General features: G+C 39.2%; 2 protein-coding genes across 4 annotated transcripts; one reads left to right on the top strand and one right to left on the bottom strand.

Annotated features, from left to right (window-relative positions):
• Positions 1 to 8,860: 8,860 nt before the first annotated feature.
• On the top strand, positions 8,861 to 62,125 carry RIPOR3 (RIPOR family member 3). 3 transcript variants are annotated; one of them, XM_082491101.1, is made up of 22 exons: positions 8,861 to 9,115; positions 29,943 to 30,068; positions 33,984 to 34,130; positions 37,354 to 37,432; positions 38,264 to 38,287; positions 38,416 to 38,469; positions 39,212 to 39,361; positions 39,856 to 39,919; positions 40,309 to 40,352; positions 41,034 to 41,159; positions 43,983 to 44,128; positions 51,115 to 51,244; positions 52,237 to 52,821; positions 54,006 to 54,145; positions 54,992 to 55,124; positions 55,866 to 55,974; positions 57,189 to 57,350; positions 57,513 to 57,671; positions 58,803 to 59,005; positions 59,276 to 59,359; positions 59,896 to 59,986; positions 61,071 to 62,125. In XM_082491101.1, the coding sequence occupies exons 2-22, from the start codon at positions 29,968 to 29,970 to the stop codon at positions 61,169 to 61,171; spliced, it is 2,832 nt and encodes a 943-aa protein (XP_082347227.1). In that variant the 5' UTR covers positions 8,861 to 9,115; positions 29,943 to 29,967; the 3' UTR covers positions 61,172 to 62,125. The 3 variants fall into 3 exon arrangements, with proteins under 3 accessions (XP_082347227.1, XP_082347225.1, XP_082347226.1); XM_082491099.1 differs by having other exon boundaries at positions 29,940 to 30,068; XM_082491100.1 differs by having other exon boundaries at positions 9,109 to 9,119; positions 29,940 to 30,068.
• A 3,611-nt stretch (positions 62,126 to 65,736) lies between these two features.
• On the bottom strand, positions 65,737 to 109,291 carry PTPN1 (protein tyrosine phosphatase non-receptor type 1). The gene is made up of 9 exons (XM_082491127.1): positions 109,214 to 109,291; positions 79,944 to 80,034; positions 78,108 to 78,208; positions 76,047 to 76,145; positions 73,257 to 73,394; positions 71,336 to 71,545; positions 70,463 to 70,624; positions 69,570 to 69,805; positions 65,737 to 66,803 (listed from the first exon to the last, which is right to left on the bottom strand). The coding sequence occupies exons 1-9, from the start codon at positions 109,274 to 109,276 to the stop codon at positions 66,596 to 66,598; spliced, it is 1,308 nt and encodes a 435-aa protein (XP_082347253.1). The 5' UTR covers positions 109,277 to 109,291; the 3' UTR covers positions 65,737 to 66,595.
• Between the last annotated feature and the right edge of the window lie 11,132 nt (positions 109,292 to 120,423).

The following is a 120,423-nucleotide window of genomic DNA, read 5'->3' as shown; positions in this document are numbered from 1 at the left end:
ACAAGCTTATAGAGCTATTTTAGTCACAAGTTCTGTAAAACCTGTGATTCAGACTTGGTCATGGCACGTTCAGTTCAGTTTCAGCTTCTGTGAAGTTGAAAGACAGGTTGGGTTTCCTAATCTCTGGGCAGTTGGGGAAGTTTTTTGGGAGGCCTTTTTTTCTTTGTTTGTTTTGGTGTAGAAATTTGATCACTAAGTCCACCATGGAGTATAGTGAGATTCTACCATAATGCTTCTTTCCCATCTTGAAACTTTCCACTGTTTTAGTGGAATGGTATTCCATACAGGCCTCCTGGGAGTTGAAAGAATACTTCCAAGAATAAAGCATAGAAAATGTCTGCCAGTGTATGTTGGCTGTTATTGAAGAGTGTTTGTTAAATTCCATAGACTGTAATCTGCTCTTCTATTGGAGTTGATGGGAGGTTGTTTTTTTTTTTTTGATGGGAAGAGAAAAATTAAAGAGGAAAAAAGAAGCTTTATTTAAAAAAAGGTAATAAGAAGGTCATACCACAGATTTTTCTGCTTTCTTAAAAAAAAATAATCTGTACTTAAAGGCTTTCATTTTGATACCTTCTGCAATTTTGATAAATTCATCTGGCATACCAGTTATATTTTTCTACAAACAGGGAAGTTTTCGAGACTAGTGTGTATGCCTGGATAACTGGATATGTGACCTCAAATTGCTTTTACCTTCTCCTTAATAAGTGAGTTGTACAGACAAACCATTTTTGTCATAAAGACATCTGATGTCCACAAATGCAAATAATAATGTGGAGCACTATTTATAGGTGCCCATGAAGCCATGGAAATACATTTCATAACATTCAGTTAATACTCCTAATCCTGGAGCAGGATATGTGAATTTACAAATGTTGCATTCGATAGAATGTATTTGAGAAGGGTAGCTTTCTATATTTTGTCTCCGTGAAATGCAATCCATACCAAGAGCACTATACAAACACAAGAGCCAAGCTCATGAAGTAAACCCCATTACATAGCAGTTTAGCTAATTTGTTAATAATAGTAATATTTAAATGACACCTATATAATAAAAACTTAATTTCTTATCCTGAAATTGTGACAGTTGTGAGATTTTGTAGATTTTAATTTTTGTTTGGATATTATTTTTTTTATTTTAATTTTTATTTTCTTGATTGGGGGAACCAATAGCTGGTTTAGTAATGAATGTATTTGTTTTTTAACTATAAAATTAGCTATAAAATTACTTTTAGCATTGAACTAGTGATATAAAAGTTTGTTGTTTTTCCTGTGCAGAAATCAGCAATACAATGCAATCCTACCAATAGTATAGTGGCTGTGTAGGTACAAGTGTATTTCAAAGGCGCTCTGCAGCTAGGGACTGCTGCTCATTTTCTGGCTAGATTTTATCAATGCATTTTTATATGGGTACCTGGGAAGGCTTGAGAAATATATCTGTGTTTGAAAAAAAAGAATACTAAAGAACTGCAACACTTGATTTTAAATATCTACTGCAAAGAAGCTAGGAGCATATTATTCCAAAGTAACGTACACTTCAAATAATATTTTTGCTCAGTAAATTGATATTACAAAGTACTTACATTGTTAGCTGAAGAATTAATGCTACTTCACCTGTTAAAGATCATAGAATCATAGAATTGCTTAGGTTGGAAAAGACCTTTAAGATCATCAAGTCCAACCATTAACCTAACCCTGCCAAGTCCACCGCTAATCCATGTCTCCCAAGTGCCACATCTACATGTCTTCTAAATACCTCTGGGGACAGTGACTCAACCGCTTCCCTGGGCAGCTTCTTCCAGTGTGTGATAACCCTTTCTGTGAAGAAATATTTCCTAATATCCAATCTTCACGTCCCCTGGTGCAACTTGAGGCCGTTTTCTCTTGTCCTGTCACTTGTTACTAGGGAGAAGAGACTAACACCCCCCTCGGTACAATCTCCTTTCAGGCAGTTGTAGAGAGCGATAAGGTCTCCCCTCAGCCTCTTTTTCTCCAGGCTAAACAATCCCAGTTCCCTCAGCCACTCTAGACCCCTCACCAGCTCTGTTGCTTTCCCTGGACATGCTCCAGCATCTCAATGTCTTTCTAGGATGGACCAGAGAAGCAACCAGAAAGTTAAGATGGAAGAATTCCTGTGTTCTGATTCTGCCTCTGCTTTCTTCTTTGGCTGTCAGCAAAATACTTGGCTTCCCCCCCCGCTTCTCCTCCAGGCACCTGTAGTTGTTACTTTGATGCAGTATTTACTTACCTGTTGGTGACAAAATTAATTGATTATTTTTAATGTTCATATATCAGATCTTTTCCAATAAAGTATTTCTAGTTTCCTAGGGTTGTGGGTTTTTCTTTCAATTCATAGTTTTGTTTTATTTTGTCTCACTTTATGGGAAAAGTTGTCTTTGTATCCTGCTGCCTGTCAAATAAACATTTGTTTCTGATGTGCTATAAACCTAGATCCGGTTTTGGAAATATGTTCAATCTTATTCACACCAAATATTCCCATAAGTTAAACACAGGCACCATACCTAGGAATCTGCCCAAATCTAGGAAGAATTGTGTGGAAAAGAGTGACCAGCAGCAATATACTCGAGTAATCGGCAACACCAAAGCTGTCATGCTTCCTGCCACAGAGCTGAGACTGTGATGAACTTGGGAGCACTGTGAAAGCCAGCTCTGGTTAGAAGTCCTGAAACGGGTGTGCTTGGTAGGCTCAAGCATCCGCTGCTGAGGAAATCCTCAGAATGTACCGTTACAGAATTAGTTACTAGGTGAGAAAAATCGGTGAATTATTTCAGATTTTCTCTGAAGAAATTTTTGCATTTCATTCTGAATTCTGACTTTCAGCTAGCTCTAACATCAGGCCCTCAGTGGAAGATGTGTGGCAAGTACTTCAGAAAGTATGCCATTTGTCCCAGCAGTGGATGGTCTGTAGAATATTGCTGTGACTTTTCTTGGTTAGGGGCTTTACTTGTGATAAACTTTTGAAGGTTTTTGAAAATGCTTTCCTAACAAGTCAAAAGCTAATACTGATATATTCCTTTGTACTCTCTGAGATTTCTAACTAAAATAATTTAAAGCTTTTAAAGCTTTTTCTTCCCATTCATCTAGTAATCCATTTCTGTCCAATAACTCCAAATGACTTTGAAATTCTCTCTTATTTAAACATGGCAGTACTAATCACAGCTGACATATCACATTTGCACACGTATGTAGAGTTTAATGATTTAACTCTTCCGACTAAATTGTTCGAAAGAAACCATGCTGGTGCTCAAGCTGTATAGGTCAATAGATAATGTTTCAGTGCTTCTTTCCTCAAAGTAATTCGTGAACATAATTTATTTGTCTTTCCAGTACTCACTGAGTATTCCTGATCTGGAATTTGGAAAAATTACGACAGATCAAAGGAATAATTACTCCAAAATTTCTTTTAAATGTCACTTGCTACCAATTAGAATTTTAATTTTGCCTTATTCTTAGAGAATTAGATAAAAAGCTCCACCTAATAAACCTTTTGGAATAAAGACTTTGCTTTTAAGCTTGTCTGGAAAACGTTATCATTATTTGTGAGTAAAACAATGCCCTCTGTGGCTGTAACCTGGAATAAGTAATACTTCAGGTGCCATCTGCTGAATAATGCGTACTTGTGCCTTTTACTACAAAGGAATGTTTTTATACAGAATGGTGGCTGATAGATCTTAAAATTATTTGTGACTACACACAGTATGATTGTAAAGCAAATTATTAGGCTTTGTCAGTTGTTAAAGGTAATTTCCTGTCAAACCCGGATAACATTTGAGCTTTAAAGTGAACAAGCTACTATGGATTCTAACAGTTTAATCTTTTATAAACATCCAGCTCCTGTTACACACTACCTTGCTTCACAGCTAGATTGGCCTGTGTTGTCTTTCTGTCCTCTTGTCCTCCAGGGTGTGATGTTTAAACACTGCATCACTTGTCAGTGTGTCATTTTGACATCACTTAGCAGTGCGTTTGTGTATCACTCTTGTAAGCACATCCCTCCTGCCCTGTACTTTTGCAGGTACTCTTTCAGAAATCTTGCATTTAACTCCCTTTTCCTGAGCTTGGATGTTTTTCTATTTCTGCCTTCTTTCAGAACTGCTGGAAACGAATTTGTGTCCACACTGCTTTGACAGAAATGTTCGAAGAGAGGGAAGTAATGGCAGGACCTGTTATGGTTCTGTTACTTGTATGACTGTGAGAAAATTAATTAATTTTGCAAATGACACCTGCCTCCAATTGCAAAAATAATGTTACCTCTTTGTAAAATATTTCATTATTACTTATTATGATTGAATTATTGGATAATACATGAGTCAACAAGATTGCTCACGCATGCTCAAAAATAGAATGCCTGGCAGCGCCTGTGACGGGTATGATGTAATGCAGGTGGGACTGCATTACATACATGCAGAAGGTGGATTAGGCAGTTGAGAGCGGAATGTGGCAGAGATTGTCCATTCGCATCACGCGTGGGAGCACTGGCTGTCCCTGCTGTCCCTCCCAGCAGCTGGGACGGGGGGGGGACGGGGGACGGGGGACGGGACACGGGACGGACACGGACCCCGGCGCGGGAGGGGCCCGGCAGAGGGCACTGTGGAGGAGCTGTCCGAGATGTCACACTGTCACCAGGACAGCTACCCCTCTCTAGATTACTTGGGTAATTATTGTGACGAGAGGTAGACGTCGTGTTTAGCTATTAATTATAATATTGGCCCTGTGTGTACGAAATGTTTCTAGTACAATAGCTACTCTCATAACCTTACATGTATTTGTAATTTGTATATAAAATTAATATTGTGATTGTTTATTATTTCATTGATTTATTTTTTAAATCATAAGATGAAGTTAGCAACATTTTAGGAAAATATAAAACAATTATTGTGTTCGGGCAATTCAAATTAACATAGGCTTTTTCTCCTCAGTATTTTTATGCATGTGCGCATAAACAAGTCCAACCCACTGTGAAACTCCAGAGTTTAAACAGGCAGACGTTTATACAGTAATGTAATAGAACTGTCACTGTTTATTAACCAAATAGTACTGATGCAGTGGTAATAAGTCAAAATAGAGAAGTACAAGCCAAGGGAAGTAGAAAAGCAATTCAATTTTTCCATGTATGTCACATTTGGAAATACTGAATCCATGTGAGTTCAGCCACTGTCCCAGTCATGTTCAGCTTTTAGAAGGCATTATTTGCTTCTGTTGGCTCATCTCTTAGCTTCCCTCCTGAGTTATAATACCATGAACCATAAACTGCAATGCAAGTAGATGCACAAAGAAGCAAAAATAATCATGTGCTTAGAATTCTGGATGTGAGTAATTACAGTCTAATCTTACACACCCTCAGAAACTCTTGAGTAAATACTCTTTATGTAGGGGTGGTTTGTTATAACATGGTCTGAAGTTTGTTGTTACAGTAATGAAAGTGCCTAGTCAATATCTTGATAGATTGACAGATAATCTACTTCTATGCAGATTACTTCATATTTATTAACATTTAAATAGCTTTCTGAAATTAAAAATAAAAAAGGGTGGGGTGGAGACACAAGCAAATGTTTGCATACATATTGCTTGCATTAAGAGCAACAAGAAAAATGATTGTTTTCTCCAAGTAAGCCTGGTGTAAAGGATCATATTAATAGGCCTAACTACTGAGTTATTAGCTATTACTATTGTTATGCTTTATAGCAGCCTTTCTAAAAGTCAGTTTAGTCTGGATCTTCCTGAGAAGCCTGGTCTGCTTACAGAGTTTGCTATCTGTAGTTCAGTTGGTTTAGACAACAACAAAAAATGACTTAATTCAGTAGTTAAACAATGAAATTGCAGTTAATCTGATTATTCCAGAACACTGGTGAGGCCAAAACACCAAGTATATAATGTTGTTGCAACCATACTGAATATTCTGTTGTAAAATGATCTTTGTATATCATTGGCATGCTACTTGATAGATGTTGAGTGGCTGAATTTGTGAAGTGCTTTTGTGAAGTGCTTTGAGACTGTTGGAGGAAATGTACCAACATTTTTTTAATGTCCCTTTAGGTCTGAGAGACATCAGATTGTGTTTTATTTTTTCACTGTAAATATTATAATGGTGCCAGCAATGGAATATTTACTGCTTTTCATCTGCATGAGAATACTAAACATATGTATTTTTAAAGGAAATTCCAGAAGAATGTGAAACTAGCTTGTAACAATAAGTTGTAGGTTTGTGTCCATTGTTTTCAAGAATATGTAAATTGTTACAGTATAGAACTTGCTTTGAACCCTGCTACATAATTAGCTGCACTAAACATAAGTATTCAATTTGGAAAATCTGTAGCCAAGTGTTTTATTAGAATTTCGTGGAAAAGGAGAATGTGAACGAAACCATAGAGCAAATAATCTGAAATGCAGTTAAAAATAATGAAAACCAAGCACCAGCCACATAAACACACCAGATGAAGACACAGCAAATGAAGATCATAAAAAATAAACTGGAATACAAACACGTAAGGCCAATCCTCAGCTGAAGTAAATAGGGACATCTGCACGGGGAGTGATGGAACCTTGGTTATTTGCATTAGCTGAGGGTCTGGTCTGTGAAATTTATTTTAAGTCTCATGTTTAGGAGGAAATGACAGTAACAGTAAAGGTTTTTTGGTCAACTGGTTGCGTAGGGCTCCTGCAGAGATTTGGTGTTCTGACAAATGTCCTCCTGCAAATCCAGTTAAGTTAATTTAAAATAGCCCCTAAGTGCTCCACCCTGCTCTGGGGCTGGCACGCAAAAACATGAGTCCTTACTTAAACTCCTGCAGTTCACTGTCCATGTTTTAGGAAAGTCCTATGCTGCATGAGTTGCTCTGATACTGTTCACACCACTGGGTCTGAGGCTGGAGCACCTGTCCAGCTTCGCTGACTGTCCTGTAAGATTGGAAAACCTGAGCAGAGGGGCAGGGCACGTAGCTGGCTGCGTCTTCAACTGCTCCAGTTGTATTTGCCGGGGGGCAAGCAGTCAGTATGATTGCTCATAAAACCCCAAAATACTAGGAAAATCAAGAGAACAGCTAGTAGAATGACAATTGTTAGAATATATTAGGTACTTACCTGTACAAGTTTGCATCTCCTTGCTGTGTCGTGCTAGGTACACCAGCTCTGATACGAGCATTTTCCGTAGTCTATCACCATTGCCTTTTTCAGCACCCCAAGCCCCAATCAGTTTCAAGATCCAGTATGAAACCCACTTTTACTTACAGCCCAGCACTGTTCTTTCTAATATATATAAAACCCGATGTGCTTGAGTTATTTGCTCAGCCAACTCCATCAGCCCATCTGTTTTTGTCTCTTACTGCTCTCACTTTCATGTGTGTCAATTCCCTCATGCATCTTCTTAAAAACATCTTCTTCAGCTGTGCATCTTCCCTTGCCTCTTTCAAGACTTTACATTAAGCATGTACACAGAAAAATACAAATCCTAATCAACTTCATAAAGTACTGCAGAAAAAAATAATAACTCTGCCCTAACAGGTTCTCGTATGGGCTCTCTGGTCATCTGATGTGTTGAGAACTTTAGTTTGTGTTTTATCCCCCTGAAACAGGATGGAAGAGTCTGGTATGTGTCCTAGATGTTGCTGAATATGGTCAAGAGGGGAGCAAACACTATGAGTAATAAAGTTATCGTAAGAGCATGTCCAAATTCCATACAGTCAGCTTGTTTTCCTCGTGGGGAGTGTCTGGCTTCCTCTGCTGTCAGTCAATCAGCATGCCAACCTTATGGGAAAATGGTGCTAAAAAACATAGGGGAAAATGGAAGAGGGATGAGACATAGCATAACCCAAGGTGCTCTGCCCAAGGCAGGAACATGGTTTTGTGTTGGTGTTTACAAAAGGCCCCGCAAGCCATTGTTCAAAAGAAAAGAGGTGTGATTTTGTGCGTTCATATGGTGAGGCAAGGAATGGGGCAGGATTTCAGCCTGCTTTCTACATCACAATTTCACATCTTTTTTGCCAGGATTATCTGGAGGGTGTGTAGAAAGCCAGCCGAAGGGAGCTCCTTCTCCAGGAACAGTACCCGCCTGAAGAAGCAACAAGGAGGTCAGTAGTGGGTGCAGCAGAAAGGGCTTGGAGCCGGCTTTGCTTAACAAAGGATCAAAGACTGCAAATTACACGTCTTTAGTAATAGAAAACCTATGGGAGGGTAGGCTGGAAAAAGGGAGGAGGCAATAAGAGGAAGAAAGATGATGAGTAGGGAAAGACTGAGGGTTGAGAGGAGGGAGTCCTGAAAGGGATAGTGAAGAGAAAGCGTGGGGTAAGGGGAGGGAGGAGTGAGCAATGGATGGGGAAGATGGAAGGGAGGGAATCGGGGCACAGGACAAAATGCCTGAGAAGGAGTGAAGGGGTAAGAGTTGGGGGACCGGGGGAATAAACGGGAGGGCAGGGGCGGGTGTCCCCGCGTGTGTAGCCGGTTTGTCACTGCCCTGCGGCGCGGCGGGGCCTGGAGTAACACAGCTGGAGCGAGCAAGGGGGCGCTTGGGATGCTCCCTGATTAATAGCAGAGGGTCCGGGCCGTGACCGCAGGCTCGGCATGTGCTGGAGCCGCGCTGCACTTTCCCAGCCCCCCTGCCAGGATGAGGGGGGTCGGAGGGAGGGAGGGAGGCAGGCAGGCAGGCAGGCGGCGAGCGGGACGGGGCCATCGGCATCCAGCAGCAAACAGGCGCTCCGGAGCCGCGGCTTCCTGGAAACGGAGCCCAGCTGGGCGACAGGCAGCGGCGATAAGCGGCGGCTATCGGGGCCATCCCGGCGGGCCCGGCCTCTCCGCGCCGCCGACAGCCGCGGGAGCGGTGCGGAGCCGCTCTCTGCGCCCCGCCGCCGAGAAGGCAGGTAGGAAACACCTGGCCGCGGGGGAGCGCGGAGCGAATCCCGCCGGGGACGCCCGGGGAGAGAGCGGAGTGCCGGCTCCGGCTCCGGGCGGGGAGAGGCGGCGTTCGGCCCCGGGCAGCGACCCCCGCCCCGGCCGGCGGCGGAAGGTACCGGGCAGGGGCGCATCGGTAACGCCGCTTCGGGCGCCCGGCAGAGACGGGTGTCCGAGGCGCGCCGGGCAACGGGGAGGCGCCGACACCGCGTCGGTAGGTGAGAGCTGCAGGGCATCGAGAGGGGGGACATGTCACCTATAGGGGTGGGCATGTCACCTATAGGGGGGGTAGGCTCCTACGGAGTCTGCGGGCGTCTGTAAGTAGGCAAGCTTCGAGGCATGCTGATGATCCTACAGAGGCTGCAGCGGCACAAAGAGGTGCGGTAGCTTTTTATCCACATTCATGCCAGGAACCCCCTGGGAGGTGAACGCCTGGCTGGAGCAGGTGGAGAAGTAAGAGGAGCAGGACGATGTTTACGCCATCCTGTAGGGTTTGTGTTTCGGAGGTGTCATTGTATAGGCTGGTTATATTTTAGTTAACTCTTTTTGTCTGTGCAGAGATTACATTTTATTTGCTCATAAATATGAATTGAGGTTTTGGGTCACAGCCCAGTTACATTTTGCTTCAGACAGAGTTTAATTTCCCCTTTTAAAAAGTGTTTTAAATAAGTTGGGCCATATGGAAATTGAGTTGTTCATCAACCAAAGAAACTTGAATGAATTTGAAAAATAAGATTACATATTTCTGGAGCCATTTCTTGAGTATGGAACCAGAGTCAGAGTACAGCACCAGTACTCAAAACTCTGGATTCAGTCATTTCCTTTGTTAGGATCAAGACTTAATCCATCTCTACCTGTGTTTTTACAGCTGTAAAATGGGAGCTACACCTATTAATGAGGGGCATTACATATTCCTTTTTGGAAAGACCTTAATTAAAAAAAAAAAAAGCAGAGGAGATAATTTGTAAGGGTAGTAAACGATGCAAAATGTGTCTGAGGGCACATTTCATGTAGAATGGTGAGATACATCTGAGAAAGATGTGGTGTCTAAAGGACTGTGCATATTCGAAACTTCTCAGTTGTATTCATTTCTTGTGCAGTTGATCACTTACTCTCTACTGCTGTGAATTCTAGATGACATAAGCACCACATGTAGTAGTGCAGGAAAAGCTGCACAAAACCTGCCAAAATGTGACGGAGCTGTTATTGAATGGCAGGCCAAGCCCACTTTATGCCCCAGGTCTAGAAAGAAACTTGTATGGGATACAACACACGCGAGACAGTAGTGAACAACTAGCTTGATAAAATTTTCCTCTGATTAGAGTCTGGATACTGTTTAGAGGAATTAATGGGCTTCTCTGAGATGACAGGTCCTGCGGCCCTACCTAGTGCTTGATTCTTGAGTCTGTAGCTGCAGTGAAGCAGTGGTATTTCTGTTAACAGCATGGAGCCAAGAACGGGGAAATATAGGCCAAACAGTGAGTTATGTAATGGTATTCCCTAAGGGGTAGTATAAAGATGAGATGTTTTCCTTCTGTCAAGACAAAGAGCAGCCGTACAGTTGCTCTACAATGTTCACTCTAGCTCTGGGTTCCTTAGGAGCAATCCAGGCAGGGAGTTGGGACCCTGTAATAGCAGATCCACCAATATAACTTTATTCCCTTCCACAGCTAATTCCTTCACAAATATTCCTTTGCAATATCCTCATAAAGAACCTGCAAAGTGGAATAGAGCTGTTATGGCTGGAAAGGGAAACCAGTCTATGGTGAGGGGAAAGTTATGATTTTGATGTGTCTGTTTCTCAGGGGTTTGAGGAGTGATAATGTGGAGTTACAGTGCACCAGGACAAAACGGAGGTTCTGTGTGCAGAGAGTTATAAAAGATAAAGCAAGGGAGTGAGAACTGTCTCAGAAGGCTTGTTAATTATGCCATTTGGATGGAATAAATGGAAAGGCTAGATTGGAAGTGGAGATATTTTATGTAAAATAGTAGGTTTAATATTAGTTAAATATATACACTCGATCTTAGCCAAAGGGCTGAGAAAAAGGAAGCAGAGAGACTTGAATTATCCAGAATGTTATTGGCCAGAACTAGATTTTGGAAGGTGATTGGCCGGTGACAATCCAAAATTATACAGACAGCAAGTCTTGCAAAGGACATCAGCTGGCCTTTAATGACTGGAGGTGCTCAGGGTCCTAGGTTTAATTCTGATCGTAAGATGGCACCTCCAATACTGCAAGAGGGACATACGTATTTGTGAAATACTGTTTTTTATCCACTTCTTAAAATGTTTCCATTTCTGTTGCCAGTTTATTCTCCCTGAGCACAGATTGCTTTAAACCAGTATGTCTTCAAAGACAGAATGCTGAAAACCATCATTTTTATTCAATTCAACTTTTTAGGGAAAAAAAATGAGTTTCAGCCAATCAATGCATTTAATCATTAGTAATTTAGAGGATCAGAACACCAAGCCGATATTGTCTTCTTTGTCACCAATACAGAAGATACTGTAAGTGTAGTTAGCAAACCGATTTATATGTAACTGATCTAGATTCGAATTTAGCTGTTTCAAATTAAATAATAAAATTTGTTTTATGGGGAACTTAAAATGCAATTATTATTGGAAAAGTAACTGTGTCAATGATATTTTGTTATTCATCAGATATGTTCTTTCCATGAATTCATCCCTGATCTGCTTGATGAAGTAGCAAAAATCCAGTTTTGTTATTTTTTTAACTCCTGCTACTCCAGGCTGAATGCAGTAGCCCTTGCAAATTGCTCTGGCCCTTGTATCATGAATTAAGACCCATGGCTGAGTTTATATCTTGAGATGTCAATCTCAGTTGCACTGTAAAATACCTGTAATAACTTGCTTTGGATCATAGTCATATAGTATGACTTGCAGATTACAGACTGACTTGTCAGGATTATTAGTGATTAAAAACCCTGTTCACTTAGCAAACTGAATTGGGGCTGTAAGCTTTTATCCTTGATTTTCTTTCCTTTCTCTACAACTAAATTGTTCAGACTGCAAATTCTGAGAATGTTAGCATGCTCAAGCAGGGATGTCCAAGACTTATATTAAGCATCAGTAGGTTCCTATAATTTCAAGTAAGGCCAGTGGAATCTATTTGTCCTGAACAGCTCAGAGCGCCATGGGCTGCACATTTCAGTATGGGTAACTAATAGTAGGGGCATCTGAATTTAACAGACACTTCAGATGTTTTGGCCTTATGTGCTCCTGACATATTTAATCTGTAAAATGGTGATAATACAGTAATGTTTGCATAGTACTGGGGAGATGATAAGAAATCAATATCAATCTTTCTCCATTACGTAGGAGGGGTTATATTTATGATTAGGGAATGAACCTTGCTCCTCTTAGCTGGATACTTTCCTCACTTATTTCATATGTTAGGAACAGTGGTAACAAAGCACTCGCCATTTTCTTTAAAAAAAGCTAGCTCATAGAGTGAGTGCTTACCACAAGAGTTTTCTCTAACCATTGTAGAAACATTTTTAAACTTGTAATTTTAAGCTATGCATAAGTATCAGTAGGTAATATTCTATGCACCTATGAAGGCGAAAAGGGTTATCTGATTACATGTGTTTGCAGATTTCTTTCTGCTTCACATTGTTGCAGACCAGAACAACAACATAACTTTCTTCTTTTAGGATAGTTAATGTTCTGGCCCAGAATTATAGCACCAGATGTGTTGCCACAGAAACAATTTAAAGGGAGTAGGAATTGCAAGCAAATTGTCTTTCTAGTGGAAAATGTAAAAGCAGTATTAATGTTTTAGAGCCTCTCATTGGTTTCTATGTGTGTTTTACGTGCTCACAGGAGAGAAGAGGGGAGAATTTTGCTTTTTTGTTTCGTACATCTGTTAGCATTTTAAAATTCTCTACACAGGGTTGAAAATTGGAAAATATTCTATTATGGGCATGAGTTACGTACCTCAGAGACATTTTTTATTAAATCCTGACTCATTTTTAGAAACTTTTTCCTTGAAACGTGTGCAGTATGCTAGCTGATTTGCTTAGCTCCACTTGTAACATGCTTTGGAAAATATTTCCAGTAATAGTTGTTTCTGTGAAAATAGGGAAACATTTGACTATATCAAATTATCCCAGATTTTGATGCTGAGAATTAATAGCACATTCTTACTTACTACAATGGACGTGCTGATGAAATGAGGGAATGTATATAGGAAATATTTTGATTTAATCTTGCCTAGGAAGCCCTAAAGCAGCCAAAGCCCTTGATTTCAGCTAGCATTTCTTTTTCTCAGACTAGTTACCACAGGATACTCTATTCCACATATCCGTTTCTCAACTATTATGAAAATATTTGTCTGAACAGAATGGAACTAGAATTACCCTTTTCACTTTTTTGACCACAGAAGCGCGTCTTTATCCTACAGTTTGGGGTAGAATAACAAGAAAAACATCCAGGAAGACCACAACTACAGCAGAACAGGTTGGCAGATGTAATAATTGTGTCATAAACTCTCAAGATACATCTAATATTTGCAAAACAAGATTTTCTTGTAGAATTTTTCACGAAATTAATTTAAACTAAAAAAGATGCTGATAGAATTATGTCTGCACTAGGATTTCAATTGTAGACATATCATAAAATATAGCATCTGCAACTAACATTGGTGAACATTTCTTGTATCAACTTAACTGAAAAATCTGGGAAAATTTACAAAAGGCCAACATCCACACATAAAGAGACTTGTTTCCACAGTTCTTTGTCATTCATGCATTAGGAAGGTTTTTCTCCCTGCAAATTTTGAAATAGTGCTGGCTGGGTGGCTGAAGGAAACTTAATTGCATTTATCTTATCAAAAGCCAGGGTGAAGTTCATGTCTTTTTGGAGTTATGGAAAAATTTTACCATATGCATCTGTATGCATAATGCTACCCTGTGATTTTGGAGGATGATGAACATACAATGTTACGCTGAGAAGCCTTCTTTTATTGTTTGTTTGTTTGTTTAGTATTTTCCCTCTGTGAAATTAATTTTTTTAAAATCTTTTTTCATATAACGATACTTTTAAATGACCCTCAGATTGGAAATATATAGTTTATTCCCTTTGTTACTCGTTTTTTATTGAAATTTGGGATCTTCACTTTTCCATTGATAAAAATGGTTTATAACAGAAGTATTAGAATATATCTGGGTATACTAGATTTAAGAACAGTTACTTATGCTTATGAAAATAGTTTGACTTTATTTTAAGTGTCCTACAAGAGTGATCTTTTGAAATTTATGTTTTGGAATTAGATTGCATACCATGTCACGCATTTGAGTTTTGGCAGGTTTGCGGGCATGTACATCACCAAACAAGATCTACCATAAAGATAAGAAATTCATTTCTTTCTTGCATTCCTTATTCAGGCAGAACTCCAATTCTGGGTGTGGAAGGAATGCAGAACTGGGCCTAGAGCTTGTGTCTGCACAGGTTTGAAATAAACTTTCAGTGTAAAATTTTGATCTGAATCTGCATCCATCTTTTGCTAGAAGACCACAGTTATTTGAATCCAGGTTTCTGGCTTGGGTACTCTTTGGGGCTGAATCAGTCCTTATGTTTGCAAGCTGATCCAAAGGTCCCCTTAATTAGTTCACACCCTGTTTGTTTGATCCCGAGAGAAGACAGGTTAGGCTTTCTTTAGGCGGTAGAGTTTTCCCAGACAGACATTGTAAACTAGAAATATAGGTACTTATAATTTTCTTAAAAATGTCCTTTGGGCCTGAAATTTCTTGTACTTGGTTTCAATCCAGTATTGAATAAGGCTGGAAAGTCTGAATAATGTGAGTTCAGCTCCATTTGAGTTATTCAAGTGCATTTTAAAAATATGTACTTTCCACTTACATTTTTTCCACAATTCTCTGCACTTACATAACCTCTGTTATTTAAATTGCCACAGACTTGAGGAGGGGAAAATCTTCTCCAATATTGGGACTCAACAGATAAACAAACAGGGAGGCAATTCAAAGACCTCGGTGTGCTTTAAAATCTTAGTGCTTTCTGCTTTAGTGTTACCATGAATAGGTTTATATTTCTACTATAGCAGACAAAATACAATGTAAATAACCTTCAGTTTATCTATGTGCTGAATTTCTGCAAGCTTTGCATTACGTAATTGAAATTTTACAGAAAGAGTTTAGGTTTCTCTGGATTATAAGGAAAAGTTTTGTTTGATGAGATCTGTAAAGTTAAAACAGTAGGCCCAGGGTTTTCCAAAAGGTTTGAGGTGCAGAGGTATTCTGAATGCATCTGCAGCTGTTTGAGCAATTATTACAACAGAGTGTACATATTGGGTAACTGTGTGTGAAAATGCGTCTACTACTTTATCTGTACAGAAAGCTCACAAGCTTTTCTAAAGTTTTGAAGATAACTGATTTGTAGCAAGTTAGTTACCTGTTTTTTACAATGGGTGATAAAACAAAAGGGCAGCTAAAATAGACAGATCATGTCTAAAAATGCATTGGTTTAGTTCCATCGGTAACATCACAGCTTCAGCATCACTGTATACTTGTTGCATAGATATATATAACTGCACATTACCGTGTGCCTTTTTTCATGCTTTTAGTACAATAGTATATGCTCAGGCTTTATGAAAATCTGTTACTGGGCTTTTGTTATTCATTGTCTGAAATGGAAGCCCACACAGGGATCTTGAAGGTAATGCCACCTTTGAAGAGTCCTGCATGTAGAAAGCTGACGGGAAATACTACTTTAGTTAACCACAACTCCCACTGAAACAATAGAGCTATCCTTTGTGTAATTCTGCTGAAGTCATTGGATCTTGTTCCTAATTCCACTGAGGCTGAGTTGTGCCCCTCCCTTTTTCTGAAGTGTTCAGATGCCGATGTGTTGTGCAACCAACATAATTTGTTAATAAATAAAGAAGCATTTAAATAACCTTAGAAAATCAGTACAGGAATCCCATCTGCCTGCAAACAAACACCAGAAGTGCAAAACAAATAAGTAGCAGTGCAGAGTATCTCAAAATTGCTTGAGCTTGGGTTGTTCAAGAACAAAACCACAAGTCTGAGGAGTATGAGCTCTGCAGGAGAAGGCTTTGGAGGAGAACATATACTGCTCCTTCTGGTAAGATCTCCAGTCCAGACATAATTTCTGCGTCTGCCCAGCCTAGCTTGTTTTCTCCAGAGCTGTAGTAATACATGACAAATCTTTCCCCTGTATGTGTATGAATGACTGGTTTTAGTTTCATTTAAAGCAATAAGTAAGTATACTTTGACCCGTAGTCATCAGATTATCTTTACAATACAGTAAAACTGTAGCTTATTGTAAAATATCACTCTTGAGCAAGCCAAGTCATATGGAGCAAAACACCGTTTTTCTATTATAACGTGGAATGCACTGTCTGCCATTGCTGCTGTAACTATGTCAGGATCTGGATTTAATTCTGGATCTGAATTAGTATATTGTTGGGATCACTTGTCGACATGTATATTTTGTATCTGAATGGTCATTTCTGAATTTTGAAGATCACCCAAGAGTGATTTTTCTGCCAGTAAGTTCTCTGGGCTGTACATTCTCAGTGACAATTCTGTAAAGGATCACAAATGTGAGTTCATAAGATCAATGATCCATGCACTGATGGTTGGTGGGTCATATTGCAAGTGTGGGAAAACTGCCAGGGGACATAGAACATCACAGGGACATACCGTTCTATCTACTGCCTCTCCAGCCAGGCATGGTTCCTCATTAATGGGAAGGCGTTATCACTGTTGTACTCATAGCACTTTCAGCATTCTGGACACTGTTGCCATCATCTCAGGCTTATCTGGCAAGATGTGTGATGATTATATCTTTCACAAATTGTGCCTGTTTGATGCCAAAAAAAGCAGATCAGTACACACATAGTGCCTTTGATATCACTGAAGTCATCACAATACTGTGATATTTAACTGTTTTGCCTATGTGTTGTCCTGAAATTTAAAGTTCTTTGCTGGTGGTCTCATCCATTACCAGGATTCCTTAAATTATCAATCAAGCAATAGCTATGTGAATATGGACTATGCATTTGGCCATCCATTTTTGTGTTAGTTCTCCTTGCAGCTCTAATAACTATAACTTAATGCAAACCTGACGATCATTTCCCTACATACCACATTTTGTAAGTGACTGTTGTTCATCCTCATTCTATTAGGACAATAGGAGCAGATGAACTGAGGATCAGTATGTGCAGTGAGCTGATTGATACCTTGAGTCTTTTCTTCATTGGTCTTGGGTAAGAGCTCTTCACAGTCATGAGTCAGGGTGCGTGTTAGCATTACAATTCACCCCTTCCGTGTTGAAAGGGAACTAAGAGAACTTTCTTACTGGGGGTCCAGTTTTGTCAAGTGGCACGATCCTATTCTGCAAGAGTGGTCTCGATTATAATTGGCTCATAGGTAAGTAGTAGAGTCTGGGTAACATAGACTAAGTCAATTTACATCACAAAAATAGGTTTTATTTTATGAGGCATGAAGGACTTACCCACAGATTTTTTTAGAAACCGAGAATTGTAGTTGTTCTACACTTGCCGTGTATCAATACTAACCTTTGTTCTGAGCTTAAATGTAGTACTGCTCTAATTTTGTCTCAGTTGAGGAGTTTTTTTAATGATGTAGACATATGACAGTAAAAGCTTCTGCAGCTCTATTGATATGGCAGTGTTGTATGCTAAGACAATTTCTTCTTTTCCCTGATGCTTTACAGCAGTAAGTCTGTACTAGCAAAGTCCATGTAGTATCTAAAGAGGCAGAAATAATAAGCCCCTCTCTACAGCTCTTGAGTCCCTGTCTATATTACCGATTCCTACTCTCAGCTAAATTGGGTAAGGGCTGTGAAAAATTATTTCTTTTACCAACATGGCTGAATTAGCAAAAGATGCAAGTATAGGAGCAGTTACAGCACACAGTAAACTTGTGCACGTGTCAGTACCAATTGTTTTAGGTTTGAGGGATAGTTTTAACTATGCTGATAGAAGGCACAGGCTTGCCAAGTTACTCCATTCATTCTTGGAGAACTTTTGTAGTAATTAATACCAATATTCTGGTAGCAGTGAGGTGCTGGTAGTGTAGATACACAGGTGTTCACATCGAAGGATTTTTTTACGTTATCTGCAGACTATTAATATCTTTCAAAACTATACTAAATGTATTAAAACAATGAAGCTTTCTTGTGTAGCTATATAGATTTATGTTACAAAGTTTCTGGCATAGCCATGAGCGCTAAGAGGAATGTTAAAAAATGAAACCCATAAAGATTTAGCTGTGCTGGCAAAATACTCATGTAAGAATACTGCTTTTGCCAGGATTGCCTGTGTCTTTTGGAGAGAGAGGTAGAAACAAACTGGCAGAAGACCTGTTATCTCTTCTGTTGGAGTTTTGTTGTTGTACTTACAATAGATGCTGAGTAAACCAGTCCAAGGTCTGAGAAAAAATCCTTGTGATGCTGAAAAATATGAAACACTAAGCAGATGTGAGTGCTAGTTGCAGTAAAAGCTCTGAGTCCTCAGGGAACAAACAGTTGGGTTTACAGTCTTTGAAGAAGTTTGAGACAGAGAGTGGATTGATTTTTTGGTGCACAAAACTGAAATGCATTTTCATGAGTGACTCTTGCTGTGTTTGTTGATGATATTCATAACATTTCAAGGGACCTTAAAATTAGATTAGCTTTTGGCCTAAATGTTGAAGTGGTTTGATCTAAACTGATCCTGCTGAGCAACTTCTGCTTAGCACTTCCAGTTATGTCTGCCTTTTTTTTTTTTCCAGTGAGTAGCTCTCTTGTGCTTGGGCTGGGTGATGTAGAAGAGCCTGACATTTCTAGGAATTTCTTATCTCTGGCAAAAGTCTTGTAAATGTCAGTTATTGATAAGTGGGAAAGTAAGCATGTGGCTGATTAGGCAGTGCACTTTCAGTGGCTTACCACTAGTCTGATTTCATGTCACAGCACACAGTGGTTCTCCAAAGTAAAAATTCTTCCACTACTAATTAGTTTTTAAAATTATTTTTACTGTATGATTTTGTTTATAACTTATCTACTTCTTGCTCCTTTCTAATATAGAAATTTTTTTCTTGTTTACAAATTTCAGAGTTATCATTTTCTAGTCTTGCTAGAAATACTTCTGATTTAAGAAATAAGCGTGGCAACTTTTTTAACCTTTAATGAATATGAAAAGGGAGTTTTCACATGCCCAAACAGATTCTTTCCATTTGCTGTCTGGGAAATATTTGAATTAAATAGAAGTAACAAAAACACAGGGCTGAAGAAAGGAAGTTTATAAAGGCCAAGGCAGATCTGCAATCAGTTACTCGGATGGAAGGCATCACCACTCTCCTTTAGATATGTGTTGTCAGCACTGTTTATGTGAGCTCTCCCTACCCGCTTCCAGGAAAGTAACTGCTTCAGAAAAAACACTTGAAACAGTAGTCTTTGCTAAGCCATCTTTTTTAGGCTGGGCAAACTATGTCCAGAAGTCAGGACACAAGTTTGACTCTTCTGATTTTGTAATTTTCAAAAGAGCATTGCTGTAATTCTGTTTAGGCTTGAAATAATCCAAAACTGTCTTCTAGGCAGAACCAGACTGACAAAACTTGAATATCTGGTTTAAAAGTAAATGTAGTCTGGTTTAGACTGCATTTTGTTTAATTGCTCGCTTCACCATATGTATCCTAATATACATTAGTCTTTCAGCTGTTTCCAAAGCCATCTTATTTTGAATGTTTAATATTTAAGAACCAATTAGTTCCATTTTGTTTTGTTTGGATAGTTTGCAATTAAGCATTCTTTCAAGTGGCCTTTATTTAGCTAATTCCGTCACAAAAATAAGCTCCAAGGGAATGAAGAGAAGTTCAAGCTAGCCAATGTTTATTTTCATTATTAATAATTTATATTATGGTAGTCCCCAGAGGGACTAGGGCCCCACTAAACCCAGTTTCCTCTGCATGTAATGACTGTGTCTCACAAAGCCTTATACAGCAGAAAATTCTTTTTGCTGCTGTGGCTTAGTGCAAGCTCTATACTGCAGTGGAGTGTACTGAGGAAGAGCATATAAGGACGAATCAAGAATAATTTTTTAAAGATGCATAAGCTAGGAACCAGAAGTAAAACCTGATGCATCTTTTCTGTAGAAAGCCATCACTAATGCATTTTTCCAGTGTGAGCACCAAATCATGACTTGTTCATTCTCTCTCTGAAGTTATGGCAATGCTCCCAGTGACTTTGAAGGGAGCAAGATTGGGCAGAGAAGTGATGGTCCTAAAGACCTTATCTATTTCCAAACTAGCAGCAGAAGACACTTTATATTTTAAAAACACACTGATGGGCCAAGTTAGTTTAAAAAAAAAATCATGTTTAGGCAGATTTCTATCAGAAGTTACAGTTTTCAGAGCATGTTTTACAGAAGTCTTGAAAGAAGTGATTTAGAGTCCTTTCACACCTGCTAAATGCAAAGGAGACACAGAGCCAAATCCTGGACTTCTGTAAATAGATTGATTTGAATAGAGTTAGGGCAGTTCATATAAACCAAGGATCTGACTTGCTCTCTGCGGGATACTTGTGTGAGTTAAGTGGATAGAACTGACATTGGGATGAATAGGGCTGCAAAGTGGAAGTGCCTTGAAGATAGTGTAGCAGTGCAAATTTTCATCATCAGTGCAACTACCATCCTTCTCCCCTCTCCTTATGTGGAAGCACCAGTCTTTTCTCTATTCTTTCCATAATTCCAAATCTAGATAGAAGTTTTCCTGACCTATCTGTTCCATATCCTTGTTCTCATTTGTTCAGTTTAAAGGGGGTAAAACATCTGTTTCCAAGTACAGCTGTGTGTTAGTACCTTTTTTTTTCCATACAAAAATCACTAAATCTGGCCATTTAAGACACAGATTTTATAGGAACTAGAGTTGGGCTGTGCAAAGTTCACCTCATTAAAAACAAACCCAAACCAAATAAAAGCAGAGAATAGCAGCTTAAAAAATGTGGGCCATGAATGTCAGAGCATACGTGTTAGGAATTGGTAAGAAATGAAGGGGAAAGTACAGATATATCCACATATATTCAAAGGTTCTTGTTTGTTTGTGGTGTTTTGTTGTTGTTTTTTTTTTTTTTTTTCCACAAGTAAAGTTTACATGCTTGTAGGGTGTCTACAGAAAGGGAACGTTAGTACAGAACACAGTGTTAGGATTGCTATGATAGCTACCCTAATTTGTTAGAAAATATAATGAGTTCAGGCCTATGTTAGAAGATACTGAGTAAATTCAGCTTAGATAAAAATGCTCAAACACCAAATAATTTTTTGATATTTTGGCTGTTAGCTGGCCAATGACAGACATTCTAAATTGTCTTGATTTTGATATCTCTTTCTGAAAAATACACACTTTTTCATTATCTAAAGGTAGGTACTGAGATTCCCTAATCAGTAGTGGAAATACTGACTTTGAGAAAACTAAGTCTATGTTTGCGTAGCATTAAAGAAAATAATTTGCTTTAAAACATAAACCGTTTCTCTCTCCTGTTTCCCTCTTATATGATATTTTGTATACTTTTCCTCTTTTTCCAGTGTTCCTTGGGGTACTGATCCTAACTTAGCAACTTCATTATTTCTGTGGCATAAGATTGTCTTGGTAACATTTATGGAAATAAAACATAGTTGCCGTAGGAAGTTGACTTAATGGTTTAATTCTTTAAAAAGGGACAATTTTCTTGATCAGTCAGCTAAATGACAGATAGTTTCTCCCACTTCAGAAGCATGCCCCAGGACACATTCCAGTATATTGGGATTCACAGACTTGAGGTTTTGAAGATATCAAAATACATCCCACATACTGTTGGCCATCAAATTTCACTATTACTGGAAGTTTGTCATCTGTTTTGGTTAATATATTCTTCTCAGTGTAATAATCAAAACCTATATCTATCCATCATGGTGGTTTCTATTAAAGCTTAGACTTGGGAGTTTCCACAGCCCTAAGGCCGAGATAAGGACCTTCCTCATTTCAAAATTGACCTGGAAATGGGCTTTTAGGAGGCTCCTGCATTAGCCAGTGGATGGAGACATGATCGCACCTGATAAGTCTATCTGTAACATAGACTGGGGAAAACAAGGAGAATGAGATACATATTACAGAAGAATGTTCCTTGGGGTTCCTAATTAAGAAGGAGGAACCTCTCAAGGACAGAATTGGTAGGATTCAGTGCCTTGCTGCTGGGCAAATTTTCCTTTGTCAGATATGGAAGAGCCTGTTCATCACTTGTAAATTGCTCTCCCTCAGCGTCATCTGCTTCTTCTCTTGTTAGGAATTTGTTTTTAAGTATTCATTATAACGTAGCTTACTGCAAACTCAAATTCTGCCAAAGCTGAAAAAGCTGCAAGTCAGGCTAGCGTGTGGAGCCTGCCACATTCCTGAATCTCTGATTCAGGCTTGCAAGTTTGTCATCAAGTTTGAAATTGAAACCAGAGGAGCTAGCAGCAAGCCCTGTGCTCATAAATCAGCTGATAATGGGTGAATTGTTCTGTGCCTTCCCCTGAAGAGGAAAGCAAAACTCAGTGCAAAAGTACTCACAGCAACTAGAAGAGGTATGGTCTAGACAAGCACAGAGAAACTACGTGTGGCTGTATGAATATGCCGTATACTGGCAAAGGAAGTGGACGGGGATTTTGGTTATATGCAATCACTGATTCTTTTCTGATTCCATTACCAAAAAGTTACAGTGGGATTTACAGCCAACCTTGATTCCAAGCAACAGATTTCCATAAAAGAAATAGGCACAATACATCAGTGTGTGATCCGTGACAAGGTCTCCTTTGTGCTTCATTTGTTTGATATCTGCTGCCACTAGAGGGTGGTACAAAATTGACCACAAAATTATGTCTTGAAAAATAGTTTCCAGGTCATTAACTAAGTACGGGCCAACATTTGCTGCCAGTATTCTACTGGAAATCTGGAATAAATGACTGATGAATTTCCTCTGGATGTGCACCAGTGTCACTGAGAATAGAACTTGGATCTGTATGCTTAGATGAAAACTAATTAGAAATACAGCAACATTTTGAATCGCAGACTTGAAAAACAGGTCATCTTGAACTTGAAAGTTGAGTCCTATGTTCAAAGAACTACACTAAGAATGGTTACATCAGAGACACTACCTCCAGCACAGGAGAAGCTATCTGAGGGGACTGCTTATGATATTTCAATTTATTGCTGCATAGGAAACCTGGACTCCAGAACTTCATTTCCAGAAGCTGGCATAAAGCTATAGAAGGGCCTAATGACTAAAGCAATAACTTGGATCAAAGCCGCTTATCTGATTTTCTTTTTATGGCTTGAATATGGCTAGGAGGAAAGTATGTCAGATATGCAGAATTTAAATATATATTTGAGTTGAATCTGCCTAGATAAAATTTGCAGAAGTACCAAAATGAGATACACACTGAAGCCCCATCTTTCTAAATAATGTAAGCTATGAATGTAATTCTTATTAAAAGTCGATTGAACTAGCTCCTAAGAGCCTAAATTACTTTTGAGAATGGGATTATATTCCTGAATTATTTGAGATTTTCAAAACACAACCTAACAGATGTAAATTTGGTGTAAAGTAAAGGGCCTGTCTAATAATCTGAGTAAAACAGGTTTAGGCCAAGAAGTTCTGTCGAACGCATGTGCAGCTATGTAGAGAAGCAAAATCTTCCACTTGCAGCAAAATTGCTATGTAATTGCTCACACTGCTCAGTCTTAAAACAGCAGAAATATCTGGTGAATATGAGTGGGAGACTGATTGTTCACGGCTCTGTACAGCTGTATCCAGTGGACTTTACAGCACTGTAGCGAAACACACCTCTTCGGTAAAAGATGGTTTCCTGCGTGGATTGCAATTTTCTGCAAAGGCGGCTGAACAAGTTCAGCTGTCTACATTATTTTATTCCCAATGTAGGAACCAGGGGGGAGAAAGGGATGAGTAGGGGTGAGATGGGAGAGCAGGAAAAGTGCAAAGAAGAAACAAAATTTGCCTCCTAGTGCTTCAGAGATGGATGATAAAAGTACTAAGGGGAAAATTTTCGAAAGCTCATCACAGGCAGCTCTTTGTTTCTATTGCCTCAATTTTTGCAAATCTGTTTTACCATATGGAAACAAAATGTCAAACGTGCATTTTCCATATCTGTAACTGCAGCGGCTCTTCCCCTGTCTGTGTGGTGGACTGGTTACAGGTTATATGTGTTGGTGCGAGACACTAGTTCTAGACAAGTGATATGCGCAAGTCAGAATTCCTATGTTTAAGTGAATTACATATAACCTTTTCAGGTTCTGCTTCTGTGAGTCCTTTCCACAGAAAGGATTTATTGGAAGAAAGGATCCCTATTTGAGTGCAATGCTGTGTTTAAATAGCTATGTTGAGACGTAGCATCAAGGGCACTTTCTGTCTCCCGAATTCTAATGACTTTTGATCTCTAGGAAAATAACCAGAGAATTTTTTTCTTAGTTCTGCCAATAACTGCATAAATAGAATGTTTGTCTAACAATCGAACAAAAATGCTTAAAATTTAAGGGGTTTTAATCATAAATTTGGAATGTTTATTTAGCAAACTAGACATTGCTACTGAGGTCAGTGGTTTTTCTAAAGAATGCTCGAGAGCAAAGATTAAATATAGTGTGTATTTTCCCAGTGGATTCAACACTGTGCTGTACACAAGATGGTCACTTCATTCTTTGTTCAGTCAGCCTTCATTACATCTACCTTTAGAGTAATTAGGGCTGAGTCATGATGTTATCGCATCTCAGGAGTTTCATTAATTTTAATGGTCTGCATTCTTTAGATGTCCAGCGCTGCAAAGTAAGTGCCAAGGTCTAGAAATTTCCAACATGTTCCACTTTACATTGAAATCACAAAAAGCTTCAGTAGTTCAGGCCCAGATCAGCCCTAAGACTTTGTTCAAAATGTTTGACGGTATTGTAATACATTGTGGCAATCTTGAATTTTTTTTTTTCTTTATCAGTGTCATGAAAGACTGAAATGCCATTGTCTGCCACAAGTGTTTTGAAATGGATACCACCCATCATAAGCATTCAGAAGTGTTAGTTAATCCCATTGTTCCTGAGTTTTGAAATAAATGAGAGGAAGAAAAATAATTGTGATTGCATCAGTGATGGTAGACAAATGTAGCTCAGTTTGCAAAATCAGTCTTAAATTTGACTTATGCTAGAAATTTTCTGGTGCCATTATGTTAGGGTTGTCTTTTGCCTATTAAGTGTTTGCAATATATATTTCTATCAGCTAAAACCCTAATACAGGTGCAATTATAGCAGCAAAACAGTTATTGTGGTGGAGTTTATAATAAATGCAGGGAAGTGGAATGGGTGACAGCACCTTTGACTGAAGGTTTTTTTGAAACAGCAGATGATTAGTTGGAATCACAGATCATTCCTAGAGTAAGTCCAGAGAATGTCTCTAAAGTCCCTAAATGTTCATCTACTTAATCAGTACTGATTTTGGTTACATAGAGTGAAAATTGAATTTCAGTAGAAATGGTACAGAACTAATACACGTTAATGGCAAATTTGTTTGGCTGTCATGGAGCCTAAGTGAATTTTATAAAATCATGCTCTAAAAAGACATAGATTCTGGGTGGCAACCCTACCAAATCTGTGTACTATGCTATGCAGAAATCCACTTACTAAGAGGTTTCTCCATATAGGCACAAATATAAGCCACATATTTTAGGGTCAAGGCTGCAGTCCCTCCAATAAAACGTTGAGCACATCTGATACTGAGAAAAGGTTTATGTTGTGATAATACAAAATGAAATCACCTCTTTTCGGTTTCTACAACTAGAAGGTAGAATGGGTCTATTGTCCTTCTAAGTAAAACAAATATGATATTTACAAATAAAATTATATATAAAAATAACAATAGTCTAAAAGCGTAAGGAAAAGTAAGTATCAGGTGGTGTAAGACAAATTGTCATGATCACATAATGTGTCCAGAATCACAAACATGATCCTAAGACATTGAAGTGATTCACATTTGATAGTTTGTGTTCAGTCGTTGTGTCTATTTTCTATAGTGACTAATACTTTACTTGATTTCAAACTGGGGTTTGTTTTGTTAGGCAGCCGCTGCTTGCTGAAGCCATTGAACAGCAGGGACCGGCATGCCAGTGAGATATGTAGCTGCTTATTGCTTAGGCTATTGACTTGATGTGTGTGTCCACAATTAGCCAAAGGAAACAGAAGTCTGGTACAGTTTTTGCAGACACACAACTAGGAGCAAGCGTGTGTCTCTTAACCAACTGGTCACTCACAAGCGTAACAATAAAAATTTTAAGGAAACGTGAATACCTTACAACAGTTCATCAAGTTCAAGTGAACATCTTGGAGATACTAAAAGAAAAACATGGCTACTAATTTAAAGTACAGAACACAAGCAGAAATATTTTGCAAGAAGTCAGTGAGTCATATTTTCCCCATAAAATTGTTGAAACCATTGTGCCCAGAAACAATTAAATATGTGACTAGGGCTGGAAAAGTTTAGCCGTAAACACAAACAGACACCAGTTTTTTTGTTTGTAGAGGATGAAGGTCGTTTGGCTTGAGGAATATCCTAATACTAACAGAGGAAGCAGAACACGCAGTTTGAGTCTGTTCACTGCTGCATAGAAGCTCAAATGTTTGGCCCTACATGCCTGGATACTTGGTAAGGTTAAATGCTACTAGTCTGTTATGGCAAATCATTGAAACAGGGACAAACGAAAACACTCCTTTAATTTGAAGAAAATACTCTTTTGATTTATATTAAAAATACATTTCTGAGACCTGAAGCCTCAGTCTTACAAAACTGCACATATTAAAATGCTTTAGTCAATGAGTATGTGACAGTTTGGAGATCTGTTTAAGGCTCACAAGCTTTATAAGACTTTTTCAAGACTCCTTGGTTTTTCCAGTAGTTCGGTGTTTCTATTGCCCCTGGCAATAAACTCCTTCAGTTTGGCCTGATATTTTTGTGCTCTACATATGCCAGCCCCTAGCTAGCTACCGTATTCACATTCTGTGCTTTTTGGGAAGATTAAAAGAGATGAAGTTCCTCTGCCCCCCAGGGTATAATCCCTGTTTTTATGAGATTTGGAGACATTGGCCTACACAGCAGAGGTTACAGGTTGGAGGACAAATTTGAACTCGGCTTTGTCGGGGGTCCTTATCTGATTTATTTCTAGCCTAAAGGGAGAGTTGAATTTGAGATGTGTCCAGATGCTTTTTCTCAGGGGCAGTTGTAACGTAGCTCAGCACTTTTATACAGACACTCTGGCTAGCAAAACCCTCTGTTTAAACAACTGCATTTATAAATCTTTCCTACAAATAAAATGTTGTCTTGACATCCTACTTATGGTTTTCTACTCAGAAGTATGAAGTGAGCTGTACGATTTCTAGGTCACTACAAAAAATATATATGCAGGTGTGTACCAAGAGGTATTTGACTTTGCCAACATTATTTCGAAGTAAGAAAGATAACCCCTTTAGTGGTGCTTCCTAGCATTATTTAAATTCTCTTCATTCTTATAAGAGGGAACTGTGAAAATGAGTTTGTGAATTGCATTTGAACGTAGCTGCGCATTACAGCAGAACATGACACGGTCAGTGGCCTTGAGGACTGAGCTTTGTGCAGTTAAAAAAAAAACAAACGACCTATGAGAATTTTTAAATGCTTACGGCTATGTGCAAGTGAGGTCCAATTCATCTCTCATTTCTACTAATTTGCAACAGTGTATCTTCTTAAAGTACAAAATTATATTTGGTTGATAAAAACACATCTGGCAACAGAATCAAGTCCAGGCAATTTTAGCAATTTATTTCTTTCACCAACTGAGTTTTGGGGGTCTGTACATTTCCAACTTAATTCTTCACATCTAGAGTTCAGTACCACAGATTTTTGCTTTGGGATTTTGCATCTCATAATTTTCCGCTTTCTGTTCCCTGTCAAGGGTCTGCCTGTTTTTGTTTCATATCTATATGCTTCAAAGGCTTTCAGTCTCATTCTATGCAGGCTTTAGGAGTCCTACTTAGGAGTCCTACTAACTTTCCCAAGTTAGAGAGGAAGAATAGATCCTAGGAATCTGGCTTTGCCTTGATGAGGGATGTGGTCAATAACCATGAGGCTATTCTTTTATTTCTTCCTTTAACAGCTTGTTATGCAATTACATTTTTCAGTAAGTTACATGTTTTTTTCAGTCTAATGATCCTTTTGATGGGGTGACTGTTCACAGACATAAGCATCTGAAAACTAGAGGAAAGAATGGAAAATATGTAGAAACTTCAGCTGTGATGTGATGCAAGGACAATCTCTGATTAAGGGTGTTAAGGAGGCAGCCTTTCAAAGCAAGAGAATGTAAGTGCTGTACAGTTTGATTAAAAAGTGATTATGATGCACCTAAATTTTTCCATGTAGCATATTTCTATTGATACTATGGAAGCTATGGAGTCATGTGGACTTCAGTGCATTGATATACAGAATACCTAGCCGTGCCCAACACCTCGTTGGACAAACTAGGTAGCTTGCAAAGCAGGTAGCTGTTTGGCTCAAATTTATCATTTTCATATCGTGTTCTAAAATCTTTTGCCTGTTTTTCAGATGTATTCATAAGCTTGGCACAGCCTGTGCCCAGAAATGGAGTCTTAGACCTCAGCCTGGGGAACCAACTGAGCAGCTTCTTATGAAATAGTCAGGTCTCACTGCAGGATCTCTGCTTGTGGAAATCCATAACGACTTTTTTTACTGCTTTGGTAGATAATGATACCTAAAGCATAGTCACTTACAGTAATTCCCTGTACTTGTAGACTAGCTCAAAATTAGCAAAACACTCTCAAACCTCACTCTTCTTGGGAAGTATATTTAGCCACTTAGCTCTTTATACCCGGTCTGGAAGAGCATTGAGTTAGGTTGCTCTCCAAGTTATGGCAGAACCAGGAAAAGTGTCTTATGACATTTCTGGGCTTCTAGTCTGATTAATTGTAGCCATGCTGGTGGGATAATGTCAGGCATAGGGGTTGAGTGTGGATGTTTCTTTCCAGTATCTACTCTGATAGATTAAGAGCTCACTGTTCTTCAGAGCACATTCTGTAATGTAGGACAAATTTTTGCATGGAGCATCTCCATGCAGAGCTCTTTACTGGAGTTTGTACTTCTCTCCACAAATAGATACTCCAGCTTTTTGTTTTACTCAGTTTTACTCGGTTTTACTCAGTTTTACTCAGTTGTGGTGTTTACATTACACCGGCTTGAGGAGAGAAGGAAGGGAATTTTTCTGTATATTAACTGTCTGAGTGATTTTCTACAGCTGCTTTGAAGGATATGTCTGTTACTTATATTGTAACTTGGATTCTATAGACATATGGCAGAGAACACAATTCTCCAGAAAGCAAAAGAGTTTGACTGATGGAAAACAGAAGAGAGCAATCCAAGAGAAATCCTGCCAGAGGAGGAGCATGAACCTGAAATTTACGGTTGAAACCAGACTTCTGCCTTGGGCTTAAGTACCACACTCAGCCAATTCTACCATTGACTTCAGTGGGGCTCTGCACAGATGCAGAGAACTGCTTTTTGGACCTGACTATGTCTGGAGCTTAAGTATTGTTCTGGCATCCATACTGATTTGGAAATACACTGGTTGGCCTGAACTCCTTAAGCAGTGGGACAATTACAGGGTTTTTAAAAAATCAGAAATGTAGAGAGCCTGTGAATTGCGGCTATTCTGGCTTTTGCATAGTGAGTTTGTAAAATCAATCAGAAATTGAAGAGGGCATGAGAGATTTCATTTTAGACTATTCAGTCCCTTATTAATTGTGTTGTGGATGACAACAGAGGAAATGCGTATAGCAGACAAGTCTTTTTTTTTTTTTTTTTCTATTTAATCTACTGTCTGTTTTTCTGACTTTCTGCTTTCATGCAGCTCAACACTTGCAGCAGCACAGTCTAAGCCTAAACTGCCAAGAAGGTTTTGACTCATCTGTTTTTCTGTTTATTTCAGAAGCCAATAGACTTACTGGCTGGCAATCATGTCTGTCAAACTCACATTTGTCACTCCTGGTGATGGAGGTGGTATCAGCAGGAGTTGTTCCTTCACTGGATTCAGCACTGTGCAAAGCAGAAAATTAGCGTAAGTAACAGAAAAGCACCTGATTGCTTGGGCTACAGGCATTAGGTACTGTGTATGTATTTTTTAACCTAAGGCATCTATGTGTAGAAGTTGCTCCTTAATTTTCATCTTAAAAATATTGAGTGTTGTTATGGTTCACTGATAAATAGCTATACTTTACACCATACTGTCTTAATACTATACACACTATACTTCAGAGATGGCCGGGTTTCAGAGGTTGTGTATCAGACAGTTAGTAGTGGCCATTTCTTCTAGGAAAATGAAGGGCTACGACCCTTCCTGCTTGCATCCTAGTAGTAACTGATATTTTCTGACTAAAACCTTCTGAATAGTTATGGTAATTAAAAATCTCATAGACCTTTAAAAGATGGGAATGTTAATGGTGAATCCTGGCAAAATATGTACTGAATGCAACTCAAGTTCTCCTGGAGTTGTTTAAGCAGAGCAGTATTACATGAGAGGAAGGGCTGCTTTCTGGTAATGCCAGAAGGGAGAGGAAGGGAAAGAATACGAACAGGCCGAGAAGGCTGCTGCAAAATTGCTGCTATCGGTAACAGGTCTATAGTATAGCCAAAGTTGCAGTCCAGTCTTCCAGTCAAGCTGCGTAATTGCTAAATCACACTGCACTGTTTTTCCCTTTTTTCCTTGTCATAAATTGTTGTGTAGCATTGCTCTATGTAGATAACTGTGCAGCTTTTGCACAGGAAGTGCTCTTGTTCTGTTTCTGAATTTAGTGATCCCTCTATAGCCTATTGAGTGCTTTTAGAAGATATTATATATAAATGGAAAATTAATATAATCTCTGGCTGACAGTGCATGCCAGGGTAATAACAAAGTGAATCATTTAGCAGTATCATACAGAAGAATTATAAAGTATGCCTCTAAAAGTATTGTACTCAAAAAACCCTATTGTATATCAGTAAAATACCTAACTTGTGTCATAAAATAGATTTTCAAAGACCCAAATGACTGAGTTAACTTTTTAGTTAAGCACAGCATGGTAAAATATGAGCAAAACCTAAATTCCAGTCACGTTTGAATAAATTAATTTGTTGTGAAAGCTGAAAAATAATATTACACCTAGCAAAGATCAGACATCTAAAATCACACCAATCACTAAGATCTTGACAAAACCACTGTCAATAAATTAGATAAACAGACTTGAGCTCAAGTACATAGTGGGAGTTCTAGCAGGGAGAGCATCTACCAGGAAAAGTGTTGAACAGCTGTTTCTCTGACAAAGGCACAGTCCAGCAGGGTAAGAATTCTCCAAACAGAAGAGTTCATATATCCCTTAATATTATTCTGTTACTTTTAGCTGCAAAGGTTTTCTAACCAAATGCCGCTCTTTATGCATTTTTCATGATGTTGCTTTTCATTATTTGTGTAGACAGACCCGTTTCACTCAGGAATCAGCGCAATACGGAAAACTTGTTTACTAGGTACTCAGTCACAGCCCAGTGAACACCCAAGAGCCTTCTCCAGCACAGTGAAGACATTTTTTAATCACCCTTTCCTAACTTATCTCTCCCTCAGGCACTGTTGCAAAACACAGCAGGAGATTGCAGGGGCCCTATGCAAGGTCTATCCAAAGGATGACACACAAATCAGGTCCACATGGAGATTCTTAAGCAGATGCTAAATATACTTTTGCATTTCTTTAGCAACTTCCTTTTGAGGCTCTCAGTCAGACATACTATTTCATTTTTCCTCACAATGGTCTCCACAGGAAGTAAACAGTATTACTGTTATCTATAAAGTGGGAAATCTGATACTTAAATTATTAAGTTCACGAGGGAAAGCAGCGACATAGCATCTAGCTTTTAGCTACTGTCCCTAAAGGCCCATGTCAGCCACTTAACTTTTCTATTAAATGTATCAAAATGGGATTCTTAACATCAGTGCACTGAGTATACATGGGCTACATCAGTCAGTAGGAGATACTGAGGAAAATGGTGAATTTTAAATCCCAGCCTATCTGTATGCAGTGCTTAGATGCTGTACTTTAACTGAAGGAAATGGTTTCCTGAATTTAGGATTTGCAGTCCAAAACTCTGAAGGTAAATATCAAAGTCCTTTCCTTTCCAAAAATAAACAAAACCCAGGAGTAATTTGGGCTTTTTAATTTCAAAAGATAGAATTATATCTTCCATATGCTATCTTGCTAATTAGAGTACTCATCTAAAGCATAGAATTGAATGCTGTTTCCTTCTTTGCCTGAAAGAATTTTAAGCGATGATCTTTCTAGGAGACTCTTCAACCGCTGTTATTGGCTAGTGCCCCTTTCAGTGTTATTCCTGTTGAAACCCTCTCCCTTTGTATGGGATACTCAAAGATTTATTATCTTATGAAAGAAAACAATATTAATGTAAGTTTCTAATTTAACAGTTATGTTCCTTGTTAAAGGTAACCTGAGCTCTGAATGGTTTGGTTAATTAATAGTTAACATTAAGCCATCATAAAAAACTAAGATAATCATTGGGGTGAAGAAATTAAATATCCAGTAATGTTTGGCAACAACTAATTTCAACAGGTTTTTATCAGATTATATGTTAAAAAATTGAGTTAAGTGGAAATTACTTAAGTAATTACCCGAAGGTTTCTATAATAGGACTGGGGACAGCTCTCAGGTGTGCTGGGCCTAGGATTTAATCACCAAGCTCAATAATCTTCTTAGGCATTCAGTCACATGCCTAGAACTTAAAACAGCCAGTGGCTAAGGACTAAGCCATCATTTCTCCAGGTGAGTTGAATTTGGGGCAGAGACTGGAAAGAAGGTGGAAAGCTTCTCTGAGAGTAACCAGTTGGCTTGGTGGAATGGGAAACTTTTTTAGATAATGTAATGTAACTTTTTTAGATAATGGCTTGACTTACAGGGAGTATTAACAAAACTAGAGGAGTATACAGATAGAGGTAAGCCAGGCAGGAATCTGACAATGTGAAAGAACCATTTGCAGATAACTTATTTTCTGATTTAAATGTTGCAGCTATATATAACTAATGGCTTGAGGTATTCTAACTCTTTAGGTTAGCACAAAAAATCCTGTGTGGGGGACTACTGTTAGAAAAAATATCTAATTTTGGTTTTGCAGTTGCTTTTTAAAGTAATTAAGTGAGGTGTTAGGTGCTGAAAAAAACACCTTGGTAATTATATCTTGTATGCAACCTGGGCTTGGTAGCTTGCTTTTCTAAACAGTGGTGGGGCTCTAAGCCGTCATTTAAATGGATGGTGAATGCAGGCAAAGAAATAGCTATTTCTTAAGGCTTTTCATGTTAACTTTGTCAGTTAGACCTTGAACAGATGAAAAGTTTGTTGCCTCATTTTCCTGAACTGCAGGTAAGTCAGAATGGGAATGTCCTGTCCTGCAGCGTGGCTTACTTGACTAGTTCTGTAGTTGACCCAGCAACTGGTATGAGTGTGCACACAGAAACAGGGCCTTCGCTGGTTGCCATGCATGTCTGTTAAGACAGTTGCTAGCTGTATGAACATTAACTTGTTATTAGCCTGTTATGAAAATGAGCTTTTCTTTTTCTTGCTCAGTGCCTCCTCTACCTTCGCAAAGAAATGGGTACCTGCACAATTTCTCTTTATTGAAAAAGAATAAAAGAGAACCACTAGGCTTCTCAGAATCAGTGTCAAGCTTGGAGGAGGAGATGTTTCTTATTGAAATAATTATTGTTGAAGTCACAAAAAACTTGCAGCTCTTCTGCACTAAGTGTTTGGGGCTGGACCTTAACTTTCTAATGTTATCTGTAAAAGTATTCTCAGTGTGCCCAAGAGCTTTGTTCTTTTGAGTAAAGGCATACAGGATTGGACATATAACTTGTAGCCTGGAAGCTTTGTGTGTTAGGGATCTCTCTTCTTCCAGGTGATGGGTCTTGTATCTTTCATGTATTTTTTTTCTCTTTCTACAGAAAGTCTCTTGGCAGAAGTTCAGTGAGATCAAGAATGTCACTGAAATCTTCCAAGGCTTATAATTCCCTGCAGAAGGGGGCAGTCATCTGGGATCCAAAGCCGCTGCAGGTGAAGAAAATTTTTGAAGCTTTGAAGAAAGGACTTAAGTAAGGACTCTTTAAATATTGTAATTTGCCTTACCTAGTCATGCTGCTTAAATCTGTGTATCACTGTTCTCTGTCTCTATCTGGCATCTCTAAACGTATATAGTGACTTTCCCAGACTGTGGCTTGGGACCTTGTAAAACAAGTGTCATTCACTCTCAGTCTGCTTGCAAACAAAGTCCTCTGATGTTTTTGTTTGTTCCTAGTTTGTTACACTTCTCTAAAAAGTCAGTGAGAGTTAGAACTCTGTGGGGAGATTCTCCATTTCTTGGGGAGCAACTAAGCTCTCTTGAGGAACGGAGGCTTTCAGAGCATGCAGGGTGGCAGGCAAGGAAGTCTGTGGATCAAGGGGAGGCTGGGATAGGGATGGGACAATGAGACCTGGGGGGTGATTGGCAGAAAGTTTCTGGAGAGGGAGCTGTGTGGAGTTTGCTTAGACTCAAAAAGCTGACTTAAAACCAAGTCTGAAAGCAAGGGTGTGCCCTGCAAGGACACAGTGGGGAGGCTGGTTCATAAACCATTTCTATTCCCTCTGTGCTAATTAGAGAACACTTAAAGAATTAGATATTCTAGTGGGTTGTTTGGTTGTGTGTTTTGGTGTGGTTTTTTTTCTCCTTTTAATAGAATTAAACTCTGGAGTTCAAAATTCCTCTTTCATCTCTGGGTGGCTGCTTGTAAGGGAAAGTCTAAGCAGATCCACCTGAAAACTTCAGCTGACTTGAGATGATGAAACAGAGCGGTTGTATAACTCCATCTAATGGCAATGTAAATAACAATATCTTGCTTTAACTGTAGTACTACTTCAGAGTCTTTATTATGGTTGACTTCACAGTCAATAGTGCATCAGTACAGACTTGAGTGAAAAGGTTAAAGACCAATTTTGTCCATTGTCTCTGGCTGGCAGATGTGGGGTGTATGCAGCAGACAGAGATCAAAGGATGGGACTGGCAGTCTGAATTTAGGGTATTCTGCCTTTGAGGAAGCTGTTGGTTACCTCAGAGAAACACTGATATTATTCAATGCTGAAATGGCAATTAAAACATGGATGAGCTTCCTCACTTGGTATTATAGACCTGAAAGGAAGTGGTGGTAAGTGCTGTTTGTCTCCATCAGTGATTGAAATTGATCAACCTTTAACTGAGTCCTCAAATCTTATTATATAAAAATATGCGTCTTAAATCATAACAGTTGATGGGTCTAGTCTAATATCATAGGAACTTTGTTTACACCCTGAAGCCACTATTGGAAGATAATACCTTTCCTTGGATTTGTAAACCCTGTAACTCTTTCTGCTGGCATCCAACTAATAGTTTCTTCGTGTATGTTGCAGCTGTCCTCAGAATTTTGCTACTTAATTCTAATCATACGTTTTTTTCTTAAGCAAAGAACATAAAATGCACTGTAATAATTCATTGTAAACTCAGGTATGTCACACTTTTATTCCAATAAAAGATTACAAAGTCTTAGCCCTAAAAATATCAGTCAATGTTGTATTAGTATATTTAGATTTAAAACAAATAACGAAACCAAATGTTTTTGTGGCGTTTAGAATTATCAGAGCATAGGGAGGAGAAACCATAGAGTGGATCAGAATTTGTTCCTGGTTCTGCAGGGAATGCCACATGGTCAGACTCCTGCCAAAACTGAGTAGCTAAATAATTGACTGAAGTAACCTACAGAAAACAACTGTATCAAATAGCAATACAAAGTCCAAATTTTAAGTAGATGCAGACTAAGTCCACTTGGTGCTGGAGTGACTTGAATTTTTAGTACAGAACATGTTTTACGTGCCTGTTTCTTTATAGCAAATAACTTTATTCTGTTAACCATCTGGGTACCATTCCAAAAACTCCTTATTCTGTTAACCACCTGGGTACCATTCTATCAAGCTGGCAATTGTAACATACTTAAATCTAAAAGTGATGAAGCTCTTCTAAAAGAAAAGTGAACCTTTTTCTGCCACCAGCCTTGGCTACTTCTGCACTGAGCTGTTAATAGGCAAGTGTAAAGAGCAGGCAGCTGAATGCTGGAGCCACTGGGTGTCTTGGGGGAACTGGTTTTGTAACAGTGAGAAAATTAAATGCATCAAAGCGAATGTGAAGAAGTGCAGCTGTCTAAAATGAAGTTATTTTGACTGCTCAGAGACTGTGTCTTGTAATGTAGTATTTACCAGGTGACTCTTTTTTTCCTTTTAAGCATAAGAGGAAAAAGTTACCGAAGCCTGCTCTGTATTAAAAGCAAAGTTGGAAGAAGATGGTCTCAGCAGAAATAGTTTAAGGCCCTGTGGGAACTCCTTAGGGACAACCCTTGCATGCAAGCAGTTCTATAGAAGCCAACTGGCACCAAGTGCTTCACACCTTGCAAAATAGTTCCCATTCTGGAAAAAGTAATGGTTACATTGAGAGACTGCGTAGCATACTAAAAGGTGGTATTCAGCTCTGTTTGCTAAAATACTGAATGATATGTGCTCTACCTTATGTGTGGAGTACTTCTATGAACTTGAATTTGTAGTGCAAGGTTTTCGTGCTGCAGTTCTTTGACTTTGTAAGATGGAGTTGGTTGATGACTTGCTCAACAAATGAACTGATCTTCTACCTTACAGAAAAGGTTCCAGAAGGGCAAATGGGAATAGTTAGAGAAATCTGAAAAGCAGATCTGTGAGCTGTGTGTGTTAGAACTTGCTCTTCTCCTTCTACATCCCTCCTTTCCTCTTGCCTTTAGTAGTACTTCCAGCTCTACTGTCTTGTTCTGTTTTGCCTCATATTCCCAGAATAAAGCCTGTCTTTCACTTGAATGACCTATTTTAGATGAAGGGAAACAAGAAATAGTGAATGTCTAAGTGCACGTATATGTATATAACTTATGCAACAGTGGTGGCCTTCTTGAATTGCGCTGTAGCATTCCACATCTTGGAGGCATAAAAAGGATTTGGGATGATTCCTAATGTACAGCATCTTTAAATGTTCGGTAACAGTAACCAGCATCTGCTGGCACTCATATACAGGTGCTCCTCTCAGAGTGACTTTGCATTTAGGACAAATATTTGTCTATGGAAACCACCCTTTCTCATTTTTTGACCCATGTCCTTCTAGATAGCCATTCACATCTCTAGAGAATAAATCTAGAGAGGGAAGTTGCTTTGTGACATTCTGCTGAAAAATTCTTTGGGGAGGTGTTATAATTAATGTAGCAGAAGAATGTCAGTCTGGGTTTTCTTCCTCTCTAGCGAATACTTGGAAGCGCATCAGGCTGAATTGGATTATCTCTCTGGTCGACACAAAGATACAAAACGGAACTCCAGATTGGTAAGATGCTTTTAAGGTTAAATACTTAAATGACTTTATTTTTTAAAGTCGCAGAAGGAGGTGCTTTCTCACATCTGGGACTCCCAAGGGTTTTCCAGTTAAAGCGCTGAGGTGAGATACAGCAAGGCATCACAATTGGAAATTTATCGAGCAAGTGAGCTCTTGATGTGCGAATTGAACTTGAGATTTCTCATGTTCAATATCCAGTGGTGTTCTTCAGATCATATTCCTTTACAGGGATGGTAACTCCTTGTGTCTGTTTACTGATCAGTGTTCATACGTGACTCTGTAGTGACAGAAGTGGTGTTAAAGACCAGGCCTTGTTTTCCATGGTTGGTGAATGTGTCCTTGTAACCTAGATTCTGTCATGTTCACCACTCTAAGAAGTACCTTCAGCAACAGTAGTAATAAAAAGGCAACTCACAGATCCAGTTTTGCTTTGCCTTTCATTTGGGAAATAATAGCTAGATTTAAAAAACAAAACAAACAAAAAACCCCAAACAACAACAAAAAAACAACAACACACCAAAAAAACCCAAACCACAAAAAAACCCCAAACTCCCATATACCATGACTAATGCCCAAGTCCTTGTTATAGCTGGTGGTGAGACTCTTACTGTCTCAAGCATCTGCAAAAATAAACCAACCAACCATGCACAGAAAATAAAACTACTCTTAAAAATGTTGGACTGACTCCTTGAAGTAAACACTATGCATATCTTAAATTACACTAAATTAAGATGCATTGGGTCTTGTAGTAAATATGAAAGTGTAGTTATTATGCACAAATATACATGTGCTTCTATTCAGCCTGTGCTATTTCTCTTTCAGGCTTTCTACTATGACCTGGATAAGGTAAGACTATTGAGGATGAGACGAAATGTTGTAAATAGAGAAAAATGGATGATGTCTATTGTGTTACTTAAAGGCATATTTAGGAAACGATTTCTCAAGTCCTCCTCTGTCTCTCCCCTCTTCAAAAGCAAATCCGCTCTGTGGAGAGATACATCAGAAAGCTGGAATTTCACATAAGCAAGGTAAGGGGTTTTATATCTTGTACATGTAAGGCTTACAATGCTATATAAGCAAACTATCTAAATAGAAAATACTTTGATTATAACTCATCTGAAGGGGAATAATACTGGATACTTTCTGAAAGCTGTAACCATTCTTTTTACACAAGGAGGGGATTTTTATTTGTTTATTTTCCTGAATGGTTCTATTCAGGCTGAATGTTGAGCGCAACCCAACCTGAGTTTGCCTGTGAAACCAGTTTGCACATTCTGCTAGTTTACTCAGAAAACACTGCTGTGGGGAAGACTTGCGTGTTCTCTCCCGCTTCCTACAAGGGGCCAAATGGGCAGTTCTGTAGAGTGCACGCGTTCTGTTTGCCATCCACTTCCAAAGGAATCAAATCTCTCCTCTGACATAGCTAAAAGTGTAGGTGTGTTAATCTGTATTGAGGAAATAGGTTTCCTGCTCCTCAAGTAACTTTTCCCTGAACAAAGTGTTACTCTACTCCTTGTCTTATAGTCTAATCATAGCAGAGTGAATTGTATCTCAATATCCCATGCTTTTTTGTAGGAATGTCTACAAACTGTTGCACTCTAATCGGCCTGTAAAATGCAGGAGTTAAAGCATTCTGTAATACTATGGTAATGGGATTTGGTTGGTTTTTTTTTTTTGCTAGGAAAGACTGCTGATGTCCCTTTTCAAAACTTACTAAAACTATGCCGGGGTAATTCTTGTTTATTTTCCCCCACCCTCCAAATCTTAAAGGTAGAAGAACTCTATGAAGCTTACTGTATCCAGTGCAGACTACGAGATGGGGCCACTAATATGAAACATGCCTTTTCCTTGTCTCCTTCCACCAAAGCCTCCAGGGAGAGCCTAGTGGAGCTTTACAAGAACTTCCAAGAGTGCACAGAGGTAGGAAATGCTACACACATGTAACAAAGACCTGACTGTTCCTTAGCAAAAAATGTACCAGGACTTGCTGCTGGCTTTTTTGTTTAATGGTACAGGTTAAGACTTAACATGTGAATGAAATACAGGTACATAATGTGAACTGAAGATTGTGTAAAACTGTTGAATTCTGTGCCCTTCTTTTGCCTCTACTCAACTTGGATTTGTGCACTGATGAAGACAAGTGAAAAATTCTTTGAATTTCTGCTTTAATACTGGGGTCCATTTTGATTTCCACTGGAAGTAATGGGATGAAAACTGAATAGTGAATAAGTTTGCTTGTCTTGTAAAAATAGTATGTGGAAGATAACTGACAGTGAACTGCTCAAGCAGGTCCACTCTTCTGTGGAGCGGCAAAAAAAACCAGCTAGCGTCCTTTAAAGATGAGAAAAGAAAACAGCACGTATTGGGGTGGTAGCTGCTTTTCAGTCATGGTGACTGTTCAGTCTTTCTTCTAGGACATGTGCTTTATAGAAGGGGCATTGGAAGTCCATTTGGGAGAGTTTCACTTGAAGATGAAAGGTATGTTCCTTTCTTGTTTCCTTCAGGACTCATCAATTGATTTTTGGGGTTCCTATGTAGCAATCTGATCCATTGCATCTACTTATTCAATGTCAGTTGCTTCCATTGGCATTCTGGATCTGACCCTGAACAGAATTTTGGCAGATGTCTGTTTGCTTCAGTACTGTAAAACAGGTCTGCAATAGTATTTTATATTTGAATACAAAAGCTGATTTTCTTTCTTCAGTTCAAATAAAGTTTGTTCTTCTAAGAGTGTTTTGGGCTGGTGGCATAGCTTCTGCACAGAGTTGAGCTCAAGGGATAGCTGGATAGTCTATTTATTGCAAGCTGAGGCTTTGGGGAACATTGTGAAATTCTACAAATATTAGGATTTTTCCTTCTCTTTTCAGGGTTGGTGGGCTTTGCACGTCTCTGCCCGGGGGACCAGTATGAGGTGCAGTATACAGAAATTCATTTTGTCCTTTATTTCACTGCTGTGAGTTTGCAGTAGAGGAACAGGAGAGCATGGGTGCAATGTGTAGAAGGCGAGTAGGAAATAGACTATGATGAAACCGTGCGCCGTTGTGATTAGAACAGTGCTTTGGCACATTCACTAGTTACTATGCCCTCTGAGACTGAAGAGGGAAAGATGTGATTCAAGTGTTATGGGAGGGTTTAAAAGATGGAAGTGATTGTCTACCCAAACCAACCTGTCAGGTCTTTGTCTTCAAAGTAGCCCTGGAATCAAGTCACAGTTGCTGCCTGTTTCTTGGAAGATTGCCTCTGGCATGATTTCAATGAATCTTAGTATCTTACTGGGTTGCTCTCCTACTTCTAGCAGTGGCAAATGAATTCCAGGGTGCCTTGTATTTCAGTACCGCTACGCTTGCTATGCAATGTAGTTTTGCAGTTCTAGAACGGGTGGAATGTGTCATTTGGCACTGAGTTAAGGTGTTAAAACCTGCAACCTGAATTCCTGCCTCCAATCTTCTAGCTTTATCCAAGTTCCTAAATGTATAGCCGTCAAAGGAATGGCTTTGTCTCTGCGGCAGTGGAACAGTGTGAGGCCTATGGACTGAAGGGAACATTCTGGGATATGTTGACCCAAAATTCCTCTTTTCTTCATGGTTTCTAGGTGTTTGTGCGACTGGGGCGCCAAAAATGGAGATTGAAAGGCAAGATTGAGACCGATGACAGCCAAACATGGGATGAGGAGGAGAAGATTTTTATACCCAATCTTCATGAGAAGTTTGAAATCAAGGTGTGGTGTATAATGGTTGGATTGGTATCAGTGTTAACAGGTCTTCTGCCATACTGCTTTCCTATGAGGCTACCAAGCATTTGTCAAAATTCTCAAGTAGTGTTCTTTTCCTAGCCATGTAAAAATGGCAGTTAATCAATGTTCTGCCTACTGAGCAGACATCTATTTCTGGTTTTCCTTTGCTCCTGGCACTCGTAACTGTATTAGTGCACCTGCTTTCCCATGTCTGGTATATGTGGTTGGGTTTTTTGAAAAACAAACAAACAACAAAAACTCCAGATCCATGTCTAGGATTTTCTAGGGTGAAGTTTAGATGTGGAGACAAAGACAGGTATGTTTATATCACTCATGTGGAATATTAAGTACCTGGGGTTCTGTTCTCCACTGAAAAAGATAAACATGTATATGGAAAGCATATCACTGCGCGTGTGTATGTTTTGAATGTGTAGTTCAAGTGTCCTTTTATCCGGATGCACTGCGGATTCTTTTGTCGTGTTTTGCTCAAGAGATTGTTGCTCAACAGCCAGCTGAATATAAGCTGGCAGTGTGCCCGGGTGGCTAAGACGTCTGATAGCATCCTGGCTTGTATCGGGAATAGTGTGTCCAGCAGGACCAGGGAAGTGATTGTCCCCGTGTACTCAGCACTGGTGAGGCTGCACCTCGAGTACTGTGTTCAGTTTTGAGCCCCTCACTACAAGAAAGACATTGATGTGCTCGAGTGTGTCCAGAGAAGGGCAACAAAGCTGGTGAGGGGTCTGGGGTCTGGAGCACAAGTCTTATGAGGAGCAGCTGTGGGAACTGGGGTCGTTTAGCCTGGAGAAAAGGAGGCTGAGGGGGGACCTATTTGCTTGCTACAACCTCCTTTCAGGTAGTTGTAGAGAGCGGGGTGTTGGTCTCTTCTCCTAAGTAACAAATGATAGGATGAGAGGAAACGGTCTCAAGTTGCACCAGGGGACATGTAGATTGGATATTAGGAAATAATTCTTCACAGAAAGGGTTATCACACACTGGAAGAAGCTGCCCAGGGAAGCGGTTGAGTCACTGTCCCTGGAGGTATTTAAAAGACGTGTAGATGTGGTGCTGAGGGATGTGATTTAGTGGTGGGCTTGGCAGCGTTAGGTTAATGGTTGGACTTGGTGATCTTGTCTTTTCCAACCTAAACAATTCTATGATTCTATATCTGTGAAGGACTAATAACATCTATATACTGGTAAAAACTGTCTGTACTTTAAAAAAGTATCAGAACTCTAAGTAAATGCCTCGGAAGAGGTTGTATCTTTAACAGTAAGGGACCAGTGTTAGTGACATGTGATACACAGATGACACATTGTGCATACCCCTTGGGGGAAGCTTGTAGTTTTCATAGACCCTTATGCAGCTGCAACTGGCATTGGTTCTGTCACTTACCTAGCAGGTGGAGTTAATCCTTAAACAGCATTTCCACTGTAGTCTGGCATCTTTCGTGGGCTGGACTCTGCAGCGTGACTCCTGTCAACCTAAAAGGAGCTGAGATTGAAGGCTGTGCTGGATTCTATTCTACTAGGAAACTGTGCCAGTGCAGGGTTTCAAGTTTTGACAGCTGTGTTAAAGCAGCTATTGCAATGTTCCTCTCCTATCTGGCAGCAAGAACTGGGTTACGCGGGGGAGACTCTCTGGCATCTTGCCAGCACAGCCTTTGGAAATGTGCTTATAACACATTCTTTTGCTGCCACTGCGCAATGAAGATCAGGTGAGAGGCTAATTCAGATCTCTGTTTTCCCATAATAGTTGTAAAAACTTGTATTACTTCATATGACAGTGATAGTTTTACTCTTTTTGTCAGCTTATGAAAGTCTATTGACTAATGTTCTCTGTACCCTCCTGCTCTTTCCATGTTGTACTTCATAATCTTTGCCCGCTACAAATACATAGCAAGTTTAAAAAGGAAAAAAAAAAAAAGCAAAGTGCCAAAGAGTGTTCCAAGAGGAGCCTAGCAACATAACTGTTGCTAGCTCTTAAAGGAGATGTAGGCATATAACTAATTCCTGAAGTAGACTTTGAGCACTTGTGCTAAAATTCTGTACTGAGTCTGATGTTTTGTGCACTTCCAGAACAATTTGACCTTCAACTGGAAGTATGTTTTTATAGCAAGTGTTTGATTAGGTTGGTTGTTTTTTTTTTTTGGTTTGGGGGTGTGGGTTTGTTTTGTTTTGTTTTTTGGTTTTTTTTAGTAGCTGAAGAAGCAAAGTACCAGCATGGGAAAAACACAGGCCTGTAACTGCATTGACAAGAAACTCTGAGCCACCTGAAGAGCTAGAGGGAAGAACTGAAACTTACAAGTTCTGATTTTGGTCTGCAGCTGAGCTCAGGACAGTTAGAAAAGTCACAGTGGATTCAGACAGTTATGCTTCCAGATCCTTTACACAATAGCGAGTCTAGTGTAGGTAGGCTAATATACTTCTCTGTCATTTATGACAGTGTTGTTCTAATATGTAGACAAAGTAGACTCTCTATTATAAATGACAGCTACTTGTATGGTATACCAGAGCTAGAATTTCTGAATTTCGGGCTAATTTTCCTTAAAATCACGGTCTACTAAATTCTGTTGTCAGGAGTACTATAGTCTCTCCCCAGATCATAGCACTCCTTTTTTCTTTGCTAGTTACGTGTGACGTAGTCCTTGTGGGATATCGGCTTACAACAGTTTAGGAGCCCAGAACTGAGTATCCAGTTTTTAGTTTTGTTGTGGGCCCAGAGAAGAACTGAGCCCAGGGTGTTCTGCTTTCCATGCACGTGACTTAGGATTGTCTGTTAAGATGAAAATGGATGTGTTTGTCCTTGCAGGTGACAGAGCTGCGAGGACTGGCCACTATTCTAGTTGGTGTTGTGACATGTGACAGCATAAATTTCTTTACCACCAAGCCTCAGGCAATCATTGTGGATATAACTGAACTGGGTACCATCAAGCTACAGCTGGAGGTCCTCTGGAAGTAAGTACAGCTTCAAATCAAAAAAGCTGGAGCTAAGCATTTAAAATAAATTAAGAGCTCCTCAGTATGTCAGTAGCATTCAACATCATAGTCCTCTTTTTATTTACAGAGCAGGTGCAGGATAGATAGCAGCCACATGCTTCCTCACAGCAACCCCAGCTACTGTGCCTGATCTCTGACTCTGTGGGACCAGTCATCAGGAAGGGGGGGGGCAAAGGCACAGAGGCTATTTCTGTTGCCCTTCAGTTCTTTGTGCTGATGTTACCAGGGCCGTGGCTCACCACGTGGACTGACTATAGGCTTTTACTTAGCTTACTACTCTTTGGAATGAGCATTCAAGTCTAGCTCCAAGCGATGAATGTACATCTATAAAACATGAACGATAATCTTAAATGTGATGAAACAAAACTGAAAATAGCAACTTCTGGGTACAATGAAAAAATATATAGTTGATATATTAGGAAAATCACTATTACAAGGCCACAATGAGTTAAAAAGGAAGCTTTCCCAAAGACTTAGCACCTTCATATTTGCACTGTGATTACAGTTATCCATATAAGGTCTGATTGTGCACTACAGGCAAGTCTGGTTACAGATGCACTTTTAAAATAGCTGAGTATTTTCATTGTGCCTGTGATTTGTTAAATTGTTTCATAATTTAAATTTGTAAATTGATTTTTTTGTAGTGGATTACTGATGTTATTAAAAGCAAATTCTCACTTTTGTGGATGCAGCGCTGGAACTTTTTCCTCACTCTAGACACAACACCATAAATTTTTGAGGTAGTACTGTTATTTCTGCTTTATGGGACTGTCGGTCCATACTGAGAGTCTTGTCTGCAACAAATCGAAACTTTTTAACCTGTTTCTATTTACTACTGTCTAGAGGTTAAATCTAGCCATCTTAGTGAAGTGCCCAATTAAACAACGGGCACTTTTCGCTTGTACTTTTGTATATGGGTTAGTGCGGTCCTCAGTTCTTCCCAGCCCAACATGGCAAAGAGGCATTTGAACACACCTCCATGATAAGGACCTTCTTGAAAGGCTGCTTTGTGATGACTTGTGGATCTAAGCTCTCTCCAAGAAAAGCAGAGACTAAACAATGTTTAAAGTAGGAAGGGCAGGGAGCTATGCCTTGCAGGCCAGACTCACCTATGAGTCAGCCTTATACAATTCTTCTCTGGCTGTGCTGGTTTCTTGTTTTCTTAAAAAAAATTACCCCAAAATAAAAAAAAAACCAAAAACAAAACACACTTTGTATGTGTTGAATATGTGCCCAAGAGCCAAACAGATCATTCAGTAAGAGAAAAGTTTCCCTGCCCTTAGAGTAAAATAGCCAAATGTATTTTACAATCAGATTTGATTTTTCAGGTCTTAATACCCTGTTTCTACTTTTAATTACCTTTGGAAGCATCATTTGACTTAAAGCTTGTTGTAGTCTTTTAAGTCACCACCAGGAGAAATGCCATAAAGTTCTTCTGGCAATTCCTGTTCAAGTGTTGATAAACAGTTTTCAGGTTGCATTTCTGGGGTTGGGGAAAGAAAAGCTTTATTGATCAACATATTATTTTCTGAATGTCTTTTGTGTATGCTGTGGTTCTTGAAGTTTACTGTTGACTTGTAAGTGCAGTTGGACTGAAACATGATTCTTGGCAACAGCATCTGAAAATTATTTTCAAATACACACATTGCTCTAAGTCAATGAGAAATAAACACACAACAGAGTTTTGCCCATACCTGTTGTTTATGACACTTTTTTTTTTCCTCCTGAGACCTAACAATGGGCATCAGTATATGTTTTGTTTTGGCGAGGTGCTGCAGCTGCTCTAAGACTTTTGAGGTCTCTGTTTCTTATTTGAGAAGCTGAGCCACTAATTAGTTGGGTAACAAAGCCTCATTCCAGAAGCTTGCTGTGATCTTGCATTATATGCTCTATGAAGCTTCCTCTTACTTGTGCCAAGTTACATATGTATTCCCATTTGAATCTGAAAGCAGAGACATTCGTGGCAGAATTATTGAAAACTGTGTGGAGTGGAGATGGTGCAAGTTGCGCTATGTATTTTTTAAAAAGTAGCTCTTAAAATGACAGCCCTTTTAAACGAAGGCCAATTAAAATACTCTGTTTGATATTTGTGTGTCTTAGTATTGGGGAAGGAAGGAGAGAAGAGGGCGTAGGGGGATATATAGGCTCTTATGCATCCCCTGCAAAGTCTGTTGTCTTTATTTGTCATCTCTCACTCTGGAACAAACACATGCCACAAAAAATTGCATTGGCTTTATGTGGATGTAAAATGATCAAAAGCTCTATACAGAGTTTTGGAGCACAAATGACTGCAGGCAGAACCCTCTGCTTGCAGAGATGCTTTTCATACAAGGGAGATCCTTTTTCCCTATGACTTCAAGCCTAATGTCTTAAGCTACACTTTGTGCAGTGAAGGAGACGTACTTTCTTTATGGAACTGGGTATAAAATCTGCTTTTGCAAATGGCACATTCATAGTGGAGTCTGGAAGAGATCATTTCTACTCCCTTCTTGTTAAGCCACACAAATGGCATCTAGCAGATAGATTTGCTTCATTTACCTTTGCTGGATCTGCTTGCTTGCCTTTCCTCACTGGCAAAAACTCACTTAAATAATTATTCATGTAAGTTATTCTTCCAAAAGGACTGCATGAGGAAAACCCCTTCGTATTCTGGAATATTGCATAATTTCTCAGATAATAGCCTAAATCTCCAAAGCAAATGATCTTTGTGACTAAATTGAAAAAAAAACAAACAAAACCCACAACAAAAAACCAACACCCCCCCCAAAAAGATCCCCAAAACAAAAACCCCCAAAGAACCCCAATTTAAATTATGTTGGCAGTAGCTTGCAGCTCAGAGTGCAGCTTTTGATTGGCAAGATCAGCACTTCTATGGCATTTGGGACAACCATCACCCAGCTTTTAGAGCTGGCAACAGCTGAGCTGGGAACAGGGTTAGTGGTGATACATTTTTCTCTGGGAGTTAATCCACACTTGGAATTTTTCAGCATATGAGAAAACTCCGTCTGTGTGTCTCTGCTGTGTTTAAGTTTTGTGAAATGCGTTGGTATCCTACCAAGTGGATTCTCCAGAGCACTTCTGCACAGAACTGGCAGGCTCCTCCTCTTTGACAGTCTGTTTGCTGAAGTTGTTTACAGAAAAGAGAAGATGTGTGGTGACAACTCGGGGTGTTTCTATTTTCAAAGATAGAGCACTCAAAATAACAGCTGCTTTTTTTCTTTGATTTAAGAATAACTAAACAAATCCAGCTGATTTGCCCAAACTTCCCTGAGAAGCAAGCTTTCAATCTAGACCTGCTTTGTGAGAAACCCAAATGTAGATCACTCTTCCACTTCTAAATGTATATTTTCTTTAAATAAGCTGCTAGTCTTTTGGGCTCTAACAAAAGTTCCTTCAACTTCTTTATAGATTATGCCACGAGGAGTGTGAATGAGCTCGGGCCTATTGCAGAACAGCTTTGTTGGCCAGTTTGGCAGAATAATTTGGTTTTTTTGCCAACCTAAACATCAGTCTGAATTCTGTCTCTCACATGAAGGACAAAGAGAAAGCCTGTATTCTCTTTTCAGAACTTCAGTTAGCACCCCGTACTGGGATCTAAGGGCACCATCCAGCCAGAACCACTCTTGCAATTTCTGCCCTCTTTGAGGGTGTGCTGGCCTGGCTCACAGGGTTCAGGGAGTAGAAGGAAAAAAAAACCTTAAGGGAGAATAAAAACGGAAAGTCTGTCTTTTTGGGTACATATCTGCTGACAATCTTGCTCTTATAAATGAAAACTTACCTGCATGAGTAACCACATATTCACGTATCTTTAGGTGGTAGTCCATCAATGCATCTCTGCTGTTGACGGTAATGATGTTTCATAGCTTAGTCTTGTGATGTGCTGTAGTAACCTTGAAACTGGTGCTTATTATGCTTTAATGGGTAGGAGAAACCTAGCAATAATCACACTGTTAAAATTGCATTGGCGTTTTCAGCTGTGTTCAACAGGGAAAAAAAGAAATCCTATACAGTTGACCAGAACTGTGTGTGGGGTTTTTTTGTGTGTTTTCTTTTTTTTTTTTTAATTTTTATTAATGCAAGTCTGGATTCACGGGCTTAGTAGTGGGATTCAGACAGGTCTATCCACCAAGGGCCCTTCTGGCCCAGTGGTATTTAATAGGTGGAACAACTGGGCAGAAGAGGAATGATTAGGGCACAGTCTTGGCAGTCAGAGAAAGGAATGCAGATCCTCTGGGGATGAAGACTGAGTTAAGTTCAGCTCTTATATGCTTTGCCTGATTACTTATGTTCGTTTGAGAACGTAAACCAGGAAGTGTCCTCTTTGCACACCCAACAGAAAAATGCAGCAGGGTGAGGAAAATGGTAGAAATCTCAAGAATTTAATCCCTCCACAGGTTTAGTGGTTATGACAAAATAATATCTCACTGCGAACCCACGCTCAGTGTTGGCAAGGCTGAGGCACCTCTGAATGTGTGAGGATGTAAAGCTTCGGATGTCGTGGGAGGTTCAATCCAGGAAACAAGAGCTCTGAGAAACTGTAAACCCCTTCATGGTCAGGCTGAGCATGACTCTTCTGGGCCTGAACACTGCAATCCTGCAACGGTGCTAAGACAAGCTAAAGAGTTATGTGCTGCATTTACATTAACAATGATGGCATTGTAGTGTTGTGTATTTAATGTCAATATTGTAATTAGTTACAACCAAAGGCCAACATATTTGGCAGTATAGAAATAGAATGGGGACAAAAAGATGATCAGGAAAGTGGAGCTGCTTCCATTTCTTTTTTTTTTTTTTTTTTTTTAAGAATTTTTCAGCCTTGAAAAGGTTTTGATAGATAACACTGTACAGGCATATAGATGTTTGCTGTGGAGAATGTGGATAGGAAATGATTAGCCACCATTTCCCTCAGTAGAGCCACAGAGACTCCCCCAAGTTAAAGTACTTGTTCCACAATGTGAAGTTAAATAATAAAATTTCTACATACTTTTGACCTACGCAGAGAGGTTTGTGTCAATGATTTCAGGAAGTGACTAGACAAACTAAGGAAAAGTGTGTGACAATTAAAGGCAATAGTCTGCGTGCAAAGTCTGGTGCATGACAGATCTAAGTTATGGATTGCCTCAAATTTGAGTATGTGTCTGGGGGAAGCCTACTATATTTGACTTATTTCCTATGCTTTTCCGCTGAATATCCTCTACTGGCTTCTCTCAATGTCAAGGTGCTGGGAGAGATGGATTCATAGATCTGTCCCAGTATGATGTTTTGTTTGCTGGACGAATGTGGAACAAGATGATGGATCATGCTCAAAGAGCTTACAATTAAGAGCTAATAGATGCTTTAGACCAGGCTTCATTCTTTCCTTCATCCTTCGCTTTGCGCTCTCAACTTGTTATCTTGCAGTAATAGGGAGTGTGTGCTTGTCTGGAGGGCAGCTGAATAACTGTTTTGTTGGAGTGTTTTAGTAATTGTCAAAGAGGTAAAACAGATTTAGCTTGTTATTCCTGTCCCCTCCCTCCAAAGTGTCATTTTGCATTACTGCCTTGCTATATTAAAAGCTAAAAATGAAAAATCTGAGGAATGGATCCCTGTGACTCTTCTTAAAGAAATGCCATGGATGGGAGTAATTTGCTTCCAGCAGAAAACATAGCAAGTTTTGGCTGAAAGGCTCTTACTGTCAGAAACCTGACTTATTTTTTGTGTAGTGAGACAATGCAGATGGTTGTTAATGTGATTGCATGGAACTGGCCTGTTTGATGAACCCCAGCTGGGTAACACTGGTTAATTTAGCTAATTAACCTGTATCAGGCGAGCTCACAGAGCATTACCTCCATGCTGAGGAAGACAGCGGTGTGTTGTGCTGCAGGATGCTGTTGAGAATTGTCCCTGTGCAACATGAGAAGCTAGACAATCGGAGCTCAGCTTTTTAACTTTTGCTAGAGAGCAGAAGTTCATTCCCCTGTAATTGATTAGTCCTCATTATTGTTTGGATCTTTTCAGACTTCTAGTGGTTCTATATTGTACAGCTAAATGCAGCTGACTTTATCTTACTGTTTGGTCATTATATTCATATCTATGAGATTAGATTTGTTATAAACAATTCACCTTTTTTCAAAATGTCAGTGCTTAAGTGGAAAAACAAGCTTTCTTTTGGTGCCACGAGGCATATCAGTATGGAACAAAAGTAACACATAGAAAAAAACCAAATGTACTTTATTTAACTTTAAATACATTTTCCCTCTCCTGGTTAGCTGATTTGCATTTTGGGAGACAGTTCATCCAAGTTTACTTAGACTGTTTTGCAAAGAAGTTGGTAATTTAATGGCTGTGATGTATTCTATGATTCTATGTAGTAGGTAATTGCAAAGTCTTTAGAGCAGGGCTTGTCAAACTCTTTTAGACCATAGCCAGTATTCTCTGGGGCTATAGCTGGGCTCATCCATGACTGTATGAACTACATAACTTGCCATACACCACTGCACAAGCTTCTTCTGCCAGCCAAAGGAGTTGTATGTTAGTATTTGAAGGATAATGAAGTTTTTTTTAATGGCTTTTCCAGGTGGTGTGTGCTCTGCAGGAGGGAAATTAACACATGTAATAAAAGAAAACTGTCATTATATTTCCTTCCTATCCGGTGTGGTTTATGTCTACACAGACTCCAGCGCTGGCAAGTACAGTATAGGCTGCTTGCTATAAAAAGACTGTGACATAGGTCTCTGTCTAAAGAGTGTTGGGAATTCTGTGCAAAATACACAACCTTTACACCTACCTCTTTCTCTGCTGGTGCAGTCAAAGATGTCGGTCAGAGAGGCAGTCTCTCTTTCCTTTCATTCCCTGTGTTGTTGACTAAATGTCACAGTTCAATTCCTAACAGCTGTTCCTGCCGCTAAACATTTCTGTGCTTTCTGGTCTTAGTGATGCTTAGGCCTTTGTGTCTTTTGCTACAGCCCTTTTGACACAGAGAACCTGTTTTTGTCCCCTGGAACCACTGCCAAGTTTTCTGTGGGTAGCAGGAAGAGCTCTTTATACAACTGGACCCCACCAAATACTCCCAGCTTCAGAGAGAAATACTACCTGGTGAGTATGCTGAGGAAAGCAAAGTGCAAAACACAGACCTAGGACTTGATTTTTGGCTTAGATTAGGCTATTGAAGAACACACTCAGAAGTGTAAAAATGTAGCACTCTAGGGCCATTGCAGTTTATTTTGGGGGTTTGTTAGTTTTTTTTTCTTTTAACCTGTATTCTTTTGAGTTCCATTTTAGATTTCATAAAATAAAAAACCCAATCCTGCCAAATATTCCTCTTGGCAGCCAGAGTGGTAGGGGTGTGGGCATCTGCTCTAATAGTAGTCTATGGTGGGAATCAAACTAGGCATCAGTCTGGCTCGGTAGCAGTGGAGCAGAATAGCATCTTAGAGGTGCTATGTGAAACAAGCTTTTCTCTTCCTCAACCCCACTTTTTGCTAAGCGTAGCCCAGGGGAATAGAAAACCCTGTCCTTCTCATTCATTCAAGAGAGTCTTGTTTCCACAATTGTTTATATAATCCTGTTAATTTTGCCATACAGCTAAAATATTGATAACATCAAATATATGTTCCCCTAACATCAAGTCTAAGCCGGGTTTGGTATTGCCTCACCAAGGCAGCAGAATATGCAGTCGTCTTCAGAAAGGTGTATTATTTGTACAGGGTATGTTGGACTCTTAAAAACGAACATTTCCTCTAACCACTACATTCACATCCTGTCCTCAGCTGATGTGACACGGAAGCTGCTTGGCAAGGTTTTTTTTCCAGAGAGTTTTTTAGCTGTCTTAACTTTCATCTGTAAGGTCTAAAGCACAGTTGCTACTGCTCCACTTAGTTCATCTAGTAGGCTCTTAGTACATTGTTTCAATAGTTTCTTTTGTCCAGTCTATGGTGGCCTGGCTCCTGTGTGCGGAAGAGCCCTGTGGTTTTGATCAGTTTGGGTGTGTATGTTTCCAAGAACAGGAAACCACAGTTCTCTATCTTAGGCGGTATCTCATGCTTTTCAATTGTCTGTGTGCTCACTTACGAATCTGTGTGCTGCAGTCTGTTTTGCAGCAAAGGCAGAACCAAGGGGATGTAACTGATGAAGCTCGGCCTCCCAGCATATTGAGTTACTTGGCTGCCTGTGATTTCGATGTACATGGCAGGAGCAAGCCTCACAATCCTGCAGAGACAAGTGAGGCAGACTCGTTCAGCTCTGAGGATCAGAAAGGGGCAGAATCCAGAAATACAACTCCAGCTCTAGACCATAGGACGTTGCCATTGGTGATTATTCAAGAGGCTTGTGCAGAAGAGCGACAGCATCCTCTTCCAAATCGCACAACTCTAGATATCCTGAAGAAGACTCCATGTGTGGATGGATTTCCAAATAACCCATCTAGTTTTCTGAATCGTCACAAAGGTAGTAGAGATTCCTTCAACCAGTCCAGAAATCGCTGTCTGACAGAGCAAGAAGACATTAGCCAGAAAAGCTTGAATGCCACAAATGACCTGAAACTAGATGGGCATACAAAGTCAATTGATAAGACTCTCCAAGAAGTGTTAAATTTGTTGAAATTACATGATGTGGGGCAAGCCCAACTGGAGAAATTGGAATACCAGGTTTCATCTCTGAGGGATAAATTAAAGGTATGGTAGTGCTTACTCTTGGGAGATTGTGTAGCTTCCACTGTTACTCCTAAAACTGTAGATGTTTGGTGACCCTGTGGTGGATTTGACTTCATGATGTTTTGATGGCGTATTCCCAAAAAGTACGTTTGGCCACCAGAGGTCAGGCCCTACTCAGGAAAGGCAGCCTTGAGAGCTACCGACACAGGAGCACTGTTGCACACCACCTCTCAGAGGCAGCCTTCAAATGCTGCGCGCAGATCAATAATCTGGAAAAAGAAATTAAGAAACTACATGCATTCAAAGTGGAAACTAGTCTGAGCTAAGCAGAATCTGAACTGTAGGTCAGAACCTCTACATTTTGGTTTCTTTCTATTCTTTTTGTTGTTTTTCAGATTTAGTATACCTTAAGATGACTGCATCAGTTTACCAAACCTAATATTTCTTCAGGATCGCCTAGCTTTTGCAGGCAGTTCAATCTGTCTGACAAGTCATATGATGCTGAAAACATTTCTTTATTTAGAATAAAGGTCCTGGAGAAGAGCTTTCTGCAAGCAGTGGGTTGCATTGCAAATTTGGTAGTATCGTAGTATGCGAGACCAGTGTGCAGACTTGGGAGATAAGACACTGTAGGACTTCAGCTAAGGTCTGGAATAATAAATGATGTTAGCAAAACTGCACTGACTTCCTATTCCAGTGCGACCACTTTAAAAATAGAAATTAAAAAAAAAAACAAAACCACAAACAACAACAAAAAAACAAACCAAGTGCTCCCAAAGCAGCCTTTTCAAGGGGGAGAAAGCTAGTGGCCCTATGAAATCCACTGTTGATACCGAAGTTCTTGGATACTATGCTGGAATGCAACAGACTAAGACTGCTACTTCTAGGTCTGAAACAGGGAATAAGTGAAAGTTGTGCTAATAGCAGAAGATGCAGAGAAAATCAGCTCTCGTATTAACCTTAACAGGCATGGAAATCCAAAGAGGAATACAGACAGGTTAAAATATTGAAGTATATTTTGAACTTAATTAGCATAATTATTTTGGGATCAGAGTGTTGTACCAAGAGCCAACTTTCCTGATGTGTTAAGAATGAAATCAGAAAAGCAAATTAATTTGTTATTGAGTGATATGAAAAACAGCAAAGAAGTAATGCAAAATGGCTTGATACCTACAAATAACAATATTTTTTCCTTCTGTCAACAGCTAAAGACACTTCATCACAAACATTCATCTATGGAAAGTTTAATGGTGGAGACAGTACTGGAAAGTTTTGACTTTTTAAACACTGACTGTAGCGCTGATGAGCTTTCATTATTTGGAAGCATAAGAACAGCCAGTATCAGGTATGTATCTGCAGCGCTTCGTTGCAGGGGACAAGGGAAAGGGGTAAGGAGAGCTGATCCCAGGAACACTTACTGATACACTATACTTGGTCAAGTAACGATTGTGCAGAGCTGCTATTGGTATGAATATCCAGGATAGAGACCAATTTTTTTGAATACTGTGATTCGTAATTCAGAATACATACCACACTGAAATGTCAGGAAACTTAAACTGAACTTATGGAAAACACTGCAGGATGATACCTGCAGGATATGATGGAGGGCCCAACATGCAGGACTGATAGAAACAGACTGCAGGAAACGGGCTTATCAGGGTGATGCTGAACAGCACTGCACTAGTGAGAGACCAAGCTACGAGTAGCTTACAGAGCTCTTCTACCTGTTCTTTCCTTTGAATACAGTTTTGCATTTTGCAAGTTGTGTAGCACTGAAACTTACGTTCCAGAGCTACGAGCCTGATCCTGCGAGACTTACTGCACTCCCAGTATCATAGAGTTGGGAGAACACCAAAGGATCAGTCTGTTATATGTGCCACTTTTGCAGTTCACCTGCTGCAAATGAGCCAGCAACTCCATTCACATTATCTGGAAGCATCTTTTACCAGTAATGATTCTCCAAAATGGGAGTTTCTGGGATCAGCTGATCTGCTATTACTGTCCTGGAATGACTTTTAGAAATAAAGTCCTCATGTTCTTAAGTAGTGTTATAAATGCAATAAAAAATGCTGCTATCTGTTAAATGCCACCTGCTTTGTACTTCTACATCTTGTGCAGTCTCAACAGTAGCCTTCAAACATCTTCATATTTAGTGATGAGAGTTTTAATTTTTTTTTCCTCATCTCAACAGCACATACAATGACAACACGCTTCAGTCCCTCAGCTGTGATGTGAGAACAGAAACAAGAGATGTAACTACTGGTGATGACAACTTGGACACACTTTTGATAACTCATCTGAAGCTGTGCAAAGGCCTTCTGCAGGTAAGGAATAGCCTATGGGTTGCCACGGCACTGGTTGTGATTGTTGATTGTGATTACAGACAAAAGTGAATACATAGCTGTTTCTTTTATAAAAGCAGAAAGACTCAGAATAGGAATTGAGTCCAAAAATGCAGTGTATACATGTGCATGCAGGGAACACATAAAAAACTCTGCTGCTTTTTTTCGGCCTCTGGGTTTTGCTGATAAGACCTTTGTGCACAAAGCAGGCTGCTAATACAGTAGGACAGATCTGGGTTGAATTGCGTCTCAATAACAGGTGATCATTTTTTATTAATGAACAAAAAACTAATACTACTGGAAAGAAACTGCTAGCTTGTAGGGCAAGAAAAGAACTCGTATCTCCCCTTGAGACTTCATTCCTCAATTATTTTCGGTTACAGTGCTCAAGCACACTATTGTCCTCAAAGTACCACCTCTGATGAGGACGGGCAGCAGAGGACAGTGTAACTGTTAGTATTGACCTGCTACACAGTTGTCAACGGACAGAGGCAGAGAAGAATGTCAGATGCCGGACAGCCTGTTCCAACATAATGATGTTTACTCATCCTGTTCTGCACCCACAAGAGACCTGTCTGTGCTGTGATGGGAAAAGAAGCCTTTTTGAGAGCAGCTGGTGTTTTCTCACATATTTCAGAAGTTTGATTCTAAGAAACAACTTGTTCATCCTGAGCTTGATACTGCCTTTGTTTCAGCTATTAAGATAACCATGTTGCATTTCAGAAACTGATGTCACCAAATGTAGCCCAGGTTGTCCAAGAGAGTATTTTGGAAGAAGTATCAGAGCAGACGCGAGTCCTGGGGGATGTCTTGGATATGTCTGTTGAAGAAAGTGAGTAACTGCATTATTCCAAGGCATGCCAGAGATGAGAGGTACAGGTAACTCTGCCTGAGCTTCCCCAGACACATCAGGGTTCAATTCGTAATTCCTTAACAAACATTCACATAATTAAAACAGCTCTTATATCTAGATTCTTAGAAAAAACAGGGCTCATCCTTGGAGGGAAAAAAACCCAAAGAAATGAAGGAAAAGATTTGAAGAAGTTTGGCTCAAAGAAATAGTAGCTGAACTGGTGTGTCTTAGAAACAGAGATGTTATAGGTGATGGAGTTTGCAGTTAAAGAACAGCAGAATAGCCTTAATAAAATCTTCTTTTATATCTATGCTTTCACTTGGTAAGCAAACAGCTCAACTTGTCTACATGTTTGCAAGAAGTTTGGTGTGTAATTTTTCCCATCTCAAGCCTTCCCCCTACTAAATTCTTCCATTGACTGTTGGATATGACAAAGTGATAAAGGCATGATGGGAGACTTCGAAGGCTTTTCTTCTCATCTGGGTAAATATAGCGGCAAGTATGCAAATTTTAGTTGGAAGCATTTGCTGAAAGATTTTGTCCTGAGGGATGTGAGAATAAACTGTTCCCTGGAGCAAGGCTCTGAAGGGCCTTTGGCACAACACCATGAGGAAAGTTTAGGAGTCTTAAATGCTGAACGCAAGTTCAACATCTCTATAGGTAAGAGTGAGAAAGGACAGGGTTTAAATGATAGCAAGAAACCACAGGGTATTGCTTCAAGTGCTATCCTGATGTGTTTGCTGAAAGAAAGCCTGCCTCAGCCTATGCACTGAGGTTCAGAGTTTTCTGCTTGTTGAAGGTATGTAAGACAGGATCTCTAAAATGCTTGGAAGTGGCACGTCTCTTGCTGGTAGAAGTGGAAACAGTTAAACCCACAGAAAGTTCTTCTGAAACTTGACTCAGATGCTGGGATAAAATGAATAACGAGAGGCAGGAGAGCTGCTAGGCGTCTCATTCAGGTCTCACAATGACAGTTTAGGAGCTCAACCCAAGCTTGGTGAAAGCAATGCTTGCAGATGTTAAAATCCCAGCAGCAAATCTCCAGCTTTGAACAAAGCCATCTATATAATGCAAATACAAGTTATGCTGACACATCTCTAGGATATGCCATCTGGTGCCTAATTTCTGATGTAAAATCCAAAATCTGCTAGAGCTCACTTTCTAAAATGTGATATTATTATTTTTTTTTTCAGTAATTCAGAAGACTAAAAAGAAGAAGCACTATCTGAAAATCTGGAGTGATCTTGCAGAGCCTGGGAGCATCTTGTTTGCTTCAGCAGAAAGATTCTGTCATGCACTGAAATACACACTGACGCTCAAAGTGAAGGAAAAATACCCTGGTCAATTAGAAGCAGGTACCAGTCTGTTCCTTGAACACAAGGCCACTCTGGTTTCATTTTATTGCAATTGTCCTTGTGCATTTTAAAAATAAATTAAAGCTTGCGTTTTCTTGTTTTAAGCAGCTTACATCTAGCCAACCTTTCATTTTCTCAGTTGCTCTTTTCTGTTACTCTCAGTATTGCAGAGGTTGCAAGAGCAGATTGTGACCTGTGACGGACTGCTCCCCTCTCCGTACCTCCAGACAGAACTGGTTACTTTATTCCAATTTTATAGCTACCTGGAGAAACACCACATTACCAGCTTGGAGAAACACTTGGGAAAACTCGCTAAAGAAGGTAATGGCAGTGCTTGGCTGCTTTGCTTGAGCTCACAAGCCCAGCAGCTGGCTGCTGCTCTCCAGGTTACTACTCAAGATAGACTTTCAGAGCAGAAAACAGCCCAACTACTGCATTGCCAGTCCGTTGCCATTTTAATTCCCCTTAGAACCATGCAATTTTAATTAGAGCAGGAAAGACATGCTCGACTCCCATATCTAACCAGGTAGAAACAACACAGAGGTGTGAGGGATGGGTTTATTTTAAGTGCCCTAAAAAGTGGGTTCTGTGATATTCTGTTAAAGCTGGCAGCGATCTACAGCTGGATTCAACGACTGAGTAAACGTCTGTAGCTTTGTGTGACTATTGCAGCTGTAATCAGACACAGATAATAGCAATAAAATTTCAGAGGTTACTAACGTGCATTTTCTAGCACGAGGTAGCCAGTGTCTCACTGAAGTTTAGTCCAACATGTGAAAGTACTTTAAAGCTTAGTCTGTCTCAGAAAACCATTATTTTAAAAGTAGTCCTGATATTGGCTCTGTCTTTAGTCTTATTTTGATGCAGATGACTCATCTGGTGGGGAACTAAGAACTTGTGCATTGCTAGTCAGTGAAAAAGACCTGGAATATTCTTCAAATTGAAACTGTCAATCCAGTGCCTGATTTTTTTTTTTTTAATTATTTTTTTTTTAAATATAAAGGGTTTTCTTTTTGACCATCACAGCAAGATCTTTCAGAAAGGTTTAAAAGTATTTTGCTTGATTGTGTTTTCCTTATTTCACAACTAACTACTCTGCTTGTCCTAACGTCCAAAGGTGCAGGAGTTCCTTTGCACTGTAGGTTGTACTCGGGGCACACAGGTCCTAAAAGGACCAAGGCTTCACTGCACCCTGGGCACTAACATTGTGAAATAATAATCTCTGCTCCATTTGTTGGACAGTCTGGGCATAGGAGGAAATGAAACAATGACAGGAGAAGAAGACAGGATGGTCAAAGGGGCAGTCGTCCCGATTTGCTTCCTGCCACACTTGGCTTGCTCATTAGCCATGGGAATAACCACATGTGGCCAAAGAGATGGAGCTAGAGAGGAGTTTGTCTTCTCTTCATAAGGTCCTTGTTAGTTAGTGAAGTTGACTCCTTTTACTTGCAGTGATGCTAATTGAGGAGCTACAATGCCCTGGGCGGCTGAAGACTCTTAAAAAATTGAAAGGAAAGCGACTGAACAAACTCCAACCTCTACCACAGACTTTACGGCTACTTGGGATTTTACAGCTGGACGACAACCACCGCGTCAGCAAAGCAGCCACATCCTGCCTTTCCCGGGCAGCGGCAAACAAGAACTTTAGGGAAAAGGTAGACAGTGCCATTCTTACCGGCTTCTGGGATGCTGAAATACATAGAACTGTTTTTATCCTAGAATAGCATTATTATCCTCTCCGCACTTCATTAATCTGTTAACTAGAACTTAGACAAGTCACTTGAGCACTGATGTAATTTATATCCTTTATTCAATTTCAGACAGGTAAAACCGTGCTTATGTCAGTCTGCTTTTGAGTGCTTGATTACACTTAAGCTTATAAAGCCTTTCTTTTTTTTTTTTTTTCCTTCTCTTTTTTCATTTAGGCTCTCTTTTTTTACACTGATGTTTTAGCTGACTGTGATGCAAGACTTCAGCAAGCTGCGTGTTTGGCCCTTAAAAACCTCAGAGTAAGTATTTACAGCTCTCCTTTTGCTGTGCCTGTCTGGCCAAAATTGCTAGATGCAAAAGTGTATCCAGCTTTCTTTCATTTTAAGCTGGTAGGATTACTTTTTCAGCTTCCTTCTATTTGGAATTAATGAATTCTTTGGCTGCCAAACTATTAATGCTGTTATTCAAAAGACAACAGGCAGAGGGAGCTGCAGGCATCTTGGAGTGTCTATTTGATCTGCCAAGCACAGTACAATAGCAGAAAGGATGTTTTCTAACTTCTGCAATATTGTCAGTGGTGAAGGACAACAGACACTGACTGGGGGACATCTAATGTAGAAAAATGAGCAGGAGTCAGCTGTATACGGAATCAGCTTTAACTAGAAAAATTTAAAGTTAAATCAGTTAATCTTTTTTTTAACAATAGCTGATTATACTCAGAAAATAACAGTAGTGTTTGCATGGGAATTAGTATGTATGTGTTTACCTTGCAGAAACTGTTCATAGCATTGCTTGCTGAAAAGCTACTGTTGCAAATCTTTCTCTTGTCAAACAGGGCGTTGAGAGCATTGAGCAGGTTGCCCACCTGTGCCAGTCTGAAACAGAGGAAGTTAGAAATGCAGCCAGGGAAACGACGCTCTCCTTTGGTAAGTCTTTCGTACAACTTTAAAATATAGATTCTGAAAAAGTAATGAGAAATAGTCCAGAACCAGAACAGGCCTGAAGCTCAGCCTGAACATGTGGACAATGGAAGTGTTTCATGAACAGCTATTTCGTACCATTAAGATAAACTTTGTACCACATAAAATAACCAAAGGCTCCCATTAAATTTGTAGAATCAAACCAAGGAGATTACTGTAGGATGAAGTGCTTTAAGAACCACTAAACTTTTTTAAAAGGTGGCAGATAAGTATTGAAAGTGCTGACAGTGATGCTGGAGTACTTCTTAATAGTTGTACTGGCATCAGCAATTTTCTAGATTTTGTAAAGAGGACATTTGAACCAGGCAGATGACAATAAAGCCTCTGCTGGCTCTGAGATTGGCTGAGCTGATTTAGAGACCTTTTCCATATCGGAACAGACTCTTCGGGCCCAGTAATCTCTTGTAGCCACCTACGAACTGACTAGTTACTTCTAAATTTGTTGCTCCTATTCTTCTTCGCATGGTTGCACTCTGAATAATGGAGGAGCAGAGTATGAACAAAATGGTTTTATATCACCTGAATTCAGTACATCTACAGTGGTGCTGAGCTGCTAATGAAACATCAGTGTTCCCAATTTGCTACCTTAAACGGAGGGCGCAGGAGAATTGTCCAGGCTAAATGTCTTAAATGCAGAGCTGCTAGAGAGGATGTCCAGTTTATCTGGGAGACAGTAACTTCCCGGTTCCATTCTTCCTAAAAACACTTTGATTCATGCTTAGTTCTGGGGGTCTCCAGACTTACTTCACAGAAACACTGACTCACATGTATTACAAAACAAGTTTTCCAACTGCGATGTTCCTAATAGTTATTCAGGTGGAAATGTTTACAGGAGGCCTGATTTTCCCATGGTGGCTTCTAGCAGTTTTTAGAAAACTATTCCCTTGGAGTTGTGTTTGTCACTACCGAGAGTCCTTGTTAGTTCTGAACAAGGTCACGACAGCAGTATTTCCAGAGTATTGCTTTTCTCAGGGTGTTTCTAACTGCCTTCTCTCCCTCACCATGGGACGTATTTTCTCTTTCTCCGTAGGTGAAAAGGGACGGCAAGCCTTTGAGAAAATGGACAGGATTTGCTGTGAATTAAGAGAAACTGTGCAACAAGAGGCCGAAATTGAAATCACAGTATTTTAGTAGTGGAATATGAGGAGCTGAATTACATTGTCCTCACAGCCACAGAGGATTTTTGTTTTGTTGTTTATCAGTGTCTGGTTTACTTCTGCCCTGCTACACACATGCTGCAGACTGACAGTACAGGTTTATTTCCAACGGGGGAGAGTTTGCCATCTACATGAAGTAGACTGGAAAACCTCTTCTCACTGTCTCTCAGCACATGATGAACAGTCAAGTGCTGGATGAATATAAACTAGAATCTCTTAGAATAAGGAACAAGGTTGTCACTTGAGTTAAAATCCCTGTCTCACTGGAATTATCTGCCTCTGCTTAAACTGTAAGTCAAATAAGATCTATTTTCCCATAAAGTATTTTATTAATTTGGCACTTCTCAAAGAGGAGAGAAATGATCACTCTCCACCAGTCTGTCTAGAAACTAGCAGACAGATTATTTACATCAGCTGCCATATACATTAGAAAAATCTAGCAGCAATGCTTGGTGGCTTCCTTTTTTGTACAGTTTGGTTGCAGAAGGAAAGCTTGTTACTTCAGAAGCCAATTTCTTCATAATCATTGCAACTTAAGACAGGTTCAAGCAAGGATGGACAAGGATATGCACTGAGTGTATATCCTCAGCAGTTTACAACAGTAAAGTATGCCTTGTATTTGTCATGTGCAGGTCTGACTGACATACGGACAGCTCTGTATAAGTTGTGGGTTTTTTTTTTAAATTATTCATTTAGTCATAGATTGAGATGTCTCATAATCATACACCCACTGTCAGGCTCCTGACTCAACATTTAGTTAACGTAGTGGAGGGTAGCCATAAAGAGAAGCCTGGCCTCAGGTAAAATACTTGACAGGGTTTGGCTTGTTTGTATATATTTTTTTTTTATATATATTACTTTTCTATTCAGTATTTATTTGTTGGATTTCATACTGTTTTGTAAAATTCTAATAAAACATTTGAAACAAGTTCTTACAAAAGTCCTTTGTACTGATATGTTTGTAGCACTGTGGATAGGCATAAGGCAATAACCCCCTCTGGGAATGGAGGTAATTGCAGCACCCCTTAGCTTGCTATGCAGTATGTCATACACCTGCTTCTGTATTCCCACTGTAAAAAGTTCAGGCTTGTACTGTTGAAACAGGCTCAGCTCCTCTTCTGCTATCGGTATTTAGCTTGGAAATGTGCAGCTTGCTCATATAGTTAAAGTCTTTACTCTGCCTAGCAGGACCATGGGGTTTAGGCCGTGCTGTTCCATAGCACGGTAAAACTTAATGGGCTGCTCATCTTTGCTGTAACTCTGCTTTTAACTTACAGATTTATTTAAAAGCAGGGGAAAGAAGTTCTACTTTGGTAAATCCCCTACTTCCCCAGGCCACTCTTCCCCTTCACTAGAAGGGGCAAAGGGAGACAGTTGGTGACTTGTAAGAGACTGGGCAGCCCGGGCAACTTTCTGCCTGCACCTCAGCCAGGCTGGAACCCCTGAGAGCGCGGTGCATGAAAACCCACCACAGCTGTGTTAGTACCGCTCTATGGAACTGCTGCAAATTCTCTCTTCAAGGGCCTCTCATCTAGTTGTAGCTCTCCTTAAAAATGTAAGGAAAAAAAAAAAAGGTAAGTACTTTAATCCAACCAAGGTGGAAAGTTGATGGCTGCAGCTTCTGGAACACAAACAGGTATGTTGCAATATCCCTATCAAATGCAGCTTAATGCTAAGGCACAACTGCAACTTGCATAGATGTTGTTTGCTTGTGAGTTGCTACACTCTTTATATTGCACTGATTCCTGGGCCCAGATAATTAAAATTTAACTGTGAGAGACTAGAGGAGGGAGATGTATGTGTTGGGGACAGACATAGAATGCTCGTTTCACTCACTTGTAGGTCAGAGCTCAGTAAAAGAGTAACTAATTACAGTAATATTTAAATAGCTTTCCTCTACAAAAAAAACCCCACCAAATATCATGCTAGCCCGGATTTACCGGTGATTCAAAAAAGCAGCCAGGGGCTGTAGCTCTGCGAAGACAGGAAGCAATAAGACTCTCGCATACATTCTTTAAAAAAAGAATTTTATTGTTACAACTAAAATGAGAACTGAAAACTTGTATGGGAAATTGAAAAACTGTACAATTTTACTATAACCTGTGAGGTCTTTGCAGCGGCCTACACAAAAGACAAGATACCTGAAAATGTATTATACCAAAACATTTAGCTTTTTTGGTTTTTTATTTTTTTTTAAAAAAGTTTATTCTATGGCAATCTGTAAAAAAGAAAGACCTGATGAGTAAATATTTGCTTAAGGCATATAGCAGAGCAGCTCACTAACTTTCTAACAAGTTTAACATGGATATTTGTCCATTTTCCAAGAATAGGTTAACCAATACACCCACTTTGAAACGCTACTGTATATACACACCCAAACTACTACATACATATACAGGACATCAAAACAAAAGTGGTTACAGTTCAGTATTGTAAGCCTTATACACACCTCACTGGGCTCGTGGGATACTCCACTGCCCATCCCAGGGCAGTGTAGGGTCTGGGTTTGGAACAGAGGAAAGAAGTGGCAAAATACATGGGCAGAAAGGGGGATGTTCAACACTTTATCAGCTGCAGAAAGTTTCTTTTTCAAATAATTTGCAAGTGAGGTACTCAGGATTCAAAGGAAGGATGCTTTGCTTTCCTCTCAAGCCTAAGATTTAAAATATTCCCTCTTGGGAACAGTACAGAGGGCTTTTCTGTTTGGTTTTAAATGGGCCGCCGCTTCAGGAGCCTGTATTTCTGCAGCTCAAAGCATGTGACCGAGACTTTGCAAAAGAGGCTTTCCTCTCCCTCCTCCAGCACAGCTTTGAAGGCAGCGCAGCGAGTCATACCCTAAAGTCACGGAGCCACTGCTTGCCTCAAGTGACCAGAGGCGAGGTGTGAATAGGGCTTACTAAACTCTCTGGAATGTCTGTACTATACTTACTCAGCTGAAATGAACCATGCTAAACAACCGGGTTACACTGAGCACGCAGAAATTCAATAGGAAGTCATGCCAAGTATTAGGCGAGTACATGTTATCTGATAAACACCAAATCAGTCTATCGCTGAACGAAGATACTTTCAGCAACACCCTTTGAACCACAGCCACTTAATGATCAGTTCATGCAAATATAATTTGGGCACATCAGTAAGCAGAAATATAAGTTCTTTCACCTTTCAAGCACATGGTATTTAATCAGGACACTAGAAGACTTTACATGCATTTCAATACAAATGGGGTACGAATGGTGCCTTAGAACAATATTCTACCAGATGACGGAGAGAATAGTGGGGACAAAGCAATCACATACTGTATCTTAAATACACAGATGAGCCATTATATATTACCATTTTTCTATACTTACTTTTCATGTTTCCAATAATATAACTAAATATTGACTGATTACAACATTCCTCCTTTCAAGTACTGGTCTGACCAACAGTCTCACAGGTAAAGTATTGATTCCCAGTACTACCTGAGGATTTATTATTGTACTTTTGAAAAGCCCTTGATGCAAGCTTAACAAAACACAAAATAGAAATAACTCCCCCTCCCCCCCTTCCCATTCACCAACTTATTCACCGAAGGAAAAGAGCTATAACCTACAGCCAGCTTTGCAAAAATAAATATGGAGTGGAGAAAGACTTCCGAAGATACTCCACAGCGATGTTCGCACTGGGAATGGTGGTTAAGTGCTATACATCTAGAAAGCCTTTAAAAATAAAAAGAACTGCTTAGTAACACTGTTGCAAATCAGCTGTCATGGGTTAGTTCCAATCGCTACAGCTTTCAGTAGGGAGTTTACCGCTACCCTCTGCCCCATGACACCAGCAAAGAAATCTTTGCTATTATTGTTTAAACTATTAATAATTTGCTACTAGCGAGAGGAACAGCATTTAGCGCAATGCTGACTTCCAGTCACAGTTCTACCAATGCACCCAAATCCTTATTTACAAACACTTTTCATCATTCAAGCCCTGGGCCTGGGAAAGCCCGCCGGGGCTGCGCAGAACAGGGCAGAACAGCATGGACCCAGTCTGGCGCAGGGCAACAGCACCCACCCCGCGGAGCTGCCCTCGGGCCACGATAGCCCTGGCTGCAGAGGGGTAAGACTCTCCCTCTCACACCACTGTGTCCGATAATAAGTGAAGAGCATCTCTTCAAGCCAAACTAAAGCCAGTATTTTAAATCTTTGCTTTAAAAAAAGCAGAACACACAAACGCTTGCATCATAAGCCCACTGATACGTTCACAGACTAACATGTCTTCTGTTGAACTTTTTACATCTTAAGGAAGCTGCCACAGCATTAATTGCTCTGGATTTATTGAAATGCTTTCCCGTTTGCCGCCTGCAATGCCTCCAAGTACGGTACCCCTCCAGCCCTTGCGGGAAGCGTGCTGTTCCTTATGGAGCAGATGGAGAGTGAAACTGCATTTTACATTCCAAATGATGAGGTTTAAGAACTGGTCCTTCTGAATGGCAGCTGCACAGCTGCAAAATGCTGGTGGATGTGTTTTGGTTGAATTTCCCTTCCTGTTTCTTTCCTTCCCCTCAACCTTTCCTAACCCAGAATATAAAAGTAAAAACAGTTTTACAAAGGATGGTGCAATGTAAATAGGCATATGTGCAAGTAGAGTGCAACAAAAGTCAATGAGGAGATACACTTACTAAAAAAAAAAAATAGAAAAAGAGCGAGCTCGACATGTTGGGATACCCTGAGCAAATGCAGAAGCCTGTTTCTATTAACATGTAAAACAATAAGCTCTTTAAGAACAGTTATGCCAATATTAAATATATCAATACCACAGGCACTGCCCACAACTCAGTCTTTAATGATGAAGCAAGTAAAATAAAACAAAACAAAACCCCAAAAAAACAACCAGAAACACCCCTCCCCCAACACCCCCTGTTCCAAAAAGTTTACATTCTTTAGGTATGTGGGTTTCATTTTCTTTTTTTGGGAACTCATCAATCTAAGTCATGTATTTGGTTACAACACTTGGAGAGTACAAGCAAGTTTCACTTGTGCCTAGTTTTTCTGAAACACAAAAGAAAAAGAACTGGCTTTGTAAAAAAAGGCTAAAAACAACAATGTGTTGTAATTCTATTATTTAGTTTAAAAAAAAAAAAAAAAAGGAAAACAGACTATTTGGCATTTTCTCTGCTTACTCCTGAATATTTTAAGGCCCTGAGATTAGAATATTATGTTCTTGGGACCACAGGGCTAGATAAAACCCTAGTGCATCAATTCTCTCTTTAAGCCCTAACCAAAGTTCTGGCCTTTCAACCTAAGATCTACCTCCACACTGAGACACCTCTCCCATGCCCCAATTAGCTTTCCTTCAGAGAAGCTTGTTACAAACCGATCAAACATTGGTGTTTTCTGCAGGGTCGATCTTGCTGGCATGTCCATCAATGAAAACACACCCTGTAACAGAGATAAGCTCCTGCTGTGAGGAAAGTGAACATGCATATATTCACTAGAAATGGCTTCCAAGTTGTCACCATGTTCTCATCATCCTCTTCTGAGTTTTCAGATTTCATCGATTCTTCTTTGTGGGGTGAGAGGTGCAGATTTTCACCAACAGTTCTCCTCCGAATTTCAGTGTCTTGACTAGTGCTTAAGGACAAAGAAATAAATATTCAGCATTGGATTCTCCTTTTAGGAGAGAAGTCAAGCAGAGTCTGCGAGAGCATGGCCTCACCCTCTGACCACCACTGACAAAGCTGGGAATCTCTTACAATCAGGAGCTGCTGCAGACAACAAACCAAAGCCTATCGCTAATTATTACAGTTCTGACTATTAAATGACAGGTTTAGAACAGTGCTTGTCGTCAAAAGCCACACTTAGAAGTATTTTGTGCCCTTTACAGACTAAGCTGACTTAGTTTTAAACACCACCTACTCCCATTGCTTATCACAAATCTGCTGCCTGCACTGAGACAAGTGTTGAACTAGCACAACTCCAACCTACACCCAGGTCAGGAGGACACTAAGGTTCTAAAATCAAGTACCCACCCAAAAAGTAAAAAATGATGGAACTCTGGTTGCTCGTGCAGCCATAACTTAGAAAGAGCAGCTGAATGCGTTGTGGTAGCTTTTAATGGTGGAACCGAAGATCTCTTCACCTTTAATACTCTCTTAACATGGTTCTGTTTCCAGATACTAGACCTCCATCCTGTTGGCAGTATATTGACACCCAAAGAGGCTCCTTAACTGAGCATGGACTTTTATATCTACGGTACAACTTCTTCCAGCTGAATTTAGACAGCAGAGCACCACCATGCAGTGAGAAGCAGTGGGGTGGTAACCAGCAGGGAGATGCTTTGCAGGGGGATTTCCCAGACATCTGATGACAGCTGAAGTATAGAAGAACGCAGGAATCTTCCATCCCAGAAGAAGAATATCCGGGCAGGAAAATAAATGTGCTTAAGAATTCTGCTTCTTCTTCCCTCACTTCTGCCAGCACAATGTCCATTTCCCACCCCTCCATTTCCTCCAGCCTGGCACTCTCCCACATCCTTAGAGAGCTCCTCTGCTCTCTATTCCCTCCCCCTCCTGCCTAGGAACTCTCACTTTCCACACTTCTAGACTCACTGTCCCAAACAGGAGGACACGAGCGATGATCACAAAGGAGGCCTGATCCCGCAGCAACAGTAGTGATACAGCATGAGGGAGCTCAGGATCAAATCTCAGCGTTTCCTAGTATGCCCGAAACATTGCATACGGTAGGATTTCACTTTAGCAGGGTAAAACACAGATATCTAGTCCAAGCCAGCCTCTACAATCAATGAGGACGGGCAGTTCTAGAGGATGACTCAACTCCAACCTCAGACAAGTGACTATAATAAATTAAATTAATTAAGTCTCTGAGCTCTTTAGAGCTGGATGTGTCTTATGTTCATTTAAGCTACACTGTGTAAAGTATTTCCAGGAAATCATTTATTCACTGAGAAATCCAGATTTATACAGCTAATAAGAAGACACAAGACACCACCTTTAAATCCACACTCATCATTAGGCATGGAAAGCATTAGCTGCCATCTCACAACCCAGGCAAATATTCACGTAACAGAACTATATTGTCATGGAGGGAAGAATGAGGGAGGTGCTGCCATTGCAACAATCCCTTCATTTGTAGCTAAGCTTCCATTTGTGTCCATTCCTATTTCCAAGATTTCCTTTCTTTTCAGTAGACATTTGGAATTTGAGCATTTCACTTCCAGAATTTGCCCTGATGAATTAAGAAAAATCCTGATCAAAACATTGTTTCGTGTTGAGCAGGAAAGTGCTTCCATTATATCTCCTTGCCTCCAGCAGAATTTGGAGGAAGACAACAAGTTCAGCTCCCAGTCTCAGCCTCTCTGCTCTGGTACGTGAAATTAGAGGACATTTATTTTGAAGACAGACTATTGGAAACACATCCCGCTAATCTCCAGTTCCCAGAGTCACACACTCCCCCACTGGTTCTGCCAAATAAAATACATCCAGCCTGCCAGCTGCATCTGTTGAAAAGGCCCTAGAATGTCTGTGGACAATACTAAAACCTGGTATTTTATTCCAGTATTCCTATGGGAAGCTGAAGATACCTTGTTAGGAGACCATCTAGTGGGGGAACATTAAACTTTCCCTTGATAATCCTTGGTGGGTGTAGGAATTTTTTTTTTTTAATTTTGATTTTTTTTTTTTTGTTCTATGTGGCATTCAGTGGGTTGTTCTGAATAAAACTAGTTAACACGCAGAATGCCAGCGACACCAAGGCATGCAGACTTCAACCAGTTCCACATCACTCTGATAAATCAGGAGTGACATCTAGCGGTTAAGCAGGCAGGAACCTTGGCTTCTCCCCTGTTCTACCGCTCGTGTACACAGCATCTCTGCACATTTAATAGCTCTTACAATTTAGGTTACAATGACAGGTTAAAAAAAGTTCTCTTTTCATGCGCCCCCTCTACTCCATTCATCAAAAGTAGCTTTGCTTGCAATTAATTTCACATTTCTAAGTGTGGCTAAAGCTCGTCAGCCTTGTTTTCAGCTACGTGACTAATATTGCTTCTAAGTAGTGAAAGAGCTCCTCTGTAACAAAACGTATACTGCATGTAAATCGAGATTAAACCACCTCATTATGCTGTCACTTTTTCTTTTACTGTAGCAGGATCCCATAAGAGGCCCTAGCTGATGCGTGAAGTTAAAAGAACACAAGCATAAGACCTTTACTAAAAAGATTTTGGGTTGGAACTGCTATTACATTAACTAGATCGAGGTCTGTTCAGGCCCTTCTCTATGAAATGTCATTTATGAGCAAACGTCCCATAACCTCTCAAAGCCATAAACCAGCTGGACAGTCTTCTCGGGACAGTTAAAAGTGGGAAACTAAATTAATTACCTGTCTGTGATCAGTGGTACAGATGAACGAGCCCTGCCATCTGGAACCATCTCTTCCACAGTGCTGACTGAACATCTAATCTCTTCCTCTACTACTTGATGTTTAGGAAAGAATTCTGTGTGTTCATGCATCCTTCCATTGTGCATTTCTGAGGTTCGCTTTGGTGGTCTGGGAGGTGGTGGGGTATGTTCAGGTGGAGGGTCCAGGTCTTCATTGGAGAGCTCTTTCCACTGCTCCTTCAGGAAGGAAAAGTCCTATTAAGCTTGTCTCTATTTCTTTTATGTAAGCTGCTGTAACTTTTAAATTTAACATGGCAGGGGCTTTATACTCTACCTTTCCATTTATTCTTAGAATGGCTGTTCGTTTGCATTGAAAAAAAGGGGGGGAAAAAAAAAAAAAAAAAAAAAAAGACACACGAACTCCAAACCTAAGCTACATCCAGTGCACAGAAGACACCCGCTATAAATGCAGGAAGTTTTAATCTACTTCTGGAAAAATGTAAATAGCACAAAATAGAATCTGTGTTGCTAGAGTTCTGCAACTTATAGGATTTAATTATAATACTTAAACTTCTGGCATATTAGAAAATTGTTATGATCTGAAATGAAAGACAAGGCCGATGAAGCCAGTCTACACCCCAATTACAGGGCTGAAAAGTACACGAGGCCACCTGCTATACTACGGGTACTTTTTTGAAAGTTCTTTCTGTCACACTTTAAGTCATGACAGATCGCAAAGCACTATATTTAAGAACGCCTTAATATAAACATTTCTTGAAGCCGTAGCAAGCATGAAAATTAAATTTTCTTTCTATTCTGTTCATCCCCCATATTTGTTACAGTTAAACAGAGTTGCAGCTCACTGCATTAGGCTGTGCAGTCAATAGTACTCACTTGCACTGAGGCATCTCCCATAATGAATTTCGCCCCTTCAATAACAGCTAAGTAGGAGAAACGGAGCTGATCTGCTGTCTGTATGAGTCCCATTCTGTACTTCCTCATTTCTAGGAGAACCTGTTTAACGTCCACAGAAGACGGATCTTTCCGTTTGTCCATCTGGAGATAAAAATTTGAAACATACTTTATGGTCTGACGAGATTCAGTACAACGAGTCATTTTGTAGTATGGCCTTCAGACTACAATCCATATTATAAAATTAATAAATTAATAAAAAACTGGTATCAGTAGCTATTTATTGGGTCTTTAAAGAGACAGAGAGGGCAAAACACACTGGGCCTTCAACATGTTGTACATTTTTCCCTTCTTTGTCTTTCTTGTTTTGAAAATATAATTAGGAAGACACCTAACCTAGGCCTGACTTTTGTGTATTAGTTGCTCTCACACAGTGACAGAATAAAGCCAAGGGAACTCCAGTTTTATCTTAAAGTCAGGCTAATTTCCCCCTACCTACAGGCAAAGTGTACTCTGTAAAAGGAAACACATTAGATTTAGTTTGCATTGCTTCAGGATAGTTCACACTACTGCTTAGCAGACATCTACTGGTTTTTCTCGTAACCAGGAGGGCAAAGCCTATCTTTGCAAATCTCTTTAAAAGATAAACTTTTCTTCCCCAAACTCAAAATGGCCAGTTAAGAATGAGATCTGCCTTGGATTACACTCCCAAACCAGAATATGAGTAAGATAATGGGAAATAGCACGCAACAATACTCCACAGAACATACCACAGCTCTTTGTAAGCCTACAACAAATCATTCCTCAAAATAACTCTACAGAAATAGCATATAATCTGGAATAAATAGTTCTTACCAGTAGAAGACACGTATCAACCAAACAAAAAGTTCCCGATCTCCCGATTCCTGCGCTGCAGTGCACCACAACGGGCCCATGCTCAGGGTTAAGTGAGCCAGACTCTCTCACTTTGAACAGAAAATTGAGGAATGAGGCGGGTGACTCTGGGACACCAAAGTCAGGCCACGTAGTATAATGAAAGTGCAGAATCTCTCTCGTTTCCTGTGTCTGTAAAAACAGTATTTAGGAAGTCTTTTAGCTTGGACACACTAGTCAGGAGTATTCAAAGTACAGTTGCCTACAACAATGTTCTAATCAGCAAATACAATTCCTCGCATATTTTCGTAGCAATAGTCCCTTATATATTTAGACATACAGCTTTAGACATAAGACATTTTCACCTTTAGGTCAATTTCAAATTTGTGCCTTTGGAAACATTTTAGCTACTTTCTTTCAAAACAACTCTGACTTACATGGAATGGAAGCATGTGCCTGCTCGGCTTTGTATGCTACTCAGACTACACCACTTCCACGACATCTTTAGAACAGCTGACAAATTCAAATGGCAAAGTCCCACCAGTCTGAGGGAGGTTTTATACCTGTACAGCTAAGAAACTAATTACAAATAATTATCTCTTGTTGTGAAGGTCTCCATTTTGAGCAAAAGAAATCGGGTAAGTAAATTTACTTATTTATAACATGGTTTAGTTTTGTCAGTACAGTTCAAATGCTTGTATCGCCACAAGATAGCTGGCACTACAGCATTCCAATTTCTCATGGCAGAATATCAGCTGAAGACTTCTCAAAATGAAGTACCTCAAGTAACAGAAGCCCTTTACACTTTCTGCAGGCAAAGCCCTTGCGCTATCACAGCTGTTCCTTTACAGGTTTGTTCCCAACTTGAAAACTTTCTCCCAAAACTACTAAACCACTGGTGCTCACACCCTCCTTGAATACTGAGCTACAACCACTAAACACATCCACAGCAGGCATCACAGTTAATACACACCACAAACTACATCAACTAAATTCTTACTCAGGCGTAATTTAGTGACACTCATATCTACTGTCTCAGGTTTCCTGGTAGGATGAAGCATACAAGATGCTAACAGATGAGCAAAGAATAACTGTGTCTTCCAGTGGTGAGCAGTACCAGGACAGAACAGAACTCAGGCTGGCACGTCACAACATACACCCCCAGCTCAGCACGATCGAGGACCTCAGACATTATCTTCAGTGACCTGCAGTCAGTGAAAGTTAATGGTGTTCCTCCTTAGCCAATCACCCCAAGGGGCTTTTGATTAGCTCTCACTGCTCTAATACAAGGCAGTGTTGAAGAGGAGAGGAAGGGTGGGAAACGGCACGTATACTTTTATTTTGGTATTAAGCAGAAAGAGAAAACAAACAGAGTTATTTCTCTGAAAGCTAGTGGCCTGATCCTTGTACCAAGCTCCACACAGCTCATTGCTGGACCAGGGCTAAAACAGTTCCTGCTTTCTCATGAAGGCCATCAATGTGAAACCTGAAGATTTAAGCTAAAACCTAAAAACAAACCTTAGAACAAGACAAGGCAAACAGGTAGCTTAAGTGACAGGAATAGCAATTATTTCAGCTATAACACAAAAGCACGAGAACATCTGCTAAGTGTTTTTATAAAGGGTTCTCTGAAAGGTAGTGACAAACTAACCTTCTCACTCGGTGTACAGCTGAGACATGAAAATGCCTGTAGTTTCCCCAGATATGTTTCACAAATATTTAAGAGTTTCATTTCCACAACACAGAAACTAGAGGCTCAAGAACAATCTCATGCAGAATCACCAATTCCCAAACAAAACCTGCTATAATTCGTGACCATCTTTTCCAAGACCTTGTTGAAGAGGAGGCGAATCTCACCTCAGAGAGACCGAAGAATCTGATTAGTACTGGTTTCTGTACTTACTGTAAGGTTTTCCAATTCTAGCTGTCGTACTGTGTAATATGATTTTATATCTTCAGATACCAATGTTAGTTTCAAGTTTGTATCTTCAAAAAGCATTTCTTTCTCCTCCTTCCTTGGCCAATACTGTGCACACTTTACCTAAAAACAAATAGGAGACATTTATATGTCATTTATGTTTGTGTAGAATGCAATGAAAAAATATCCTTAAATACAACATTTTCTTATGAGACAATTTCTTCATCTGCTTTTATTATAAGGAGGACCAATTCTACTGTGAAGAATATCAGTCGTCCTTTATGTTGCAGGACCACATCTTCACTGAATCTTTCGTATGAGTCAAATCATTTTGACCCTGACTGAACTCATGAAAATACCTAAGGTTTGTTTAGGTAGAGATCTCTTTCTTCTGCATGTAAGCTGAAAGACTGTGAAGCTATGGAATCTAACCAAAATCACCAAAGCCATTATTTATTTTAGCTTGTGCCAGAACAAATAAACAAGCAAAAATCGAGTAACTGTCTAATTATAAAAGCATGTCACAACACTCTGTCAAAATCTGAATTTTTTGTCTACTCTGCATTTTATTATCCTTATGTCAAATATTTAAATTTCAAAAGACAACATAGATGTTAACAAGACCAGAACACGCTGTGAAAAAATATTATGAATTCCACGAATAAGCTACATATACAGAATTACAACATTGCTAATTTGCAAGTGTAACATCAGATGAGGTTTTGGGTTACTCTATCCACTCACCACAAAAACAAATGACCTTAAATGAGTCAACAAAATAGAAAAGTAGCACATTTTGCAGTGCACAGGGAAAAACTAAAACGAAAAGAAACTCATCAGCAAAATGAACAGGAAAGTTTGCAATCAAGTTTCTCACAGTTAAGTCTAAGGATATTGTGACTGGGAGAACTGGCCTGCTACTTCTGCCACTAAGCACTGCTCCTCAGAAATGGGACTGTAACCACCATTTGGCCATACTTAAACAGGCAATAAGAATGGATTGTTGGACATGGTAATGCCTCTTTTATTAAAGGGCAAATAATCCGGCTTTAAAGTTGAAGTGGAGGAACAATGAAAAAAAACTCACAGCATTCTCAAAAATAAGATGATTTCTGACAGCATTTTAATAAATAAGAAAACTTTTCAGTGTTTTATTCATAGGTAGGCTAACACTAGTTTTGCTCAGACTACTTCCAGTTCTTACTCAAAATACATCCTCTAGTTTATCTGGGTGTAGAATACAGTTCTCCGTACTTTTTTTTTTTTTTGTAATAATTTTAAAGAGACTGCAACAGGCTTTGTATCTAATTTCTCCATCAAATGTGTCTGCAAACAATATTTTGTTGTGCGCCACTGTAGGTCCCCCACTGCTGTTTGCTGAGAAGTACAAGCAGCCTGCCCTAAGGGATCACAATAATTCTTTTTATTCAAAACTACTGGCAGTGCAGAGAATGAGCGGGAACGGCTGGAAGGAAGAAACTATTGAAAAATATGGTTACTGCATCTCGTTTGAAGATTAAATTTCACTTGCACTACGAAAAAAGCAAAACACTTCAAAAATCAAGACTGCAGTTTATTAAAACACAACTCATTGCACAAGAATTTTCCTGATTATTGGGAATTCTTTCCTGATTACGCAAAAGCATGTACCACCCATGTAACACTGGTGGATACCCAACATACCCGCTATCCCTCCTCCAAAGTGTCTTTGTACTGACTGCATTGTAACATTCAACTTTAAATTGTGCATTTCTATCAGTCTTTAAAACTGCTTTTGTCTCAAATTTGCACAGCTGCCAAATCCACTTTAAGGATGGCAGCTGTGGAATTAGCATAGAGGCAGAACTCTGACCCATGGATGAAAACCATGTCTGATGGTTCCTGTCTTCTCCACCATCAGAAGGGCTGAGGCATTTCCTTCTCCAGACAGCAGCTATTCCATGTGCCAGAGGAACCAAAACATTTTATCTGTCTGAAGGTAAATTACTTAAAATTACTCCAACTGTTTGTTCAATTATTGTTTCCCTTCATCTTCTGCCTGTATTGTCTAATGTAAACTTCCTAAAAGGTCTAGACAAAAATTAGCCCACTGCACTTGTGCTAGCAAGCAAAGCATTGGCTTAACAGCTGGATCCACATCACCCAAAAGATTATTGTTTAAGGTAGATACCAGAAGTACTTTCAATTGTGCCCGCATTCTCATCATAGCTCTAATGTATTTTGTAAAACAATGACATTGGTAGAGAAACAATATGCCTAGATGATACATTTAATAACCAGAGCTCTTACTGCACAAAGGAAGCTTGGAGTCAGAGTGCCTCTACAACTACTTCAAAACCATTTCGTAAAGCTTATGAACGAACACTGGGTGTAAAAGACCTTTGAGAGGTGCAACCTGTGTACATTGAAAAGAACTACATTCAGATACCTAAGGTTAGCAGCAGAGACCAAATATTCATCTGTGCAGAGAGTCATATTGTGTTCATGCCTTATTGCAGCAAATTCAGAAGAAATTAAGACCTACAATTACAAACAATAATTTTCTAACTGCACTGAGATTGGTTCATGGGGTATTCAATTCTAGGCATATTTGTTAAGATAAAATTACTGATGGTCGTCACCTCCCCAGTCCCTCCCCGTTCTTTGGATTGGGCGTGGGTTTTTTTTTTTGTTTGTTTGCTTGGAGTATTTTTTGTTGTTTTTTTCTGTGTTTGTTTTTTTAAAGAAAAAACATAAACATGCAATGAACACAGCTAGAACTGGGCAAGTACTTACGGATCCCTTTTCCATCACTCTGTTCAACATGACAACACCACGGCTTTTCTGTTCCCAAACCATCTCCCAGAAGTGACCACAAGTATTTGGCAAAGGTCCCTGCAGAGACAGAATCCCCAGAAATAAGCATTATTTTCTGTTAATGTCAGTGCAATGTTCCCCAGTAAAAATTACTGCACTAGACAATAAATTTAGACAAGTAGCAAGCAACTTCTCATTTCAAACTGTAAAAAAATGCTGTGATACAGTTTTAAGTTCGATTTTAACACTATGAATTTACCCATGAAAGCATGGTTAATCTTCTCCCCAATACATAACAGGAAGAGAGAAGTAGTCTCATTTGCGAGAAGAGAACTGGGAGTGAAAAAAGCCGAGAGAGTTTTCTTAGGAAAGGTGCGCATATAATGGGGAAATAAAACCTCATTAACTAAGAACAGAATTAACATCTATGTTGAACTATTCTCTAACACATCACTGTTACTCACAATACTTGAAAATGACTAGACTGAATGGAGAAACATTCAAAAGACAAACAACGCCAGATCAGTAATAAATTATATGGTTTTCCAGAGTCTTCATGGATCTGCTTTGGGACTGAACAAAATGATAACTCCTTTTTAAGTCTGCTATCTACTCACAAAGCAGATTTCCTTATAACTTGTTGTTTGTACTATGTTGCTTTGCTATTTTCTACTCCAAAACCATTGCTCTGAATTTTAGGCAACACAAACCAGCATCATTGTGCCTCTCATATCTGCTATCCATCACTTTGCATAAACAAAACAGCAGGCCAGGGTCCTCAGAAAGAATGACTGGATTTAAATAAAGCCATTCAAATCCATCAAATTTTGAATCAAAATAGATAACTAGTACCAGTTAGCTGCATATTTGACTATTCCACTCACAGCTCCATCAGTTCAACCCTATGATTGATCTCCCCTGTCGTGAATAAGCGGAATAAGAGCTGTGTGCACAGATTCTTTTTCATATTGAACACTGTACTGTCCACTTCTTCCTTAGAAGATTTATCTTTATTCACTAGAAACAGGAAGGAAGAGCTGCTGCCTGCAAATATTAATCCCAGTCTACCTTTATCTAAAGTGTGGGAGGAAGGGGTAAAAAAAAAAAAAAAAAAAAAAAAAGGTCAAGATTAGAGACCAGAACAGTCTCCAGGGAACCGAACGTTTTAAGACAAACAAGAATTCTGGCACAGTTGCTAGCTCTCAGAATAAGACAACAGGGTATCCGGGTATTTTTAAATTTGTTATATACATAGGTGTGGAATTCACAGATTCAGTGAAAAACAGTCACTTCCCTCCTGTCCCCTATATTCCCGTCAATAAAATCTGTATTCATAGCTTCCCCCTCACGTTAAAGGTAGAGGCATCAGCATTGCCCAACTTAGACCTTTTGCAAGCAAGGAGGTACGTTATTTGTAAATACAATAATATCACTTTCAGAAGGACATTTAACAAGAAATACATGGTGAAACCTGCTGCTTATTTGATACAGGTCAGGTGTAAGGATTTCCCTAATATGTTAACAACTGCCCCATTCAACATATCACATAAATATCTGTTGTATTTAAAGTATGTTATTTCAAATAGGTTTTGAACATCTTGAAGTTCATACATAAAGTTCTGTAATGTGAAGCCCTCCCATTAAGTGAGGTTCACCTCTGTTCAGAGAATTTATCAGACAACTTAAGACTGTAGTGGTCTCAAGCCTTTGTGCTGGCTTTCCATCTAGGAGAAGTGCGATTTATTTCAACCACATCTAAATGTTGCTTGTCATAAGCCAACAAGCAGATTTCTAGAGATATGTTAGCTTCTAACCTAGATGAGTCTAAAGTCAGATATACAAAGTGGCCAAAAAGTCAGTCAGTGCTGACAGGAAGCAGGAAGAAACATGTAACGTTTCTAGAAAATTCTTCTATGTATATGTTTATTTATACACACTTAACTAGCTTTACCATAAAGAAAACAAACATAATAGGCTGAAGAAAACCTATGAAAAACAACAATCACCATACGCTTTTTATTATCCACAGCCAGCAATTACCTGGGTAAGGATGTAGCTCCTTTGGGCCTCTTCCATTTTTATCAAACTAGCATTGATGTAGTCATTGTCACCTTGGTTTAGCTTAATTCGACTGTGATCAACTGCAGCATAATTAGAAAACACTGGTTAATGTATTTGCAACACAGCACAATCCACGCACAACCTCATCAGATGTTAGGATCAAAAAAGCTGAGTCCACCTGAAGAATGAAAAGAGCTTAATTGCAGGTAGCACAGAAGTGCTCGCTGGTGCTTGTAACTCTGGAAATACAATACAGGTACTACAAGAACAGCGCTACAGCAGAGCGGTGAACAGAAGCTGCACTCCATCTTCCAAGAATACGTTGCAAGAATGGAAGTATTTGTATCTTAAGTAATCTGCAAACCAGATCACACTGACCTATTTGTACAGTTGAGTTACTGGTTTTAAATCAATCTAATTACACAACTGCTTATCTTTTGCAGCTTAAACATTAAAACCCAGCTTGTTCAAGGTTGTTAAAGGTTTGTCTAAACATACATTAGACAAACAGAATAGAGACTTCTTGTTGTTCTGATAGACATTTAGCTACTGTTCCCAACTCAATCACACCTTAATGTACAGAAAAAAAATATCAAAATTCAAGAATAACAGCAAATGTAAATTAATTGCTCTTTTATTAGTCTCAGCTTGCTCCACTTAGGATTAAAAAAACAAACCACTAACAAGAAAAGGCATACAAGAGTTCCCACTTTTTGCAAAAAAGTGAAACAGATTGTAAGCAGTATCATCTGAAGGCAAAAAGGAACCATTCGTTACTCACAAGCCCAAATACCAGAGCTGCTCAGTAAAGCAACCTACGTACAACACTTGTTCCTAGTCAATTGCCCCAAAGACTTCAGTAGCCTTTAACCACTAAGTATAAAAGTTTTCTGATAGACAATAATACTCTTGTCTTTAAACAGAAGATAGACATTTTCCCAGTTACAGAGCCTACAGAAACTTTGCATTTAAAACAGGCAGCAGTACTGCACCCTTCGAAAGGGAAAGAAGTCCCAGAACAGGCATTGTCATTTAGTTCAAAGATGGCAACTTAGTGAACCAGCTGTGGATTTTCTTTAGTGTCTGACACATCAAATGTTATTTGCCAACCATTTGACTAGTCCTGTACTTCTCTGCACACCCCAGAAGCACAGTGAGCCAGGAACAGGCCAGTCTGAATGTCACTGTCCTGTGCACGGGATTGTGGTAAGAAAGACAGGCTGCAACGCCAAACTGAGCTGTGCCTCGTACAGAGGACAAGTGCTCAAAGATGCACTTTCCACCAGAATACGTAATGATAAGAATTTCAGAAACACAGGCCTTGCACTAGTATTATCACCTTTGCAAACGTCCCCTTTTCTCCATTCTAATTAGCTTATTAGCTTAGATTTATTTCTGGTAGTCATATATTTTATGCAAGACTTCCCCATCTCCCAATACGGGCAGTTATGCTGTACTGACTAGAAGGATGCTCTAGTAAGTATACTGCAATAGAAAGGATACTTGCAATTTTATTAATGCTACTTCAGCCACCATGCTTCTCTATCATAAGAATTCAAAGGTAAACCAAGATCCTTTCTTCAGATTTCTGCCGACAAATACAGAATACACTGTATGCTGCTCTAGTATAATCCTGTGGATGTAATGGCATCCTGTGACATCTATCTCATGAATAAATTCATTAACACAAATAATTGTCTTGGATGCCTATCCATCTAACAGAAATCTTGTTCTTTCAAAGAATATTTAGCTGTTAGAAGAAGTCATTAGAGGTCAACAGTCTATTATAAACAACAGAAAAGAAAGCGTACTTACAGGGGCTGACATCTCTGTACCTATTTCTATTTTTGTTTCTGGGATGTTTGGCCACTTTACACGGAAAATCACTGGCTTCATGCCTGATGTCCTAAAACAACAAAAAAAAATAGTCTTGGATATGAATCCAACTAATATCATACCATTAGCTATTTCAAGACAAACACCCATTTAACTTCACATCTTCACATGTGGGAGTTCTGGGCAGAAAGCATTTGGGGCTTTAACTTAAGAATTGAGTTTAAATATATCAGATTTTAACACTAACATTACTTGTATGACAAATATTATTAGCTTGCATAATAAAGTAGCAGAACATTTACCAGACATTATGTCTTTACACTCCTGATGGAGCAGGGTCTCTGCCCCAAAGCACTTTCATATAAACTGCTTTAAGCAATTGTTTCTGCTATCAGTGAAACTATCAATTGTACTTCTAATTCAGCAGCAATTAGAAAACCTTCATTGTAACAGAAAAATAAAACCAAAAAAACTTGTCTACCCCCCTTGGCATGAAACACACACACGGAGTGGTGACTTGTTTAACACCACTTACATCTTTATCTTATCAGCAAGATGTCACAAAGCTGCAAATGGCAAGTTATTTGTATCCAATTCACATGCCCAACTAACACACATATATAATCTCAAGCATATAATTACGGTTTCTTTCAGTTTTTTTCAGATGCATATAATAGCTCCAGTGAGACAATTTCCAAAGTTATAATAAAAAGAATTCTGCTGTCCGTAGACATCAGTCTCAATTTGTAGAAACAGAACTTCACATTGTAAATACATACCGTGTAAATATGCAATTCTTTAAAGTTATAGTATTAGGAACTTCAGAGTGAAGCCGTTAGATTTAACGGAAATTAATGAAAACTGAAGAAATAGATTTACTGGAAAACTGGTATTTCAATAGCATAATTAAGTTTAAGAAATCCTGACAGACATAGAACACATCCATGAAATGAACAAATGAACCTAACCCAGATGCCACTAGAAAAATCATCATTAAAAACAATTATAGAGTTAAATTCATCCCTTTTATTTGGATTAAATTGATTTTTTTTTAAATATAGTCAACCAAATGAAGCAGTCTTTAATATTAATTATCTGTCCAGATACAGATATATTTGAGCATGGTGTTGAGCCACATCCAGTGTGACCAGAGAACAGGTTTCTGTGCACATAGTGCATTTGGAGGGCTGCTTGTGACATATAGATCACTTGCACAGAAAGGCTAGGCACTCCTCTATGAATTGTTTCAAATTAGCTCAGGCTCTGGTTCAAATTGTGGTAGTTTTCCAACATCAGAGCAGGAGATTTTATACCAGCTCAAAAATCTAACCCCTAAAATGTGGGCCAAACTGAACTGGTTTTCTGTTCTTCTCAGTTTTGCATAATGAGTCATGTACAATACCAAAGTTGGTTTTTTTTTGTTGTGCTTTTTTTTAGGTTTGTTTGTGGTTTTTTTTTGTTTTTTTTTTTTTTTTTTTTTTTTTTTTCTCCCGGTGGGCTATCTGCTGCAACTTATTATTTGTTAATCTTCTTCTACCCCATTATTCAGATATGTATCAATTTACACTGAATACTACATGTCAAGGGAAGAGTTCTATTTTACATATACCCGCTCAAAATTAGTACAGTATTCTGAAATGGCTCCTCACCGAAATAAGCCCCGACATCAGCTGCTATCTTTTTATAACTTAACACATGGCTGCCAGTATTTCTGTTTATGAAGAATGTAGTCTGGAGAATATGATCTTGACTGCCACAGTCTAATATCTCAAACATGAGGCAGCTAAAATGGATGTTTTCAGAAATTTGTCTCAGACACTAGGGTGGTGACTCTGTATTTTGCAGGGGTTTATTTTCCTTCTTTACTGACTACAAGATTAACAAGAGACAAAAACAGGGAACTAGGAAAAATGGTTTTCTAGATCTCTAACCACATTTCCCACAGAGCCTACATATAATATTTTTTTTAAGTGTTAAAAAAACCCCAAACAACATAACCACCTGACCACTTAGGATTCATTTAAAAAAAAAAGCAAAAAACAAAAAACAAAAAACAAACAAACAACCCACAATAAAATAAAACACCAGCACCACCCCCCAAAAAAAAACAAAAACCAACAGCAAAATGCAAACCAACCCAAAAGACCCTTAGGCATTTTTGCTGTAAATATTAGGTTAAATTAGCAGCAGCACTAATCTGCACTGTTCCCTTTCACAGCATTTAACAAGTTTGAAAAGAACCATCTCCTCTTTTAAAAAAGGAAACGGGTGAAATGCTTCATGACAGATATGGAATGACACAAAGGCATTCTAATATAAAAATATTATACTTAAGCATATATGTGTATGTACACACACACACTACCCCCTAGCCTCAGAGAGCTCCACAGATTCAAATACCAACACCACATATTTAAGGATCTGAAACTGGTAATTTATTGTTCAGGGAACTGAGAGCTGGCTACTACCTCACTACCAAATATTAGATTTTTTTTTAAAGACACTAGGATGCCTAAAGGTACTGAAAGAATAAGGGAGTTCTAGGAGATGCATAACTCCCATAGGCACAGAGAAAATGAAAAGAAAGAAGTTAACCATGTACCTTCCAGAAACCCAGACTATTCAAAAAGTGTAGTATATTTCTGAAGCACATTTCAACAAACAGGAAAAAAAAAATGGGGTGGGGTGGTAATAAAACTCATTTTATTACCTATTTATTGGACCTAGATATGGCAACAGGCAAGCTGCTGCCTTGTATGAAAACCCAACTAGCATATAGCTCTTCATTTCTGAATGTAATGAACACCAATAAAACAAAATCCTGGATGGCATGCCTGCCTGGACCTCAGTGGCGAAATCCATGTCTGAAAACATGAGGCATGCTCTTCTCAGCAATATGGGATAAAAGAGGTTTGGGGTTTTGGTTGTTTTTTTAGGGGGTGGGTTTTTTGGGGCTACAGCAGTTGCTAGAACATCTAAAGTGACAAAAAAAACCCCTAAGATTGTTTCCAGGATATGAAGCTGACTTTAGTGGAAATCAGGTGGCTTTCAACAGAGAAAATTATTGGAGGCAAACAATCTAGTGACAAGCTACATAAAATGGCCATGTTACAGGCCTTCTTGTGCATTCCTCAAAAACTTCCGATACTGGTTATTGCAGGAAACACATAACTAGTGATGCTCACAGGTGTTAGGGCAGTTTCAGAATACGTCAACAATAATGCTACAGGATTTCCACACTGGAGAAAAGACTTATTCAAAGCAAGTAATTATTATGCTATGAGGAACTTGAAGCCAGTGATGTCACAAGAACTCAAGTTAGTGAATGGACACATTGTTACGAAACACCTTCTTGAATCACACTCACAGTCACACTGCAGAGATCCTGTCATTTAAAAAGGAAGCTCGACATTTCATTTAAAAGGTCGTGCAATATAAAACTTTAAAGAGGAAGGGCTAGAACTAAAGTCAGTTTTCCAAAGTCAAATGCTTCTGGTTTTGAGCATGAGTCATTCCACGCCACTCATCTCCTCGTTTTAAGTCCCGTACCCTGTGCAAATACCCACAAAAACTTCAGGGGTGGAAAGAGGAAGTCTGCCGAGGCACTGTTCTTCAAATGGAAAGATCCCGTCGCTGTTAATTTGCAGTAGTGACTGGAATAAGAAGTTCTCTAGCGCTTTACGGGAGAAGGTTGCTCTTCAGTTGCACGAATGGGTTCCGCTTGGCCTGACAGTATCACATTTTCTGCCACAAAGAAAGGACACAGAATGCAAGGGCAGATGGCTGTGTTATTCAGAAAAAAGGGATCAGTCCCACGAACACAGCCTTGCTTTCCAGTCTTACAGGTGTTCATCAGCAAGAGGTGCTCGTGGTGGTGCTCAACGTCTTGTCCCAAAGCCTTCCACAGCAGAATGCCCAACCCTTACTCCCTCCCACCTGCCAGAAACCTCACAGTAGTGACTCACTCTGCAGCCCACAGCCCTTTCTTTCCATTCTTCTCAGCCTTCAAAAAATTACCCTCATTTCAGTCTCCTGACCTGTAACTACTCTGGAGTCCCAATTCGTTAAATTTCCCAAAATTGCTCAGTAAGTATTTTATGCAACCTTTCCTACTTGTCCTCTGCACTACACTATTGTTGCCATACCTAAACTCTTAGCACAACAGCACATTTGACTATACTTTCCCCCATCTTGTTCAGACACCTAAAGGAGATTAAGAAAGAGAAGATATACCCCCAAAATCTTCAAGCAAGTATTAGGTAAGATCACATGAAGAGGTGTTCATGACATCAGGCCTTCAGACTCAACAGAAAAGCTCCCGGAGAACTTTGCAGCAGGTCTCAATTTGTTCACGCTATTTTATTACACCATAAACTCCAGAGTAGCTCAGACTAAGAGATCATTATATACTGTCATTTTAACAATTCTGTTCCTATGGGAAGCGGCAATTGCCAAGATCTTATCATGGGCTACAGCAGTGCACAGTAATCTATCTGCTGAGGCAGTCACACTAAGGAAAGCAATTCACAACAACTATATAAAGACTTAAATTAAAAAGTAATTTTAGCTAAAGAGTTTTTAAAAAAAAAAAGGTTTCGTCTTAAAGCTAGCACTGAGAAAATGATGACACTGCTGTAAAAGGTGGAAGAGTTAAAAAAAAAGTTACAGCAAAGTAAAGTGAAAGCTGCTGTTTTCTGAGATATCATTACAGGCTGATTTCAGAATGGAAATACCCCTACAAATACATGAGGTGGTAGAGACATGTGCAGAAGACCACAAGAAAAACAGGGATCCATAATAAACAGCTACTTTACAAAAATGGGAAGAGGTCTTCAGATTCAGTTTGTAAGGGAGCAAACTGCATTGAGAAGCGGTGAACTGAAGCCTCAACAAAAGAACCTTGCTAAGATCTAAAGCATGCATAGATCAACTGTTCATTCAACCCACTCTGACAAGGAAGACAAGATTTCTTACCCTGTATTAAACTCTACATCAGGATATTTGGACAGGGACAAGAAATGAGGATGTAACTCGTAGGTAACAAGAAAGTCAGCCAGAGATCTGCTCAATTGCATCACATAACATTAAACTTAACAACAAGCCCGAATTTTAGCCAGATAAATGAAATAAATGTAGATTTTAATACCCTTTATAAAACATTTTATCTAGTCTCTCAGTTTCGCTTTCAAGTAAAACATGGTAATATTGATTTGCTTATTAACGTCCCTCAAAAAAAGCCAGTAGGCTGGTATGTTGAGCTTCTTCCTGAGGTCAAGTAGCATATTGAGAGAGAAAGGGACAGGCTTGTTTAAAGTTCAACAACACTATTACGCGAGTTCAAAAAAAAAAAAAAAAAAAACACAAACCCCAAAACCCCCCACACACTTGCAACATGGTTTTCCTAGAAAGCCCCTTGCTAATTCAGCACTATGTGGGCAATCTGGAACAGGTTGTAGCAATGCAGTGTAAGCAGTGTTTCTGACACTAGTCAGCTGGTTGCAGGCACGGAAATAACCCCCCAGGAGAATGTAAGCTGGGCATGATTGTATTATTAAATCATATCAGCACTTGCAAAAGTGTACTAATTTTTTCTGGGCCCACGTCTATTGCAGCTAGCAAATATTATAGATTATTTCTCACCACTGACTAGTTTCAACATGCCTAACTAGAAATTCCAGAATTATTAAAGTAAATCCTGCAGTTCATCATGGCAGATAACTGAACACTGTAAAAACTCAATTAAACAATTGCACCTGAATGGTTCTTACAACTTGGGTATGTAATTCCAGAAGGGAGAAAGTCATAACCTGTGTCATTTCCAAATTTTAACAGTATTATATTTATTTCACATGTTGTCAGAATAAATCATTTCAATTCTGCAGAACTCAGCTATTCAGACTCTTATATTGCTTCAGCATCATTATCTGAGTAAAACCTGAGTTTCAATTTTTTTTTTTTTTTTTTTTTTTTTTTTTGAGAGTTGCAGCAAAGCCAGGGTGATCAAAGATTTTAACTCTAGTATTAGGTTAAAGAATTACATGAGACTTCTCAAATTTCAGTAAGTTCAAAATACAGTTTGTCCTTGAAATTTATGACCCATAACAGAAGAAGTTCAGAGTAGCTGGCAGGAACATTACTTCTGCTGTTTTGTAGCCATGTACTCACTGCCAAAACAGGAAACAACTGAATGGAGGGTCAGTATAAGAAAACAACTGAAGTTCCCTTCTTCTTCACGTCCATCTCTATTTTTCCTCCCAGATAGTCAATCTGCTCCAGAAGTACATCTTAGACATTACTGGAAGGACAGAGACTTTTGAGAAGATGAAATGGCTTTTTCTTGACAGCTGTTGTGCAAAAGAAAAGCTTTGCTATCTGTTTCATCAAACAAAGTCAGTGCCAGGAAATAAACCACAGTCTCATTAAAGTGTCAAGAGGTTCTAACTCAGTTACTCTTCTCCTGTAAGAAAAATAATCACAGAGATGACATCCAGATCTTGATTTGCCCAAACTTTAGAGGTCTCCAGATAGAGAGTTTTGGTTTAACTTCATCTCAAATAGACTGGTACATCTGACAGCCCAGATATCCACATAAGTCCTAAAGGAATTTAGTCTGTGTAGCAAATCCAGACCTTAATTTGTTTGCAGTATGGGTTTTGTATGAGTTTAAAAATGTGTAATTCCTGGCCTGTAGGGGATTCCAAGCTTCATAAACTGACAACTGTGGTTATAAACAGAGTCCTCCCTTCCTAGTTACCTAATATTTTCATTCTGACATCTCACAAGCCACCTAACAGCATTATAGCTTTTACAGAGCTACGACCACATAAAAAAACCCCAACCAACAATGAGATAAAGACCATGTGTGTAGACTTTGCAGGCTTCAGGGAGAGTGGGGAGGGGAGGAAAAAAAAAAAAAAGACATTAAAAGAAAAACGTAAGTACTAGAAGGTAAGGGAGGGATGAGAAAAGCTTCTTCTCACACCTTTGCACAGCAAAACCAGATCACTGTGCTGCACAATGAAGATATTTTCTAGAGTTTAGACAATCTGCAAATGAAAAATTGCAAATTGGAAGCCAAAGGACAAGAGAAGCCCTTGGAACCACTGCAGACAGTTTACAGCTTCTCAAGGGTATCTCTGACTTCATGCAATAGGAACCATGGAACAACTTTTTATTTATACTCATTCAGAATCCTCTACCATCTTTCAGAGATACTACACACAGCATTAATAAACTCGCTTAACGTTAAGAAAGCAAGACTGTACTATTGCCCCAAATTCCTGCATAATCCATTATCACCATTTAATCTTAAGATAAATGAGCTCATCCAATTAAATAAGACAAATGTAAGACTCTCTTTTGAGTGCCCCCTTTTCAGCAAGATTTACAACGTAATACAGTGAGTTTCAAGCTGCATCAACATCACTCCTTGCTGTTTCAATCATTTGTATAGGTACACTGTTCACTTTCATGATCATTAGTCACTAATATTTTAAATTTTTACTGCTTTTTTAAGAAGTTGGATTTGATTTTAAAAAAACAAAAACCCAAACCATCAAGCAGCTACAAATTTCTCTCCCCCTCAATTCCCCCCAAATTATGCAAATATTGCTAGACTTTCAAGTATTTAAATTCATTTACATGGGTCTCAAAAAGCAGCTCAGGTTAATATACCAATTTGAACGTTGGTGTTAATACACCAATTAACATACATTGAATACTGGGGTTCAGTGTAAGTTCTATGTATAAATCCAGAAAGCCTGACTCATTTATAAAGCTCAGTGTTCTGCACAGAAAAAAATCCAGCCTTCTAAAAGGTTTGAGATAATCTTTTGTTTAAACAAATTCAAGGATTGTGCTAGAACAAGGGCAGAAGACTTCAGACAAAAGCTAATTAGTCTGGTTTGCATAGTTAATACCACTAGTAACAGCTGGCACTCATGTATGAATTTCCAACTTTTTAAAAAGTTTAATATCTGGCCTATGGAAATAATTTCTTTTGTAAAAATCCACAATAAAACTGAGATTAAAACTTTCCTAATAGCTGTCTAAAAGCAGCCATTGACATTATATCTCTCAGTAACCAGAGTCCTATTTACTAAAAGATAGTAGAAGGCAATGCCATGTTGACATGGTTTAATCTGTAACAGTTTTATCCAAAACCTCTTTGACAGAAGTATAAAGTATTTTCTATGTAACAGGCATTTGATCAAGCTATGAAAAGCCACTTCATCTTTCGTTACAATCAGTAAAACGAACCCTAGAATTTACTCTGAATTTAAGCAGGTAATTGTACAGATGGAAATCCTTACAGAGCACACACATACTGTACACATGAAAAGGATAAATCTACTTCTGATTAAGTTTTTAAGATGAGTGAGCAACTAGAAGTACCTACAAAATCATTATCAATCCACGATCATTTATTTAGAACCTGGGCTGGACTGTTTGGAGAATGTTAAAAGCAGCTTGGAAGTAGTTACAGAAGAATAGTGACAAAAATGATTTAAGGAGAGCTTCATACGAATCACAGTAAATACAGTACGAGGTGCATGAAAAACACCACCAGTTAAGTTAAATCTGTTTAATAATAAAAGCACTCAGAAAATTTTTTTATTTGGTTAAATCTGGAGGAGTCAGGCAATTCTGATGTACTCATTGACAAAATAATGAGGCAGAGTTTTACGGTAATCAAGTAAAGGAATACTTCATTCTCCATATAAAGTTATCGTACTTCAATGCAATAGAGCTCTAACACATCCTTACATTATTGATCTACGTAGTGTTTTAGATGTTCTCTAAAACAAAATTTGGAAGTAATCTATAGACACTACCAACATATTTATATAATCATAACCCCTTTTCATTGTAAGACAACAATTCCACTCTAATTCCTAAATTTCATGAAGTTTTACATGCTGTTTTACATGCTGCAGAGTTAAAACTAAGAAGAAAAGTATTAGAAAATTAATTTTCCATTAAAAAGAGAAGGAGCAGGGAGAAAAAAAATGTGTCTTGTTCATCCCCAAAACTTAACAGAAAAGAACCAAAGGGACAGAAGGAATAAACTGAAGAAGTATTATCCTTTAAGATTTTCACTCTGTTTCAGGACCTATCATCAGTTGGCAGTTCTTTACCTGTCATGATTGGATAGCCTGTTCTTGGAGCCCTGAAAACAGGTTATTCTACCACGCAGGGGCTAATGTACCTTCAGAAGATCAAGAAAAGGTACTGAAGTAAAGGCAGGAAAGCAGTGAGAATTCTTTTTCTATATAAGCACAAACCAATTGTAAACTTCATCACCACTACAGGAATTACCCAGAATCATTCTTATTTGGTTTTAAATCTCACCTTTAAAAAAACATAACCTTCACGAGTAAGAAAAAAGGCTTTATTATTTTCAGTCATTTCAAGTGATGTCTATAAAAAACCCTAAAAATCACTCACGCTTTGTTAATATCAGAAGTTTCACTTTGGGCAGAAATCAATAGGCAGAAAGTGAATCAGTCGAGCCTGACTTCCTGTAAATTGATTTCAGTACACTGAAACAAGCACATTTAAAATCTTGAAGCAGAAGAAAGTTCCTGTAAATTAACCCAGGCACACAGTTCCATTTCATAACTTACTATCCTCTCCCTTCACACAGAAGACATGTGTGATTTGATCTGTACAGGTACAGGGCATCAGAGCATGTGTTCCGGTGCAAAACCAAAAACTTGCTAATAATTATGCTCCTAATTCCTGTCAGTGGTATGAAAACAGTAGTAGAGCAATGAAAATCATTACCAGACCTTGTCTGAAGCTGTCTTTCCCCGCCTGCTCCAGGTGTCCACTCTGACAAACTGTCTCCTTAATTTTGATAAATACAAAAAGTCACCTATGGGTTTACAGGTTGCAGGTTTGTTTATTTGTTGGGGTTGGCTGAGTGTTTTTAAATCATGTCTTTCCTAATAAAACTAGACGCTAGCAATGAAGAGATCCTTTAACTGAGTTATTCTTTCAGAATTTAAACTTTGCCTGGAACCTGAATGACAACAATGAAATATTTTGGATCCAACTGACATCCTGCAATCAGGCCCACTTCCATCACTACCACCACCTGAGAGCCCTCATTAGGCAATAGATTCAAGGTCTTATCAGGTAAAAGTTGAACAGATCTTTACTGATTCTTTTTCCTTATCTCCCACTTTGACCCCATGGGCATGCTGCCCACTAAAAAGAATGTAAATTTTCAGAATATCTGGCATTTTTTTTTACTACTGTTAACAATGAATTTGAGAGGCTCCTAAGGTACTAGGTATTGTACCAATATAGAAGGACAATATAATCTTCTGCCTAAAGAGAGGCTCCAGGCAGCTGTTTAGTGTTGTATCTACTGTCACTGTTTAGGGCCCTCTAAATCAGTAGTGAAGACTATTAACATGCTCATCTAATGAAATGTAACAGAACTACTACAATTACCAAAGGACCAAGAGCATCCAAACACAGAAAAAGTTCTGTGGTCTTGATGAGTAATATCACACTTTCCAAGTCTGAAAGCAAGCAGCCTTGCATATTTGAGGAGCTGAAGTTTGAGTCTTTCTACTAATCCTTGATTAGGTTTTTTTAAAAAGAGACTTCATTTTAGATTAAAACATATACTTCACATTCACTGAATTACAAATGAAACTGGTCTGTGGTTATTTGTGTCCTTTCACCTTTTCCTGGAAAGTATGTTGACTAAAAGCCAAACAAACAGCACAGCACTTTAGCTGCTTATTAGACAACCACCACAGTCACTTTGCTCAGGACAAACATTTTAAAGAAACAAAATAAGGTTACAAATGTTAGATTTTTTTCTTTTTAAATAAATGCCAACATTTGTGGATTTGTCTTAAACATACACCATTGCAGAACTACCACAGCATTATTTTTAATTCTTTTGTAGATGACATGAGTTAAACACATCTAGATTACTAACTGGTATCATAAGAATATTAGTCACATTAACAGAAGACTAGTCAAGTCCAGTATTTCCTATCTGCAGTGATATATGCTCATCAATAACATGCAGAACTTCTTAAAATAACAGAACTGTCAGAGAGAAAAGGGCAGGCTACAATTCCCAAGTGATCCTAATTTTGTCAAGGTCATTTTCAAATTAAGATATCATATATGAGATAGAGATCTAATTGCCTAGCACACACCACAACTAGAAATTACCAGAGAAAAACAGTCAGCACTAGAACAGACTTTAGCAAGCCACTGCTCTAAGTTCAAAAGATGAGGTTCCACCACACAGTATGCTTCCACAACACGGCCATACAGTATGCTTCCACAACACGGTCACTTTCCTCATGTATTTATGAAATTATCCATGAAAGCATAATACAAATCACCCTTCCAAACGAAGGGTGATTCTTCAGACATTTCAACTGGTATGATACATGTACCATGTTCCCTCCCCCAGGGAAAGGAAATTTTGCCGTGAAGCCAGAGCACAGAGTTGACAGCACCGAGTATGAGCCCACTACTGCCCCGGAGGCCTGTGCTGGGGAAGGATCTCAAGAAAAATGCCAAGGTGTTCATACAGCAGTTCCAAAACACCAACCACAAATAAGCTGGGAACACAACCTCACCAACTAATTAGCTTTCCCTTTTCTCCCTAATTGAAACTAATTAGGTAGCATCCATGAAGTATGAGGGATTTTAGTCAGCAGTAAGGCCATGAAGGGACAGGTAAAGTATCTCCAAAACACACAAGACCTCAGCAGAACTTGCGATGTGGGTAAAATCGCCATCTACTACAAAGTCATCATCTCTCCTAAATCCATCATTTTGCCTATCCAGTAGGGATAAAAAAAAAATAATAATTATTTGCCAAGCCTTGGGGCATTTTATAGTTCTAATCCTCAAGGCAATCCTAACCAAGTCAGAGAAAGAAGAGTTCTTTTCTTAAACAGTCTCCTAGCGGTTAAGAGAAGAAATACAGAGTTTCTGTTTTTCAGAGTTTATTGTACAGTAATATATTTAGCACCAGAACAATTCCCTGTAAGGCATCTGATTCCCTGAATAAGATCACAAGGATTTTTAAGCCTGGATTCAGAAAATGGGAACATGCTTTTTACAGTTTTCAGTTTGTTTTACAGCACTATTTTCTGTTGTTGATGGATGATAGAAAAAAAAAAAACAAACATACATCTGTCTCTCTCATTGTGTGATATCTACATTAAAGTGGTGGTCATCCAGTCACTAGTATTGAAGACCAAAGACTATTTACAAATATCACTTGAAAACAGGAAACAGATGACCTCAGACGTTTTGGTGGGTGCTCAAAATGAATATTAAAAACTAGGTGGAAAGAGAGATGGCTACATAGAGACAATTTGATCAAAAGCAAAAAATTCACCAATGTCAGAGCAATGTCAGCACTAGGTGTGCCTGAAAATAGAAAATTTGAGCTTTTAAAGAGCTCCCGAGTTCTTGATTCAGCAATACCTCTTGACCTTACAATACCTTCTAGAAACCACAGTCAATGCAATGAGTAAAAGGGAAAGCAGGAGACTTCATACACTCTGAGATTTATCACCAGTTCATTTTTGTTATGCTGTTAACACGGCATGAAAATTTGCATGCAAAGGGAAAAGCTAGGCTGTATGTAAGAACACGCACACGCATAATTCCTTGCAAGTTCACTGGAGACTTAAAGCTACAAAAATATCCTTCTAAGTCTTACAAAGGAAAATATCATACATTTTTTTCACATCACTGCTATTGTCCTTTGGATGCCCTAATGTCAGGTTTGTTGGTGTTGCTGGCATTACATTCCAAAATAAACATTTATGTCAAGTTGGGCTGCTGAAACATTGAAGGATTTCAATGGGAAAGAGACAGGCCTTTCTGCTAGACTAGTGATTTTGATCTACCCTATCTCTTCCAAATAGCCAATTGTGTCCTCCCTCAAGAGTAGTGTAAATGCACCAGTTAAGAAAGTCACCGACTGAAGACAGTCAGGAGACACCTCTTGGTTGCTATGATGGATGCTGCTTGAGTTCTCCAAGCAGTTTTCATCCGCAATGCTCAAACTCATTAGGTTTCTAACTTAGGAGTCAATGTTTCTCACTACCATTTTAGGAATCCAACCACTTCGCTGTAATGCTCTTGGGTTGACAGCTGTGTTGGAACAACTCTATATTTCTCCTTTCAGAAGGGAGGCTACTTCTCCGAGAAATTTTTTTAGGCTCTTGTAGGAATGCTTTGTCTTCCCTGGTCCTTAGAGGCAAGGGAAGAAAGTTTTAGATTAGCTCCCCTTCCCCATCATTAGTGCTATAGAAAGAATTGTCACTGGAAGTGGACATCATTCAAAGCCATGGGAGCCAGGCCTGGAAATCATGCATTTCCTTTACGTTTCTGGTGAGATGGTGAGAAAGTATTTCTAAATACAAAAGCACTTGTAGATTAATTTTCAATGGACTATTTTCCATGATGACACAAAACCAGAAACAACAGGATTATTACTTAGGAATCGGAGCCTCTGGAGTTTGCCTACTTCTTATTTTCCTGATTTGAGTTGGTCTGAAAGTCCCTTACCATCATAAAAAACAGAAACGAAAACAGGATTTTATGAATACAGGCTTAATTTGCAAGCATCACCCAACACTGACCCTAAACTCAGATCTTATCCACTGTAATTTACAGGATAAAGCAAGCTATTGGTGTTAACAGAAGCAAATGAGAACTAAAATAGTTTTTCTAAGACTTAGTTCTTATCTCAAATTAAACTAGTTATATATGCCTTTAGAAAGTAGTCAGTTAAAGCAGTTTTAGACACCAGCTTGCCATATGTTATGTTAAAATTAGACAGATTTTTTTTTTTAAAAAGCAACAAATTTATGCATGAAGTGTTTCTTTTCAGTACACACAGATTTTGAGGAATGCTTTTGCTCATCCAGTAATCTTTGCAGAAAGTACCAAATAAAGCTTATTAGAAAAAAGAATCTAGTTCAGAATGTAATTTTGAAGTTGATCTCGACAATATCTCATAGAACTGTAAACACTTTACACAGTCAATAACCCCCACCAGCATTGTTTTCCAAATTTTTAGTAATGCAGTTATTTCATAGACTGGAAAAGTACTGTTACCTGCAACGATTTTTACATTTCAGGACAGAATTTACAGTCATTTTTACAGGATCTGTACAATGATCCTATCTCAAGGATCGACAGAAATGCATTTTGAATGCAACCAACAGCATGCAAGAAATTCTTATATAACGGATGGCAAGAAAAGGGGGAATATGTACACTAGACAGACTATATGTAAACAGCTTACAGAAAACAATTACTTCATTCCAGGGCTCATGCCTCGTCCTCTGAGGAAGCTTTCAATTTGAATTCATACAAGTCAGATGCAATTTTAGTGTAAGACAGCCCAGATGCCACCTGAAGCGTTCTGTTATGTCTGTATATTCACATTGTTTGACTTAAAAAGTAACAGACTGGTTGCACTAAAAATGTTTATTGTACCGAGTTTGTCAGTGTGATAAATACACATTAATATAATTTTTAAAAGTCATAACATGGGTACTATTGAGAACTAGAGACATTATAAGCTGGCTAAAAATAGTAATTTGAATTCCTAGCTTAGTCAGCTTGGCAGAAACAGCTGTGTTCAGTGTAACCTCTAATTAGTTTGCATATTATGAGAGTTCTAAAGGTTACTTCCCTCTCAGAAACCTACTAAATTAGCCTTCACAGCACAATACTGTTACCATATCAAATGAACAGCAACAGATTATTCAGACTTTAGAGACTTACCACTATTTTTTCTGTAATGTTTCATTTATAAAGGCATATATTCTTATTTGATAAGGTAAAGGCAATCTCCTCTCTATCTGCAGCATTCAGAAGAGCCTGTCTTGAAAGGAAAAGAAAAGGTCCAGTTCATAGCTGCTTGCTTATGAACATGTACTCCTTGCTTAAAGAGCTCTGAACTCTAGTTTTGGTAATCAATGCACAAGTGTTCACGTAGCTCCTGTATCTATTCAGCAGCAAAAGCATGAAACAGATTGACTTGAACACACTTCTCAAACACAACACACCAGAACTGCCATGAAGGTTTTTTGTGAGCCCTCTGTGTTTTAGAAATAGTGACCCGGAGGTTGGTATTTTGAAGCCATTTTTGTTCACATGACCGAAGAAATGCATTAGAAATCAAAATATAGTATTAAATGTACAGTTTGTCTAAAAAAAATATCTTGGGCACACAGCCCAAGTTTCTGCTACATAATCATCTTCTGAATACATTACATTACACAGGTGAGACTTTCAAAATGCCGACTGTCCCACTGTCAAAATATCATTGAATTTACATGGCAGAAGTAGTGGCAAGCCAACGTTGAACATGCTTGAATATGAACTAATGGTCAGATTTCAAAACTAAAACATAGGTGGCTCTACATGTACCAGATTCTTATTCTGCAGAAACAGGTACAGCAGTGATGAATAATGAAAGATGAGGAGCAACATGCATTATCACAGTGCATTTAAAATTGGCATTCACAAAATAATTCATATTTAAGCCATCACATTTTTGGTTTATATGTATTATGCCAGTTATTTTATTAGTATTTTTATAAACAGGAAAGGTAAGATAATAATTTCTTAAAATATATTTCTATTGGTGAAAGCATATTCTTAAATCCACTTTTCTAGAGACAACTACGAAAAACTACCCTAACATAAAAATCTGTGTTAAACCTTTAAAAGAACAAGCAAAGCAATACAAGTAAATGTTTAATATGAAAAAGTACTCAGTTCTAACACAAGTAAACTGTTCATTACTTTGAAACATTCAGCAACTGCAGTCAGAGTTTAAAGCAAGTTTTTTTTCTCTCATGGCTAAGAGGTGTCACTCTGTATAAATTATTTCATTCACATTGGACACTCCAGTAATCTAAAAGCTAAATAAAACTTTCTAATATATTTGTAAATGTTAAGGGAATAAAGTCACATCGTAACTATAATGTGGCACATAGACCATGTCAGTATTATTTTTGTATTTAGAATACTATGGGACAGGCAACAGCTTTATTAGCAACTTTCTACTAATTCCATCAAAATTCTCAAAGTTATGAGCTCATATGTAGAGGAAGTGCTAAAACACACAAGAAAGGAAGTGGCAGGAATTGTTAAATAGGAAGTTGTGAACTCTGCATTACCTACGAAAAAAAAAGAAAAAAGATAACTACATCTTATTTAGTGGTAAACTTCATTTCCTTGAAGATGTTTGTACCATTCGTTGTTTTATTGGCTTTCTTGAGATGCAATTTTAAAGCTAAAAATGTGAGAGGGCTACTAGATTTATTTAGTATCAAGAAACCTCGTTCATTCAAAACCATATGTTATAACACATACCAGCTCCATAATGCAAACGGGTTTCCCTCCTGCATTCTGTTTCTTCCCTAAAAATTAGAGTGTAATACAAAATCCCAGCAAGTTCTAATCTATGGCATATAGAATGCTTCACTCTGTTGGCCATTAGTAAGAACACAGGCAATGGAACTAAAGATTCATTCTGCCAAAGCATACTTGTTACGCTATTAACAAAAGCTTTTTACCATTTCTAACATACTGAGATTCAAGTTTAAAGAGAACGTACAATTAATAGGATTGCACAAACCATGTTCATGCCTCTGTGTGCAGAGAAATGCCGAATTCAAGCTTTGCTCTTACAACAGAACCAGCAAATAATGATGCTTTTAGTAGTTATGTTTTTCATTATACTGCCCAAATACATATTTAGGAGCTTTAAGTAGCTGCAACTGCTTAAAGTTACAAGTATTCTTTCTTAAACTAATTTCAAGAAAGACTTTTGGACTGATATTTGAAGAAATACACTGGATTACAAATTCACATGAACAGCTTGTTTCAGTTGGGATCTGTTTAACATGGCTGTGATGTTATAATCACAGATGCCTACTTCACTGTACTTATAATATTCAAATTTGGAAAGGAAAATTTTAGTGATGATTAAAAGCATACTGAATTCACTGAATAGTGCAACCTACAGGTTGCCAAGCTACTGCAATGCACACAAAAACCTGCTGAGAACAAACAGTACTGCTGAAAACAGATGTTAGATAAAGAAGAATTAGGATACTCCTGTTTTCACACATGACGGTCTAATAGGTGCTTAGGAAGCCAACGTAAGCTAAGCAAGCTTAACATTAAAGCTTATAGCTTTCTAAACTTGATCTATGGATCAAATAAATTTTGGGGGATAAGTCAAATACTGATGCCACTTCCCCTATCCCCGCAAACACTTATTTACCTGACTATATGACTGTCAGGTCACGTAGGGGCTGAATAGCCCATGTGACAAATGCACAAGCACGTTGGTTGATGATGGGGATGGAACAGACTGTCCAGCCTTCACATGGCTCCAAGACAGAACGGCTGGGCACCTCTGTTCTACCCCAAGGTTTAACAGAAGAAATTGCACTTCAAGCTGAATGTTTACACAACTATTTCCAGAGTAGTAAACTGTTCTAAGAAATAAAAAGAGAAAAATCAATACTTTTTTGGAAAGAGAAACTTAACCCTTAAATGCTGACAGCAGAGACTGACATACAGAGAAGTTAAGTAGCTTAGATCTGAGGTAGGTTTCTTAGCACTTTGCTTTACTAGCTGCCCTTCACACACAAATAATAATGCATATTAAGTCTTTAGTCACAGTGGAGATTGATAATGCGTTTTAGTTATCATTAGCATAGTTTCTAGTATGTGATAGCATTTAGTTCTCACACAGGAAAGGTGAAAAGTGTATCTTCAGAAAAGACAATGCGTAAGAAAATCTACCTATGGCCAACAAGCCCGAGAACTTCCTGTGGAAAGATACAACTCCTCCCTTAACTCAAAACCAGCCATACCTTAAATGCTAAAATTTATTCTTTATTTTATTATTTCTCCGAGTTGTAAAGCAATACTTTAAGACACTGACACACCCAGTCCTGTGTTACTAGAGATTGTTTTAACTGTCATTGCAGTGAGAGAGAGCTTTCACCTCCAGTTGTGCAGGTCATCTCCCCATCTGAAAGCAACTCAAGAGTTTAAAAAACAAATGTCAGTGTTAAAACAGGCACATCACATAATCAAGATAAGCTTTCACAGACATCCTAACGTAGGACAGATTAGCACTCTGCACTGCAGTACATGAAAAAGACTGCAAAACTCGACAAGCTAGGCCTTCAAAGGACTATTTAATCCTCCCCATGCTAATGAAACAGATTTGTGAGTGAAAGTAAGTTGCATGGATCAGATGAGACAAAAAAAATGTTTTGCCACTTCATGCATCTACTAATACTGCTAGCTTAAAATAATTCCCTCTGAGAACACCAATTGATTTAGCAAAGCCAAGCAACTATCACAATTTCTGTCTTTACAATGACAGCATCTTCTCTGGCAATGCACAACTCCTCTTATGACCTATACTCCTCTTTTACAGCCCGGACACAGCGCTGTACCTAACGCACCACACCCCACTGCTCCTCTAGACTCTTGCTCATCATGTTCCACTTCCTCTCAGCCCGAGCCAGTTATCAGTCTTGACTAAACATGCTTTATAATTTGGTGGCTATCTCAAACCCCCATTTCCAGTCTTAGCATGTATCTGGAACACTTACAGAAAAAAAAAAAAGTATAAAATGCAGTAACTTCCAAACACCTTTAAAAAACCCTTCACTCCTATGACATCCTTTTCCGTTCTCCTGCCTCCAAAAGACCATCACACTGAAGGCTTCTGAGCAATGATCCACAAATAAAGGTTATCAACTACTAGAATCACACACTAAGTGCCTCCACTTACAGAAACAGTGGTGAGGGTAAAGCATTTTTACTAGAAGATTGGGTTATTTTTCTCTAAGTGTTCCAAGATAGAATTTTGCACATAAAGAGATAGTTTTATATGGAGAACACATTGCTAGCAAAGACTTTAGTACCAGAAAACCCTAAAGATGTAGACATTATTACATGAAAACAATAAACGTTCGAGTGCTTCCTCCTAACTCAGAAGCAATATTAACTTATCTAGCTACTCTTAAAAAGACAATAAGCAAGTTTTACCACTCTAAATCCCCACTTCATGTGGTAGAGAACTTAGCAGACACCACAGTAAATAAGGAATTTCCTGCTCTCTGTCAGTCACAGCATAGTAGCCTGTACACCAGACTGCATAAAGCAATCAAGTAAAGCCCAGCAAAACAGATTCATTTCTAATGGAGGTTCTGAATGGTAAGCTTTACACAAATTATAAGCAAGAAATCAATGGCAAATAAGCTGTAAGTTAGTAGTTTCCATGAAGCCTTTCTGCTCTGCCTGCTTCTTGACAAGTCTTTAAAAAGACTGGTAAGATTAGACATCTCCACTAATGCTCCCATGTCGGCTAATAAATCCAGTAACTTAGCAGCTGGAAAGATTTTACATATTTTCAACCTCCTGTTCCAGTCTTTCACCTCTACTGAAAACAAGACGACTCTGATGGACACAGAGCATACAAGCTCCAGAACCTGGGGGTATCGCCCCAAAATGGCCTTATTCCTGAGCCTGCCTCGAAGAGGACAGGTGACCGCCTCGGGGTTTTGAATCTCAGGCTGCTTAGACCCTGCCTCCCCCAAGCCCAAACTACCCATGCCCACCACCCACCTCCACCCCTGCTTGCCTCTACCAACCAGATCCAGACTGCCACACGCTCTTTTATAGTTTAGCTGTCTGTTAATAGGTGTCAGTTATGAGACTGATTATTGTAAAAGAACAGAAAGCAATTGCTATCTAAAAGGAAATTATTAATGAGCCATCTATGTAATATTGCTCACTGGCAAATCAAACCACCACCCCTCCCAACTCAATATTGCATTTTTCAGTACACTACCAATTCAACCACAGCTGATGTTGCAATATGCAAGGATGAAAAGGATGGGTTTGTTGATTCATAACACAGGTTGTCCCCCACATATTAACTATACTAGTTTTGAAACAGTATAAGGGCAGATATACTCCGGTCGTGAAACCCTCCAGGCCAATTCTGAGAAGATATCAATACTGGGAATGAAAACACCATACAGGTTGAAACAAGATTCTTGTTCATGTCATCCTACAGACACTGCTGGGCACTGCAAAGTTCTAGGTAGCAACTGTGATTTAATATGAAAATTCTCCCTTGCTAGAAGTTTAAGAAATAGGTCACAATGTTGCTTTCCAATTTAATTAAACTGTAAAGGGAATACATTTTCTGAGGTTGCATAGCTGTCTCTTCCCCCATCCTTTGCTGGTTAAAAATCTCCCTATTTTTCTCCCGTTTCTGGAAATATTCAGAAAATTGCTAAGATGTGGGTATATGTATTTTGCCTGTTTAATAAGCTATGTAATATTTTTCCGGTTCTTGCTCCAATGACCCACCCTCTCCTTTCCAAAAGAAGTTCCTCTTACTAAAACTTCTTGCTTATGTTAGAGTTTTGTTTTTCCAGTAGCACCCATCTTTAGTCATTTATGCCTGCACAACGCAGAGCAAGGATGTACAATTCTACACAAGGATGGAAGAGTTTTAGCCCTACTTCAAGCAGCTGCAATGACTGTACAGAAAACAGTGGAAAAAATAGGCCCTACACAGTTTAATGGAATTGAGATCTTCTGAACTAGTATGGGTTACTTTTCCCATCAGAAAAAGGAAGTATACTCTTCCTCAGTAAAAAATGCACTTTTAAAATAGATTTCACATTTTACTTCCTGTGATCACATTAAAAGGTCACACTATTTATGCTGCTGTAACCTGTTACTGTGGGATTAGAAATGATATAAACAAGCAATTCTCATTCAAATGTGCATGAGGGGAGGTTATGAGAACATTCCTTTTTATGTGTAGACCACTTGTTCTTGTTCCAAATAAATATAAAGAATCCGAGAAACAGAGTGTCTTTTGTAGAACAGCTCACAGCATCAAGTACTTGATGAATTAAGCACTTCACAGAAGAAGCATAAGATTCTGGGAACTTGAGATACAAGAAACAGCACCTGAAAGATCACAAATAGAACAGCTACTTTAAGTTCAAAATACTGCTGTTTAGTATCATTTTTAACAAGCAATTATTTTAGTCAAAAAAGTATAGTGAGCTCTTTTCCCAGAGGGTACAGTTTCCTCTCTGCCTGCAGCGAGACCTCCACACTCGCCACTGGTACAGCATGGGAGTTTTCTGTAATTGCATATATCGGCAGAATGCAAAACTTGCTTTGTTGCTGCTTTATTTCCTATCTCTACTTACACAGAAACTGTTTTAACCTTTTTCTAAGTACAGGAAAAAGACTGCACCACACGATTCAACAATCTCTTAACAGTTGGTGAGACAAGCAAATCTTCCTCGGCATTGATCTCTTCACTCTCAGTGCTGAAGCTGACATTTTACCCCTTGAACAACATGTTCCCAAAGCATCCACAACAACCAAGAGCTGAGACAGCTATGGAACTACTTAAAGGCCCAGATCCTAACACGGAAGGAGACTAGATGTCCTATATACAAAGTAGAAATCCAGTTTCAGTCCCTAGCAATGGAAACAGGCCTCTGAAACAGGCCTTAATGTATCAGTATGCTACTTAAGTAAATCCAATATGAGATTAATGCCAGATTCAGTGGAAAGGGTTTTATCTCTCTACTTTCTTTCATGAAAGAGATGCTGATCTAGGAAGCAGGACTGTCCAAATATTTTTTCATTCCAGAGGTTAACAAATCAGCAACTAAGGTACGTGTTCAGTATCAGTGGTACCAAAAAAATTCTGCTTAAAAGTATAGTGTATTTTATCATGCCAACAAGGACAGGCAGGGGACAGCAAGAGAGTATATGTTAAAAACAAAAGGCACCAAGAAAAAAAACCAAACCAAAACAAAAAACCCTACAAAAAACAGAACACGCACACAATTTGGGAGGAGGAATCACATCTGAATTAGTGTTGATGATAAATATTTTGAGTTGAAAAATTCAGAGACTCTAGCTACCACAGCTAAAACCATAGATCTCTAAAGTAAGCTGCCTGTATTTACGTAGCTTCCACAAGTAGTTGCCCTTTACCAACTTCTTGCTCCACTACTTATGAATGCAAAAACAATAACTTATGGAAATTATGTGCTTATCAGTCTGAATTCTAGGATAAAGTATTGTGCAACGTGAAAGCATACAGAAACAGAATCTAAAGAATTAGAAATAAGAAAAAAAATGAATTAAAAACCTTTCCAAAAGTTTCATATTATGCTAGCTCATTTTCCTTCCCAATAAAGACATCAGATTTTCATTGCTGTCCTACGAACCTTTTTTCTTAAACGCGGAAAGCACAACCCCAGTTTGAAAGTAGATCAGCTATTACTATTAGCAGAATCACATGAATTTCCAAGAATCACTTTTATCACTTTTTCTTAGTACAGTATGACAGGCAAGCTGTTGAATCTTAGCTCTGTTTTGCGTGGGTGAGAGAAAAAGCACATCTAAATTCACAGGGTTTGGTAGAAAGTGAATTGGCATTTGTACTACATGATCTACAAAGTGAACACACAAAGGCATTCTGATGCTGTATCATAGTGCCTCTCCCAGCTGAACCAGCAAGGGCATGTCTACTGGCACCAGAAAGATAAACAAAAAAATGTTTCTTGTGCAAATCAACATGAAACAAGTTGACCAATGACTAAAAAAGAAAATAAATCTCAATGGTAAGTGCTGAAAACATCAAAGCTTACAGATCAGATCAAGTTTACATTATTAATTCTGAACATTGCAGAGAATTTGCTTCTACGTTTTCATAAACTTGCTCACTAGGGTTGCTTTGCTCTGACAGTGATGCTGTACACGCTTTTACAGAGGTGCAGAAAACAAGCGTTCTCGTCTAATAGTTCTTGTCTAGTCTAATATTTTTAAAATAACAAAGTTCTAAATTTATGTAATCCTGTAAAATGTCCAGACACTGACAGCACTTCAGATCAGCACTGAAGAAGATACAAAGCCTTAGGCAACCTATTAGAGGATTGTTTGTCTTGTATCTTGTATCTCAGTTCATACTAACCTTTTTCCAAATCAGTATTACAGAAATAAGCAGTATTAAGTCAACTTCAATATTAAATCCTACACTCGGGAACAATCTAACTAACCACACCAACTAAGGGGTTGGGGTTTCTTTTGTTTGTTTTGTTAATTTGTTTGGTTTACAGCACAATACTGAATTTTCAAGTATTTATCAATTTGTTGTTAATAAGCCTCCTACTCAACTCACATTTTGAAAAACTTTCACTCTATGCAGACAGCTTATCCCTTCCACTGCTGGACAACAGGCCTCTGTTTTAAAAAAGTAGAACAAAATTGCAGGAAAGACTATGGTCAGGGGAGAAAATTCTACGGTGTTGAATTGCCTCAAGCATTACAGGAGCCGAGCTTTTTGTCACACAGTGCTAACCTAATTTGCAGGTACTTTAAAAAACCCAAACACACAAACCCCAAAACCCTACCAGAAAACTACTTAATATATCATTAGCAAAAGCATACTGATACTATATGAGTGGTTTTGGTTCCTCCCCTTCCATGTTACAAAAGGCATGAAAGTTATTTTGTGTTAAAAAAAAAAAAAAAGCACCCTAACACTTTACTGAATATAAATCTCATTTTGCATATGGGGAGACTAAAGAAAAAAACTAGTTTATTTGGCTATGGGAAAACAAATTCAGATGCATTATCTGGTGACGGAAACAGCCCACCCAATTCCCACATTCACTGGAGTATAAGCGTTAGCATGACTTCAAGCTTTTACACCTTTTTAGAGATTTTTTTTTTTATTGTAAACTCTTTCCTCCTCCATTTTCTTTTAATTAAAGATGTCCACTTTGAATCATACATGAATTCTGAATTTTAAGGAATCAGTCAGTATCCTCAGATACTTAATGAGGCTAAATTCACAATCCAAATAGATTATTATGTCATGCTCGTGACAGTGGCCTAAAACCTGAGCATTCATGTTTACAAGAAAGTAGCAATGATATTTCAGTGTAAACCACAGCTCAGAAAGTCTCAGACCCTGGAGAAAGTCCATTTGCAAAGCAAGTATTACAAGAAAAGATTTTGTTTTAATGTTTAGTTAACTATAGGATGAACTGTTAATTCAAACCTACCCAAAATATTTAGAAAGTTATTTAGTTTCAAAAATATTTGGTCTACTACTACCGCATTTTATTCTCTACTTACAAGGGATATTTGTATTTGAATTTAACATCATTTGGTATAAGGCCAACACTGCATTCTCCTTAACTGTCAGTTTCCTTCTATATATGTAACCTTATAGCAGACAGAGAAAGAAAGAGGAGTAACTAACTTGTGGAAGAACACACTAAGACCATAAAAACCTTCTGAAGGTGCTCAGAAGCAGGTGTAGTACTGTCTGCACATTGTATGATTTGTAGATTTTTAGCAAATTACATCCCCTTAACATTAAGCCATTACAGGCTCCTTTTTTCAGTGGTCTACTTACAGCAATACTATCGCAGCAGATTTGGATTCAAGTACTTCGATTTTAAACTCTGAAAATCACGCAAAACTAAGTGGCTCAGTAGCTCCATATAATAGGACTTGCACAATCTCACATTTGCCTTCAGTAGACACAATTGGTCGTGATCTGAAAACAGTTAGTAGTATAACTAACCAACGCATTGCAGTGTCCTGAAACATTCTCAGTAGCACAAAATATACTATCACTTGCAATTAAAAGTAAACTCTGGTTTTCACGAAGAGGATATTGACTTCACAAGCCACAGAGACTTAGCAACTTCACCACTGTTAGCCTCTCCCACATTTGTATCAAGATTCAGTGGCTGTATAGGACTGGAAAACATGGAATATCTTCAGCTGTACTGAAGGAAAAAAAAGAAACTCCTTGCAACTATCAGTGCTAAACTAGCTTTCCATAACCAGAGCCAATTAAGCTAAGCCTCAAATGAATCAACATAGCATGAATTAAGAAGTGGCAAGGCATGCATGCAGAGACCTGCATTTTCAAGTATCAAGAACTGGCAGAATAAAGCACAAAGATGCATTCATAATAAGTCATTCTCATGCCACAATTTATCTGCTGCAAAGAAGTTTAAAGTTTTTTAGCACCAGAGCAAAAAGTAACCCAAATGCTTATAGACTGCAGCAGCACAAAGTCCAAACTCTCACTGCTGCTTATAAACCAAAAAAACTAGTACAACTTCCTGTTCATTTACTTTAAATACACAACACAACCACACTATTATGTCTACAGGGTCAACAATTTCACAGTTTACTTTCAACATGAAAATCTATCTACATATTCTACAAATATTTTTTCTAGAGACAGTGAATACATAAAAAATTTCCCATGCCTTTTCTTTCTTGAGAGAGAGATATCCAAAATGTCCATGATAACTTTCTATCTTCCTCCCATAAGTTAGGTAAAGCTTATTAACTTTCATAATTTGTAGTATTTTAGTTTATCTTAGAGAGGTTTGGAAAAAAAAAAGAAGTAACATTTGCGTTAATATTAAAGTACCCTCAAAAATTAATAAAGAAACTGAGAACAGTTATGTGTCTCTTACAGGCCTGAAACGAAACTAACTACACTTCAGCTTTCCAGAGCACACAGAGCAGTATAGTAGTTCTGTTTTCAGTATATTCACATCCAAACATATTTTAAAATCTAGATCATACCCAGTTCTTTCTTATTTTATACTCTAACAGTGCACATTTTAGTTTAATTTTGCTACCTCCACATAGAAAACTCTGTATGAGCTGTTCCCACAGCTATTTCTGTAAAAACAAGGGTCAGCTCTGCCTCCACCCACACTGTATGGGATCCCTAGTTGAATGGTAGATCCATAAATAATTCAGACCTATCTTTACTGTTACTGATAAGCACATCAAAGTTAGTATCATTAGCCAACATACTAAAGTCAACATATCTCGTTTATATAAACACAAGAAGCAACTCTACCTGTATGAGGGTTGTGTTTTTAAGATAATATCCAATTCTATCAGCATGTGTAAGAAGTTAGAAACTAAAATACCTCCTAAAATTCTGAAAGAATATAAAATTACTATGAAAATCTGATAGTACACTGACTGAGCAAATGAAAATTCAATGTTTCTTTGATATCCTGGACAAATATCTGTATCTTTTCCCCCCGTGCTCTAACAGCAAGCCCAAACCATGCTTTTCTTAGCTTTGGGCTATTGCTTTTTTGTTGTGACATCTCCAGAGTGAATGTTTTTCATTCCTATTGATACTTCTAATAATATTTATGCAGGGTGCGTATCATTCACTTACCCTTAAGCATTTCTTTTCTGTTGCATACCTTTACCACAGTATCACATTGCAAAGCTCACACTTAACCTCCTGTCCATTTTCCTTTAACTTCTTGTTTTATGGAAGAAGACTTTAATTTGAATAGGCACTTCTTATGCTTAGATAACGTCTCATTTTATTAGTTATCTTCTAAGTATGTTTCTCTGCAATACAAGCAATGGCCAGAACCAGACCAGTCCTTTTTACCTACTGGGTCTCTGAACAGCCTTTACATGATCTCACAGCTCATAGTTCTTGTAGCAAGCAAACCTAGATGAAAATAATGGACTGTACTGGGCATTAAAAAAAAAAAACAAACAAAACAAAACCCAAACAACCAAACCCAACAAAACACAGAGAACTTCATTAGTGTTCACCCTGTTTTGACCAGCCATAGCAGAAAATAGTTCCACTACACATGCAGCACCCAAGACATGATTGTCACAATAATACCTACGCAAGGTCTTCATTTAGAAATGTTTTTGTCTCTATCCTGTGATTATTTTCAATTAAAAAAAATAACCTAAATTTTATTCTTTCACAACTGAGCTATTATCATAGCTGAACATAGCTTCCCCTTGTCCAAAAAAAAGAAGCTTGGACAATTTTAACCCTTCAAAGTCACATGGTACCCAGACAAGTCTCCTTGTAGCCATCCTTCTGATTAGCTTCACCTCCCTGTAGTATTCATAATGCCTCCCCTAGATGCCATGCAGTTCTGTATCTCTAGATAATAGATTTAGCCAAGAAACAAGAGGAAATAACTGTTAGTAAATTGCATTATGCTTCACTCGGAATACTGGTGAACATTTCTCAATTTTAGCAGTTACAATCATAACACCTAGACACTAGATGCCTGTGGCAAAACTAACTTGGGGGAAGACTTTTTTCTGCACCAAAACCATACATTATTCTACTTACTCCATTCTTCAGGAAAAGATTGGTATTTGTAGGAAAACTGCATGGTTTATGTCACAGCTCAGATATCAAAAACACAGATTATAGTGAAGTACATTGTTCTTCCAGATGTACACAATCTGCCAAGATGTCACTTTCAACAGCTGATATTTAAAAGCAGGATGCAGTTGAGAAACTGAGTTACATGACAGAGATGAGCATACTTACAAATCAATCTTAAGAAAAAAGAAAAAAACAAGGAAGAAACCCACCTCTCAATGCTTGTCAATAGTTGGATGCAAATGAAAGAATCACTTTACTCTTTTTTTTTTAGTTGAATTTTAGTCCTCAATCAAACCTCGTGCTGTGCTACAGTCTGAGCAGCCTACTGAGTCAACAGCATTCAAAGAAAGTAGGACAAAAATATCACTGAATGCTGATCCCCCATTGAAAAGATGCCACAGTCCCTCTTTCTCCTTATACATTTCACTTCTGTAATTAAATTGCACCCGTAGAAATATACTACCTCCATTACAGAGCTATATTACTCAAAATCATTTCCTGAGTACTAAGCCTGCAACATACCAAATCGTCAGGAACAGTTTAGCAAAAACATAACGTCATATATATATACACATGACTTTCAACTGATACAGTCAGCAAGCACTGAAACTCTGCAGGAAATGAAATGCTCTAACAAAAAAAATGGACCTTCTGAAAAGGACACTCAAAATTTCATGCTTCTTCTCTAATTGCCAAAAAAGCTGGAGATGTTCTTTCTGCAAGTTACTACTTTTAAAACTTGCCTGCTGTGATTCTGAAACTGGAGTTCATTTATTTTGCTTTTCTAAAACTCCACTCCTTCTTTTAAATATCTATTGCCAGAGAAATTCATAGTGAAAGTGAAGCAAAGCTCAACTTCTATGTTGCAAATACAAACTTAAAACTCACTAGTATATGCAATATACCAGCTTAAATGTTCAAATGGATTTTACAGTAATTCTGCCTGATCTGACTGAACACACCTGCCCAACCATTCACATACTTCATCTTCTCTTAAAACTTCATTTTGGATAAATGCGTAAAGATCTTTTTGAAGAGAAAAGCCCTAATTTCCATTGCTTGTATGTGTGAGGCTGGATCCAGTCTGCAAATATTCATTCTTACAAGCAATCTCGTTTGCCACACAGGTTTTTTAAAATGTCACAAAAAAATCTAAATGCAGTAAACAAAATAATAAAAAATAGTAACAGACAATTGCACAAGTATTACTAACAAGCTGTTTTCACGCTCAGTTCTATTATTAAAGCGGCTGAAAAGCTAGATGCATGCAATGCTGCCCATCACTGTTTCTCTGAAAAAAAAAAAAAAAAAAAAAAAAGACGAATACGATACTTAGATTTACTCCCTCAAGGTTAGGAAGGGGGCAATTTTAAAAGGTTACCGGGAACTTATGTCCATGCTTAGCTCCAAGCGGAGCCTGGAGCGCGAAGCTGAGGGCGGCTGAGGGATCTCGCCGAGGCACCTCCTCGCCGCGGGCTCGCTCGGCAGCGCGGGGGTGCTGCCCCGCTCCCGCCCCGGGCAGACCCGTCGGGGCCCGGGAGCGCAGCAGGAGGCCCCCGCCCCGCCGCACAACGGGCTCCCCCCGGCACAGCCCACGCGAGTCCCGAGGAGTAGGAGGTGAGGGGCTCTGCTCGGCGGGAGAAGAGGCGCTCCCTCAGGGGGTGAGGGGGGGCCGAGCGGGGCCTCCCTCTGCCTCCTCAGCGCCGGGCGAAAGGGGAAGGAGGACGCAGCGGAGCGGTGGGGAAGGGAACGGTCCCACCCAGGGAGAGGGGAGGCGGAGGGCAGCGCTCCCCCCCCGCAGGGCCCTCAGCACGCCGCGGGGGTGGGGGGCAGAAGCAGGCGGCAGCAGAGAGGGGGTGAGGGAAGGGACGCTCCCCCCTCCTCAGCGCCGGGGATGGGGGCAGAGCCGGGTCGGGCGGCTGCCCCTCACCTGGTAGATGGCGGCCCAGCTGGCGGCCTGGTCGAGCCGGTGGAACTCCTTCTCGATCTCCATGGTGGGGACGCCGCGCCAGGCCTGGCCCCCCAGCGCCGCTCCCACCCGCCGTTCCAGCAGCTCCGGCTCCAGCTGCTCCCGAGGCCGCGGCTGCCCGCTCTGCATGTCACCCCTCCCTTCTCCCCGCCGGAACTACGCAGCCCGCCCCAGCGACGCGACGTCCGGGGCGGCCCGCAGCCGCGGGGGCCCGAGGGGCGGCGGGAGGAGGGGGCGCGCGCGCGGGCGGCGCCAACGGTCTGTTAACGGTCGCGGCGGCGCGAGCGCCCTGTGGCGGGGCTGTGGGAACCGCTGCCCGCCCGTCCCCTCAGCCCCCTGAGGCGGCACTCCGGCAGAGAGTCGCTCTCGGCAGCAGGCGGGGTGGGCTGGGGTACCTCCTCCCCCTCAGCAGCCGCGCCGCCACCCCGGCCGTCCCGCCCGGGGCCGCACTGACAGGTAGGGCGGCCTCGGCAGGGCTGAGGGGCCGCAGGTTGGAGGTGGCAGCGGGGAGCCCCGGCTTGTGCTCGGAACGGGGTCTGGCTGGGGAAGGAGCAGCCAGAGCCAATGGTTGTAGCTCTTCGGGCCCCAGGCTGGCGTCTGCTGGTTTCTGAGCCGTGAGGGGGTGCTTGAATTGTGTTTTCAAGCTCTTCGTCTGCGGCAAGAGGGTCAGAAATTCTTAAAATTCTCATGCGGCCATCTGATTGCAGAGGAATGGCTGTAAGGCAAACGGCGGTCTGGCAGCAGGTGCCCGATCTGGCAGTGCAGGGTACTGGGATGTGTGTGCATGGGCTTGCTTCAGAGGTGGGAAAGACAACGGTGTGCTCTCTCACTGTAGTCAGAAGATGGAGAGTTTATTTTTCACTCGTACACAGTCTGCAGAATGAAATGTATTTCTGTCAGTTATCCCATACCCTTTGATTTAAAGGAAAGTGTGGTGTGACAAGCTCTAAATGGAATTTGATTAATCTGTCCTCAGATCTCAGATTACTAATTTGAAATCACCATTACTATCAACATGCTATAGTCCTATCCCAGGAGGTAAACATTTGTCATTCTCTCCCACTCTTCTCAAAAGGCAATGCCGAATGAAGTTTTAGCGTACATATCTCATATTAACCAGCTTCTGTTCATTAGATTACAGTTTCTCGGGCTTTTAGAACATACTACTGCTTCTGAGAGCTGGTGCAGGCTTGGCATACCTAGTATCTCTGCAGCATGAATGCTAACCCAAAAGAAGGTTGTGTGAGTGGGTTTGTAGGATCAACATTTTTCATGAGTGAATTTGATTATAAATACCCTAATCCCAGCATGGATTGAAGGCAGAGAGAGTGGTAGAGTTTTCAACAAGTAAGATGTATCAATGTCACGGAAGACCAAGTAATACTTGGTCATAGGTTAGTGGCAGCCCTTGTACGACTTAGCTGTTTCTGCTAGCTTTTCCACTGCTTTTCCTAATCATTCTATCATGCAGTCTTTGGAAGAGGCTCCCTTTCAGTGTTCAGCCCCAGAATGCCACCCTGTTTGAGGCTTGCTTATTAGACTACTTAAGTGCAAATGAGTGCTCTCTGAGAAGAGAGGACTAGTCAGAGGTGTGAGTTGAGGGGCCCAGAATTTTGTGTGAGGGTCAGTAGTAATGCCCACAGTAAAGGCAAGCTGTGGAAAGCATCTTAATAGGATAAACAGTTTAACCTAGGTAAACAATGAAACATTATTCTCTAGTCAGCTGCTGCGTGTCACATAGAGGCATTAGCAGATGGTATTAAAAAGATTTTTTGCCTTTCTTACTGCATGGGCTTTCTCTTGATTTTTGGAACTAGGCAGATGCAGTGTTAGTCCCATGAATGAAAGGGTTTCCACCTATTGAGACCTGCTTCTGTATTTCTAAAAGCAATGGATGGGAGACTGCATTTTCTCTTCCAATCTGGCTGCTCTGAGCTGGTATCCTTATCTTGGGTCCAGATAGTGAATTTTTAACCTACTGGACCTGGGGACATAAAGACAAATTTAACAGCTTTGCTGCTTTCCCCTTTCCCTGTTATTTCAGTGTCATGAATTATGAACATGTGGGGAGTCTTTCCGTGTTTCAGTGATTCCATACTGTCATGGTTTAACCCCAACGGGCAGCTAGAACCACGCAGCCACTCACTCACTCCCCCCATTTTGGGTGGGGGACAGAGTCGGAAGAGTCAAAGTGAGGAAAAACTCGTGGGTTGAGATAAAGACAGTTTAATAGGTAAAGCAAAAGTTGCACATACAAGCAAAGCAGGGAAGGAATTAATTCACTCTTTCCCATGGGCAGGCGGGTGTTCAGCCATCTCCAGGAAAGCAGGGCTCCATCACACGTAACCGTTACTTGGGAAGACAAGCGCCATCGCTCTCAATGTACCTCCTCTTCCCTCAGCTTAACACACTGAGTATGACATCACATGGTGTGGAATAGTCCTTTGATCAGTTGGGGTCAGCTGTCCTGGCTGTATGTCCTCCCAACGTCCCGTGCACCCCCAGCCTACTCGCTGGCGGAACGACACGAGGAGCGGAAAAGGCCTTGTCTGCCTAAACACACTGCCTAAAACACCAGTGCACTGTTAAAGGTGTTTCTCATCTCAAATCCAAAACACAGCACTGTACCAGCTGACAGTAAAAAAGTTAACTCTGAAACTACAACACATACTGACTCTTTATAATGTCACAAAAGAGCAGTTTCTGTGGATGGCTATTTTTCATGCAGGCATAAACCTAATCCTACCTAGAAGAGGCCAAAGCTTGTGATGCTACAGCTAAATGCAACTGAATTAGTGCAGTGCATAAGCATTTTATAAAGGAAGATAGCATGCACTCTTTTATGCTTATGTCACCTGAATGGGCGTAATAAATAAAATCAGTACAAATTCTTCAGTCAACGATTCATCAGAAATATATTCTGCTAAGTGTGTACTGTTGTCACAGAAATAATTGCCTTGAATGACAAAAACTCATATGTCGCCCCGAACAAATTGATATTCACCTGACAATTTCAGAGTAACCCAGAAAAGAAGAAATAAAAATTGCCAGTGTATCTTCCGTTTCTTCATAAATCTATCACACTTGAAATATGTGTGGCCAGTAACATTTTAAAATGTATTGTCTGGTTCAATGAATGATTTTATTAACTGGAAATTTTGGAGTGGATAGACTACATTATAAATACTTGCTTTTACCTATATATGCCTATATAAAAGAAGTAAAAAACAATTTGCCGCAGTGATACACATTGTGACTCGTATTTCAGAAAAGCACAGCTAATTGCTATATAAGCTATTGAAATCTTTTGGCTTTGTTTTTACCTACAATTTTAGCAATAGTACATGCAATGACATCCATAGCTAAAAAAATGAGATCCTTATAATATGCCATTAGATACTAGTTTATGTCAAATAATAAGCTTCATCTCTTTGGCACCTTGTGGTGCTGCAGCAATGTAAAGGGCACATAGGCCCCTATGGAACCATCAAGTGCATTCTGAAGGTGAGAATTCTGGAATTCCTCCTGCCGATTAGGGGAAAGCACCCCACCTTTTTCTTTATAAGAGTTGTAGGGGTTTGTAGTAATTTTCATTTGTCCTCTAATATACACTAGGCTGTAGCTACCTACAAAACAATGTGAAACAGCCTGGCCTTGAGTTTAAAAATGAACATTAGCAGAACAATGAAACTAACTATTATTTTTAATTCATTTGAAACCCATAAAATGACTTATTCAGTCTAATGAAGTTGAAGTATTTAATTTGCCTTTCTGCTAACAATATTCAGCATTTTGAGATGACCTAGTTTAAAACGGCCAATGTCATAAATCTCCATTAAAGTGTCTGCAAATATGATATATGTTGTTCCTTCACTGTTAGATTTTTGAACGAAACTTTATAGTTACATTAAGCCAGTTCTAGCACGCTGCGTCTCCAGTGTATAACTAGGAAACTTGTCATTCACTTTCAGCACACTTAATGCTATTGCACTGTACATATTTGTATGTTTATTTAGCAGAAATATAATCTTGTGTGAAACAGAGTTCAGACTTGGATCCTCTAGTATGTCAGGGAAAAGCAGCCAGCATAGAAGTGCCCTGATTTGCTAGATCCTTTGTTGCCTAATCAGCTGGAGAGCAGTTGCAGCCATCAGGGGTTGTTTTCGCTTTAGTTGGCGTGTGGAGGTGGCCTCATGAGGAGCTTTACAGCAACTGGATGGTTGGGACCGACCTGACAAAGGAATTCAGCTGGGTCAGGAACACAAGAAGCTGCAGATTGAAAAATGAAAAATGAGGATTGGCAATAGTGATGAAAAGGAGATGCAAATAGAAAAAAATATATTTCTGATGGCACATTAAAGAGAAAAACTGGATTTAAAAGCAACGGCGATTTTTCTGAGGAGCAAGGGTCACGTTCTCACGGTGCGGGGCAGGGGAGTGACGTCACGCTTGTAGTAACGGTTTGGATGGCGCCATCTACCGGGAAGTGCTTTGCCTACGGGGTCGCGCACCTCCCGGTTCAGAGCTGAGGATGGTCGCTGGGTTTGTACCTCGTATGCTACATATTTGTGCTAGATTTGTCATCAGGGTTGTCTGTACATTGTAACTGTGGGTCAGCTTCATCTTGAGTTTCAGAGCTTCCACGTGTCATAACGGGATTCACACATTGACATGGAGCTCAGTAGCTGCTTACCACAACCCAAGTCATTGCATGACTGTGACCTCTTCTCAAACCTTAGTAATTTAACTGAGCCCCAAAATGATCTCTAATAAAGAGGCTATTGAGAGAGAAAATTACCTGTAGCAACATGAAATGTATGCACCATTAAAAGTAACCGCTTGGTGTCACTCTTTTCCGTAGTTAATACTGAATGAAGTTAAGGAAATACTGAAATTGTTTACTCTGTTGGTGTCTCCTTTCGGAAGCATTACTTCCAAATTGGGTGGGAGCAGAGCTGTTCATATAATGAAAAAAAAGGTCTTCCTCTTTGAAATGAACTGTTTTCTGTAGTGATAATTCTGTCAGTGTTCTGTATTACTCATTGCAGTGCCTCTGATTCTCCAAGGACAAGGCTGAAATTGAGAATCTGAGTAGATGTGGCTGTGGGTACCTGTGGAAGGCTGAAGCACAGGTGCGTGTCATAACTACTCATTTCTCTGCTCCAAAACAAGTAGTAGAGCAATTGTGGTCTTCTGTATGGAAACTATGACCATCACACTTCATTTTATGAAAAATATAAAATTTAGCACAAAATTATTGTTGCAGCAATGCTATAGGGTCTCATGCATAGATGGTCTCATGCAGAGACCGTGCTTTTCTGAATTAGGCTCTGCATGAAAGCAGGATGAAAAGACCGCCCTTGACCCATTTAATCAACTAATAATTAAAGTTCTGTTTTATTTTCCTTCAGTATAGGGTCTTAAAACTGTTAGTGTATTTTTGAAAACTTTGCTGTAAGTGTCAGTGGAAGGGTATTAAAGGTTGAATCACTTAACTTTTTACGCTGTTCCTTCACATTCCTCCTTGTGAAGATGCACTTTTCCACCAGCAAAATATTTCAGTCTAAAATGCTTCTGCAGGGAAAATTGACCCTTGGATAGCTTGGCTTGTTTTAAAAGATTTTTTTTCAGTGACTTCTGAACTATTTTCTTCTTGTTAGGAGGCAGTACAAATTTAAAAAAAAAATCTTATACCACAACCTAGTGATGATTGGGATAGAATAGAATAGGTAATAGGAATGTCTGGATTAGAATTTTTATGAGAAGGTCTGTTTTCATGACATTCCCAATTCCAGCTTGCAATGTAAAGAGGGTGGATTTATAATTTTAGTTGAAGCCAAAGGGGGCAATACCTGTTTATCCTAATGCTCAATGGGACTTGACAGGCTCTATGCTTTTGGATGCCTGATCCAATAGAATTTAAGGTCTTAAATATACTCCAGTCAAGAATATGGGCTGCAATTTGGATCATAGACACCTGTAGCCTACGAATGTGTGCAACTGTTTAATATATATTTAGTCTTCAAATTGCACTCTCCACACAGATCCAGAGCAGCAAAACATTTCCTAACAGCCTATATGAAATTTACAATCTACCTTACAAAATACTAAAAGTTGCAAAATCTGCAAAGCATTGCAGGAAAAAAAGCCAGAAGAGATTAAAAGCGTTACTTAGATCTTTATAATTTTAGATCCTTATAATAATGGAGGATTAGGTATCTGAAAATGTTCTGTGATCTCGGGACACAACCCTTTTACACTTTAGAGAGGTTGGAATAATTCCAACCTGTGTAACTTGAGGCACATTGCTTTTCCATCTCAGTATACCTCAATTCAGAGGTTTTAGTTGGTAAATTGTCCATTAGAACCTGGCATTTGAAAAGAAAACAAGAATCCAAAAGAAAGAGTTGGATCTTGTTACTTATTCCACTTCATTAAAAAGGAAGGTGCTTGTCCAAACTCAAACATACATTTCATACCCTCTCGTCATTCTCCATAGTTCAAAGCAACTTGATGAAGAAAGATGCAAATAGGCAAAATCTGTTATATGGAGTGGCAAGATGGGTGGCTTTTCATGACATCGTTGCTATGTTAGCTGTCAGGCTTACTCTTTAGCTATCAGGAAACAGAAGTCCTCCTCTGGGACTGGATAACCAGAATGCTGTTAGCAGGACTGGGATACCAAAAAATCTGCTTACTGCCTCTGTTAAAAGAGAGCAAGAATAACTTTTGGTAAAGTGCATCAGTTTACACTAAACTAGCCTTAAGAAATAATTTGTCAGAATTCCGTGTGAGAAGGAAAGAAGGGATATCTATCTATTATCTGTACATTGAAGTTTCAGCCATCAGTGATGGTGTGACAAAATGTGCCTATGGGGGAAGAGTACAACGTATGTGCGTGCATATGCACTTTTTGCTGCTTCTGATAATTTTCGGCATTTGTGGGTTTTGCAGAATGTGTTTAAGGTTACTGTCATGCTGTGGCAGAAGCAGGTAGAGGTAGAAATTTGTAAGGAAGACATAGCTGCTAAAGACCATCTTGCCATTGGATGGCACTATAGTCCTTACTGCTCATAGTAATCACAGCCCTGAATAATTTCACTCAAAAGAATTTTAGGTCAAGCGGCAACTAACAAGGAAATAGTTACTGAAAAGATTTTTTTATGGCTAGCATGATGTTAATAAAATAAAATTACACTTGCAGAGCTGGCTTTAGTTTTGCAGCATTAGATTTTAGGAAGTCTGTGTTGAAATCTTGCCAAGTTGCTTAGTTTTCTAAATAAAGATTTCAAAATGCAGTTGATTCTGTCATACGGGACTCAGGTACTGCATGCTCTCTGCTGCCATAAAAGATATTAGGAGTATGTTTTGTGATTACAGGGTATTTTACCCCAAGGCTTTCACTCACTGTTTTATGCTTTATGCAATGTTTTATATTAATGAGAGAATGTTTTCAGCAATGCTTTCTTTAAATAATCCTTTTTCCTCACAGCAGATACAGCAGATCTGAGTTTGGAATTGCCTTCATCTGTGTATCCTAGGGCTACAATATGGGTGAGTGCTAAGTCTGTAGATCTGTAGTCTTGCAAGCATTTTTCACTTCAAGTTGAAGACGTAAGTGTTCCAGGGAATGTCTGCAGTTGCTTCAAAGTTGTGGCTGCTGTTTTTAGATATGCAAGGAAGCATTAGTTTAAATTTGAGTTATTGATACACCGTTAGTTTAATATTGAGACAGTTATGTCATTGGTATCGCCATGACCATAGCATGGCATTCAGTGCAGGCAAGCCAGTTGCATATTTACCTAAGTTTCATGTAGGGTTTTGCAGTCTGTTCAAAGTTCCTTACTGCCAGTACACTTATTCTGACGCTAAGTGAATTATAGACGTGAGCTGCTGACTAGACTTGAGGCTGTGTATCCAAAAGCATATTGCTGCTGTTTGGCAGCAATATTGACCTAGCCTCACCTCCTTTGCCACCTGCTGCTGGTTTCTGTGGTATACCACCCCTTCAAATTGTGCCAGCCCAACTATTTATGCAGCTACACTTGGAAAGGGAGCTGGGAACATATCTACTTAAAAAAAAAACAAACCTAGGTTTGCTTCTGGGTCCGTTTTAAGCAAGATGAGTTCTCCAGTATAGTGAACCACATGGCTATGTAAACAATTTTTCTAGAACAACAGAATACCTTGATGCTGGGGCAGGAAGATTACAGAAGACAAATATCAATACCATAGCCAGTATTGCCACTGAAAACTTCGTCTTGAGACACACACAACTACAATTTCAGTGATTCACAGTAAACTTTGTTTTAAATTAAGATAAGGTCATATTTTAAATTATTTTGTTTGGACCTACTTCCATATGCCATCTCCTGGTGGCACACAGACTTAGCATGGGCCCTGACAAGCACAGATAAACAGTTCTGAGTGCAACTCAATGTTGAGCTTAATATTTATGAAAACAAAACAAAACAAAACAAAACACCGCAAACATATGTGAGATCACTGTAGTGACAGAAAATGCCTTATGTGGAAAGAGTGCCCTGAAATTCTTTTTGCCTAGGAGTAGAATGAGAGCCTTCTAGTTTCATGTAAGCCTGTAAGTGGAAAAAATAGTGATAGGAAAAGAAGAGTACATAATTTCAACTAATATTTCATTGAACAAGTGTCACTATTTTCATACTGTCCTCTAAAGACCAGTTATTTCTGGAGGCATATCTTATTTCTTTTGTAGTGTATGAGATTTATCGCTATTAATTTATTTCCAATAAAGAAGAGGAGCTCAGATCAGCTCCTTTTCACTTAGTCCAAGAAGGGCTCAATAAAACTGCTTGAGAAACTAACACGATGTTTGGGATGACAGGAGGTAGATTAACACATTGTGTTTTCCAAGCACTGTATATAAACAGGTGTCTCTCAGCTGAAACAGTTTTTCCAGATATAGTAAAAATTTAAAATCTGACCTATTTTGATAAGTGGATAAGCCAGAAAAATACTGCTGCAGGGGAAAGAAACCTCAATGCATGGATGGCCTTGGTGAATAACTGACAGGAGAAAAGGGACCTATGAAACTTTCTTCTAACGTATTATCTGAATCTTATCTGCTCAAACACTTCAGAGTTCAGGAAGAGCAGCCAAAGTCAATTTTTGCTTAGAGTGTTTAAAACCAAAAATAAACAGAAGGGAGAAGTTGTGCGTGTGCAGGAGGAGGTGTTGGGGTGGAGAATGGACAGGGTGGTGGGATTGGGGAGGGAATGTTTTAACCTACATTGACTCTTCTGAAATCCTCTTGGAAGTATACACTGTTTTCTCAAATGACGATGAAATTGCACAATACATAATTGTGGTGGTGGTGAGCTGCAGGTGTTTATCCAGGGGCCAGTATTCTATCTGACCTCAATGGGTAGATGAAACAATAGCATAAATTAGAGAACAGCTTTGTCATTACTATATGCTAGTTATCTGATTCTACATAGCCTGAAAAATGCCTTCTGAAACGTATAAAACAGAAACTGAATTTTCAATTATTTGTCTGTTAATATTTTAAAATACTAAGCACACACACACACCCCCAACCCACCAAGAAAAACTTTGCTTACTTTGCAGTACTCCAAAGTGCCTGAAATCTTGGGAACCCTCACTGTTATGCTGGTCCAGACACAACAAAATCCTTAGTATTTCAGGAAGTTTTTGTGAATTTCCCCCCTGTCTTGCCATCTGAGAAGAGGTACCTTGGTGTTGCTTTCATCCAGATCTGTCTGATAATTCAGGGATTAGTTATCCACTTTGTGTCTCCACCTTCCCCATCTGAATCAAGTATTCTCAGCCCAACCATCAAGCTAACTTAACTCTGTATTTAAATGGAAATGGTAGTATTTAATCTGTGACATTCTCTTTCTGTCTACTAATACCTTATTTATTGAATGTAATGGCTTATAAAAGCCATTACCACTGTCTTTCAGAATTGCTCTGTTCCAAAGGAAGCTCCAAGAAGGATTGTGCCTTGAGATATAGCTCCTCCCAACTCTGTAATATTGGTGCAGAGTATAAATTGTTTGGCACCATCTTTTATGATGCATCCCTGTCCCTTTTGTTATGTGTAATCTGCTCTGTGATTTAAAAAAAGGGCAAAGGTGCAAGTGCCTGTTTTACTACTTCTTCCCTGTTGTGTGAGTTGTATAGGGTAGCACAGAGAAATACATTTTCTTGAACAAATTTTCAATGGATTGAGCAGGAATTCAAGAACGAATTCTGATCTGGTATTTGTATTTTATTTCAAGTATATAAAAGAGAAACTGAAGCACTGTTACAAAATTAAAACATTGCTATATGTTCTGCCTATGGTCTATCTAGCAGCAGACAGATCTGCTTCCATTCTTATTTAGGAGTGTAAATAATCCATATGTCACTTTTATTGCAGAATTATGACAGTGTCTTGCCCACATTCTGCTTCTTCAGGTATCCTATGAAAACTAGGCAAAACTTGCAGCTTGTGAATTTTCCGATATATTCTATACAAACTGAGTACCCACAATTTGGCTTTATATTTTGTGGAAGAGGAATAGTATTAAAGCTTGGTTGGAACAGATCTTGAGAGGTAAAATTAGGGATCAGCTAGAGGGATATTTTTGCTAAATATTTGTCTATGAGAGTCTCAAGCTGAGCTCTACAGAATACATTGGAAGCAGAAGGGAGGATAATATATTGCCAGAGCTGCTGGAAACAGAGTGCAGGATTTATCAAGGAGTTTGAGATAAAGGTAGGGCTAATCAATGAATTTCCACTCTTTTGCCTCTCATTGCCTTCTCCCAGACACATCTATTCTCAGCTCAGCACCTTACAGCATTGATCTTCCATGATAATACCTATGGAGGTATCCATTTCTCCCCAATAATGGGAGCACCACTGAGAAATGAGTTGGGGAGAATACTAAGGACACAAAATGTGTTGGAGCAGGGAGTGAAAGCATTCAGATAAACCCAAGCAGACCTAAATGGATGAAGATTTTCTAATATTCTCAGACATTCTATTCCAGTGCTTCAGTAGCTTCATTATTAGATATTATTTCCTAGGGACAAACCTACATCTTTATTTCTAGTTCTGCTTGTAGCTCTGTTCTTGAAGAAGACATCTTCAAATGAGTTTTTTTCCAATGCTAAAATGAGTGGAAG

The sequence above is a fragment of the Vanellus vanellus genome, assembly GCF_965231255.1.
Source record: "Vanellus vanellus genome assembly, chromosome: 15".
NCBI classification, from domain to species: Eukaryota; Metazoa; Chordata; class Aves; order Charadriiformes; family Charadriidae; genus Vanellus; species Vanellus vanellus.
This window is presented reverse-complemented; position numbering and strand designations above follow the sequence as displayed.

Bases quoted from the DNA above. Each gene is read 5' to 3' on its own strand.
- RIPOR3 (XM_082491101.1), top strand. From the start codon at position 29,968: ATGTCTGTCAAACTCACATTTGTCACTCCTGGTGATGGAGGTGGTATC. The intron at 34,131-37,353 runs GTAAGGACTCTT...CTTCCTCTCTAG, and splicing joins GCTTTGAAGAAAGGACTTAA to CGAATACTTGGAAGCGCATC. The intron at 52,822-54,005 runs GTATGGTAGTGC...TTCTGTCAACAG, and splicing joins CTCTGAGGGATAAATTAAAG to CTAAAGACACTTCATCACAA.
- PTPN1 (XM_082491127.1), bottom strand. From the start codon at position 109,276: ATGGAGATCGAGAAGGAGTTCCACCGGCTCGACCAGGCCGCCAGCTGG. The intron at 80,035-109,213 runs GTGAGGGGCAGC...TTGTTGTTTTAG, and splicing joins GCTGGGCCGCCATCTACCAG to GACATCAGGCATGAAGCCAG. The intron at 73,395-76,046 runs GTAAGTACTTGC...ATTTGTTTTTAG, and splicing joins GAGTGATGGAAAAGGGATCC to GTAAAGTGTGCACAGTATTG.